Here is a 124,612-nt window from a genome sequence, read left to right as displayed (position 1 = left end):
ACAGGTCATCCCTGCACCTTGTCCACTGCCCAGGGTCAGAAGTAGTGTCGCAAGACACCACAAGGCCACTTCATTAAATCGGCGATCCCCCCTCTCCATCCCCCCATGCATAAAAGGAGAAGACAGGGAGAAATCCCTTTGGGCTGCGTCAAATTTTGCTCACACATACTACCTCATCCCCCATCCCCCCGCCCATTCCACCTCATGCATCACAACATCATCCATATACAACCATTCTCCATTCACCCCTGTCTTCTGTCCTCTCCCGTCCTTCCTCAACAGACATTCCCCTCTTCCTCAAAGCCCCCTTCACCCCATCCATCCACCTCATCCTAGGACATCCCCTCATGTTCACTCCCTCCACATCTGCCTTCCATACCTCTTTTACTAGTCTTTCTTCACTCATTCTTTCCATGTGTCCAAACCATCCTAATACTCTTTCATCAACCCTATGTCCCAACTCCCTTTCCACCCCTGTTCTCCTCCTCACCTCCTCATTTCTCACTCTAGCCTAGTACATACATACATACATATACCAAGGCTTTTTCCCCCTTACAAGGGAGGTAGCCAAAAAGGAAAGGCATAAAATCATTCCCACCCATTCCATCCCTAAATACACTCCACACCACCTCCACCCTCCCTCTTATCTTAGCACCTCCTGGATGACGGGCCATCCCTGCACCTTGTCCACTGCCCTGGGTCAGAAGCAGTGTTGCAAGACACAGCACATCCACAGCAAGGCCGCTTCATTAAATCGGCGACCCCCCCTCTCCATCCCCCCATGCATAAAAGGAGAAGACGGGGAGAAATCCCTTTGGGCTGCGTCAAATTTTGCTCACACATACTACCTCATCCCCCCGCCCATTCCACCTCATGCATCACAACATCATCCATATACAACCATTCTCCATTCACCCCTGTCTTCTGTCCTCTCCTGTCCTTCCTCAACAGACATTCCCCTCTTCCCCAAAGCCCCCTTCACCCCATCCATCCATCTCATCCTAGAATGTCCCCTCATGTTCACTCCCTCAACATCTGCCTTCCATACCTCTTTTACTAGTCTTTCTTCACTCTTTCCATGTGTCCAAACCATCCTAATACTCTTTCATCAACCCTATCTCCCAACTACCTTTCCACCCCTGTTCTCCTCCGCACCTCCTCATTTCTCACTCTATCTAGCCTAGTAACCCCCATCATACTTCTAAGACACCTCATCTCAAACACATTCAAACTCCTTCTCTCTTCCTCTCTTATGTTCCATGTTTCTGCCCCATACAGTGCTGTTGGCACAATCTCTCCTTCATATAGTCTCCTCTTACCATCCATTCCCAAATGTCTATTCCTCATTACACTCTTCAATCCACCAAGGCATTTACTTGCTTATCTCAATCTACATTGTACCTCCACCTTCACTCCACCTTTTCCTGCCACATTTGCACCCAAGTATCTAAAACTATCCACTTCCTCCAGTCGCTCTCCCTTTATGCTCACTTCCAGTCTTCTGCCACTTTCACCCCTTGTACATCTCATCACCTTACTTTTACCCACATTTATCTTTAGCTTTCTTCTATCACATGCTCTCCCAAACTGTCACCAACTTCCTCAATCCCTCCTTTGATCCTGCCACAAGCGCAGTGTCGTCCGCAAACAACAGCTGGCTCACCTCTCACTTTTCTCCATTTTCTTTAACCATCTCCAATCCCTGGCCCACTACCCTTGCATTTACCTCTCGCACTACCCCATCCATGTATAAGTTGAACAGCCAGGGCGACATAACGCATCCTTGACGAAGTCCCACCTTTACCTCAAACCACTCACTCTCTCCATTTCTAATCCTGACACAAGCTCTACTACTCTCATTAAAACTCTTGACAGCTCCTAGAAGCTTTCCTCCTATCCCGTATATCTGCATAACCTCCCACAGTGCCTTTCTGTCTACCCTATCATAAGCCTTTTCCAGATCCATGAAAGCCCAAAAAACATCCTTCCCCTTTCCTATAGCTTTCTCACATAACTGTCTTACCACAAAGATAAGATCTACACAACCTCTACCCATCCTAAATCCACACTGTTCCTCACCAATTACTCCCTCTGTTCCTCTCAATCAAGATCCTCCCATAAGCCTTCCCAACTACACTTAACAAGCTAATCCCTCTGAAACTACTACATTCACACTTGTCCCTTTTTCCCTTGTAAAGTGGAACTATACATGCACTCCTCCAGTCCTCCGGCACTCTACCCTCTCTCCAGCAAACATTAAATAACCTCACCAGCCAGTCCACCATCACTGTACTTCCTTTTTCTAGACATTCTGCATGGCATCCATCCAGACCAGGTGCCTTACCTGCTTTCATCATCTTAACAACTGCCTTCACTTCATCCTTCCTTATTTCTCCTCCATTTTCTCACTCATCACGGTCATTTTCTTAGCATTTCCCACTACAGCTATCTTTCCCTCCCTATCCTCCTTCACATTTAGCAACTCCCTAAAATATTCTGCCCATCTTCCCCTTACTGCCTTCTCTTCCATTATCATCTCTCCATCTGCACCTTTTACCTTTCTTCTCTACTTGATTTGCATCCTCTTCCTCTCTTAATTTCTTTCCAAAACATATTTTTATTACTTTCAAAATTTTCTGCTCTCCTCTTTGCCTCCTTTACTTTATTGCTTTACTTCTCTTTTCCTTTCCTTGTACCTCCCATATGACTCCCTCGTCCTATTTTGTAACCAAACTGTGAAAGGTTGCTTCTTCTCCTCTACAACCTTCTTTGTTTGTCTCATCCCACCATTCACTACCCTTCCTTCTATTTCCTACTGTCCTTCTTGTTCCACACACCATCCTTGCACACTTTGTGACTCCCTCCTTGAACCATCCCCAATTCCTCCTCCACACGTAGCTCTACTCTATCCTTCACTCCCTCCCACTCCTTCAGCTTCTTCTTGTACTCCTTCTCCTTTTCCTTTTCATTTAAAGTGTTTACTCTAAGCACCTCCCTACCTTTTGTCCCTTTCCTCTTTCTCCATCTATCCTCCACTCTCAACTTACCTTCCACCAAAAAATGATCTCATATTCCCCTACCCTCTCCCCTTAGCACATGTGCATCCTTAACTCTTCCTATCATAGTCCTATTTACCACTACATAATCCATCAACGCTCTATCTACCACCCTTCCATCCACCACCCTCTCCCATGTGTATTTATGCTTGACTTTCTTCCAAAACACTGTATTTGCTATCATCAACTCTCTAGACACATTTCCACCATCAATTCTCTACTACGATTCTTTCCTGGAACTCCACATCTCCCAACCACTCCATCAATTGGATCATTTCTTACCCTAGCATTAAGGTCTCCCAGTACTATTACATTGACATTTCTCCCTAAATTCTCTATGCACTCATTTAAATCTATCCAAAAGGCCTCCCTTTCTTCTACACTCTTCTCACTGCCAGGCCCATATGCACTTATAAAGACCCACATCTCCTTTCCTAGTTTCACCTTCATCCACATTATCCTTGAGGAAACCTCCTTCCACTCCACTACACGTTTACCTATCTCTTCACTTACTAGAATAACCACCCCTTCCCTCTCTCGCCCTCTCTTCACTCCTGATAACCTCCCACTTACACTCACCCTTCCCTTTCAACTTAGTTTCACTCAAAGCCATCTTTCTTCTCACAAACACGACCTATCTCTTCCCTTTTACTCTCATCTGTACCACATCCACGCACATTAAGACCCAAACCTTAGACCCTCTTATGCCTAGTAACCCCCAACATACTTCTCAGGCACCTCATCTCAAACACATTTAATCTCTTCTCTCTTATCTTGTATGTTTCTGACCCATACAGTGCTGTTGGCACAATCGCACTTTCATACAAAAACCTCTCAGCCTCCATTCCCAAATGTCTATTTCTAATTACACTTTTTAATCCAAGGCATTAACTTGCTTCTCTCAATCTACATTGTACCTCCACTCCTCCTTTTCCTGCCACATTCGCACCCAAGTATCTAAAACTATCCACTTCCTCCAGTCCTCTCCCTTAATGCTCACTTCCAGTCTACTGCCGCTTTCGCCCCTTGTACATCACATCACCTTACTTTTACCCACATTTATCTTTATCTTTCTTCTATCACATCCTCTCCCAAACTCTGTCACCAACTTCCTCAATCCCTCCTCTGATCCTGGCACAAGCGCAGTGTCGTCCGCAAACAACAGCTAGATCAAAATTGGAGTATGCAGCAACACTATGGCCACCCAGTACTAAAAAGAATATAAAGAAATTAGAAAGAATACAAAGAGCGACGACAAAGTTGGCACCAAATCTCCAAATTAACATACGAACAAAGATTGTCCAAATTGGAATTACCAACTCTGGAACAAAGAAGAGAGGAGATCTGCTGACTATAGAATCATGAAAGGAATGGAAATCCTAGATAGGAATGATTTATTAAAATGGGACAATGGAAAAACAAGAGGACACAAAAAGAAACTGAAAAAGGACATAGAAGAGATCTTAAAAAAATGTAATTTTCGCAGGAAAATTAATTTTTCCCTGATACAAACCTGAGGTACTCCTTACCCAAGGATACGCGGCGCGTTTCTACCGCTAACACTGTGTGTGCTTGAAAACACCTCACTCCGAGGGTCTGGGCAACCATTATCCTCAGTAAGGGGCCCTCCTGGGGCAAGGGGGCCCCCCTCCCCCCACAAGGGTAGGAGGGTAGAAGCTCCATTGTCTGAGCCAGGTATGAAATTAGTCACGAGGGTTGACAGGCCAGGGAGAAGGAACTACTAGCGGGGTGGATGAGGAGGGCCATTAGAGGTAAGGAGTACCTCAGGTTTGTATCAGGGAAAAATTAATTTTCCTGCGAAAATTACATTTGTTCCGAAGAATACAAACTCTTCGGTACTCCTTACCCAAGGAGACTTGGACTTAGGGGGGAAGGAAGTATTTGTCTAGCCTGGGAAACCCTCGTAAGGAGAAAATGTAGAGTGCTAAGATCTACGTTGACCAGACCCTTATACATTCCCCGAAACTGTGAAGGGCACCTGGATCTGTTCCCAGAGTGGAGACAGACAGGGCATACTCACTTTGTACCCCTTGTAGGGCTCGAACTGATTCCCTTGGAATGCTTGAGAGCCCTCGGTGAGGTAAGGGAATGTAGGAGTATGAGAAGGACTTGAGATAGGTATCCCCGTGGTTGCCGATCCAGAACTTGGATGAGGCTTCAGGGTTGGCTGTGTGCCATTGGTACGGGGTATGTTATCTCAGGACTTCTTGGGCGGCCACTATGGGGCCTAGAGAGAAGGTCCCTAAGGATTCCCACATGACATCTTTGAGGTAAAAGGAAGTGAACGTAGTCTGGGACTTCCATATACCTGCTTGAAGGACCTGGTTGACTGACCGATTCTTTCGGAAGACTAGGGAGGGCCCTATTGCCCTGAGGTCATGAGCTTTTGCTCCAGGGTAATCCGTCGGGCTCGAGGCGTAGGCCCTGCGGATGACTTCCTTGATCCAGTAAGAAATGGAAGTCTTAGTGACGGGCTTGGGTGTACCCCTGGTAGAGACGAACAGTCTTGGCAAGTCTGGTCTAAGATGCTTCGTCCTCTTGAGGTAGGTCCGGATAGCACGTACCGGGCATAGGACCATTTCTGCATGTTCGCCCCCTACAAAGTCGTCCAAGGAAGGAATACTAAAGGACCAGAATCTAGGGTCGGCTTTGGCCGGATCCTGGTTTTTGGCAACGAATTGGGGCAGAAAAGTGAAGGAGACCTCTTGCCATCCTTTCGAGTGGGCGACTCGATAAGAGATGGCATGCAACTCCCCGACCCTCTTGGAAGACGCCAGGGCCAAGAGAAAAATTGTCTTCAAGGTGAGGTCCTTGAAATTAGCATCTCGGAGGGGTTCGTAAGGGGGGCCCCGCAGAGCGTTGAGGACTAATGCCACATCCCATGGAGGAGAAGTGATCTCCCTGGGGGGGCATGATTTTCTGAAATGTCTGAAGAGCATGGAAATTTCTGGAGACAGGGCTAGATCCATGCCCTTCAGAGAAAACACCTGATTAAGAGCTGCCCTATAGCCCTGCACTGCCGAGAGGGAGATCTTCTTGGACTTCCGGAGGAAGTGGAAGAAGGAGGCAATCAGAGGAATGGTGGCTTGCTCTGGGGCTATTGCTCGGGAGTGGCACCATTCTGCAAAAGCATTCCACTTCCCTTGATAAAGGGCAGCTGAGGAAGAGCGAATAGGGGAGGACATGTCTTCTGCCACTTCTTTGGGGAAACCCTTCTCTAGGAGGATCCGGACCATAGTCTGAACGCGTGAAGCGCCAGGGCTGACGGGTTCTTGTGCCAGGCCCCGTTGACTGGTTGATGTAGAAGGTCGGGTCTTCCCTGAAGGGCCAGGGGCTCCTCCGCTGCTAGCTCGAGGGCGTCTGGAAACCATGGGGCTTCCGGCCACCAGGGAGCGATCAAAGTCATCCGAAGGTTGGATGCGGTTCGTACTCTCTGGAGCACCTTCTGGAGCAAGGGAAACGGTGGGAAAGCGTAGGTGTCGAGGTTGTCCCAGCTTTGCAGAAGAGCATCCTCTCCCGCTGCCAGCGGATCCGGGAGAGGGCTGAAATACACCGGGAGCTGGTGGTTCCATCTGGTGGCGAAAAGGTCCACCAGAGGGGAGCCCCATTTGTTGATGAGGAAGGTCGCCACTTCCGGATGGAGGGACCACTCCGTGCTGATTACCTGACTCCTTCTGCTGAGGTGGTCCGCCCAGACATTCTTCTTCCCTGGGATGTAGCGAGCTCTGAGTGCCACTTGGAGGTTCTCGGCTAATAGGAGGATCTCCATAGTGAGATGGCAGAGGTCCTGGGAGACTGTGCCCCCCTGCTTGTTCAGGTAGGCTACTACCGAGGAATTGTCCGACATGATGCCCACAACTTTCCCCGAGATTTGACCCGAGAAGTGACGGAGAGCCAGCAGTACCGCTTTCAATTCTAGCCAGTTGATATGGGCTGTCCGCTCGACCGTGGACCAGGAACCGCTGACGTGATCGTCGTTGAGGTGGGCCCCCCAGCCCTCCTTGGAGGCATCGGAGAAGAGGAGGACTTCGGGGGGAGATGGGCCGAGGGGCATCCCCACGAGCAGGTTGCACGGGTCCTTCCACCAGAGAAGAGAATGCTTGACCTCTCCGGTAAGGGTGATGTGTTGACGGGTGTTTCCCCTTAGCGGGGACCACTGGGACTTGAGGAGCCACTGTAGGGGTCGCATTCTCAGTCTGCTCCTGGGTATTAACCTCTCGACGGAGGCCATGTGGCCCAGGAGGACTTGGCACTGTTTGGCCGTGAGGAACCCGGTCGATAGTGCCTGCACGACGAGAGAAGAGAGATTCTGGATTCGCTTCTCTACTGGGAATGCCTGCATGAGGGAAGAGTCCAGAACCATACCCAGGTACGTGACTCTCTGTCTTGGAATGAAATCTGACTTCGTCTGGTTGACCATGGAGCCCAATTTGCGGATGAAAGCTAGGACCGTCCCCAGGTGGTCGCGGCATAGCTGGGCGGAGTGTGCCAGGATCAGCCAATCGTCCAGGTAACGGAGTAGGCGAATCCCTCTGGAGTGGGACCACGCTGAGACGAGTTTGAACACTCTGGTGAAGACTTGGGGTGCTGTGGAGAGGACGAAGCATAGGCAGGTGAATTGAAAGGTGGTGCCCTTGTGGACGAAGCGGAGGAATTTTCGGGATGAGGGATGCACAGGTATTTGGAAATAGGCGTCCTGGAGGTCCAGGGACACCATGAAGTCCCCTTCCCTGATAGACGCCCTCACGGCCTCTGGGGTGTCCATCCGGAACTTCGTCAGGGAAAGGAACTTGTTGAGAGGAGACAGATCGATGACAGGTCTCCACCCCCCTGTAGCCTTTGGTACTAGGAATAGCCTCGAGTAGAACCCCGGGTCCGGAGTTGAGACTTCCTCGAGTGCTCCTTTCTGGAGCAGAGTGGAGATTTCCTCCACTAGGGCCCGCCCGCGATCCGAGTCCGGATGGTAGTTGCTGACTTGGATGGGATAGGGGGAGAGGCTGGGGATGGTGTGAAAAGGAAGACGATAGCCTGCCTTGATAACCTGGATGGTCCAGTCCTCCGCCCCGGCAGCCTCCCATTCTCTCCAGTAGAGAGGCAACCTCCTATCCTGTGCGGGAGGGCAGGCGAGTTCCTAGAATTTCCTGCGTTGGGGTCCAGAGCCTCTATGATGTTTGCGCCCCTGTTCTCTATTGGGGAAGGGGCGGGGCTTTCCTGTCTGGGCTTTGGACTTCGAATGGGGAGGGGGCCCGTCTTCCCGCTTAGGGAGACGAAAAGGCTGCCTCTGCGTCTGAAAGGACCGAGGGGTCGATGGGGGGGTGGTCCTTGGCCTCGAGCTAGAGACGGCTGTTCTCTCGATGGCTCTGTTGTGTAGCAACTGGTTGGTGCTAGTGATTGCCGAGTCCACCACATCCGGGGGAATCAGCGTGTGGGTGAGCAGGGGGGCCCTCCTCAAAGGAGCATAAATCTCCCTGAGGAGGGGGTCACTGGGGTCCCCGAGGATGGTGTCTCTCCTGCGGGACTCGAAGTTGGCCCAGGACGTTGAGAGACAGGAAGCCTGATGCTTCAGGGCTCTGCTCGCGCTTGCCAAAAAAGCCTGGAGGTCGCATTCTTCCTGGGGTTGTAGTTCGGGTAAGAACTCCCTCGCCGAGGCAAGGAGGCGTTCTAGCCAGGAGTTCACCGCCAGGGACAGAGCCAGTGAATGAATGTGGTCGCTGACTTCCCTGCCGGAGAGGAGGACGTTTCGTCTGCGCAGCGACTCGGCGTCCGCCTTAACCAGCTCTGGTAACCTCGCCGGGATCGAGGCTGCTCTGAGGGTTGACCCCGATGGGGTGTAGAAGCGCTTCTGGTGTTCCAATGGGACCGGAAGCCAACGCGCCTTCTCGGTCGTCCTTGTTGCGAGAGCGTCGGAGGCCTGGGCCATGGCTCTCGCCGTCTGCGTACTCCATGGAAGGTGGAGGGGAGTAGGCTGGGCTTTCTGAGAGTTGGCCGTCATGAAGATGTCAGACTCGAATGTGGCTTCCTCTTCTTTCGGGGGGCCCAGTCGATTCGCCCTCCGAACCCTCGCGAGGACGTCCGAGAAGGAAGGTGGGACCACCATCGAGGATTCCGACTGGGAAACGGGAGGGGAAAGGGAGCGTGCACGGCGCAGTGGACATCGTCGTCGGCGTAGGAGGGGTCGGCACGGGCAGAGAGGAACCGCACGCTACCATCCTCGTCACTGATGGGTTCAGGGGGGGGGGGCTGAGCAAGTGGAAGCTGGTCGAGGGGGGCCCTTGGGGGCGGAGACTCCTCACGAGCTTCCGTGCGGTGCACGAACCGCGCTTGAGAAACGCGGACAAATTCCCGTTGGGCCTCCATCTGTTCCTTCAACGTAGTGACGAGTGAACAGAGAGTGGGGAGGAGGTCCGGGGAATGTCCTCTTGGAGAGTCCCGCCTGGGTGCGGATGGTCCGGGAGACGCCAAGGGGAGACTGCCTCCTCTGGACGAAGCTGAGTCACCTACGACGAACGCGCGTGTGGGTACACCTCGGGCTTCCTGCCCACCGGGCATAGAAAGGGTTCCGGTGATGACCCGGCTCGTCTGACCATAGGTGGAAGGGGGACTGGGGGTCACCCGAGAAGGAGAAGAGGCTGACGCGCTCCGAATCTCCGAACTCGGTTCCTTTGTCCGTGGGGGGGTGGAGCTGCCGGGTAGCATCGCGGGGACGGCGGACGCATCCGGGAAAAAACCTCGTACCCGGGGGGTAGTTCGCGGGGGCCAGAGGCGCGTGCCCGTCGAAGCTAACCACCCTGTGGGCAGGAACAGGAGACAATTTAGCCTGAGACTGACTCGGGGCGGCTATTGTACAACCTTTCCGTCTACTACGCTTAGGAGGGGGGAGACAACTGCCCGCGTCCTCCGCCGACGTAGCATGCCTTCTCTTTTTGTCGGGTGAGGGGGGAAGCCATCTTCCTTGCCCGCGTACTTTGACCCGTGGCTGCACCTTCCGGTGAGCATGAAAATACGCGGACCACTGCTTATCACCCCATTGAGCGCACGTAGTACACGGGGATGAAGGGGAACATTCCAGATTCCGACAATGGATACACCAAGAGTGTGGGTCCACAGTTGTCGGTGGGAGAATAGCCCGGCAGCGAAATTCACCGCGGGCGAAGGCACACATGCTATCACGAACAACAACACTAGGACCAGATTCCATACTTACAGAGAAGCGGAGATAAGAGAGGGATAAAGGGAGGGAACAGGGGTCTCAAGCGCTTCCAAGCAGGGGGAAGGCGGCGATGCAGGACGTTCCACACAAAGGACGCCGTTGGAAGGGTGTAGAAGGCCGATGCAGAGTGCGTGCCTTTCGTTCGAGACAATCGAACGATGTCGGGTTTGGCGCAGGAAATTAATTTTTCCTGATACAAGCACGGGAGCGGGGAATACGGTCCCCGAACTGAACTTCAGTGTTAGCCGGACTGTGAGAGATGTTGACTCGATCGCTACCGCTTAGACAATGGAGCTTCTACCCTCCTACCCTTGTGGGGGGCCCCCTTGCCCCAGGAGGGCCCCTTACTGAGGATAATGGTTGCCCAGACCCTCAGAGTGAGGTGTTTTCAAGCACACACAGTGTTAGCGGTAGAAACGCGCCGCGTATCCTTGGGTAAGGAGTACCGAAGAGTTTGTATTCTTCGGAACAAACTAGCTTTTCACATAGAGTACTGGATACCTGGAATAATTTAGATAAAGTGTGTGCAAACATTATTGAAGATTTTAAGAAAAAACTTGATGCTGAAAGATACAAAGACGGGTCACCATGAGCATAGCTCCCTTCCTGTATAATACAACTAGGTATCCGGAGAACAAGTGTCTGTACCTCCTCATGGAGGTAAGGGGGTTGACAGGTTTTGCAATTTGGAGAGCTTTGCTTTCCATCATTCAGTTACCTGTCACTGGTCCTAAATTAATAAATTAAAAAATGAGAAGTTCATAGTTATATACAATATATATATATATTTTTAGCAAGGTTAAAAATACTAGATAATTGTTGTTAAATCTATATAATCAAACTGCATTCAAGTAATTTGTGGATAATACTCTCAAAATTACATAATCCATTTCAACAAATTGTTACAAGTACTAATCAGAAATACTGAAAATAAATAACTATATTGCACAGTCACAAAATATATTACATGAATTTTTTACTTAAACTATTCCTTCACAAAAACATATCAATGGTATTTTCCTAATAACAATGGTCTCCATTATCACCATCCAAATTAAATTTTTCATTTAACTGGGGCATCAAAATTAATGGTTATCATATACTAGGTACTATACTTCAATTTGACAGAAGAAAGATGGATAATCAATTGTCATAACCTAAGACATCCAGGATTTACTTAAAATAATTATGTTAAGGTCCATGAACACAAATGTAAGTTATATAATTAACTAAAATACTCAACACAGTTTGTCATCCAGTTCACCATCTAAAACCTTCAGTAAAACATTTCCTTCTTAAGATGAACCTTAATGGATATTTGGTATATGACTACTTTTGTTTTGCTTCATTATTTGCTCCATTTTTTACTGTAACAGACATCAACTTTACACTTTTGCTATTGTGACCAGAATTTGTTTTATTCCTTCTTAATGCTAGTTCATGTTGTTGACATCAATATATTATATCAAGGACCCACTCCAAAGAATCACACAATTGGACAGAAATTTATTGTGGTTTATGAACCCGAGATACCTCAAAAGTGAATAGTATAATATAACTTCCATAAATAGTAGCTGAAAGTGCATGGTGGCATAGTAATTTTTACATTACAGAACCAGTATCCTGTTTGACTGGATAGTTGATATTAAACTGCAGATGCATGATGAAATAGTGGATGTTAATTTGAGGAGATTATTAACTTTGGATGAATGACGAAACATCATCTTATAAACTGAAATAGTAAACCATTACTTATCCAGACTACAGCACAAAGACAGGACTATCATAATCAAATTAATTTGAACCAATTAGGCACACACAAATGGAGCCTATGTAATGTATATGCAAGCAATCACATCACCGTGATACGAGAATGCAAAACAACCACAGGAGAAGAGAAACTTGTAGACAGTAAGTACTTTCGTATATTACATCTTCAGACTGAGTCTGAAGATGTAATATACAAAAGTGCTTACTGTCTACAAGTTTCTCTTGTGTTAATTTTGCATATATATATATATATATATATAATACATATATATATTATCTGTTTAGGAGTTTTATTACATTGGAAGCACCAACATCCACTTTCTCCAGAATTTAGTGTAATCACAATGATACAAGTCTTATGATTTGTTTAGAATCCATTCTCTGAATCCCAGTTTTTTTTTTTTTTACCAAAGGTAATTCCAATATCCTAGAAAACCTTATAAATGAGTCAATAACATTTTGCAATACAGGGTATAAAGCAGTAGGTGAGTTAACTCCATGTCTAGTGAAAGTGGTGTCAATGAAAATGGATAAATAAATGGAGAGACTGGTAAAAAGAAAAATACAAGTTTTACTAATTTCCTTCATTGGTATATAATTTTTTTCAGCTTAAAGTCTGGTTGAACAAGTTTCCTGTTTGTATTGCAATTTTTAGTAAGATACAATTTACTATGTACCGGTTATTACATTAGTTTGTTGTTTTAAGCAAGCTAGATTCATTTTATGAATATTGCATGAACAATGAGCTTTTTTTCTGAAAAAGGATTCATTACAATGGAACAATTCCAGTCATATCTATGAAAGTTTCTTTTACATGGTTATCTTCATCAGTACATCTACTTCATGAAATGAATGTACTTTTAAAACTACCTTAATTTCTAATTCATACTGGTTCTAGCTTTTGAAGTACAGTAAAGCCTGGATTTAACAAACCACGGGGGGTTCAAAAGTTCAATATATTCAAAGGTATTGCTGTCCCATGAGTTCAAACATACATATGTTGTTCTGGATGATCGAGAACATAAACACAGGGGAAGGCTCGGAACCCTAAACACTCTTAAAGTTTCATTCGCGTAGAACTTCTTCAGAGAGTGTACGGAAAACTGTTTTCCATACACTATGAAGTTCTACGTGAACGAAATGTTAGTGTGTTTAGGGTTCCGAGCCTTCCCCTGTGCTTATGTTCTCCATCATCCAAATCATTTGTCTAAAATACTAATCAATATGTTCTACACAAATACAATAATAAGAACAAAGTATAATGCACTACATTCTGTGATGAATATTTTTTTTATCATTTTGGTTATTTAGGAGTGTCAAAATTGATTTAGGGGTTTTCAGATTATTTCTTTAAGTATCCTTTGAAAATTATTCATAGAAATTCCATATTCACATTAACCCATGAATGTTGGAAGCCATGTACACATATGCACATGCATGCACACTCACACACACATACATCAGAACCTGAAATTGTAGACAGAATAGATTACAAAACACCAATAGGAAAGTGACCATGTACTAATAGAATTCAAACTAAAAAAAAAACAAATAGACCCAAGAAGAAATGAGAAACATAGAATAGGAAGACCAATGTACAACAAAACGAATTTTGAGAAACTTAAAAAATTCTTTCGTAATGCAAACTGGGAAAAATTCCTAAATGAAGAAACAAGGATGGAAGAGAAATGGAATATACTGAAATAAATCTATATTGTGGGTGTGATCAAATATGTTCCACAACAAAAACAAGAAATATACATAAAGAACTGGTACAACTAAAAATGTAGTGAAGCCAAGGATAAAAGAGACAAAGCCTGGAAAAAATGGAAAAAGACAAAAAAGAGCAAATGGCAAACATGCATCAAACTAAGAAAGGATTATGTAAAAATACACAGATAAGAAAATAGAAATTATGAAAAGGAAATAATAGAAAAATGCAAGGAACAACCGAAACTATTTTATAGATATGTGAATGGTAAACTAAAAAAACACAGGAAATAGAAAAGCTGCGCCAAGGAAGTCATGAATACACTGAAGAACAAGAAATGGCAGAAGTTATGAGCAACTACTTCAAATTGGTATTCGCAATTGAGAACAAACCTAACTGTGAGGGAACACAGACAGAAATCCCCCCCAATGAAGGAAATCAGTGACCAAATAAGGAACCTTGATGTTAGAAAATTGCAAATTGGATAGTGAAGGAATGCGTAGAGGAATTAACCGACAAAATACACACTATAATCAAATGCTTACTCAAAGAAGGAAAGGTACCACAAGACTGGAAAAATGCAAACATTGTACCAATATATAAAGGAGGAAACAAGGAAAATCCAACTAACTACAGACCGGTCTCCGTAACAAGCACAGTAGCTAAAATATGTGAAAAAGGGATCAAAAGTAGATGGGTTAAACACCTGGAAGAAAAATCTATACAAAGAATAGAGAGAGCAACAACAAAGTTGGCACCAGCTCTTTCCAAATTAACATGTGAACAAAGATTATTGAAATTGGAACTACATGTACCAACACTAGAGCAGAGAAGAGAAAGAGGAATGGAAATCCTTGACAGGAATGATTTACTAAAAAATGACAATGGAAAAACAAGAGATCATGAAAAAAAACTAAAAAAGGATAACTATAGAAGAGATCGGAAAAAGAATAGCTTCCCACACAGAGTAATGGATATATGGAATAACTTGGATAAAGAAACAGGGTGTGCAAATACTATTCAAGATTTTAAGAAAAAAAAAAACGATGCTGAAAGATACAAAGACTCACCATGAACATAGCTCCCTTCCCGTGTAATACAACTTGGTAAATACACACACAGGGCCTCCTTGGAGTCACAGACAGCATCACTGTTTGTGAACTTCCATCTTATATATTGAACTATGTCATATCAATGGGTAGTTTGGAAGGAACATAGCATTTGTTATATCCAACATTCACTATAATGGGATTCATTATATTGAGGGGTTACTATATGTACACAATTTATTATTTTTTCATACCACCATTACTGGAATGACATACACAAGAGTGAGAACATTACAATTCCACCTATTATTCTACTACAGGGAAATTACTTGATAAAATTTAATGCCATGTTTTACGAAATCAACATCTCATGAATTACATGTATGCCTCTCAAAACAAATTAACTAGAAAATGCCAATTGGTTAAAAAAAATTAGCATTTATGATTTTTAGTGGTATTATTAAATCTTATGCAGATGAATTTTCAATGTAACATACATCAACAGTAGCATAATGAGGCAAAAGTGTAGTTTCACCATCCCAACCCACCTATTGATAATGACCAGAAAAGTAATGAAAACGGGAAAGCTTATATCTGTTTATATATGACGAAGATCATTCTTATACATACTTTTTGGATGCTGCCAGATTTTATTCAACTTTGGAAAATCCTCTGGCATTTAAGTTGGTCTTCATGAATAAAAGATGGGTAACACTAAATAAAAATATATACATCTTCAAAATCCCAAACAATAATCTAGTTGAGTTCAAGGTGATTTGGACAAAATATCAATTACTGCTAATTAAAAGCTACCAAGCTGATCAGTAAATAACAATAATGAATTCTGAACATGTTGATAAAATCAAACTTTTGCTTTAATGATGCAGTTGAATTTAGAATGCTGCACTGCTGCATAGCAGTGCCTATGATAGTAAAAATACAAATAAAAGCTGGAAGCTACTCTTTGTAGACAAAACATTACAATTGGAAGCAAAATATATAGTGTTCAGTATTTGACTTGTAAACTTAGTGGTTTAGTCCTGCCCAAGAATATAAGGAGGATTTCACCTTGTGATATTGCAAATATTACTATATATTTACCGTGCAGTGCAATGCTGTCCAGTCTTCCAATTTACAGATCTGATTTTTGTCCATAATCCTTCCCAGTCTTTCAAGTTTAAATATCTGATTTTTCAAGATGTTACCATTTTATAAAATTATCATCAGGGTCTTCAATAACTGATTTATTTGCACAAAGGATAAACATGATTAAAATTATTTTCATGACATAGTGGTTTATTACTGGGGCCTTGATAATTTGTCCCAAGCTAGTATTGGATCACATCTCGAAAAAAAAAAAAAAAAGGTCTTGGGATGATGTGATAGGGTGGTCAGTATCTTTCTACCCCAATTTGACTCCTAAGCAGATGTCAGTACTCATTCACTGCTGAATTAACTAGGAGGGGATAGACCCTCAACCCTGCAATGAAAGCTTTCTCTACAACTAAGCCAAACCTTAAAGCCTGTTTGATCATCCCTTGCAGTTAAGTGCAACCTACAGTGGGTGATATATGAAAAACTTTGCAATAAAGCTATCACTGGTAGCCACAATTCTTGAGATTAACTATTCTCGTCCCTCTAACTAGATATATCATAAAAGTCTTCTTTAATGCATTATCTTCTACCTTTCCATTACAACTTCTTTTTCTTTCTTAAAACTTATATGATCCATTTTAAGAGAAGTCCCTGTTGGTGAGCATGAGTGGGGCTACCAGAGTCCAGGTGTACAGAAGCAAACAGATCCAACTGGATACAATCTTAACCCAGACAGCAGACATGTTATTGGAGAGGGTAGTCAGATCCGAATTTGGAGTCAGCCAATTGGTCAAAGTCATCATGACATACAGAGTGGCCAAGCCAAACATTACATGGAAAAAGCTCCATGAATATGCAACACCTTCTTCTTCATTGTCCCACACATGGTGTCCTTCTCCAGTTTCAGGGTCACTTGTAGTACCTGACAAGAAACAAAATTTATTTTTAAACTTTATCATTTCTTCAGATGTAAAAGATTTAGTCAAAGAGAATTAATGTATTCTGTAATATAAAATCCAAATAATTCTTATGATCAATTCATACTAAAATAATAAATGGTAGCTGGCATTTTTCATAGTTACAACACTGGGGAAGAGATCTTTTTGATATATGTACAACATTGCTTTTTTACAACTATATGAAAAAATCTGACAACAATATGTGAGGAAATCATGAAATATGGTGTAACCCCCATGTTATTCTATTTATGCGTATTGAAAGACAAGATACATTAAATGAGTTAGTTTTAGTGTTGTGAATGGCTCAAAGTAGGGTGCATGAACTGGGTGGATGCATGCACAGTAGGGACTGATGATGGGTACCTGCTTGTGGTGGTCCAACCAATATATTTTGCAGAGAGAATAATTTCTCTGCTGCCCATTTTCAAAACCTATCAACCCCTTCACCTCCATCTGGAGATAAAAGCCCCAAGGGACTGCCATTCAGTCTGGACTAGGGCTGAGACCTTCCTTTCTCAACTTCAACTACATTTCACAAAGGAGAGCTGACAACTGGCGAGTTCTCTCCTCCTACTACTTTCAGTTGGTGAGAGAGAAACAATCCCACACTAATATAACAGACAATAACCCAAATATTCTTCCTAGAAAGACCCATGAGAGGGCCCTAAGGACCACTGCCAGCCTATGTGAAGTGAAGAGATAGGTCAAGTGGAAGAAGGATTCTCCAAGATTAATGTGGATGAGGGTGAAACTGGGAAGTGAGATGTGGGTTTTTGTAAGTGCATGTGGGCCTGGTGAGAAGTGTGTAGAAGAAAGGGAGGGTTTTTGGATGGACTTAAATGAGTGTATAGAGGGATTAGGGAGAAATGTCAATGTAGTGGTATTAGGAGACCTTAATGCTAGGGTAGGAAATGAACCAAGAGATGGAGTGGTTAGGAAGTGTGGAGTTCCAGGAAAGAATCGTAGTGGAGAGTTGATGGTGGAGAAATGTCTTGAAGATGGATGGAAGTGTGGCAGTGTTAATGGATCATGTAGTGGTAAATAGGAGTATAGTTGGAAGAGTTAAGGATATACATGTTCTAAGGGGAGAGAGTGGGGGAACATCAGATCATTTTCTGGAAGGTAAGTTGAGAGTGGAGGATAGGTGGAGAAAGAGGAAAAGGACAAAAGGTAGGGAGGTGCTTAGAGTGAACTGCTTAAATGAAAAAGAATAGGAGTACAAGAAGAAACTGAGACAGGAGTGGGAGGAGGTGAAGGATAGAGTAGAACTAGGAGTGAAGGAAGAATGGGGATGGTTCAAGGAGGGAGTCTCAAGGTGTGTGGAACAAGGAAGATGTGAGGAAATAGAAGGAAGGGTAGTGAGTGGTGGGATGAGGAAACAAAGAAGGTTGTAGAAGAGAAAAAATGAGCTTTTGCAGATTGGTTACAAAATAGGATGGGAGAACCATTGGAGAGGTACAAAGAAAAGAGAAGAGAAGTGAAGCATAAGATAAAGGAAGTAAAGAGGAGAGCAGATGTGAAATGGGGTAAGAGTATGACAGAAAATTTTGAAAATAATAAAAAGATGTTTTGGAAAGAAATTAAGAGAGGAAGAGGGGACGAATCAAGTAAAGAAGAAAAGGTAAAAGGTGTAGATGGAGAGATGATAATGGAAGAGAAGGCAGTGAGAGGAAGATGAACAGTGTATTTTATGAAGTTGCTAAATGTGAAGGAGGATAGGGAGGGAAAGGTAGTTGCAGTGGGAAGTGCTAAGAAAATGAATATGATGAGTGAGGAAAATGGAGGAGAAATAAGGAAAGATGAAGGTGTAGGCAGTTGTTAAGATAATGAGAGCAGGTAAGGCACCTGGGTTGGATGGTTGTCATGCAGAATGTCTGAAAAAAAGGAGGTACAGTGATGGTAGACTGGAGGAGTGCCTGTATAGTTCCACTTTACAAGGGAAAAGGGGACAAGTGTGAGTATAGCAGTTTCAGAGGGATCAGCTTAAGTGAAGTTGGGAAGGCTTATGGGAGGATCTTGATTGAAGGGATTAGGAGGGGAACAGAGGGAGTAATTGGTGGGGAACAGTGTGGGTTTAGGACAGGTAGGGGTTGTGTAGATCAGATTTTTGTGGTAGGACGGATATGTGAGAAAGCTATAGGAAAAGGTAAGGATTTTTTTGGGCTTTTATGGATTTGGAAAAGGTTTATGACAGGGTAGACAGGAAGGCACTGTGGGAGGTATTGCAGATATATGGGATAAGAGGAAAGCTTTTGGGAGCTGTCAAGAGTTTTTACGAGAGTAGTAGTGCGTGTGTTAGGATTAGAAATGGAGAAAGTGAGTCGTTTGAGGAAAAGGTGGGACTTCGTCAGGGATGTGTTATGTTGCCCTGGCTGTTTAATTTATACATGGATGGGGTGGTGCAAGAGGTAAATCCAAGGATGGTGGGCCAGGGATTGGATAGGAGAAAAATGAGAGATAAGCCAGCTGTTTGCTGATGACACTGCGTTTGTACCAGGATCAGAGGAGGGATTGAGGAAGTTAGTGACAGAGTTTGGGAAAGTGTGTGAAAGAAGTTGAAGATAAATGTGGATAAAAATAAGGTGATGAGATGTACAAAGGGAGATAGTGGCAGCAGACTGGAAGTGAATATTAAGGGAAAGAGACTGGAGGAAGTGGATAGTTTTAGGTACTTGGGTGCAAATGTGGCAGGAAAGGGAGGAGTGGAGGTAGAATGTAGATTGAAAAAGCAAGTAAATACCTTGGGGGATTAAAACGTGTAATGAGAAATAGACATTTGGGAATGGATGCTTAGAGGAGATAGTATAAAGGAGTGATTGTGCCAACAGGATTGTACGGGGGTAGAAACATGGAACATAAGAGAGGAAGAGGTGTTTGAACGTGTTTGAGATGAGGTGTCTGAGAATTATGATAGGGGTTACTAGGCTGGAGAGTGAGAAATGAGGAGGTGAGGAGAACAGGAGTGGAAAGGGAGTTGGGAGATGGGGTTGATGAAAGAGTATTGGGATGGTTTGGACACATGGAAAGAATGAGTGAAGAAAGACTAGTAAAAGAGGTGTGGAAGGCAGAGATGGAAGGAGTGAACATGATGGGGTGACCTAGGATGAGATGGATGGATGAGGTAAAAGGGGCATTGGGAAAGAGGGGAATGTCTGTTGAGGAAGGACAGGAGAGGACAGAAGATAGGGGTGAATGGAGAATGGTTGTATATGGATGATGCTGTGACACATGAGGTGGAATAGGTGGGGGATGGGGGTTGACAAAGCATGTGCGAGAAATAATTTGATGCTGCCTAAAGGGATTTTTCCCCATCTACTTTTCTGCACGAGGAAACAGAGAGGGGGTTGTTGTTGTTGTTGTTGATTTAATGAAGTGGCCTTGCTGTGGATGTGCTGTGTCTTGTGACACTGCTTCTGACCCAGGGCAGTGGACAAGATCCAGGGATGACCAGTCATCCAGGAGGTGCCATGATAAGAGGGAGGGAAGAGGGTGGAGGGGTGTGGGATGTGATAGGGGTAGAATGGGTGGGAGTGGTTTCTATGCCTTTGTTTTTTGGCTACCTCCATTATAATGGAAAAAAAAAGCCTTTGGTATATGAATGTACTATGAAATACATATAGCTACAAACATTATTCAGAAACACCAATTTACTCTTTAATAAATTCTGGAATTCACATTTTATTTCCCCTTATTTTTTTCAGCTGAAGCAAAATTACTCTATTTGCTTTAGGGACACTAGGACTGGTGAGGGTATGACTACATTATCTATATCAACTCAGCACACCATACTTTCACAATTAAAGTTTTTTCAACACCTCACAAGGCTGCTTCATAAATTCAGCGACCCCCCCCCATCTCCGTCCCCTCATGCAAAAAAGAAGAAGGGATTTCTCCCCGTCTTCTCCTTTTTTGCATGAGGGGACGGAGAGGGGGGGGGTCGCCGAACTTATGAAGCGGCCTTGCTGTGGATGTGCTGTGTCTTGCGACACTGCTTCTGACCCAGGGCAGTGGACAGGATGCAGGGATGACCCGTCATCCAGGAGGTGCCAATTTAAGAAGGAGGGTGGAGGGGAGTGGAATATATAGGAAATGGAATGTGAGTGGGAGTGGTTTCTATGCCTTTTTCTTTTTGGCTACCCCCCATGTAGGGGGAAAAAGCCTTTGGTATATGTATGTATGTACAAAGTGACTATGGAGTAATGTCTGGACTGATGATTTTTAACCTCTTAAATACAAGTCAAATATGTACACATCAGGTTGACCAATGGATGATGGTGCATTACAATATATAAAGTTATTCTCTTTCATCCTGAATAAATATAACATCACTGAAAATGTAATCAAGCCTGTTTATAGAATATGGGAGTCATTCAGTTATAACTACAAAATAAATACTATCAGGAAGACGACACTGGCATCCTTGTATACCCCCTCGCGGCTCATGATGCACATGTAGGCATTATTGTATTCAAGAGGTTATAAGGTTCAAGAACAAGAAAGCACGTGATGTAAATGAAAACATTTTTTTTCCCAATTACAAGCTATGACCTAAAAAGTAAGGTGGCCAGGCATGGATAAGCCTCACACACATTCCTGCTTTACCCATGTAAGAATTGTACCTTGTTGCTTCTTCAGCAATACTACTAATTTACTTCTGATACACCCCTCTAATGGAGCTGGTCATCATCTTAGTCTATATGGGCATCCATGCACAATTTTGGTTTCCTGACAAGCTCTTAAGGTTTCAATTATCCCAAGCAGATGCCTTTTTCTTGGTCTATAACCTGCTTTCATTCTCAGTGCCACTGACTCAAGAATCCTTCGAGGATATCTTTTTTAATTTTCATTTTCATACCTCAGTTAGCCTATTCTATATTCTCCCAACCCTGTCTGTACTCAGATCCATTCATAAGTCCTTCAAGTACTTTGTCATATTCTAATATTACAATGATTATAAAGATAATGCTGACAGAAAATCTTTTGGTCCATAATAAGGTCCTCAAGAAATGATGGATCCTGTCAGAGGCATAAATGTCATGGTGCTTGGAAAACAAAAAGAAGACAAAGAAGATGAAGAAAAAGAACACAATGAAAAAGAGGACAAAGAGGAAGAAGTTTTTCTCTCTTGCTGATTTCTATAGTTATGTTGTTCCACTGCGAGCCAGCAAAGAGCCTTTGAATCTTACCCTGCCCACATCATTGCTACCTGTACAAACAACCATAACCACTGTTTCACCGATTGTATTCCCTGATGCCTTGAACAGTTTTAGTGATACCATGACCCAGCTGATACATGTCATTTAGTCTTTCACCAAAGGATTTTGTCATAACCTTGCAACAGAATTCCTAACCACCAAGAACTCATGATGGTCAGCTGCATCACTCTCCAGTGAAGCAAAACACTTGGTGCAAGATAGATGGAACTCCATGGGATGTCTGTTCACTGAGCTTTGGCTCAAAGGTTATTTCATGGTGCACCATCCACTTTCAGGAACATTGGAAGGAGAAAAGGTAGGTCACACATGGGATTGTGAAAAGGTTTCAGCCTTCTCAGAGATCACATTTAAGAAGTTGAATCTCTTCCTCATATTGCCTGAGCCAGCCTTTAAATGACATTTCTTTCATGCCATTTTGCTCTTCTTCTAGATAGAAAAAAAAAAAATAATAATAATAATAATGATAAACTTAAATCACTAAAATACAATCTTACTCTGCTTATCTTACATTATAACTTTATTATCTCTACAGCTTAATTTCAGAGACTGAGGTTATTAGAACACTACTGCACACTGTGTGATACAATAATTCTTACTAAAATAATAGCGTACTGTTCTTACTAAAGCAAGACTAGTCTTGGCAGAGTAAGCTGTCTTTTTATCAAGTAGCAATTTTACAAGTTCATGCACAGTCCTTGAGCATCTCAATTCTATTGCCTCCACATGACTATTCTGACTTACATTCATCACTCATATACTTAAATTGACCACTCTTGCTTCATTCATTCTTTCATTGCTTCAAGGGACCAATGACAGGTACCTACATACATAGGTGGTCATGCAAGATGGATAGTGAAGCTGTCCATTTTCAAAACCTGTCAACCCCTTCATCTCTAAGGACTGGGTTAAAGATCTCTCTGTCAAATTCAACTATATTTTTTATACTTTTTTCACACAGGGAGAGCCAATAACCAGTGACTAGTCCCCTCTCCCTCCCACTTTCAGCCAGTCCCTCACTAATAAAGCAGAATATAGTCCAAAGTTTCTTTCAAGAAAGATCTATGGGGAGTTCCAAGAACAATTGCATTTCTGTGGGGTTCTGGGTTTTCCACTTGGTGAAACAGTCTACAATTTTCACTGATTCCACTGATATCATCCTTTATTTTTCCACACCACTGTCAGGCCACCTACAACCTTCTCCTGCTTGTGATTTCCACACTTGGATACCACAATTTCCTGTCTTGTCAATACATGAAAACATGCATAGTAACCTGTTTCTTAATATTCACTATCACTCCCTCACCAAACTCAAGCAAATAAAAGTCATACAATATGAAAGTGTTATTTGTGTCCACAACCTGCACATCCGACATCATTAAAAAAAAATAAAAAACAACATGCATTCCTAATCAAAATCAGAGATGTAAACAATGAATCTACTATGGAAATGGCATTAACCCCTTCCATACGGTGCCGCACACGTAGGCGTCATGGGGAGCGAGTGTATTCGCGAGGCTGCCATATCGGCGTCTTGATTATATTTATTGTAGTCGCCCCTCCATAATGACATTCTTTCTAATTCTTTTGTAATCGCATTTTCTATGGTTATCAAAATTCACGGGTGAAGAGAGAACGATCGATATAAGCGGTGACTATATTTTATGATGCGAGTATTATTACGACACGTCGTACGGCTGGCATTGGCTGCTGCCACCGAGATCTAAGTCCATGACGCCTACGTGTGCGGCACCGTATGGAAGGGGTTAATACAAAAAATAATCAAAGCACATAAACTACTGCTGCAAACAGAATTCATAGAGATACAGTATAACCAAAATTGACAACTATAAATAAATCCCAATGTCATTATCAAGGGAGGCAGCCAAAGTCAAAGGCATAAATCCACTCCCACCCATTTCATCCCCACATACTTCACTCCCATCCACCACCCCTCCCTCCCTCTTTACCCATTATCCAAGAAAAGAGGGAGGGAGGGGTGGTGAATGGGAGTGGAGGTAATGGGGATGAATTGGGTGGGAGTGGATTTATGCTTTTGACTTTAGCTACCTCCCTTGTAAGGGGAAAAATGCTGTTGGTATACATATGTCAATATCATGCAGATTTATCAAAAGCAAAACAAAAATAAAATGATAAATACAAGTCATGTACCTTGAACAACTTCATTGGTTACTAGTGGCAAGTCTCCAGTACCTTTGTGAGCTGCACAGGAAAGGAGAAAGCCATAATGATACACATTATCCTACCAACATTACAAAGTCATGGACAATGTGTACTATATAGCAGATAGAAAATGTAAAAATACTAGAAAAATATAAATAGTTGGAGATATTGATTTATGAAAGAAATCACAGAAAAATGATAAAGGACAAAAACTGGAGTTACAAATTGGCCACCTTACCAGATACTTAACAATACATTTGGCCTCTTTTTCATGAAATGACTAGATCCACAAATTTTCTAACCACTTGAAGACATTACAACACTTAGATCCAATGAAGGCAAAATAAATGCTCACTATTTCTATGACCTCAATCTAAATATGATGCAAGTCTGAGAGTTATTTGAATGGCATTCTATGGATGCATTAAGAACAAAACTACATCCTCAAATACACTTTCTGAAATTGTAAAAAATGGTAATGCCCTATTCTCAAAACACAAATATCAGGACAAAATTTACTTTTCAACATCATGCTCTGCATATTCCTTATATTGATAGAATTTCATGTCATTACATTCTGTACATTAGCTTTGCATATATGAACTTAATTTTTGTGCTCTTACCAAAATTGTACATTACGTTAACAATTTATCATATATGAACTTAATTTTTGTGCTCTTGCCAAAATTGTACTCTTGCCAAAATTGTACATTACGTTAACAATTTTGTAACATAAACTACCAAAAGATTAAATGGAAGGAAAAAGTTCCAGAGAATAAACATTAATGAATTAACAAATAGATGGTGAAAGAAGAACTTATATGATGCTGAGATTTTAGGTCATTTAAAAATGTGAGTGTGGGGGTGGGGTGGGAGAAGTGCTGCAACTGTTGTGTTTGAATCTGTATTTTTACAGTGTCATGGTAGGTGTTTCAGGTAATGGGGAAAAAGCCCTTAGTGTGTATATGTATATTTACCTAGTTTACCTAGTTGTAATATATGGGAGGGGAGCTATGCTCATGATGACCCATCTTTTTATCTCTCCACATCAAGTTTTATCTTAAAATCTTGTATAGTGTTTGCACATACTGTTTTGTTGTCTAATTTGTTCCATGTATTTATCGCTCTGTGTGGGAAACTGTTCCTTTTCAGGTTTTTTCTATAATTTTACCGTTGTCCCACACTAACAAGTCGTTCCTGTCTAAAACTTCCATTCCTTCCATTATTCTGTAGATAGTCAGCAGATCTCTTTCTCTTTGTTCCAGAGTTGGTAGATTTAATTTGGACAGTCTTTGCTCATATGTTAGTTCAGCGAGAGTCAGTGCTAGTTTGGTTGTTGCTCATTGTATTCTTTCTAGTTTCTTAACATTCTTTTTGGTCCTGGGTGTCCAAAGTGATGCTGTGTACTCAAGTTTTGGTCTTATTAGTGTAGCTAGTCTTTTCTTTATCAATTCTTCATCCATATAAGCAAATGCCACTTTGATTGACCTCAATAAGTTCTAGGTTTCTCCGAATATTTTATTTATATGCTTATCTGGTTTCATGTCCTTTCCAATCATCACTCCAAGATCTTTTTCGAAGTTTGCTTTTTTTTTATTTTATCTTCCCCAATTCTGTAATCTTTTGATATTCTGCTTTTGCTCTTTCCAAATTCCATTATACTGTACTGCATTTCTTTATACACTCCTCCCTCGATTTACGAACTAGTTACGTTCTTGAAAAAACATTCGTATATCGAATATACTTAAATCGAGCACTTTTTTCCCATATAAACCCATTATATTATGTCAGATAGGTTCTTACAAACAAATTTCATGTCCCTATAAAGTCAACAACATTAAATATGTATAATCTTGAACACTGTTCTCAGCTAATTACATACAGACACATAAAATATCAATATCCAAAGTAGATAATAACGCTTAGGAGGCACAATGTCACTTGAAATAATGCTAATAATCCACGATTAACCGAGACCGAGTGAGTAGACAGAGCAGTACACGGCGTTGTTTTGAAACAATAACAAATTGGGCAGTTGGTTCTTTCTCAGTACCTGCGTATCTATTTTCACTTTTATTTTTTTCTTACCTGGACATATGGCAGTTATTGTTTTGTTTTTTTAATATTCATGATGTAAAAATAATTTTCTTTTTTAATATTTATGATTTAAAAATACAGCAATTTTTTTCAATGGGATTTCATTCGTTATGGCGAATTTTTAGTTCGTATTTTGATTTTTGGGACAAAAATTTTTTGTTTGTTATATCGAAAATATGGAGCGTTCTTAAATCGAGGGAGGAGGGTATTAAATTTTACTTCCCACTTTTGAGTCCAATTACATATCGTGTCCAGATCTTGTTGCAATGAGTTGCAGTCCTCTTCCGTTTTTACCTTCTTTAGTAATTTTGCATCATCTGAAAAGAAATTCATATAGCACTCCATGCCTTCATTCATGTCATTAATGTATACGGCGAACATGATCGGGGCCAGTACTGATCCTTGCGGGACACCGCTTTTTACTTCTTCCCAGTTGGAGAATTTTTCTCTAATTACAACTCTCATTTTCCTCCCAATCAGGAAGTCTTTCATCCATTCCAATAATTTTCCTCTGATGCCACCCTTTGACTCTATCTTATCTATTAGTTTCCTATGAGGTACCTTATTGAATGACTTTTGCAGGTCCAGAGAAGCACAGTCCGCCCATCCATCTCTTTCTTGTATTATGTCTACTAATCTTGAGTAAAAGCAGATCAGATTTATTGTACATTATCTCCCTTGTCTGAATCCAAATTGATTTGGGTTCTCTATAGATTTTTCTTCCAGGTATTTAACCCATCTGTTTTTGACAACTCTTTCACAAATTTTTGCTATTGTGCTTGTTAGTGAGACCGGTCTGTAGTTAGATGGATCTTCTTTATCACCTCCCTTATAAATTGGTACAATGTTTGCCTTTTTCCAGTCCAATGGTACTTTTCCTTCTTTAAGTGAGGATTTAATTATATTATATATTTTGTCAGTTAATTCCTCCATACATTCCTTCAGTATCCAGTTTGCAATTCCGTCTGGGCCATGTGATTTTCTGACATCAAGGGTTTTAATTTGCTCATTTGTTAGTGCTCCTTATTTTAAATTTAGGCACGTTATGGTGCGGGCATGAAAATGCACACCTTAAAGACCCTGTGACATTGTATGGGGTATAGACTTGGAATTTAAGGGAAACAGGAGAAATTTAAGTATATCTGAGATAAAGTTATTAAAAAGTATGGTGAGGGTTACAAGGATGAATTGAGTGAAAAATGAGGTGAGGAGAGTATGAGTCCAAAGAGAGTTGGCAGAGCTGATGAAAGAATACTCTACTAGAATGGTATGGACAAATGATATAAATTAATGAGTTAAGGATAGAAATAAGAATATGAATGGTAGAGGTGGATGGAGCGAACTTAACCACTTCCATACGGTGACGCCTACTTAGGCGGCATGAGGAGCAAGTGAGTACGCGATGATGCCGACGTCGGTATCTTGATTATATTTATTGTAGTCGTACCTACGTAACCCCCATTCTCTCTAAACTGGCTTCATCATATTTTCTATGGTTATCAAAATTCACGGGTGAAAGAGAACGAACGATTGAGCACTGACTTTATTTTTTATAATGTGATTATTATGACGCAACATCACACGTCGGGCAGCTAATGCTGCCAGACGTGCGATGTGCCCCGGAGTGAAGAGGTTAAGGGGAAGACCAAGTATGAGATGGATGAATGGGGTGAAGGGGGCCTTGGGTAAAGGGAGAATGTGTTAACCCCTTCCATACGGTGCCGCACACGTAGGCGTCATGGGGAGCGAGTGTATTTGCGAGGCTGCCATATCGGCGTCTTGATTATATTTATTGTAGTCGCCCCTCCATAATGACATTCTTTCTAATTCTTTTGTAATCGCATTTTCTATGGTTATCAAAATTCACGGGTGAAGAGAGAACGATCGATATAAGCGGTGACTATATTTTATGATGCGAGTATTATTACGACACGTCGTACGGCTGGCATTGGCTGCTGCCACCGAGATCTAAGTCCATGACGCCTACGTGTGCGGCACCGTATGGAAGGGGTTAAACAGGGAAGGGAGAAGGCAAGAGATAGGTCTGAGTGGAGAATGGGTGTGAATGAACAATAAGTTGATGTGGACAGAAGGGATTTCTTCTTGTCTATTTATGCATAAATGGATAAGCTTTGGTTGTTGGGCCCTACTGTGAGTGTGCTGTATTGCTTCTGACATGGGTAATGTGCAGAAAGCAGGAGGTAGGGATGGCCTTTCATTCACATGGAGCTAAGATAAAAGGAAAACAAATGGGTGATGGATAGGTATGGGTTGGAGGTGGGTGCATGCCTTGGCTGGCTACCTCCCTTATATGGGAGACACATTTTGGTATATAGATAGAATAATTTACAAGTACCATTGACAACTGAAACCCAGATTATATGTGAATTTCTATAACCTGTTATATATAATATACACACTAAAAGATGTCATAAATATAATGATGCAACTAGAATTTTACTTCAGTAAAAATTAAGTTGCATCAATATATTTGTGACATTCAAGTAAGGTAGAAGAGAGGGGAAAAATGCATTTGCAAAGGTTCAAATTTACACCCTCAGCCTCACCTCATTTCTCTCTCTATCCATCCTTGTAATCACTACTATATCTTTTAAACATTTCACCACAAATGCAACTAAATTACTTTCTCCCTCCCATTAATAACAAGTCTCTGTCCAATGCACCTCATACATTTATCAATGACTACAGTATGTGCTGTTTAATTACCAATGAGCATTGGTAATTAGCAGTTTAGTTAAAATTAAGCTCTTAGTTTTGATGCAATTTCCTCTTGTGATAGTTTTCTATTTTGTGCATTTGTGGCATAAAATGGGGAAGAAACATCAACTATCTCAAGACACTATGTCTTAGTACAAGATTGGGAAAAGAAATTGTAAAGATAATAGGCTTGCACACCTATACCCAAATCTCACTCTGGTAGGCTACACAGAACATTCAGAACCAAACATTATCAAGAGGGAAGTTGACAATGATCTAAAGTTTCTAGCATGGGATATCAGGTATAGGAACCTTAGACTGGAATGTTATTGTATGCAATGCACAGACAATAGTGAAAGATATTTGTAACTAACAGCAAGTCAGGAGAATTTATTTTGCCAATAAATATGGTGTATAGGATCTGCTATAATGTATACTGGTGTTTTAGAGTGATAAAGCAGTGTTTACAATGCCTGGCAACTGTGGTGGGAGAGTGTATCAATACCCTGGTAGTGACCAGTTTCACCCTAAGTTCATTGAGAGGACAGTAAACCACCAAGACACATTTTAAGTTTGGATTTGTTTCCTATGTCATGGTTTTAGGGACCTTTGTAGTGTTACCCAAAAATAAAATTATGAACCAAAGGAAATATTTCAAACTGCTATAATCATCTACCAGTTTTAAAAGTGCAGTGCTTCAATTTCCATGAAGGATGGTGCTTCCTATGACACTAATGAAACTATTAAGCAGTGGCTAAAAGATTGCTGTGTGTACTTCACTGAAGACTAGCCTGGCATCTATAGTCATATAAAACCCATATAGGACTTGTAGGTTCTCATTAATGGGGTTTTCACAAGTGAAGACACTTTTCCTCATACCCTAGCCTGAAGCTTGCATCCAGGAGATTTGCACTTATATACTAAAAATCCTCCTCCCCCTTACAAGGGAGGTAACCAACCAAGGTATGCATCCATCCCACACCTATCCAATATCCACTTGTTTTCATTTTATTTTAGTTCATGGCAACCCACCCTCATCTCATGGGTAATAAAGAAAATGAAGAGAAATTCCTTTGGGCTGCATCATTTTATCATTCATTCACATCCATTCTCCACTCATACCTACCTCCTGTCTGCCTTCCATGCTCAAAAGACATTCCTCATTTACTCAAGACCACCTTCACCTCATACACCCATCCATCTCATTCTCAGTCTTTCCCTCAAGTTCACTCCACCCACCTCTGCCTTCCACATTCCATTTTACTATTTCTTTCAATCTTTCTTTCCATATACCGTATTTTTTGGACCATAAGGCACACCCGTAATTTGCTATTCCCCGTCCTTACATAAGGCGCGCCTGACCATAAGGCGCACCTGGTCTCGTCATGGGATAATCATGTATATGTGCATTCAAAACTGAAAATTTTCGTTGTTGAATGAGAAAAATTGGTTGGGATTTAGCAAAATTACAAAAATGATATATTTTTTCTTTTGGTCAGCGAAATCAGACCACCTCCATGGACAGTCTGCCCTGCCAATACCCCTAAAAAGCAACATAAATACGTTATGGGAATTGTGGGGAATAAAACCAACATCAGCAGATTTATTCCCGGAATTCTCTATTCACAAAACACAAGATTTATTACAAATGGTGGTAAATTTTTAGTTTCGACCATGGGCGCAATATAGCAATAGAAAATTAATTAATTTTGTAAATTATAATGTATCAACGTAATATGCAATTTTGTGAGCGGAAATAAAATACAAAAAAGGTGCTAAACAGATTTCGTAAGTAACGAAGTCGTGTCGGACAAATGGTACGCCACGTTTGTTATGATAGATGCCGATGTCGAAGAAATGAAAGGATGATAAATTCGTCTAACCTAACCTGTGTTTAATAAATCATTACCTGCATATTAAATGTCATCCGGCTCGTCCTCGTTGTCGTCATCGTGACAGACGTTGGCGGGCTTTTCAACCACTCTCTCAGCTTACGGGGTATACAAAGTTCTTGCAGCTTGAAGGAATGCATGTATCTCCACTCCATAACATTCCTTCAAGAAAATGTACCAGGCGAGGTACTGTTGGAAGCACCGAGGCCGTCAATTGACAGACGACAAGATGGCGTCCCGATCCTATGCTACCGATTTCGTTCATTAGTATATTTGCTTGTAGCAAGGTATTTTTTATTTTCATTTCCACCCACAAAATTGCATGTTACGTAGATACATTTTAATTCAAAAAATCAATAATTAATTTTCTATTGCTATATTGCGCCCATGGTCGAAACTAAAAAATACCCAAATGACTACAGTCGGAGTGGAGCGAGACTAGACCAATACAAAATGGCTGTCTGTGTTGTGGACGCTATCATGCCATAGCCATGATAGTGTGAATGAATGCGGTGGCATGGACCCGGAAACTGTCGAAGTTTTCGCAATTTTCTTGTCAAAATACATGCATCTTGGTTATAACTTCGTTGTAACTTTTGCTAGGCCTATGCACTGTCGCCGTCGGCAGGGTAGCTACGAAACGTGTCAAAATAGTACGTCACTGTCCGAGGCATTTTTTTTTTTTTTTTTTTTGCACTGAAGCCACACATAAGGCGCACCATCTGATTTTGGCCAATTTTAAGGATTTTGCCCGCGCCTTATGGTCCGAAAAATACGGTACTCAAACCATCCCAGTATTCTTTGATCAGCCCTATCTACTAACTCTCTTTCCAACCCTGCTCTAAGTCTCACCTCATTTCTCACTCTATCCATCCTTGTTATCACCACTTTATACATTTCATCTCAAATGCAACTAAATTACTTTCTGCCTCCCATTAATAACAAGTCTTTGCCCAATGCACCTCATACAGTGTTGCAGGCACAATCACCCCTTCCTACAGTTTTCTCTTTGCATACATCCCTAGATACACATTTCATTCTCCCAAAGACATTTACTTGCTTACATAAGAACATTTGAATGAAGGAGACTGCAAGAGACCATAAGGCCTACACTAGGTACCACCTATCATCCCCATCCATAAAGTAGTCTAACCATTTCTTAAAACAACTGATAGTTTCACCGCTCACTACATGGTTGCTAAGTCTATTCCATTCATTAACCACTCTATTTATAAACCAATTCTTGCCTTTTTCCTTCTTAAATCTAAATTTGTTCAATTTAAATACATCATTGCAAATCCTGCCCTGTTGTCTTAATATGATGACCTTGTTTACATTACCTTTGTTAAAGCCTTTGATCCACTTAACACCACTATTGGATTACTCCACACTTGGTTGTATATGGATAATGTTGTGATTGCATGAGGAGGAATGGGCGGGGGGTGGGCCCTAGTATGTGTGAGTAAAGTGACGCAGCCCGAAGGGATTTCTCCCCGTCCTCTCCTTATATGCAAGGGGGGACGGAGAGTGGGGGTCGCCGATTAAATGAAGCGGCCTTGCTGTGGATGTGCTGTGTCTTGCGACACTGCTTCTGACCCAGGGCGGTGGGCAGGGTGCAGGGATGACCCGTCATCCAGGAGGTGCTCAGATGAGAGGGAGGGTGGGAGGGGTGTGGAGTGTATTTAGGGATGAAATGGGTGGGAGTGTTTTTATGCCTTTCCCTTTTTGGCTACCTCCCTTGGAAGGGGGAAAAAGCCTTGGTATATGTATGTATAAGTTAAGGTGCCTAAGTCTCTTCATGAGGTAAATTTCTGAGCTGATGTATCATTTTGGTAATTCTCCTCTGTACTGATCCTAGTGAATTGATGTTCATTCTATGGGACGGATACCAAAACTGTACTGCGTAGTCAAGGATGGGTCTAACACTAGATATTTTGACAATTACCTCTGCACTTCTATTTGTAATCATCCTAGCAATGAAACCTAATACTGTTATCTTTATTCCTGGTGCTAATGCACTGTTTCCTTGATTTAAGGTCAGGACTCACTAGAACTCCCAAGTCTCTCTCGCACTCAATTTTCTCTAAAAAGTGTTATCTATGCTATATCTGTTTTCAGGGTTGTGTAGCCCATGTTTAACATGCTGCACTCTGAGGTATTGAAGTCCATTTGCCACTTCACCGACCATGTGAACAATGTTAAGATCATCCTATAGAATCTCAACATCACTATACAGCTTACCTCCACCCCTACTCCTCCATTCCCTGCTACATTTAACCCTAAATATTTAAAACTTTCCACTTCTTCTAGCCTCTCTCCTTAAGACTTACCTCCAACTCTGTTACTGTAACCCCTTGTGGATCTCAACATTATTTTAAACCACATTTACTTTCAACTTTCTCCTCTCACATACTCTTCCAAACTTTATCAATAGCTGCCTTGGAGCCTCCTCTGAACCAGCCATAAATGCAGTGTCATCAACAAACAACAACTGGCTCACCTTCCACTTCCCTCTATTCTCACCAACCATATCCAACCTATCACCCTTGTACTTCCCTCCTCTACCATCTTATTGAAGTACATATTGAATAACTATGGTGACATTACAGAGCCCTGGCACAGCCCCACTTTTACCTATAACCACTCACTCTCACAATTTTTAACCCTAACACATACTCGACTACTTGTTGACCATCTTCAGAATTATGAAAGGGATGGAAGTTCTTGATAGAGAAAGCAAATGATAGAAATGAGAAAAGAACAGAGACGGAAAAAAAAAAAAAAATTGAGAGTTCTGGACTTGAGACTGAAAAAATGGTACAACATATAAATGGAAACTTACACCAAAAAAGAGAGGAGAAAATATGAAACTAAAAGTGGCATACACAAATATTGGTGGTATGGTCTCTAGAATTAATTAAATAATTGACTAGAAATAGAGAAACCTGACATTATGGGAATTGTGGAGACAAAACTGAAAGGACCTCTATCAACATAGTGGGACAAGGTCTATACAACCACTGGGCAAAAAATAGAACAGACAAGTAAGGAGGTGGTGTCATAATATTGACCAAAAAGGGTTTAAATGTGACAAAGATAAATAAAGGCAAAGATAATGTGGAATTAATTATGATTAAAATTATAAACAAAAATAGGAAAAGCAGAAAAGTTGTAGCAGTGTATGTGCCACCAAAAACACAGGTTTGGTCTGATGATGATTATTCTAAATTACTGGAAGACAATGAATGTGCTAAATGAGTTACTGAAAGATGGTAACATAGTAATTATGGGTGATTTTAATGCAAAGGATATAACCTGGGAAGAAATGATAGTAAAAGGGGGAGAAGAACTTTGGAGCAACATTCTACTGGATATGACCATCAAATACACCTTAACACAATGGGTTAAGGAAAACATTAGATATAGAAATAATGAGGAACTATCGAAACTAGACATAATATTAACTTCTGAACCAGATATCGTGAACAAATTGGAGTATAAAACACCAACTGGAAAGAGTGACTATATACTAAAAGAGTGAATTAGAAGAACAAAACAATGTAGGAAGGAATGATAAACATAGAGAAGGAAGATTACAACAAAACGGGTTTTGTAAAACTAAGAAAAAAATTCAAAAATACAAACTGGGATAAATTCTCCAAAGAGGAAACAAAGATGGAAGACAAACAGAACATATTCAAAGAAAAATACAAGGAAGGAATCAATAAATATGTACCAAAGAAGAAGCAAAAAGAGATTTATATAAAGTGTTGGTATAACAAAGGTGCAGTGAGGCTAAAGACAGAAGAGATAAAGCCTGGGAAAGATGGAAGAGACAAAAAACATCCAAATGGCAAACATATATAAAACTTAGGAATGAATATGTGAATATACGCAAGAAAGAAAAAAGAAATTACGAAGGATCAGAGGAGGGATTGAGGAAGTTGGTGACAGAGTTTGGGAGAGTGTGTGATAGAAGAAAGCTGAAGATAAATGTGGGTAAAAGTAAGGTGATGAGATGTACAAGGGGTGAAAGTGGCAGTAGACTGGAAGTGAGCATTAAGGGAGAGCGACTGGAGGAAGTGGATAGTTTTAGATACTTGGGTGCAAATGTGGCAGGAAAAGGTGGAGTGAAGGTGGAGGTAGAATGTAGATTGAGAGAAGCAAGTAAATGCCTTGGTGGATTAAAAAGTGTAATGAGGAATAGACATTTGGGAATGGATGCTAAGAGGAGACTGTATGAAGGAGTGATTGTGTCAACTGCACTGTATGGGGCAGAAACATGGAACATAAGAGAGGAAGAGATAAGGAGTTTGAATGTGTTTGAGATGAGGTGTCTGAGAAGTATGATGGGGGGTTACTAGGCTAGATAGAGTGAGAAATGAGGAGGTGAGGAGGAGAACAGGGGTGGAAAGGGACTTGGGAGATAGGGTTGATGAAAGAGTATTAGGATGGTTTGGACACATGGAAGGAATGAGTGAAGAAAGACTAGTAAAAGAGGTATGGAATGCAGATGTGGAGGGAGTGAACATAAGGGGACGTCCTAGGATGAGGTGGATGGATGGGGTGAAGGGGGCTATGGAGAAGAGGGCAATGTCCATTGAGGAAGGACGGGAGAGGACAGTAAACAGGGGTGAATGGAGAATGGTTGTATATGGATGATGATGTGATGCATGAGGTGGAATGGGTGGGGGGATGGGGGGTGAGGTAATATGTGTGAGCAAAATTTTGACACAGCCCAAAAGGGATTTCTCCCCGTCTTCTCCTTTTATGCATGGGGGGACGGAGAGGGGGGGGTCGCCGATTTAATGAAGCGGCCTTGCTGTGGATGTGATGTGTCTTGCGACACTGCTTCTGATCCAGGGCAGTGGACAAGGTGCAGGGATGACCCATCATCCGGGAGGTGCTAAGATAAGAGGGGGGGTGGAGGGGTGTGGAGTGTATTCAAGGATGGAATGGGTGGGAATGATTTTATGCCTTTTCCTTTTTGGCTACCTCCCTTGTAAGGGGGAAAAAGCCTTGGTATATTGAAGAAAAAAGAAAAAATGCTTTTACTCAAGATTAATTGAGACAATACAAAAAAGAGATGGCTGGGCAGATTGTGCCTTCTTGGACTTGCAGAAGGATTTTGAAAAAGTACCACATAAAAAGTTAATAAGAAAAATTTAAATAATAGGAGGAATGCAAATCTAATCTGCTTTTACTCGAGACTAATTGAGATAATACAAGAAAGAGATGGATGGGCAGACTGCACCTTCCTGGATTTGCAGAAAGCTTTTGACAAGGTACCACACAAAAAATTAATAAGTAAAATTGAAAAAATAGGAGGAATTCAAGGTAAATTATTGGAATGGATGAAGGATTTATTAAGTGGGAGAAAAATGAGAGAGGTACTAAGAGACAAAAATTTGAACTGGGAAGATGTGAAGAGTGGCATTCCGCAAGGCTCTGTATTGGCTCCTTTAATGTTTGCCATATATATAAATGATATGGATGAGGGAGTGAATTGTTACATGAACTTCTTTGCTGACAATGCCAAATTATTCAAGAGAGTAAGCACAGAAGAAGATTGCAGATCGCTACAAGAAGACCTGGACAAAATATGGGAATGGAGTCAGAGATTAGAAATGAACTTTAATATTAAGAAATGTAGTACAATGGAATTTGGAAAAAGCAAAAATAGAACATTGGGTCAATATAAAATTGGAAACAAGGAAGTCAAAAAAGTCAATTCAGAAAGGTACCTGGGAGTGATTATCTCAAGTGAATTGACACCTGATAAACATGTTCAATAAATTATTTGGAGAGATCTTTAAGTTATTAAGATCAATGAAAGTGGCCTTCGACTACATGAATGAAGAAATGGTAAAGAAAATAGTGGTTACACTAATAAGAGAATGGTTGTATATTGATGATTTTGTGATGCATGAGGTGGAATGGGTGGGAGGATGGGGGTTGAGGTAGTATGTGTGAGAAAAATTTGATGCAGCCTGAAGGGATTTCTCCCCATCTTCTCCTTTTCTGCATGAGGGGACAGAGAGGGGGGGGGGTCGCCGATTTAATGAAGTGGCCTTGCTGTGGATGTGCTGTGTCTTGTGACACTGCCTCTGATCTAGGGCAGTGGACACGATGCAGGGATGACCAGTCATCCAGGAGGTGTCAAGATAAGAGGGAGGGTAGAGGGTGGAGAGGAGTGGAGTGTATTAGGGATGGAATGGGTGGGAATGGTTTTTATGCCTTTTTCTTTTTGGCTACCTCCCTTGTAAAGGGGAAAAAGCCTTTGGATATGTATGTAATAAAACTAAACTAGAGTATGCTGCAACACTATGGGCACCTAGCACAAAAAAACAACAACATAAAATTAGAAAGAATTCAAAGAGCAGCGACAAAAATGGAACCTACACTATCAAATTTTACATACGAACAAAGATTGGAGAAATTACATCTATCAACACTGGAATAGAGAAGAGAAAGTGGTGATTTATTGACCATTTACAGAATTATGAAAGGGATGGAAATTCTTAATAGAGATGACTTATTAAAATGGGACAGAAGAGAAACAAGAGGACATGAAAAGAAGCTAAATGAAGGACAGTTACAGAAGAGATATGAAAAAGAATAGCTTCCCACATAGAGTGATTAATATCTGGAACAAACTAAATGGAGAAACAATGAGTGCCAAAACTATACAAGATTTTATGAATAAACTGAATGCGGAGATATACAAAAACGGGTCACTACGAGCATAGCTCTCGTCCCATAAAATACAATTAGGTAAATACATTCAAACTCCTTCTCTCTTCCTCTCTTATGTTCTGCATTTCTGCCCCATACAGTGCTGTTGGCACAATCACTCCTTCATGTAATCTCTTCTTAGCATCCATTCCTAGATGTCTATTTCTCATTACACTTTTTAATCCACCGAGGCATTTACTCGCTTCTCTCAATCTACATTCTACCTCCATTTCCTGCCACGTTCACACCCAAGTATCTAAAACTATTCACTTCCTCCAGTCTCTCTCCCTTAATACTCACTTCCAGTCTGCTGCCACTTTCACCCCCTGTACATATCATCACCTTACTTTTGGCCACATTTATCTTCAAGTTCCTTCTTTCACACACTTTCCCAAACTCTGTCACTAACTTCCTCAATCCCTCCTCTGATCCCGCCGTGTCATCCACAAACAACAGCTGGCTTATCTCCCACTTTTCTCCATTTTCTTTAACCATTTTCAATCCCTGACCCCTTACCCTTGGATTTACCTCTCTCACCACCCCATCCATGTATAAATTAAGCAGCCAGGGTGACATAACACATCCCTGACGAAGTCCCACCTTTACCTCAAACACTTTCTCCATTTCCAATCCTGACACATGCATTACTACTCTCGTAAAAACTCTTGACAGCTCCCAGCTTTCCTCCTATCCTGTATATCTGCAAAACCTTCCACAGTGTCTTCCTGTCTACCCTATCATAAGCCTTTTCCAGATCTATAACAGCCCAAAAAACATCTCTACCTTTTCCTATAGCTTTCTCACATATCTGTCTTACCACAAAAATCTGGTCCATGCAACCTCCACCTGTCCTAAACCCACACTATTTCTCACCAATTACTCCCTCTGTTCCTCTCCTAATCCTCTCAATCAAGATCATCCCATAAGCCTTCCCAACTACACTTAACAAGCTAATCCCTCTGAAACTACTACACTCACACTTGTCCCCTTTTCCCTTGTAGAGTGGAACTATACAGGCACTCCTCTAGTCCTCCAGCACTCTACCTTCTCTTAAACAAACATTAAATAACCTCACCAGACAGTCCACCGTCACTGTACCTCCTTTTTTCAGACATTCTGCATGACATCCATCCAGACCAGGTGCCTTACCTGCTCTCATCATCATAACAACTACCTTCACTTCATCCTTCCTTATTTCTCCTCCATTTTCCTCACTCATCACAGTCATTTTCTTAGCACTTCCCACTGCAACTACCTTTCCCTCCCTATCCTCCTTCACATTTAGCAACTCCCTAAAATATTCTGCCCATCTTCTTCTTACTGCCTTCTCTTCCATTATCATCTCTCCATCTGCACCTTTTACCTTTTCTTCTCTACTTGATTCACCTCCTCTTCCTCTCTTCTTACCAAAACATCTTTTTATTACTTTCCAAATTTTCTGTCACACTCTTACCCCATTTCACATCTGCTCTCCTCTTTGCTTCCTTTATCTTATGCTTTACTTCTCTTCTCTTTTCTTTGTACCTCTCATACGATTATCACATCCTATTTTGTAACCAATCTGTGAAAGCTCGCTTCTTCTCTTCCTAATCCCACCACTCACTACCCTTCCTTCTACTTCCTCCTGTTCTCCTTGTTCCACAAACCATCTTTGCACACCTTGTGATGCCCTCCTTGAACCATCCTAATTCCTCATCCACTCCTAGTTCTACCCTATCCTTCACTCCCTCCCACTCCTCTCTCAGCTTCTTGTACTCCTCCTTTTCTTTCTCATTTAAGCAGTTCACTCTAAGCACCTCCCTACCTTTTGTCCTTTTCCTCTTTCTCCATGTATCCTCCACTCTCAACTTACCTTCCACCAAAATATTTTCTGGTGGAATTTTATCTTTACATACACAAGGTAAGGATGTTTTTTGGGCTTTTATGGATCTGGAAAAGGCTTACGACAGGGTAGACAGGAAGGCACTGTGGGAGGTACTGCAGATATATGGGATAGGAGGAAAGCTGTTAAGAGCAGTAAAGAGTTTTTATGAGAGTAGTAGAGCTTGTGTTAGGATTAGAAATGGAGAGAGTGAATGGTTTGAGGTGCGAGAGGTGAATGCAAGGATAGTGGATCAGGGGTTGGAGATGGTTAAAGAAAATAGAGAAACGTGGGAAATAAGCAAGTTGTTGTTTGGTGACGACACTGCGCTTGTAACAGGATCAGAGGAGGCATTGAGGAAGTTAGTGACAGAGTTTGAGAAGGTGTGTGAAAGAAGGAAGTTAAAGATAAATGTGGGCAAAAGTAAAGTGACGAGATGTACAAGGGGAGAGAGTGACAGCAGGATGGAAGTGAGCATTAACCACTTCCATACGGTGACGCCTACGTAGGCGGCATGAGGAGCAAGTGGGTACTCGATGATGCCGACGTCGGCATCTTGATTATATTTATTGTAGTTGTACCTATGTAATCTCCATTCTCTCTAAACTAGCTTTATCAATTTTCTATGGTTATCAAAATACACGGGTGAAAGAGAACGAACGATTGAGCACTGACTTTATTTTTTATAATGCGATTATTATGACGCAACATCGCATGTCAGGCAGCTAATGCTGCCAGACGTGCGATGTGCTCCGGAGTGAAGAGGTTAAGGGTGAGAGACTGGAGGAAGTGGATAGTTTTAGATACTTGGGTGCAAATGTGGCAGGAAAGGGAGTAGGGGGGAGGTAGAATGTAGATTGAGAGAAGCAAGTAAATACCTTGGTGCATTAAAAAGTGTAATGAGAAATAGACATCTAGGAATGGATGCTAAGAGGAGGTTATATAAAGGAGTAATTGTGCCAACAGCACTGTATGTAGCAGAAACATGGAACATAAGAGAGGAAGAGAGAAGGAGTTTGAATGTGTTTGAGATGAAATGTCCGAGAAGTATGATAGGGGTTACTAGGCTAGATAGAGTGAGAAATGAGGGGGTGAGGAGGAGAACAGGGGTTTAAAGGGAGTTGGGAGATAGGGTTGATGAAAGAGTATTAGGATGGATTGGACATATGGAAAGAATGAGTGAAGAAAGATTAGTAAAAGAAGTGTGGAAGGCAGAGGTGGAAGGAGTGAATATGAGGGGGCATCTTATGATGAGATGGATGGATGGTGGTGAAAGGGGCATTACTGAAGAGAGGAATGTCTGTTGAGGAAGGACAGGAGAGGACAGAAAATAGGGGTGAATGGAGAATGGTTGTATATGGATGATGTTGTGATGCATGAGGGGGGAGTGGGTGGGAGATGGGGGGTGAGGAAGTATGTGGGAGAAAAAATTTGACACAGCCCGAAGGGATTTCTCCCCATATATTCCTTTTCTGCATGAGGGGACAGAGAGCTGGTGTCGCCAAATTTATGAAGCGGCCTTGCTGTGGATGTGCTGTGTCTTGCGACACTGCTTCTGACCCAGGGCAGTGGACAGGATGCAGGGATGACCCATCATCCAGGAGGTGCCGAGATAAGAGGGAGGGAGGAGGGTGGAAGGGAGTGGAATATGTAGGGAATGGAATGGGTGGGAGTGGCTTCTATGCCATTTCCTTTTAGGTTACCCCCGTGTAAGGGGGAGGGAGCCTTTGGTATATGTATGTATACAATAATACATTACCTTTCCCTTGAGTAACTTACTGGCCAATTCAGTGACTTTTGCTTGTTATAGGTGCTGTGGGTCTCTTACAAAAAAGACTTGGGGGCAATGGATTGACTGATTGTCCACATTCACTTTTCTGGCAAATAACTGACCACTTAACAATAGCCTCATAAGCAATTGCCATTACCCAATTCAAACCAACACTAACCTTAAGGGGATCATTTATCAGAAAATCACGAAAAAAAAAAAATAATAATAATAATGAATTCTGAAAATATTTCCTCTAAAAGTGTTGCTCATTAGCTATCTCATGGCTGAGTATGGATGTTGTATCTTGATTTTTACTATCTAAAAAAAATATAATATCTCTTGTGGCTGGGTCGTGTGCGCTGTGTACTGCATATCATGTTTTCTGTTGTTACATATATTTTGTAAAAGAAGCTGCGTATTTTGCACAATATTTATGCTTTTGTATGATAAATAATAGCATACAATATGGCAACAGGGACCTGACTGCTTAGCGTACTGTCGTACAGTATGTGAACGTGACTTATTCATAACTTGTCTTTCAAGTAAGTGAGACGTACTATTTTCTAGAGTTCAATTCTGTGCTCAAGTTGCAGTTCTGAACCACATCTTTGGTTATGAACTTGAATATATGCCATCAGCAAGAGGGACAACAACCAGTGCTGCCATAAAACAGCTTAGGATGGCAGATAAAGATAGTCTGTCGCCAAAGATGCATCGTACCAAGAAAAGGAAAAGTACAAGCTTGGAACCTGAGCAATATAACCCTGGTGGATACTAACTGGATTCATCATATAAACCTGTAATTAATCAAAAGCTGGCAATAAAGAGTAGGGTGGTGCCTATGATACCCTTTCAACACCATAACATCCTAAATAATGAATGGGGACCAGTAGCCATGAACAAAAAACTATGACGCTCATTCCTGAAAAACTTGATTTTTGCACATTTAACTTGATTCATATCCAAAATGCCTTCACTGATTTTCAACTGCAAATCCTTTTCGGATTCAGCATAATTGGGAGAACATTTGGAGGCAGATTTATGTCCTTCTGTCAAGGACTAGTAGGATTTTTTCATATATACTTTTTGTTTATTTTTGCTCTTTTCATCAACTTACTTTGGATTTTTTTCTCATAACAGAGGGATCAGAACATCATAATTTTGCCTTCGTTTCTTCATCTATCTTAGCCCATTATAAAGACAAAAAATAATCAATATCCAGTCAAAGGTCTATCCTCTGAATCAATTTCAAAATGTTAAAAAATTACCCCTCGGAAAAAAACAAAAAAAATCACAATAAAAAAGTATAAGCATAAATGACTTGAAAACTCGGTGGTATCTTCTCTGAGACAAGACAGTTACTAGGAAAAAATCTCAGCCACTTTCACCCCAAACAAAAAAAGTTCGATTTTCTAATGGACGATCCCCTTAAACATCTTACTCTTCTTATTCACTATTCTTACACAATTTTGTATTCATATACTAAAATGCATTTTCCTTCTTACAAGGGGAAGGTTGAGTTAAAAGTGTACATCCACCCATACCATACCATATACCAAGGCTTTTTTCCCCCTTACCAGGGGGGTAGCCAAAAAGGACAAGGCACAAAAAACATTCCCACCCATTTCATCCCCGAAAACACTCCACACCCCTCCACCCTCCCTCCCATCTTAGCACCTCCTAGATGACGGGTCATCCCTGCACCCTGTCCACTGCCCTGGGTCATCCACCCAACACATACAAAAATCCATTCACTGCCCAACCCCAGCCACCCATCCCCACCCCAACCTGAGCTTTTTGTTGGTGAAGTGTCATCCTCCTCCTATACCATACTGCTCAGGTCAGGGGCAATGTAATAAGATACAGCACCTCCACAGCAGGGCCAAACAGCCAAAGCTGGTTTACCTCCACTGCTTCATTACATGAAATCCCTATCCACTTGAGAAATACATAGAGCAGACAAGAAGACATCTATCTTTTGAACTTTTTTGTGCCCATGATAAAAGCTTTCAATTATCTCTCAATCTCCCCACACCCCCTAACTTCACAGTGTCACAGTCTCCCATATTCCCTATCTATTCTAACATATCATTAAAGTACAAGGGCATTTTAATCATGTATTTGATACTTGCCTTGATCATCCCTGAGGAGAACTCGGTCACTCATGGTGAGCTTGGAGGTCTGTGTGTTAGAGGCTGTCCTCATGCTCGAGTACAATACACACAAGAACCAAATGACCAGGGACACAATAGATTCTCCATCAAACTGTGGTTTCTGCAGATAGACAAAAACAGATGTAAAGCTTTCACAGCTTTAAGACAGCAGTCAATAAACCACTTAGGACAAAATATTAGTTAATATAAACTGACTCAAAAATACAGCTGTCTTGCTGGAGTGAACATAGTTCATGTACAGCAAAATGCACTCACTTGGTCGTTATTAGGGGATTCATTCACTCCACTGATGACTGTACTCCAGTTAGGTTTGCAGGCTTGATCAGGTTGGTTTGTCATTGCTGACCATGTCAAGTACAGGGTATACAAAGTGATCACCGATGCCTGCATCACAAAATAAAACTTATAAATACCACTTGTTCTGAATGTTATTACCTCTCCCAAATATGGGGTCAAGACTCATTAAATCTCTCCTTCACCACCTCTGTGATTCCATCTTTTTTGGCACGACACTGTCCCCAAGGACAGAAACACTAGTTATCAGTAATGATATACAAATATCATATGTATTCAATAAAATATGCTATTATTCCATTTCCAGTTATAAACAATAAACACCATTTACCTGCAAGAGTCCTGATCTAGGTTGTGACTCCTGTACTTTTGGTAGGATGCTTAGGATGCTGACCAATGCACACAAAATCAAATTGAATGAAATGAAGAACTTGTGCAAAGTGCAACCATCAGTCTGCAAATTCAAATTGGATGGAGAAATTAATTCACTACACTGGAAACTATGCGTGGAAACATTAATCATTTCAAGTGCTGCAACTATTATGATTTTGAGGATATATTCCAGAGTTAAGTATCTTTTCCACTATAAGATGTCTTGCACACATGTGGATGTGCACATACATACACACCAAAAGCCCTTTCATCCTTGTCTAAGGAATAGCAGAGTCCATTCACCCACTTCACACACACTAAAACCCATTTGGTACCCTTCCTATCTCAGCACCACATGGATGAATGGTTATCACTGTCCTTCATTACATTGCTCAAACATAGGCAATGCAGGCACAATGATTCCACAACAGGACAAGACAGGTACAGCTGATTTACCCTTACTGCTTAATCATGTGGGTGCTATCCTTATACAGACGCTCCTCTACTTATGTTCATTCGTTTTACGTTTTTTCGATTTTACGTTTGAACTGACTGTAAAAAAAAAATTGTAAAAAAAAAAATTTTGAGTGAATTTTTTAGTTTGGCGCGCTCTCCTTAGTTCAAACGATACTTGCGCATGACGCTGCGTCCATTGTTTACATTGCACAAACGACAAACTGAACATGCCTTGCCTCATCCTCCTCCACCATCTCAATTTATGTTGCTTGAATTTAATATATTTGAAATTAATGTTATCATTTTACAATGTTATGTGTATAATTAATGATTTAGGGGTGTTTTATAAGATACGGTAATAGAATTTACGGATGTATAGTACAGTAACAACTTACGTTCATTTTCAACTTACGTTCGGCCGTTCGGAACGTAACTAAAACGTAAGTTGAGGAGCGTCTGTATATTCAAAATGATTTACAGAGTAGACAAGAAAAACACCCCTTCATATTGCATCATCCTTTCACCCATTCACAATTTCCCTCTCTTCCCTGTTCCATAGATTTCATGTGAATTCATGGCTCCCTTTACTCCACCCATTCACCTCATTCTTGATCTTTCTCTCACGTTCACTACACCAACCTCTCTTTACCAAACTATTTTTGCAAGTCTACCCACATTCATTCTTTCCATATGCCTAAACCACCCCAGCTTCTTCCTATCTGCCCTATCTAACAGTTCCTTTCCCACCCGTTACTTGCTTCACATCCACATTTCTAATCCTATCCATTAATGCAATATTGGTCATATTTCTCAAACATTTCTTAACCACATCAGTGCAATGACGCCTACATAGGCATCATGAGGCACGAGTGGGTATAGGATGCCAGCGTTGGTGTCTTGATTATATACATTTTTTGTAGTTGTATACGAGTTAACCCCGGATTCTGTGAACTGGTTTGATCATGTTTTCTGTGATGATTGTGCCAACAGCACTGTATGGGGCAGAGATATGGAACATAAGAGACGAAGAGAGGAAGAATTTAAATGTGTTTGACATGAGATGTCTGAGATGTATGGTTGGGGTAACATGGTTGGATAGTGTGAGAAATGAGGAGTTAAGGAGAGTGAGGGTGGAAAAAGAGATGTGTGATAGGGTTGATGAAAGCATGTTGGGATCGTTTGGACACATGAAAATAATGAGTGAAGAAAGATTAGTAGAAGAAGTGTGGAAGGCAGAGGTGGATAGAGTGAACATGAGGGGACGACCAAGGATGAGATGGATGGATGGGGTAAAAAGGGCGGTGAGCAAGAGGGGGTTGTCTGTTGAGAGAGGAAGGGAGAAAACAGAAGATAGGGGTGACTGGAGAATGGCTGTGTATGGATGATACTGTGATGCATGGGAGTGGGTGGGGGATGGGGGAGGTTAGGGAGTAGTTATGTGTGAATGATCATTTGACACAGCCTGCCTGAATGTATTTCTCCCTGTTTTAAATGTTTCTGCATGAGGGGACAGAGAGGGCAGGTTGCCGATTAAATGAAGCAGCTTTGCTGTGGATGTGCTGTGTCTTGCTGCATTGCTTCTGGGTGACATGCAGAGATGACCTGCCATCCAGGAGGTGCCAAGATGAGAGGGTGGTGAGGGAGGGGTAGAATGGGGCGGAATGGGTGGGAGTGGAATTATGCCTTTTGACTTTGGCTACCTCCCTTGAAAAGGAGGTATATGTATGTATACACTTTACCCTGTTTTACAAGCATTCTTCATACATCCAAGGGTCTCTTTACCCCCATCCATCCACCTTCTGTGGTCTTTCTCTCAATTTTACACTTCATGCTTGGTCATAATCAACAGTGCCATTGGCCCAAGCTGCACAACAGTACTACTAAATACCAAAACTTTGTGATTTTAAAAAAATATTTTCTTTTCAGCTCATTTAAAACAAGATCCTATTTAGAGTAGAGGTTTTGTTTTACAGTGATCTCCAAATATCAGTGATACAAAATTCTCCATATGTGGTACTCTGTGATATAAATTTGACATGGTAGGGTACCAATAAATGCTATATCATTATTACTCTTTAGTTTTGAACCACAGGCCCAATTAGTCCTCCACAGGAGGTAGCTTAAAATACCACATGTAGTGTGGCTTTTAAGCTAGTTTACTATAAAATTCATCTCTACATCCACTCCATTGTCACAAACAACTCCAAATACTTACCGTAATTTTAATAATCACATTCAGCCAGCCAGTATCTTCATTCCTTATATCTCACTTCACTTTTGCCCACATTCAATCATAACTTTATAACTTTCTAGTCTCACACACACAAAAACATGGTTAAAATTATGGAAAAAACATATAGTTGTCAGTAATCACAAAATACTCATTTCATAACCTTACCACTGTATAATAGACAAAGAAGAGAACCACAGCAGTGATTGAAAGTGCATAATTGAGGAAAGTAGCTGACAGCAGAGCACAGTACCTGGTAAAAAGAAGAGAAATATTAATGAAAATGGCCTTAATCCCTGAAACAGCTTGGAGTCACAACAAAGAAAAATTACATTTGATTTGGTAGGTTTTAACCATAGTCTTAAAAAGAATTTTCAACTTGGCAACATGGCAAATAAAATTTGTTTATTACATCTATAACACTGAAAATACTATTAATTTTCTACTTCTCATACCAAACACACTAACACACACACACACACACTTCAACGAACGGACGGCATAGAGGACGTTCCGAAGAAAATTGAAGTTTCGTGGATCCCAAAGCAAAGAGAAGTGCCTATTGTATTTGCAGGGTGGGGGGAAAATTGCTCGTGGGGTAGTGGGAAAGTAGGGAAAGAGGAGAAGGGGAGGGATTGCTGGGGGAAATGGAAGGAAATGAGGAAGGAGTAGACTTGGCCCAGGCAGACAGGCGAAAGGTAAACAAACGGCCCCCCGACCAGCTGAGCGACGATGAAATGTCTAATAAAAATGTAAAGATTAGAAGTATAGATAAGAGCAATACAGTAGAAAGTGATGAGAATATTTTCCAGGGATTTAAAGAGGGTGGGGGGGACACAAACCCCCCCCCGACTGACAAGACTAGAAGAGAAGGTCGATAAGATGATCGAGGACTTGGAGCGTAGGTTCGGTCATGTTAACAACATTGTACAAAGGGTTGAAAAATTGGAAGAACTAGAGAAGGGGAACAAAAACTTAACTGATGAAATAGAAAACCTGAAAAGACAGTTAAAAGAAGTAAAGATGGAGAATGAGGAATTGAAGAGGAATAGTAAAGAAAACAGAGAGGGATGGAAGTCGATTAAAGAAAACAGTAAAGTTGCATTTACTGACATAATTAAACAGCAAATGAGAGAACAAACTGAAGACTCGGTTATTAAAGTGATGAGACAGAAGGAGAATATAGTAAGAGACTTAGCTGACAAAAAGAAATGTATAATTATATTAGGAATGGAAGAGAAACATAACCCAGATAGAACCTCAAGAACCAATGAGGAAAATGAAAAAGTAAGCAGTTTACTAAAATTAGTTCAGGAAGATGAACCAGAAATTATGAAGGAAATTGAGGAAAAATTCAGGCTCGGAAAGTATAGTACATATAAGACCAGACCAATTAAGATTAAATTCAGGTCACAAACAACGGCAGAGAATATCTTATCCAAAACAGGGAAACTAGCAACAAGTGAACAATATAAAAAGGTATGGATAAAAAGGGAAATGAATAAAGAGGAAAGAGAGGAAGAAAAGCAGAAAAGACTTGAAGCTAAGAAAAAAAACGAGAGCAGAACGGAGTCAGAGAAAGAGAGATTCTATTGGAGAGTAGTGAATATGAAACTAAGGCAGTTCGACATACAAGAGAAAAACAAAAGGGAAACAGAGAACACAATGGAAGTGACAGAAAACTAAGAGTGTCTTACACAAATATAGATGGATTAATAACAGGATTGAATGAGCTGAATGATTATTTGAAAGAAAAAGAACCGGACATAATGGGAATTGTAGAAACAAAATTAAAAGGCCCACTACCACCCAACAGTGTAGGACATGATGCATATAATTATTGGATTAAAAACAGAGAGAAAAAGCAAGGGGGTGGAGTTATGTTCCTGACTAAGAAGGATATAAACGTGAAGGGTGTCATATATGGAAAGAATACAGTAGAGATGATTATGATAGAAGTGGAAGACATAAGAAGAGCAGAAAATTTGTGATAAATTATGTGCCTCCGAAAACAGCCTCATGGGAGGAGAGTGAACATAAAAGTATGTTAGAGGACACAAAGATAACATTAAATAAAATAATGGAAGATGGAGGAAGAATAGTTATGATGGGCGACTTTAATTGCAAAGAAATCTGCTGGGAAGAAATGACAGTAAAGGGTGGAGACGGCTCATGGGGAAACGCTCTACTTGAGATGATTACTGACCATACAATGACACAATGGATACAGGAGAACACTAGGTATAGAAATGAAGAACCATCGACACTAGACTTAATAATTACATCTGAACCTAGAATAGTGGACAAGATTGAATATAAAACACCAATAAGTAAAAGTGACCACATATTGATTGAACTGGAACTTAATGAAGAAAAATATATGAAAAGAAATGAACAATATAGAAAAGGAAGAATGATGTATGAAAAAACAAACTTTGATAAAATAAGAGAATTCTTTCAACAAGAAAACTGGGAAGAAATATACAAAGAAGAAACAACAGTGGAAGAGAAATGGAATATTTTGACAAAAATTTACAAAAAAGGAGTGGAAAAGTATGTCCCAAGACAAAAACAAGAAAAAGAATATGTAAAATGCTGGTACAACAAAAGTTGTAGGGAGTTAAATGACAAAAGAGACAAAGCCTGGACCAGATGGAAAAAAGACAGAAGACCTGAAAAATGGAAAATATATACCGGTTATAGAAATGAATATGTACAAATGTGCAGAGAGGAAAAGAGAAAATATGAAAAAGATGTCATAGAAAAGTGTAAAGATCAACCAAAACTATTCTACAGATTTGTAAACAATAAACTGAAAAACAAACAAGACTTGGAAAAATTAAGACAAGGGGGAGTTGAATACACTGAGGAAATGGAAATGGCGGAAATTATGAACAAACATTTTAAATCAGTGTTTACAAGGGAGAACATACAACCTGAAGAGATTGAATGGAAAGAGAAAGCCCCCCTATGGAAGAAATAGAAGTAACAAAGAATGAAATATTGACACACTTGAGTAATCTTGATGTCAGAAAATCGCATGGACCAGATGAAATAGCAAACTGGATTCTGAAAGAATGCAGGAATGAACTGGCAGACAAAATACATAGCATACTAAACAGTTCCTTGAAAGAAGGAAAAGTTCCAGAAGATTGGAAAAAAACAAATATAGTACCTATATATAAAGGAGGAAATAAAGAACCTACAAACTATAGACCAGTCTCTCTAACAAGTACAATAGCAAAAATTAGTGAAAGAATTATCAAAAGTAGATGGGTAAAATATTTAGAAAAAAAAAAACAAAGTGTTAAATCCAAGGCAATTTGGATTCAGACAAGGACGATCATGCGTCACCAATTTAATATGTTTCTATTCAAGGCTAATAGATATAATACAAGAAAGAGATGGATGGGCGGACTGTGCATTTCTAGACCTAAAGAAAGCGTTTGAGAGAGTACCACATAAGAAGTTGCTTAAGAAATTAGAAACTAAAGGAGGAATACAGGACACACTACTAAATTGGATGGAAGACTTTTTGCAAGAAAGAAAAATGAGAGTAGTGATAAGAAACCAGCACTCAAAATGGGATAAAGTAATAAGCGGTGTTCCGCAGGGAACAGTACTGGCCCCAATAATGTTTGCTATATATATTAATGATATGGATGAAGGAATTGAAAGCTATATGAGCTTCTTTGCAGATGATGCAAAACTACTAAAAAGAGTGAAAACAGAAGAAGATTGTGAATCACTACAGAGATCTCTATATAAAGTACAGGAATGGAGTAGGAAGTGGGAGATGGAGTTCAATACAAAAAAGTGTAGTATAATGGAATTTGGAAAAGGCAAAAACAGAATAACAGGATCATATAATTTGGGAGAAGGAATAAAAAAAGTAGAAAATGAGAAAGACCTGGGAGTCATTGTTATGAATAATATGTCACCTGAGAAACATATAAATAAGATTTTTGGAGAAACTTATAACTTAATAAGAACAATCAAAGTTGCATTTACATACCTGGATGAAGAAATGGTGAAGAAAGTCCTAATCACCCTGATAAGACCAAGATTGGAATATGCAGCAACGATATGGTCACCAAGTACAAAAAAAATGTATAAAAAAACTTGAAAGAATACAAAGAGCAATTACAAAATTGGCACCAACACTCTCAAAACTATCATATGAAGAGAGACTAGAAAAACTTGAACTACAGACACTAGAGCAAAGAAGAGAGGAGATTTGATAGCTATTTACAGAATCATGAAAGGCATGGAAATTACTGATAGAGAAAATCTGATAAAATGGGATGACAGAAACACAAGAGGACACGGAAAGAAAATAAAAAAAGACAGCTATAGAAGAGATTTGAAAAAGAACAGCTTTCCTCACAGAGTAATAGACAGTTGGAACAAGTTAGATGAGAAAGTGGTGTGTGCAAAAACAATACATGAATTTAAAAATAGTTTAGATAAAATGAGATATGAAGACGGGACCCCACGAGCATAGCTCCCCTTCCCGTAAAATACAACTAGGTAAAATACACGGAGAAAAATGAGGGTAATAATTAGACAAATATGTGACCTGGGAAGAAATGATAAGTGGTGTCCCACAAGGTCCGGTATTGGCTCCGATTATGTTTGCCATATATATAAATGACACGAATGAAGGTGTGGAATGTTATATGAATTTCTTCGTGGATGATGCAAAAATACTAAAGAAAGTACAGAGGAAGATTGTGAATCATTACTGAAAGACCTAGACAGAATCTGGAAATGGAGTCAAAAGTGGGAAGTGATCTTTAACATCAAGAAATATAGTATAATAGAATTTGGAAAAATAAAAATTGAATATCGAGGAATTATAAAATTGGTGAAGAAGTCAAAAAAGTGAGCTCGGAAAGGGACCTAGGAGTAATTATCAGCAAAGACATGTCACCTGACAAACATATCAATAAAATCGTCAGTGTAACCTTCTACTTACTAAGGTTGATGAAAGTGGCTTTTGATTATTTGGATGAGTAAATGGTAAAGAAAATATTAGTTACATTGATAAGACCAAAATTGGAGTATGCTGCAATACTATGGACACCCAGTACATAAGAACATACATAAGAATGAAGGAGACTGCAAGAGACCATATGGCCTACACATGGCAGCTCCATATCCATCACCAACTGTTATCCCCATCCATAAAGTTGTCTAACCGTTTCTTAAAACAACTGATAGTTTCAGCGCTCACTACATGGTTACTAAGTCTATTCCATTTGTTGACCACCCTATTAGTAAACCAATTTTTGCCTATTTCCTTCTTAAATCTAAATTTGTCCAGTTTAAATCCATTACTGCAAGTCCTGCCCTGTTGTTTTAATATGATGACCTTGTTTGCATCACCCTTGTTAAAGCCTTTGATCCACTTGAACACCTCTATTAGATCACCCCACACTCTGCATCTTTCCAGAGAGTGTAAGTTAAGGTGCCTAAGCCTCTCTTTGTAAGGCAAATTTCTGAGTCCATGTATCATTTTGGTCATTCTTCTCTGTACTGATTCTAGTGAATTGATGTCCATTCTGTAGGACGGAGACCAAAACTGTACCACATAGTCAAGGATGGGTCTAACTATTGCTAGATAGAGTTTAATAATTACCTCTGCACTTCTATTTGTTACCATCCTAGCAATGAAACCTAATGCTCTGTTAGCTTTATTCCTGGCACTAATGCACTGTTTCCTGGTTTTAAGGTCCGGACTCACTAGAACTCCCAAGTCTCTCTCACACTCAGTTTTCTCTAAAAGCATGTTATCTAAGCTGTATCTATTTTTGGGGTTCTGTAGCCCTACGTTTAACATGCTACACTTAAGAGATATTGAAGTTCATTTACCATTTAACTGACCATGTGAACAATTTGTTAAGATCATCTTACAGAATCTCTGCGTCGTCTCCTGACCTAATTAGGCGTCCTATTTTAGTGTCGTCCGCAAACTTACTAACATCACTATTTATCCCGTCATCTAAGTCGTTTATGTACATAATGAACAACAAGGGACCCAAAACAGAGCCCTACCTAGATTTTACTCCATTTATGGTGACCCACTGTTTTCTGTTACTAACCCATTCTAACACTTTTCCTCCTATGCCATGGGCTTTGATTCTATTTAGTAGTCTCTGGTGTGGCACCTTGTCGAATGCTTTGCTAAAGTCAAGGTAAATAACATCGCAATTATCATTGTTATCTGACGCCTTATATACTTTAGTGTAAATGGATAGAAGATTAGTCACACATGACTTACCCTTGGAGAAACCATGCTGTGAATCATGAATTAAATTATGTCTTTCGATGTATTCTCTGAGTCTATTTACTATTACTGATTCAAGCATTTTTCCTATAACCGATGTCAAACTAATTGGCCTGTAGTTGCATATAGATATTGGCCTGTAGTTGCATATATATAGTTGCATGTCCTTCAGTCCACATCAAGGACTTAACAGTGAAAAATAAATAGGGACCAATACCAACCATTCTATTCAAACATCTACAACACCCTAATGCATGCACCTCACAACATATTCATACAAACTAATTTAGATCACAAAACAAACACACATGTGTGGAAATAAATTAAGACATGTTAAAAGCATGAAGAAATACAGTTTTCCATTGCATGTATAAATATGTGGAATAGCTTATAGGGTGATATAGCCCAAGCTCAAACAATACACAAATTCAAATCTAAATATGATAATTGTAAATCAAAAGATATAGATTAAATTGGAACCGTACATGAATTTGAGCCTAGGTATATTAGAAAATTTGAGAATAAGACAGGACCCAACAAGCATTGCTCATTTCCTGTATACTACAATTAGGTAAATACACACTCACGACGAGCATAGCTCCCTTCCCATATAATACAACTAGGTAAAACCAGGTAAATACATAATTAAAGTTCAATAAAGTTTACATTTGCACTTACCATCCTCTGCTTTCAGTTTCTTCATATTTATCTACCCAAGCTTCAGCCCAAGAATGAGCAAAATCGATGATGAGAACTAACTGGATAAGGATGAAGAGAAACCCTCCAAACAGTCCAAAGTAGCGCCATACAATACCAAACTCTCCATGGGGAATGAAGAAGGCACCAATGATAGCTCCAATGAGGATCAGGAACTTCAAACCCCAGAAGCTGGAAGTAAAAGATAAGGGCATATGGTAAGTCTTATAACAACTTCAAAACTATGAAAATCTTAAATTTCCAAACAAGGGCATTGTTTGCCTTATCTCTCTTGTCCAATATGTACCTATGTACCTCATAACATGAACACTATCTATCCACCAAAGGCTTCTTCCCCCTTTAAAAGGAAGTAGCCAGCAAAAGCATACCTACCTTGACTCATTTCATCCCACTCCTATCTGTCACCTATTTGTTTCTCTTTTATCTTAGTTATTTGTGAATGAAGGGTCATCCCTGTCTCCTGCCCAATGCCTGGGTGAGATGAAATGCAGCAAGACACAACACGACCACAGCAGGACCCTACCAATTCACCTACATGGCCACCATCCCTCATCCTCACAGGCAGGCACGTGCACACGCAAACACACACACACACTTTCCCTCCTCCATTTGCCAGCTGTCCGGTTCCCCACTTTCGCCACTGGGCCCCAAAGTATATAAACAAAGAAAAAGTAAACCTGGTTTGTATTGTATGGGAGAAGAGAAATCGTGGGTGTCCAAAATGATATCTCTGCAGTGCTAGTTAAATGTATTAAGATGTAATTAGCAAAAAAAAAATGAAGGAAAATAACGAAAAGTCTGACTCGAATGACAACTTTGAATCAGAGCTATCTAGTGACGCCATGCTGAACCCCGATGTAAATTTTTTTTTACGATACTCCAGCGACCACGAGCGAATATCACAACGATGCTTTTTCTGGATTAAGTACAAAAGAATCGAATCTTAGAGATTCAGAGGGAAATGAGCAAAAATATGATTTGGTGGGAGAATGAAATTATGGACTTAATGGACTAATGGATTGCTTAGTACAAGCAAACATTGAAATTTCAGACCTGAGGAAAACTAACTTGGATCTAAGATTAAGGAAATGAAAAATTATATAAGAGCTGAAGAGTGATAATGAAAAGATAAGAATTAATGATACTACCAACAGCAAAAACTTTAAAAAAGAGGTAAACAACAAAAAACAATGACTGAAAAAATCGAACAACTTAGGTGAGGAAAGTATCCAAAAGATTAAGAAATGGAAGAAAAACATTGAAAATAAAGAAATTGTTTTCAAAGAAATTGTCCAACAACAAATGCAGGAAAATGCAAAAGACACAATTATCCAAGTAATTAACCCCTTCCATACGGTGCCGCACACGTAGGCGTCATGGGGAGCGAGTGTATTCGCGAGGCTGCCATATCGGCGTCTTGATTATATTTATTGTAGTCGCCCCTGTGTTTTTACATTCTCTCAAATGTGCCCTGAATCCCATTCTCTGTGGTATTCAAAATTCGCGGGTGAAAGAGAGAACGATCGATATAAGCGGTGACTATATTTTATGATGCGAGTATTATTACGACACGTTGTACGGCTGGCATTGGCTGCTGCCACTGAGATCTAAGTCCATGACGCCTACGTGTGCGGCACCGTATGGAAGGGGTTAATGAAAAAGCAAATTGGGTCAGAGACCATATGTATTGTGGTATATGGACTAAAAGAAAAACATGGTCTGGCGAGGTACATGAGAGAAAAAGAAGAAAGAGAGATAACAATAGCAATCCTAAAAGAAATTAAGGATGGAGACCAAGATCCTGCGGAAGAAGTCGACGATGCATATAGGATTGGTCACTATTCTAAGGATAGAAATCGACCCCTAAAGATAAAACTAAGATCACAAATGGTAGTAGAAGACATGTTGGAAAACGTAGGTAACTTGGCAAGGAGTGAAAAGTTCTATAAAATATGGATTGTCACGTCACACTGGGTTCATACTCGTGATGTGACATATTTATTCCTTGAGCATAATTACACTGTGTTATGCTACCCCTTTGTGTGAGAATGAACAATGACTCCTTGTCCGCTAAGGCCGTTGACCTGGAACGCGCGCGAAAGCTCTCGTAGGCAAGCGGCGGAGTGATACGAAGCCAACGCCGCCCGCTAGCTGAGGTCAAGGGGCGCGTGAATCGAGATGGGACGAGATGATGGAAGCCTGGATTCAGACATTGATAACCTAAATCTGTTCTATGATTTGGACAGATCAAACACTAGTGAGGCGGAGGAGAAGTCCTTATCCTCACTAGAGGGAGAAATGCGGGAAGAGGTCAGAGCGCTGCTACGCGAGAATGCCAATGTGTTTTCCCCATACCCCACCGTTACACAGGCGATACACCACGACGTCGTCCTAGAAGATGGAGCGAAACCCGTGAGGCAAGCCCCGTATAGACTGTCGCCCCAAAAGAAGCGAATCATGGAGGAGGAAGTCAGGCAGCTCATGGAACAAGGGTTGGTGGAACCAAGCACGAGCCCCTGGGCTTCGCCTGCTGTGTTGGTTCCGAAACCCGGAGGTGAGTGGAGGTTGTGTGTTGACTACCGCCGTCTGAATGCTGTGACCAAGGCAGACCCCTACCCCCTTCCACGAATTGATGACCTCATTGAGGAGGTTGCAGCAGCTAGGTTCCTGTCCAAACTGGATCTAATGAAGGGATATCACCAAATCCCCCTTACAAGTAGAGCATCGGAGGTCTCCGCATTTGTTACTCCACAAGGGCACTTTCAATATAAAGTTACCCCCTTTGGAATGAGGAATAGCGGAGCATCCTTCCAGCGCCTGGTCAATTGGATAGTTGAGGGGTTACCCGGTGTCAAGGCTTACTCAGATGACATCGTAGTTTTCTCTGACGATTGGGAGGATCACCTTCACAGGCTAAAGGAGTTGCTTGGCAGGTTGGCCCAAGCCCATCTCACCGTAAATTTGAAAAAGAGCTCCTTTGGCAGGAGTACCATCGAGTACTTGGGCCACCAAGTTGGCCAGAATTGCATCTCACCAGTGGAAGCTAAGGTGAAGGACATTGCAGAGTTCCAGGTCCCAAAGACGAAGAAGGGGATCCGAAGATTCTTGGGTATGGTGAACTACTATAGAAGGTATTGTCCAAACCTCGCTGATGTGACCGCTCCCTTGACCCGCATGCTCTCTTGTAACCCTTTCAGGTGGAATGAAGGCGCAAATGCAGCTATTGATGAGTGCAAGAGGCTTCTCTCAAGTCGTCCCGTCTTGGTGGCTCCTGACTATAGCAGGACCTTTTTCATCTTATGCGATGCAAGCCAAGCGGCTGTAGGTGCCATGTTGGCTCAGGAAAGGGATGGTTCCATGCGACCTATTTCTTTTATGTCTCAAGTCCTCAAGGATTATCAGACTAGGTATTCCACAATTGAGAAGGAGGCCCTCAGCCTCGTGTTAGCGCTAAAGAAATTCCAGGTGTTTTTAGATGGTAAGGTAATAGTCCTTAGTGATCATAATCCTCTTAAGTACATTATAGAAGGGAAGACTAAGAGTGATAGGTTGGCTCGGTGGGCGCTAGCACTCCAGGGTCACGATTTAAATCTTAAACATATTTCAGGGAAGAGTAACATGATCGCTGATGCCCTATCACGCCCAGACACAAAATGTTCAACCCTCGCTTCGCAGGTTTGAACATTTTTTTTTGGTGAAGGGGGATGTATGTCACGTCACACTGGGTTCATACTCGTGATGTGACATATTTATTCCTTGAGCATAATTACACTGTGTTATGCTACCCCTTTGTGTGAGAATGAACAATGACTCCTTGTCCGCTAAGGCCGTTGACCTGGAACGCGCGCGAAAGCTCTCGTAGGCAAGCGGCGGAGTGATACGAAGCCAACGCCGCCCGCTAGCTGAGGTCAAGGGGCGCGTGAATCGAGAAGGCGAAGTAGTGCCTCCCCTCCTTTCTACCTCATTGTCTTGTAGGTTAAGGTATAAGCTAGGGAATTATTGTGAACCCTCTCCATGCATAAATAAAGGAAGTAATGGATGTGTGGAGTTGGGTGGATAGGGATAGGAAATGTATTTTAAGATAAGTTGGCATTGGGCAATAGCACTTGTGTTGTGCGGTTGGGGTATAAATCAGGGGGTGAGGTCACCCACGCTGCTTCCTCCGCACTCGACTTCTGTTGATTGTCGGTAATTGTAAGTAAGAGATATTCTCATTAGTTGTGTTAATAAATATTTCGGTGATTTTGTATATCTTCTTTCTTTATCCTGGCGTGATGGACGTATCTATAAAGGGGCGATTATTCTCTGAGACTCTGGATTGTATGAATTACTCAAACTCTGTTTTAGAGTTTGATGTAACACACAAAAACTGAGCTTAGGGCATGACATGGATAAAAAGAGAAATGGGTATTGAGGAATTGGAAAGAGAAGACACTTAGAGATGATACAAAGGGAAAAAAAATGCAAAGAGAATGGAGACCGAAAGCAAGGAATTCTATTGGAGAGTAATCGACATGAAACTGAGGAAATGGTACATCAGAATGGGTGAACCAAAGACAGAAAAAAAAAAAAAAAAAAAAAAAAAAAAAAAAAATTGAAAGGGGCCTATACCAAAAGCAGTGCAGTCTCATTGAGCCGCACTTTAATGCTGAAGTTAAAATAGAGTATAGCCATTTGCACTTAATTTAGAAATTATGTAGGTCCATCTAAATTAACTTAACTGTTTACATATGTTCTTTTACCTCCAAAAGGAGATGAGGTTGCTTCCAAAACTATGTAGCATCAGCAAAAATAAAATTCTTCCATGTAACACCTCTATATGGGTTAATTAACTTAGTCCTTACCTTTTTAAAGTATGGAGGCTTTCTCCCATAATAAATTCTGTAAGTCATTAACCACTTCCATACGGTGACGCCTACGTAGGCGTCATGAGGAGCAAGTGGGTACGCGATGATGCCGACGTCGACATCTTGATTATATTTATTGTAGTCGTACCTACGTAACCTACATTCTCTCTAAACTGGCTTCATCATATTTTCTATGGTTATCAAAATTCACGGGTGAAAGAGAACGAACGATTGAGCACTGACTTTATTTTTATAATGCGATTATTATGACGCAACATCGCACGTCGGGCAGCTAATGCTTCCAGACGTGCGATGTGCCCCAGAGTGAAGAGGTTAACCATATAATTCTGAGGTACAAAGACACACTTTAGAGAGGTTATAACAAAGAAATCTTTATATTCCATTACTCTACTTGATAAATTGTCCCAATCTATTATTACCAAATAAACTTATACATGTCCTTAAAAAGTAAATAAATATATAAATATAAATAAATACATACATATCAAGGGCTTTTTCCCCTTTACATGGGAGGTAACTAAAGTCAAGAGGTATAATTCCACTCCCATCCATTTCATCCCCATCCACTCCACTCCTATTCACCACCCCTCCCTCCCTCTTTTCTTGGCTCCTCCTGGATGACGGGTCATCCTTGCATCTCACCCATTGCCCTGGGCAATAAATAAAATCAATATACAGTCGTACCTTGGTACTCGACCGCCTCTATACTCGACCAAATCGGTGCTCGACCAAAAAATTCGTGTAGAAAATGCATCGGACCTCGAACAGATTTTCGGTACTCGACTAGCTCGAACAGCAGGTAAGCGTCAGTTCGACTCAGACCGCCAGCGGAGTAAGACGTACGCAGTTTGTTCGAGTATTTCTTCCCAGATTTAAACTTTTTCGTGTTGCTCTAGCCCTTAATAATGGGTCCAAAGAAAGACAGTGATAAGGGGAAGGCAAAGAGGAAAACATTATTTCTTATGGGAAAATTTGTTTCGGTGTTCGAACAAATCGGTGCTCGACCACCACCTCAGAACGGATTATGGTCGAGTACCGAGGTACGACTGTATACATACACACATGTACCAATTATCCTCCCCCCCCCTTAAAAGGTTGGTAGCCAAAAAATCATTATATAAAAAACATTAAATCAGTAATGCCCATCTACCTTCTTTACTATATACCTGCACACTGAACTAATACCTGCCATCCCTTTAAATCACCTACTCCAAATGGACTTGCCTTCATTCATTTCAATAAACAGACCCACTTACCCATTCTGAATGTTTGCCCGAGGGTCTTTGCTAGACTTCACACCAATCATTAGGAGTGCCATGGTAAAGAAGAAGAGTGTCATGGCAAAGCAAAGTCTGTATACTGCTAAATATCCAACAACCTGTAGGGTAGGACAGTCAAGTATATTAGCCAGTTGTTTCTTTACCATAGCACACAAACACAAAACTTATACAATATATCAAAATCGCAATACAAGCTGACTGGTGATCTTAGGGACAGTCCACTTCATAAAAAATTATGAAAAAAGTTGAACACTCGCTGAAAGATATTTTCAAGGGTTGGCTACAATGTCCTGAGGTTTTAAACTGATAAGACAATTTTTACATATATATACCAATGACTTTTTCCTCATTACAAGGGAGGCAGCCAAAGTCAAAGGCATAAATCCACTCCTAGCCATTTCATCCCCACATACTCCAGTCCCATTCACCATTCCTCCCTCCCTCTTTTCTTGGTTTATCCTATATGATGGGACATCACTGCATCTTGCCCACTGCCCTGTGTCAGAAGCAATGTTGCAAGACAGCACATGGTGGCTTTACTGCTTGGTCTTCAGGGAGGCTTTATCAGATTCCAATGCTTCCTCTGCCTCTGGGACAGCAGAGCCACCTCTGACCATTACAACAGGAAGAAATGGGAGCAGCAAACAGAATTTGTAGTTGGAACCCAGAATGTCATTTGGGAGCCACTGCTTGATCCCAGGATTGTGCTCATGCTGCCACTGCACATTAAGTTGGGGTTAATGAAGTCGTTTGTGAATGCTCTCCACCAGGAATCAGCCTCTTTTAAGTTCCCTCTTGAGTTCTTCTCTAATCTGAGGCCAAAATCAAAGGTGGGATTTTTTGTTGGACCTCACATAAAGAGGGTGCTTGAGTCTACAGAGTTCTCCCGTAAGCTCAGTAGGATTAAGAGAACAGCATGGAACCATTTTATAGCAGCTGTCAAGGGCTTCCTGGACAACCACAGAGTTAAAAACAACCAGCAGCTGGTGCAGGATCTGGTAAAGGCTTTTGGCACCATGGGATGCAGGATGTCCCTTAAACTTCAAGGACAATATGGGTGCCTACTCAAAAGAATGAGGCAAGCAATTCCACCAAGAAATGGAGGAGATAGAGTGGAGGTACCAGGGCCACTACAATGAGAAAATGATGGGGACTATACTTGGGGGCTGGTGCAGGAGTGCAACCTGGACTACAACCACAAATCCAGTAACTTCTGACATGTTTATGTTGCTTTATAACGGCCATTTTTTTTTTTTTTTTTTTTTTTTTTTTTTTACAAGCTTGCATTACAGAATAAATATATGCTCTGTTGACTTAATTATATGAACTGATAAAAAATAAAAAAAATCTTGAAAAATGTGAAAATTTTGAAATATCAAGACCTGATCACAAACCCAAACTTCTGATTAAAGGATAATGTTTTTTTTTTATAATAATGAGATGTAACAAACCAGAAAATAAAAAATGTGTTACACGGTGTTATCTTTGCACAATAAAATGAGGTCTTTATCTTGTTAGTACAGTATTTATTGACAGAATTCAGCAAAACTTGGTCAGAAGGACTACAATGATGAGCATGACTTTCAGGAAGGAAAAAAAATCCTAGCTCAATTACAAAAAGTATCTGAAGCGGATCAATGTCCTTAAGGTCTATACTGAGGTCAGATGCTGAATAATAGTTATGTACATGAGTATAAATTAAACTAATTAATCTACAGAAATTATAGCATATTGCTCTCCAGTTTATCCAAACAAGTCTTAAAACTTTCAACAATACTACACTGAACCTCTTTAGATGTGTTACAGATGCCATTTATAGGTATAATCAGAATGAACTACAAACACCATGCACTGGGCCTTGACTTGAAAATTGAGAATGGCACAATTGGAACATATAGGAGGACTTAAAAGGGAATTTGCAGGAGTGGATGAAAGGCTTTCTGAAGAACAAATTGATGAAGAGAATAGAGATGAAGGAAAGTTACAGATGGAGTCTCAGAAGATCAGTAATGTTCTTAATAGAACAACATAAGAACATAAGAAATAAAGGAGACTGCAATAGACCATAAGGCCTACACTAGGCAGCTCCGTATCCATCACCACCTGTCATCCCCATCCATAAAATTGTCTAATCGTTTTTTAAAACAATTGATGGTTTCAGCGCTTACTACATGGTTACTAAGTTTATTCCATTCATCGACCACCCTATTAGTAAACCAATTCTTGCCTATTTCCTTCTTAAATCTAAATTTGTCCAGTTTATACCTATTACTGCGAGTCCTGCCATGTTGTTTTATTATGATGACCTTGTTTGCATCACCCTTGTTATAGCCTTTGATCCACTTGAACACTTCTATTAGATCACCCCGCACTCTGCATCTTTCCAGAGAGTATAAGTTTAGGTGCCTAAGCCTCTCTTCGTAAGGCAAATTTCCGAGTCCTTGTATCATTTTGGTAATTCTTCTCTGTACTGATTCTAGTGAATTTATGTCCATTCTGTAGGACAGAGACCAAAACTGTACCGCATAGTCAAGGATGAGTCTAGCTATCGCTAGATAGAGTTTAATAATTACCTCTGCACTTCTATTCGTTACTGTCCTAGCAATGAAGCCTAATGCCCTATTAGCCTTATTTCTAGTGCTAATGCACTGCTTCCTAGTTTTAAGGTCCGGACTCACCAGAACTCCTAAGTCCCTCTCGCACTCAGATTTTTCTAAAAATGTGTTATCTAAGCTGTATCTATTTTCGGGGTTGTGTAGCCCTACGTTTAACATGCTACACTTAGAGATATTGAAGTTCATTTGCCATTTCACCGACCATGTTAACAGTTTATTTAGATCATCCTGCAGAATCTGGCCGTCGTCTCCTGACCTAATTAGGCATCCTATTTTAGTGTCGTCCGCAAGCTTACTAACATCACTATTTAACCCATCGTCTAAGTCATTTATATACATAATGAACAACAAGGGACCCAAAACCGAGCCCTGGGGGACCCCGCTAGTAACATTGCCCCACCTAGATTTTATTCCATTTATGGTGACCCGCTGTTTTCTGTTACTAATCCAAGCTCTAATCCATTCTAACACTTTTCCTCCTATGCCATGGGCTTTGATTTTATTTAGTAGTCTCTGGTGTGGCACTTTGTCGAACGCATGAGGGTTTATGAAATCAATTATGCTAACTTGATGATGCGAAGATTATGTGGCAATTAAGAAACATGGAGGAATAAGTTGTTAGAAGATCTAGATAGGGTGTACTAGTGGAGCTGGGAGTGTGAAAAGTCAAGAAAACTAAGATATTGGAGATGGTTGGAAGAATAGGGCATCACTACTCTACAGAATGAGTATTAATCTAACTACAAAAGCAGCCCAAAAGTGAGTAAGTGAGTGAGTGAGTGAGCAAGTGAGAGTGAGAGAGACAGAGAGGGAGGGAGAGAGAAAGAGGGAGTGAGGGAGAGGGTGAGGGAGGGAGAGGGTGAGAGAGAGAGGGAGGGAGAGGGTGAGAGAGAGAGGGAGGGAGAGGGTGAGAGAGAGAGGGAGGGAGTGGGTGAGAGAGAGGGAGAGGGTGAGAGAGAGGAGAGGGTGAGAGAGAGAAAGAGAGAGGGAGAGGGTGAGAGAGGTAGAGAGAGGGAGAGGGTGAGAGAGAGAGAGAGAGAGAGAGAGAGAGAGAGAGAGAGAGAGAGAGAGAGAGAGAGAGAGAGAGAGAGAGAGAGAGAGGGGGGGTGAGGGAGGGGGAGAGAGGGGGGGTGAGGGAGGGGGAGAGAGGGGGGGTGAGGGAGGGGGAGAGAGGGGGGTGAGGGAGGGGGAGAGAGGGTTAAAGAAGGAAGGAGGGAGAGGGTGAGAGAGGGAGGGAGAGGGTGAGAGGAAGAGAGGGAATGAGAGGGGGGAGGGATGAGAGAAGGGAGGGGATGAGAGAAGGGAAGGGATGAGAGGGAAGGAGAGAGGGTGAGAGGAGGTAAAAGGTGAGAGAGAGTGGATGAGAGGGGGAAGAGAGAAAAAGAGAAAAAAAGAGAAAAAAGAGCGAGAGAGAGAGAATCATTAATAACCTTTGGCATTATTCTTAATTTTATTACTTATGCTACTGAAAGGTATATTTACAATAAGCAGAAACAAATTCAAACATCCATGCCATTTACTCACCTCTGAGCAGTCTAACTGTTTAGTTAAGACTAACGGGCTTCCACTGGCTTCTCCACCTCCTGCTGTATCACAAAATGGTACCTAACCAAGGGGAATAAAAAACATTCAGAAACCATATTTCAATCCCTTCAAAAGAAGGTCCCACCCTCAACTGAATAAAAATCATCTAGCAAAAGAAACTAAATAAACTGTATTATTGTAACAGTTTAATACAATTTGTATACATATAAATTTGTGTTGCCCCCATACTGCTGTCCTGACTGTTTATCTAATATATACAAACTTCAGTGGTAGCTCTATGAACCTGAGCCATGTGGCATTCTTTATATTTAGAGTACTTAGTATTCACATGGTAATAACCAGCATTTCTATCCTTGAGGGCAATGCAACACTGAAGAGGAGATAACAGATATTTAAGAAGTGCAGCACAATAGAGGGGTAGTGGAAATTAAGTGATAAGGATTATTTTTTAATTAAGTCTCCAATCATACAATAATACTGCTTGGTTCTGATCCAAAAGGATATCACTAAAATCCTTACCATACTGAACTGTTATAGTCAATACCCCAAACAGGGTTTTATGTTTTGAATCTGTACTCACTGAGGAATGCCAAACCATTTTTTGTAATTCTTATCATCTTTAATTTCTGTTTTCTTTAAATATCTCCTTTTCCATTTCTTGAAAACCCCACATTTTCTTTTCCTGTGCTTCTGTGGTTAGGAGACAAGAATATTCCCATTGTGTTCTCATGTTCTCTATCAATTTTGTACATCCCCCACATAGTGACTGCTCCCCTACCTCCTGCAATTGCAAGCTAGTGACACAGAAACAGTTCTGCACTATTAACATACAACAATTCAGTGTTTCTTCCCACACAAGTATATGGGTGAGCTAGAGAACCAGCGCCAGCCACTGAGGGGCTCTGGGTTTCAGCCAGTAAAAAAAAAAAAAAAAAAAAAAAAAAAAAAAAGGCATAAAATCCACTCCCATCCACACTCCCTCCCTCTTATCTTGGCTCCTCCTGGATGATGGGTCATCCCTGCATCTTGTCCACTGCCCTGGGTCAGAAGCAGTGTTGCAAGACAAAGTACATCCACAGGAAGGTCACTTCATTAAATCAGCAACACCCCCTTTCTATCCACTCATACAGAAAAAGAGAAGATGGGGAGAAATCCTTTTGGGCTGTGTCAAAATATTTTTTCACACATACTCCCTCACCCTCCATCCCCCCACCCACTCCCTTTTATGCATCACAGCATCATCCATACACAACCATTCTCCATTCACCCCATCTTCTGTCTTTTCCCGTCTTTCCTCAACAGACATTCCCCTCTTTCCTAAAGCCCCTTTTACCCCATCCATCCATCTTATCCTTGGTTGACCTCTATGTTCACTCCTACCTCTGCCTTCTACACCTTTACTAATCTTTCTTCACTCATTCTTTCCATGTGTCTAAACCATCCCAATACTCTTTCATCAACCCTATCTCCCAACTCCCTTTCCTCCCTCATTCCCCTCCTCACCTCCTTGTTTCTCACTCTATCTAGCCTAGTAACCCTTGCCTAGTAACCCTTATCATACTTCTCAGGCACCTCATCTCAAATACATTCATACTCCTCTCTAACATTCCATGTTTCTGCCCCATACAGTGCTGTCAGCACAATCACTCCTAACAGTGAAGTTAGAGAGAGAGAATTATCCCCAGCAATGAAAGAAATAAACGTAACACAAAAAGAAATCAGTGATCAAATTAAAACCCTGGATGTCAGAAAATCACATGGCCCAGACGGAATAGCAAACTGGATACTGAAAGAATGCATGGAAGAATTAACTGACAAAAAATATGATATAATTAAATCATCAATTAAAGAAGGAAAAGTACCATTGGACTGGAAAAAAACAAACATTGTACCAATTTAAAAGGGAGGTGATAAGGAAGATCCATCTAACTACAGACCGGTCTCACTAACAAGCACAATAGCAAAAATTTGTGAAAGAGTGATCAAAAACAGATGGGTTAAGTACCTGGAAGAAAAATCTATACTGAACCCAAATAAATTTGGATTTAGACAAGGGAGATCCTGTACAACAAATCTGATTTGCTTTTACTCAAGATTAGTAGACATAATAGAAGAAAGAGATGGATGGGCAGACTGTGCTTTTCTGGACCTGCAAAAGGCATTCGATAAGGTACCTCATAGGAAACTAATAAATAAGATAGAGTCAAAGGGTGGCATCAGAGGAAAATTATTGGAATGAATGAAAGACTTTCTGATTGGGAGGAAAATGAGAATTGTAATTAGAGAAAAATTCTCCAACTGGGAAGAAGTAAAAAGCGGGGTCCCGCAAGGATCAGTACTGGCCCCGATTATGTTCGCTGTATACATTAATGACATGAATGAAGGCGTGGAGTGCTATATAATTTTTTTTGCAGATGATGCAAAATTACTTAAGAAGGTAAAAACGGAAGAGGACTGCAACTCATTGCAACAAGATCTGGACACAATATGGAATTGGACTCAAAAGTGGGAAGTAAAATTCAATACAGTCGTACCTCGGTACTCGACCGCCTCTATACTCCACCAAATCGGTGCTCGACCAAAAAATTCGAGTAGAAAATGCATCGGACCTCGAACAGATTTTCGGTACTCGACTAGCTCGAACAGCGGGTAAGCGTCAGTTCGACTCAGACCGCCAGCGGAGTAAGACGTACGCAGTTTGTTCGAGTATTTCTTCCCAGATTTAAACTTTTTCGTGTTGCTCTAGCCCTTAATGGTAAGAACGGATTAAAATACTTTCCATTATTTCTTATGGGAAAATTGGTTTCGGTGTTCGAACAAATCGGTGCTCAACCACCACCTCAGAACGGATTATGGTCGAGTACTGAGGTACGACTGTATTAAGAAATGCAGCATAATGGAATTTGGAAAGAGTAAAAATAGAATATCAAAAGATTACAGAGTTGGGGAAGAAAAAATAAATAAAACAAACTATGAAAAAGATCTTGGAGTGATGATTGGAATGGACATGAAACCAGATAAGCATATAAACAAGATGTTCAGAGAAACCTACAACTTATTGAGAGCAATCAAAGTGGCATTTACCTATATGGACGAAGAAATGATAAGGAAAATACTTACTACACTAATAAGACCAAAACTCGAGTACGCAGCATCACTTTGGACACCCAGTACCAAAAAGAATATTAAGAAACTAGAAAGATTACAAAGAGCGACAACAAAACTAGCACCGACACTCGCCGAACTTACATATGAGCAAAGACTATCCAAATTGAACCTACCAACTCTGGAACAAAGATGAGAAAGAGGAGATTTGCTAACTATCTACAGAATAATGAAAGGAATGGAAGTTTTAGACAGGAACGACCTATTAATGTGGGACAACGGTAAAACAAGACACGGAAAAAACTTGAAAAAGGATAGTTATAGAAAAAACTTGAAAAGGAACAGTTTCCCACACAGAGCAATAAATATATGGAACAAATTAGACAACAAAACAGTATGTGCTAACACTATACAAGATTTTAAGATAAAACTTGATGCGGAGAGATACAAAGATGGGTCACCACGAGCATAGCTCCCCTCCCGTATATTACAACTAGGTAAATACAATCTCCTTTTAACATCCATTCCCAAATGTATAAGAATCTGAACAATAAATATATACCCTATTTTTTCTGATTTACAGTACTACCCTGTCCTAAATTTCTTAAATATAAACCTTCCCAATCTTAAAAGCTAAGTCTACATAAGTGCTTAAGATTGTTCTTATATATACTTTCTCTTTTACTAGAGAGAAAATAAAAAAAGGCCTTTGTGATCATGTCTTCATTAATTTTCATGCCATGCATATCAGGCTAAGAGCAAACAAATATGCATGGCAATTGAAATACAAAACCTTAAAAAATATTACTAAGATTGCCTACTCAGCAGCCATCTGCACAAGTGAATCTTGCAGCAAGATGTGACACTAACACGTAAACACACCTAAATGGCCTTTCTTCATGAGATCAAGTTTAAGGTATATAAAAACTGAAAACAAAAGAGTGTGGGACCTACTTGAAGTAAAACTTCCTGTATTTGTTTACCTACAGAAAAACCTTTTCCATTCCTATATTTTAAATCCCAGCTAACATTACAACTTCTAAATGATGACTTTTTTTCTTACCTTCTGCAAAGTGTCCTCTAAGCCTGGAGAGAGCATGATGCAAGCCACAACTGTCCCCAAAAGGAGCATAATGGCGTACATGATCCGGGATGATGTAGAGTTCTTGCATGATGGACAAGCTGAACAGCAGAGGCTGCAAGCAGCTGAGCCACAGCAACACGCCAGCTACAAAAAAGATCAAGGAGGCTCAATGAACTACATGAGGCATGATAACCTGGGCTGTGCAATCGGAACAAAAAACCTCCGACTGACTCCTCTATTTTGGGCACCACCGACTCTGACTCCTCTTCATGTAATTAACTGATTATGGCCTACATATTCTATAAAGCCTATACAACACACATACACTCCAATCCTGAGTAGACTTATATCATTATAACTGGTTTATATCAAAGAATAAAGATATATGTTATAGTGTGGCTTTCCTATGTTTGACCTCTTCATTAATACTTTATAACTGAAATAAAGACAAATTTTTTGAAAGGATATTGAAGAAAAGTCGTACAAAAAAATTCTATAATGTAAGACATTTGGCAGTCAGTACAAAAAAATTCTATAATGTAAGACATTTGGCATAATATATATCTGCAAATAAGTGATAAGTACATTTCAAAAACAAAAATACTGTACTTTATAACAAAAGTTGAAATATAACCTTTGTAAAGGATATACAAACCTAATAAAAAAAAATATAATGCAAGATTTTTTTTTACATATATTTTTTGCAAATACAAAATAAAAATAAATAAAATGAAAATACTTACAAAAGAAGTTTAGGCAAATTTCTTGAAAGGAAACAGTAAATATAGAGAAAATAATAATTAAAAAATCTATAATGAAAGACTTTTTACATATATAGCTTTTTCTATAAAAAAAAAAGACACCCTATGAAAGATTTTTTTCATTACAGCCATAATCGAAAGTTACAACTAAAAAGATTTTTATGTTTTATTAAAGAATTGTGGATGCCCTAAGAAATGAAAATAAAGTTCAATTGGAGTTAAGGTTCTTCTTACATGAACTAATACATTGTTCTTAACCCCTTCCATACGGTGCCGCACACGTAGGCGTCATGGGGAGCGAGTGTATTCGCGAGGCTGCCATATCGGCGTCTTGATTATATTTATTGTAGTCGCCCCTCCATAATGACATTCTTTCTAATTCTTTTGTAATCGCATTTTCTATGGTTATCAAAATTCACGGGTGAAGAGAGAACGATCGATATAAGCGGTGACTATATTTTATGATGCGAGTATTATTATGACACGTCGTACGGCTGGCATTGGCTGCTGCCACCGAGATCTAAGTCCATGACGCCTACGTGTGCGGCACCGTATGGAAGGGGTTAAAGATAGAATGGCTTCTGCTATATCCTCTTTCATAGCTCTTACATCAGACTAAATTGTTTTTAGAACAGAAAATAGTCTTTCAACACTGACTTGGGTGGGTGGCATTGCTGTTACAGTTCTTGCTACATCCCAAATTATCTCTGGGTAGAGAGAGATGGCTTCCTTTACAGAGTTTTGATGCCCGGTCATACTGTTCCACCTCTTTTAACGCATTGAGAACATCTTGTTAATGTTGCTTGTATATAATCGCTGACACCACTTTTGAGTGCTCCATTTTGTCCAAAACAGCTTCAAAGTCTAATTCTTTATTTGATTCTGAAGAGGTTCTTTCAAATTTACTATTACTGAGGGCACCTTCTTCAGTTTCAGCTTCAGGTAGTCTCTGTGGTCCTTTCATGTGATTTGCTATTTTATACAGTGCCTGTTTTCCTTTGTCAGTTTGGTCATTATTGAGCAAAATTCAGTTCATTGGATCAATGTAAATAGCAGCTAACAGGATTTTATTGTCCAACAAAAGACTCTCGTTTTTCATTGAAAGCACAATACCATCAGCAATTAATCCTCCTTTTTTTGTTCAGGCAAGATATAAACTTTTTCCATTCAAAGAAGAATCTACCAGGGGTTAAATCATTAGCCTGGAAATTATTGGTGACAACATAAGGCCAATAGAGCAGACTTTCTAGTTCTGTCACTTGTGACCATTGGTTTTCAGTTAGTGAAACATTTTGGTTATCTAGATCCTCCAGAAAGCTTTTCAGTTCAAGCAAACATTTGATCATTACATAAGTGCTACCCCAGCGTGTTACTTGATCTAAAATGGCTCCTTTTCCAACACGTCTCTTCAGAATAGCATCTGTTTTTGGGGTTCTGGCTATAACTGCTACTTGCCTCAGCTTTCCAATGAGAGTAGCTGCGTGTCGATCATTCAATCCATCTCGTATAGCTAGTTGTAGTGAATGGACAGCACAATGCATATGTTGAATTGTAAATGATTTAGACACTTCTTCAACAATATCATCTAAAACATTACAATTCTCCTCTGGTTCTTCTGTTAGTTCTGTAACTTCTGTTCCTGTTCCAAGAATGTCCTCTTCTTCATCCCATTTTTTTGTACTTTCTTCAGTAGCTTTATTCATTTTGTTAACTGTACTCAACATATTTGAAGCATTATCAGTTACAAAACATAGAACCTGCTCTTTTTTAATTTCAAAATCTTCTAACACTTCTTCCACAAACTTCTGAATATATTCACTAGTGTGATGTGCTTGAGTGTCTTTTACTGCCAATGTCCGTGTCATCACCTTATTATTTTCATCAACAAACCAGGCATTGATGGCAAAGTAGTTGACTCTGTGGCATGTGCATATATCTATTTTAATAAAGACAAAGCATCCCTTTAGACTTTTTCTAAGCTCTTCTTTCTTACATTTAGCCTCTTCAATTACAAGTCTTCTTATACTTTCTCTTTCCAGTGAAACTCCAACTTTTCTAGCCATTTCTCCATTTAAGCCTAGAAAGGTTGGTTGTGAAAAAAATGTTATATACACCATTTTTCACCACCATTTCAATGATGTAACTCTTAAACTTTTGTGATGTCATTGTTACAGTAACTTTATCAGAAGTAAAGAAAGTTGTTGTTGTTGTTGTTGTCGTTCCCTAACTGTCTGTCCGAGCAGTCCCGTCTCCCCAAGAAATGCCACAGCCGAAACTGGGTTTCCCCACAAATCCTTTATAGAGTGTATGTTGTGTTGTTTGCATGCATGATTGTGTATAATGCAGTCTTCCATTATGTGTTGTATGGTATGGGGTGAAGTGTTACATCCTGGGCAGCTGTTCACAATGCGGTCATCCAGCCTCTTCTGGTAGCTTAGAAGTGCTGGGTGGTGACCGCACCGCAGTCTGGCCAAGTGGACTCTGTCCTTTCGTGGGAGAGAGGATTCAGAAGGGCATGCAGCAGTGTGTTGTCTTTCAGTGTGTTAATGGAGCGGTGAGTGATATGATTATATGTTTCCGGAGGCTGGTATTTGGTGGTTGTGGAGGAAGAGAAGAGAGTATTTGTGCGTAATAAAGGTCTTTGGGTGTTGTTTTAATGTTTCTTGGTGTGTGTGGGTGTTCTGCTATGTAGTGTAGTGGGTGTGATGTGTTTGTGGTGGCTGCGGCAAGTGTTTGTGTGCCTCTCATGTCGAGGTGGTCCTTGACTTTGAGGACTTTTGTTTCATGGTGTAAATGGTCTGTTGGTGTTGTATTTGTGCAGCCTGTAATTGTTTTTAGGGCTTTGTTTTGTATGATTTGAAGGGTGTTGTGGTGTGTCTCACTGAGATTAGGAGCCTATGCAGGACTCGCATAATTCAACACTGAGCGTATGCATTGTTTGTATATTGTTATATTAGTTTCTTTGTTTTGTCCAAATGTCGTTCCAGTGATTGACTTAAGTGCATTAAGTCTAGGTGTGCATTTGTTTTTTATGTTTGTGATGTGTTGTTTGAAAGACATGGATGTATCGTATGTTACACCAAGAATTTTCGGTGTGTTTGTGTGTGGTATTAGAGTGTTGTTGATGTAGAGATGAGGTATGTATTTGTGTTCTATTGTCCAGTTGGTGAGAAGTGTTGCTGTAGATTTGGTTGGAGCTATTTTGAGTCTGTTTGTGATGAACCATGTGTTGAGTGTATCAAGGTATGGCTGGATTATTTCTGCAGCTTTGTCTGTGTTACGATGTGTGCATGTGATTGTTATATCGTCTGCGTAGGAAGAGATTTGTATTTCTGAGTTGTCTGGTGTGGGTAAGTCATGCATGTATAGATTAAATAGTGTGGGGGATAGAACTGAGCCCTGTGGTACTCCATTCTTAATGTTTCTGATGTGCAATGATTGGCCATTATATGACACATAAGCATTCCTACCTGCCAGATAATTGGCCAGCCATCTTTTGGTGTTATTGTGCATGTCTGTGTTATATATTTTATTTGTTAGGTTGTGGCAGGGGATAGCATCAAAAGCTTTACTAATGTCTAATGTTATGAGAAGTGTTCTGTGGTGGGGCCTATCTGAATTGATGCCATCTAAAATTCTTTGTGTGAGGTTTATCAGAAGAGTGTTTGTGGAGTGTAGTGGCCTAAAACTGTGTTGTGAGTCAGCAAGGGGAATATGTGGTGTGACAAGTTGAAGTATTAGGCGTTCAATGACTTTAGAGGGAGTGCAGAGAAGTGTGATTGGGCGGTGCGATGTTGGGATTGTTGGGTCTTTGTTCGGTTTTGGAATGGTGATTATTTTACCATGCTTCCAGATGTCAGGTATAGTGTTGTGTGAATAGCTGTAGTTTGCAATGTTTGTGAGTGCGTGTATACCTTGTGGTCCAATGTGTTTTAGGTGGATGTTGCTTATGTTATCAGGGCCACAGGCAGATGAGTGCTTGAGATTATGTATTGAGTTTTGTCTGACTGTCTATGAAGGGTGTATAGTCTGAGTCTGTGGGGAAGTCTTTCTTACGTCGAATGGTGCTTCGGTCGTCAGGGTGAGAATTGCGATGGCTTGTCTGTGCAAAATGACGTATGAGTGCGTTTGCTTGTTGTCTGTTTGAGGGTAGATTATCTGTTGTTGTGATTATTGCTGCATGAGAGCGTGTAGTGTTACTGTTGGATAGTGTAATGCTGTTGAGTGTTTTGTACAATTTGCTGGTGTTTGTTTTGTGATCAAGTGCATTGATAAAGTTTTGCCAATTTTGTTTTTTTTGTTTGTGTGCTTTATTAGCAATCACAGTGTTTAGTGTTTGTATTTGGTCTGCTATGTTTTGAGGGATAGGTGCGGGGGTATCATGTTTAAGTGTGACATGTTGTCTGATGAGGAACCCTTGGTTCTGACCACTTTCCAATCATCATCACCACCAAAACAAGATGCACCCCAGTTGGCCACAGACACACATACACCAATTACAAGAGAGCTAACTGGGAAGCTTTTACTAAAGAGACAGAGCAACATTTTGAAACACTTAACAGTACACCAATCACAAACATAAACAATGCTGTGCACCCTTTTAATACAATCATACAAAACGCAGACAAGAGATACATCCCTAGAGGCAACAGAAAATCACACAACCCCAACTTCACACCAGAAATCCATAGCTAAAGTAGATGGAGCGCTTACATTAGTAACATTACTATCTTCTTTATTTACCACTTCAAACTTCTTGGGATGATAGCACTGCAAGTGTCTTTTCAAATTTGATGCTCTTGTCAGCTGAACATGTTTGAAATGTGAAACTTTTCTTTTTCAACTTTAAATATCCTTATTTCAATAATTCAATGTTAGAAAGTATAGAGGGGAAAAAAAAGAAGGGGAAAGAAGAGAAGAGATAGTATTATTGTGTTAGTCTACAATTGAAATCATAATTATCCTACCGTTTGGCAACACAGCAGTGGGAGAAACCACTAAACTGATGGAGTGATGGAAACGATGCATATGGAACTTGACAGGAATATTACAGCTCCCATGACTGTGTGTCAACAGAAGGTGTAAAATGGAGGTGTTTATTTAATTTATTCAAGTAATACTTTGGATGTTTATCAGTCTATGTACAAATTTGAAAGCCAGCGTTGCACAAGGACATTTTAGGGTTTTTGTGGAATGACCACGAAGATAAGACGATGATTCATTTCATTTTATAATTTTTTTCTTTTTTTATATAATCTACTTATAAGGAGTGTGCACTACATAACTCTACAGACTAAACAAAGACCTTATAAAGTGTAAATTTAACTGGAGTCGGAGTCGGTATATTTTCACCGACTCTGACTCCAGTGACACCGTAATTGCTTCTGACTCCGACTCCACAGCCCTGATGATAACACCTCATTCTATAGAATAAAGGCAATCCATCTCTCCATTACATACATACATACATTTATACATATATATATATATATATATATATATATATATATATATATAATATATACATATATATATACACACACACACATATACATATATATATATATAGAAAAAAGAGAATACACTTAAAAATGAGAAGAAGAAAAATTAATAACATATACTAACATAGATGGCATGATTTCAGGACTAAACGAATTAAACGTCTGTCAATAGAGAAACCAGACATAATGGAAATTGTGGAGACAAAATTAAAAGGTCCACTACCATTAAATACTGTGGGACAAGGTCTATACAACCATTGGGCAAAAAATAGAACTGAGAAACAGGGAACAGGGTGGAGTCATATTTTTGACTAAGAAAGGTTTAAATGTGACAAAGATAACAGAAGGAAAAATAATGTGGAATTGATTAAGATTAAAGTTGAAAACAGAAACATGAAAAGTAGAAAATTTGTAGTGATATATGTGTCCTTCAAAACAGTCTTGGACAGATAGTGATCATGCCAAAATACTGGATGACACAATGCATTAATTGAATTACTGAAAGGAGGAAACATAGTAATTATGGGCGACTTTAACTCAAAAGAAATATATTGGGAAAAAATGACAGTGAAAGGTGGTGAAGAACTTTGTGGAAATATACTACTGGATATGACCACTGAATACACACTGACTCAATGGTGGGAAAATACCAGATATAGATACAATGAAGAACCATTGAGACTAAATTTAATATTTACATCAGAGCCTAAAATCATGGATAAAATGGAATACAGGACACCAATTGGGAAGAGTTACCACATACTAATAGAGTTTGAACTAAAAGAACAAATTGATTTGAGAAGAAATGAAAAACAAAAAAAGGAAGACTAATGTATAACAAAACGAATTTTCATACGTACATACACCAAAGACTTTTTCCCCCTTACGAGGGAGGTAGCCAAAAAACTACAAAGGCATAAAAACCTCTTATGCTTTTACTTTTTTTAGGAATGTCCCCTGTGGAGCTACAGGGAGAAGGATGCCTAGTCCCAATCCCTGTCCTGTTTTTCTCGCCTCTTACGATCCAAGTGGGAATACTTGGTGGCAACATTCTTTTCCCCCACCACAAGGTAGGCGAAACAAGGAAATGAAATTCAGAGAAATGGTACAGGACAGCAACAAGGGATTGGGGGACAGCATAACAGAGGGACAGTAACAATGTAATAAAAGTTTCATAATTTCTCTGTGAGCAGAGTCCTCCTCTATCATACACAAAATGATGTGTGGAGAAACTCAGAAAATTCTTTAAAATGTGAAATGTTTGTTTTATCTCTTGCTCATAATTCTCCTCAAGCTGGTCACCCAGGTCATGACAAAACTGGCTATGGCTCACGAGAAATATTATTGGCCTAGAATGTGTTTAGACACTGCCACTCATGTAGCTCTGTGTAAGTCTTGTGCTCAGAACAAAGGTTCTACTCACACTGCTCCTATTCTAGAGTATCCTACTCCTTCTCACCCCTTCCACAGTCACCACTGATCTCTTGCAATTGCCCTGTAGCATTCAAGGCCCAGTGTACGTTCTTGTATGTGTTGATCCCTTTAGCCATTTTGTGATACTGGCTCCTTTGCATAATAAATCTCCTCCAGTTGTTGCTCATGCTCTAGTTTCCCATGTTTTCTGTCCTTCAGTGTTGCTTAGCAACAATGGGACCTAGTTTAAGAATGAGGTCATAGCCAACATTTGCAAACAATACAACATCACCCAGACTTTTGTAACTACTTATCATCCCTCCTCTAACGGTCTGGTGGAGCGGACAAATAGGAAAATAATCAACATCCTTAGGCACGTTGCTAGTTATCTGTAGGAAACTTGGGATGACTGGCTACCCCACGTCAGTGCCTGTATTAATAGCACTATCAATGTAGCAACGGGAAAGACACATTACCATATGTCATTTATGGTTCTGACAAATGGCTTCCATATGATTTTTTGGATAGTTCTATTCGTCCTCTCTACATGAGGATTACAGTCACCTTCAGTGTCATACACTGCATACCATTTATGATTCTGTCAAAGCAACCTTCAGGAGTCTTGATCAAACATGATTCAGAAACAACATAGGCTACAACAGTTTCCCATTTATACTGTGTGTTGTTGACTACTTTTATATATATATATATATATATATATATATATATATATATATATATATATATATATATATATATATATATATATATATATATATATATATATATATATATATATATACATAAGTAACCCCTAGGGAAAGTAAACTAATGAAGTTTTGTATAATTACATCTTCAGTGCAGATACAAAGAGGGAATTATAAAATGAAGAAAGAAGGTACAGAATATAAGACTGAGTGAGACATGGTGAAGAGGGAATTTGGAGAGATAGTGGAAGAAGTACACGTGACATTTCATACAGTCTTGGTAACCAACAAGTATGGGACAATTGCTCATAACTGGTATATTACAATTTGAATAATTTTGAAATTTCATGGCAAATATAACTATCTAATTTGTACAAGCCTTGATGGAGATTAACATTTATTCCCTTACTAGATTTGATCAAACTGCATTCAATTAATTTTTTTTCTGTGATGTTATTGTTGTATGTGATGACTTTTGCGTTATCCCAGTCAACTGGGTGGTTAAAATGGTTCATGTGGTTGAATATGCCGCTAGATTGATTTGTGTTGATTGATTTGTGTTCTGAGTGTTTTAGCAGTCTGACCAACATAAAACTGCTTCGTTAGTTTACTTTTCCTAGTGGTTACTTATGCATTTGTGAACACACATACCTAGTGTTTTTATTGCATATTATATATATATATATATATATATATATATATATATATATATATACATTATATGTATATTCATATATATATATTCATATGTATATTCATATATATATATTCATATGTATATATATATATATATATACATATATATATATATATATTCATATGTATATATATATATATAAATACTGTATATATATATACAGTATATATATGTATGTATTCTGTATCATGTTCAGGATGGCAATATTTGTGTCACAATGTTTACTGGCATCAGTATGGAGTGGTACCCATATCCCATTATGTTTGTTTCTCTGCTCCCTGCCACTGGTATTGCTTCCTCAGTGAGGCAACCAAGAGGTAGTGGCCAAGCTATGTAACGAGAGCCTGTAGTGTCATATAATTATTTATGTATATTTATTTGCTAATGTTGGTATGTATATATATAAAGCCACCTGGCAGATTCTGTTAGTATGTTCATGTTCCCTGCCAAATGGATTAATGTTTTCTCCACACATTCTGGGTGTGAGACACTATATAACCAGCCTCTTGTCAGCCGTGAACGAGAGAACACACGATTTTTCTTTGTGTGTAAATTATAGTGATTTATACCTATCATTTGCAATTTCTAGTGACTTTCATTTAAACCACCATTATATGACGCCAATATAAACCCTTTCAATTTAGAGGAGAGGTGAGAGAGAGAGAGAGAGAATATTCTGGGCCTCACTTTTGATATTCAAATTACCTTCACCCAACCAATTAAAGATCTGACAGTGAAAACTAACAAGAAAATAAACATGCAAAGATAAATCACGTGCACAGGCAGCAGGAGGAAACTTTAATAAGAGTCTAAAAATGGCTCCTAAGAATCACTTACCATCCTTCCATAACATGGTTCCAATCATGAAAACAGACATCATATGAATGATACTACATAAAACACTAAGAACAATAGTACAATGCACTAAAAACACCCAAAGAGAATACCTGTACACAGAAACTAAAATCCTCCCCACAGAACATCACATGGAAATTATAGGCACCCATCTCATTAAATCATGCAAACATAACTGAATGCAACAAAAAACTACACCAGCAGCATACTACTTAAACATCTATAACAATGTACCACCTGTGCCACAAAATACATCTTCACATATACACTTTCACACTCAAGATCACAAAACAAGCTTTTCAAGACAGACGACCAAACTCCCTAAACCATCAAGATATCAGTCCCACAGAAATATTCCTCAAGCACTGATATTGTGCCAACATAGAATAGATTTAACAACAGAAACAAAAATTCCCCTGATGCAACCATCAGACATGACACCAAATACCTCATCTTACACTGCCTGACATTTGCTATTCCCAGACAACACAATATTTCATCACTGAGTGAATTATGGATCAGTCTAGTCTAGTGAATATCATGAGGCCCAGAATTGTTGAGCTCTTTTTCCAGCAAAAGAGTTTGGCCATTTAATTTCACTATCTGATTTTTTTTTTCATGGTTTGGCTACCTCCCTTATAAGGGGGAAGAAACCCTTGGTATATTGATTATTATTTACAGTTGTCTGGAGAAAACAAAAGTACATATGTATATTAAAATCAAACAAAGCACCACAAAGAAGAAGAGGTGGAAGATGAGAGTAAGAGGTAGAAGAAGAAAAAGTGAAGAAGAAGAAAGAGAAAAGCAAAATGGACTGAGTGAACTTAAGAGCAAGAAGTACAAATGCCTAATTCAAAAACAAAAGTTTACAGTTTATAGCCAGTGAACCTGTGTGACCAACCTACAAATGTGATATGTAGGTTAGAAAACTTAACGACGACTGAACAAGGGATGGGCTGAATTAAATTCTTACATTACAATTGTAATAATGACATTATTCATAGCTATCCTAAATAATGGAAGCATAAAAATGAACACAACTAAGAAAACATCACATAAGAAAGCAGTTAAAAAAGTGCTGTTCTCATTCTCATGACCAACTGGTGGTTACCTAACGTTCCCAGAGACTTACTAAGGCTTCAAAAGAAACCTTTCCAATCCTCTTTCTAAGCATTACAGTAAGACATTTAATTTTGGCAGTGTGTATTATAGTATTTTTACCTTATTTTCCAAAACTAAACTCTTCAATTCTACTAGGCTCCAAAATAAGAAAACATACGGTTTCAACAAAACGAAGTTTCCAGTACTGCTTGAAGACCATATATATATATTTTTCAATTCATAGAACCACTGGTCTCTCCAGGACTACAATATGTGTCAGCAGTATGATCTCCAAGCAGAGTGAAATATATAAGCAAGATTTAAATAATACAATAAGCAGAAACCAAACTGGTTCCAAACCTGGCATATAAACATAAAGGACAGACTATAAACCCTGGGTCTGCCATGATTGAAGAGAAAGAGGTGATATGATTACAGTATTGAGGTCACCAAAGGGGATAGACTACACTGAAGAGATCTTTTCTTTAGGCATGGAAGGACTTTAAGAGGTCATGAGAACAAATCAAGACTACATGCCTAAAGGATGTATTTACCTGGTTGTATCTCATGGGAAGAGGAGCTACGCTCATGGTGTCCTGCCTTTGTATCTCGCAGTGTCTAGTTTGCTCTTAAATCTGTGTATGGTTTTTGCACACACTATTGTTTCCTCCAGCCTGTTCCATGTGTCCACCACTCTGTGTGGAATACTGTTTTTCTTCAGATCTCTTCTATAACTATCCTTTTTGAGTTTCTTTCCATGTCCTCCTGTGTTTCTCTTGTCTCAATTTAGTAAGTCCTATCAAATATTTCTGTGCCATTCATGATTCTATAGATGGTCAGTGGGTCGCCTCTCTTCTTTGTTCCAAAGTCGGTAACTTCAATTTAGCCAGTGTCTCTTCATATGACAAGTTTGAAAATGCTGGGGGCATTTTCGTTGTTGTTCTCTGGATTTGTTCAATTTTCTTTGTATGGTTTTTGGTACTGGGTGACCACAAAGTCACAGCATACTCTAGTCGATTCAATGAAGCGGCCTTGCTGTGGATATGCTGTGTCTTGTGACACTGCTTCTGACCCAGGGCAGTGGACAAGGTGCAGGGATGACCCGTCATCCGGGAGGTGCTAAGATACGAGGGAGGGTGGAGGGGTGTGGAGTGTATTCAGGGATGGAATGGGTGGGAATGATTTTATGCCTTTTCCTTTTTGGCTACCTCCCTTGTAAGGGGGAAAAAGCCTTGGTATATGTATATATATAACATTTTTTTAATAATTTCTTCTTTCAAATAGGTAAAAGCCACTTTTATTGATCTTACCAAGTTATAGGATTATCTAACAATTTTGTTTGTTTATCAAAGGACAAGTCATTTGAGACAATTACTCCCAGGTCTTTTTCAAAAAAGGATTACAAAGGCAGAGCATGCCGACAGGAGACCTTTTGATCCATATCTAGGTCGGATGGAAAAAAAAAAAAAAAAAAATCATAATAATAAATAAAACTATAATAATGTAAATAACAAATAAAATACATAAATAAATGCATAGGTATAGTTAAAATAATAAACAAACAGGTAAATAGTAAATAATAAATTAACATATAACTAATGATAAATGAAAATCAGACAGACAAATGATAACAAAACAAAAATAAATAATATAAGATACAAAAACAAATAATATAAGATAAAAACAAATAATATAAGATAAATTATAATCATTACAGCATCTTAAGTATTTATCTAAATGATTCTTAAAGCTTCGAACTGAACTACATTGCACTACCTGTGCAGGAAGTTTATTCCATTCATTAACTACACGGTTGGCAAAGTTGTTTCTACCTACTTCCAAATTGAATCTATTTCCGGACAGTTTGAGACCATTGTTTCTTGTCTGATTCTCATTCAATGTGAAAATTTTGTCACTTTTGATGTTGTCAATTCCCTTTAAAATCTTAAAGACCTGTATCAAGTCACCTCTGAGTCTACGCTTTTTTAGGGAAAACAGATTCATGTGCTTTAGTCGATTTTCGTATGATTTATTTTTGATATTTGGAATCAGTTTTGTGGCTCGCCGTTGTAGTTTTTCCAGTCTGTCAATGTCTTTAATGAGATTCGGTGACCATACGGAAACAGCATATTCCAAATGTGGACGAACTAACGATTTATATAGCTTGTTAATGAGTGATGGACTTTTGAAATCAAAAGATCGTGCAATCAGTCCCAGAATCTTATTTGCTTTCTCAGAGGCTGAAATACATTGCTTGGATCATTTGAGGTCATTACTGATAATTACGCTGAGATCTTTTTCACTATCCACTTTTGTTAACGAATTTCCAAATAACTTGTAATCGTACTTACTGTTATTTTTACCTATGTGAATTACCTTGCATTTACTTGTGTCAAATTTCATTAGCCACTTTTCAGACCATTGCTGTAATTGATCTAAATCTTCTTGAATATCTAATTGGTTTGAGTGATCATTTGCCACTCCGCACAGTTTTGTATCATCAGCAAATTTGGAAACAGTAGATTTTAGTCCATGGTCTATATCATTTATATATACTATGAATAGAAGTGGCCCAAGAACGGAACCCTGAGGAACTCCACTTGCAACACTTTTCCATCCAGAAGTTTTTCCATTTAAAACAACTCTCTGTTTTCGACCATTCAACCAATTACTAGTCCAACCTAATAGGCTACCACTTATTCCATGCAAAGCTAATTTAGTAAGTAGTCTTTCGTGTGGGACAGTATCAAAAGCTTTTGCAAAGTCTAGATATATTTAATCTATATTGTTTCTTTTGTCATAATTTGAGATAACCGTGTTGTAGAATTCGAGTAAGTTAGTCACGCAAGAACGTTTCCGTCTGAAACCATGCTGGCTATCATTTATCAAACGGTTACTTTCTAAATGATGTTCGATAGCATCTCTGATGATAGTTTCCATTATTTTTCCTACGATTGAAGTCAAACTTATAGGCCTATAGTTATTTGGTTTCTTTTTGTCACCTTTTTTGAATATGGGAGTAACGTTAGCTAGCTTCCATTCTCTTGGGACATCTCCGGATATGATGGATTTCTTGAAAATAATTTCTAATGGAACAACAGTCTCATTTTTCATTTCCTTTAAGATTCTTGGATGCCAACCGTCAGGCCCTCGTGTTTTATTAACTTTGAGTTTGTCTATACACCTTTTAATTTTTTCTTTTGTTATATTTACCGTAGTGAGTAAGTTTACCCCAGACTTTTCACAGGTTTCAGTTTGGAGTTCACTTTGAGGTGTTTCGTTTACGAATACAGAGCTAAAAAAATTGTTTAAGATATTACACATTCCTTCATTTGAATATTCAAGTTGACCGTCAGCAGATAATAGTGGACCAATGTGATTCCTAACAACCTTTTTATCTCTAATGTAACTATAGAATTCTTTGGGATTCTCTTTGGATTTATCAGCGATGTTCATTTCATATTGTCGTTTTCTTTTTCTTATTGTCTTTTTTAAATCTCTCTGTATTGATACATAACTTTCATAGTCATTAGTTGCACCCGAGCACTTATATTTCTTATAAGCCTGTCTCTTTTTAGCAATACTTTTTTCAGTTTCTTTGTCGAGCCACTTTGGGCGAGCCTGATTTGGGGGACGTCTGTCCTTAAAAGGAATGTAAGTTTGAATCATCTTAGTGAGCGTATTTTGAAATATTTCCCACATCTGATCTACAGGCCTTTCGTTTAATTTTGCCTCCCAATCTGTAAGCTGAAGCTCCTGACGTAGTCCTATGAACTGAGCTTTACTGAAATCGGGTATTTTAGAAGCACAAGTATCTATTCTAAAATTGTTTAGGAGTTTGAATCTGACTAAGTTGTGATCGCTATTTGCAACAGATTCACCGACTTCTACATCACTTACCATGCTTTCGCGGCTAGTGATCAATAGATCGAGTAAGTTTCCATATCTTGTGGGCTCTTTTACATGCTGAATTAAGTAATTGTCACCAAGAAAATCAATCAAGCGATTACCTATATGGCCATGTTCAAGGGTCATCCAATCAATGTCAGTAAAATTGAAATCACCCATTATCAATAAATCCCGGTTGCAGAAACTAGACAGTTCTTGAAATAACAGTTTGTCGTCTGCTAATGATAATGTCTTTGGCCTATATATTACACCTATATTCATTTTTTGTCCATTTGTTTGGGTTAACTCAACCCACAAACTATCATATGCATCCTGTTTCACTTTCTCTAAAACACAAGCATGAACATTGTTTTTAACGTACAATAGAACACTGTAAGAGGCCGGTAGTGTACGAATGGAAATGAGCTAGGGCAGTAGAATAACTCAGACTCGACGCCTCCGAAGAGGGCAATGTTATGTCTAGGTGAGGGCGACGTTTTGTCTATGTAAACACACCGACGGTGGTGACTGTTTTTATAATCGCTTATGTAATCACAACATTGTAAGCGCGGGTTACCTTCGTTTGACTAATGCTGAGGTAAACAATTTTTGCTAGTGGCATTGAAATGGCTTTCCGGATTGGTGCAAGGTGCAGAAGGAGGAAAAAACTATTGGTGCATGAATTCAAAGTCACGCCCATAAGGAGTGACATTTATTTGAGAAGTCACCGGGGATTGGTTTAGAAAAATTAGTGACGTCAGACGAAGGTAGCTTAGCGTAAGATACGGGATCTCGTCAGACGTTCTACAGAGAAGAGATAGAGAAGATATAGGGAGAAGATATAGAGAGGGTGTAAGGAGAGAGGATCAGGAGACGATGTAGAGACGAGAGAAAAGAGATCCCGAGTGTAAGCTAAGGTGAAATTACAGTGAAAGAAGAAAGAAAATTCACCATCCTTTTATTAACCCAAAGGACGAGAGGAATAGGCATGGGGCCTAGAAAATAGTGAGACTACAGGAAAAAGAAGGCATTGGGCCTACTACTTAAGAGGAACTTGAATATTAGTGAACCTCACGTAACGAGAGGCAAGGGGCCTCGAGACGAGTGATATTACAAGTCAAATTTAAGTGACAGTGGTGACTAGGGGAGGTGAAAGTGGTGCTCAGCGGTGGAACGAACTGGGTGTTAAACACCTCCGAAGAGAAGTGGCGCCAGAAGTCTACGGGAACAAGACAACCAAAATCAAGAGTGTATTACGACTACGAGAGAAATCTACAACTTCAAGTAACTGCTACGTTGGGAACAAGCATTCTTCAAGATTCTTCAAGGAGATCATCATCTACAAGGCGGTCTTCAAGGCAGAGTGTGTGATGGAGGAGGAACAACGTCGTTGAGGAATGACAAGACCGTAGAAGGACGTCAAACCAGACATTGACATCACGAAGCGACATCGCAAGCAGCCAGGCTAAAGCAAGGTATTAGTAAAGTATGAGTACCCCTCAGAATTCTAACGTGTTGAGACACGAAATTCACACATCAAATACAAATATTCCAAAATTCACAGGAGAGTCTAACACATATGGTGTAAACAAGTTCTTGAACCTTATTGACACACTTATAGTTAGTAAAAACATTACAAATGAGAATCGTAAGATTGAGATTCTCAAGGAGAATATAGATCCAGAGCATGGAAGGGCGAGGTTTGTCATTAACTTTCAGCAAATGGAATTAATTAATCAATATGATAATTACAAGAAAGCCTTTCTTAAACATTTCATGTCCAAATGTGATCAGGATCCTATTAGATCATTGGTAAAAATGATTAAGGAAGTTAGGACAAGTGAAACTGACACAGAGTACTTAGCTAGATTAGATAGATGGTCAAAAGACATGAATTCTATCTTGAAAGATTCAGACTGGATAGAAAGATCTAGTGAGAAGATGGAAATCTCACAGGTAATCAAATTGATTACATTTAGCTTATTGGCAAAGAATTCTGATGACTTAACAGCAGAAAGGCTGTACAAAGATTTAAAATCAAATATCTGTTTAGGAGAAGTAGATTATCTTCTTCAAGGATACAGTGAGACCAGAACAATAAACCCATATGTAATGCCTATAAATCAACAAAGCCAATATAGGAACTCTAGAGAGTTTAAGAAAACAGAAGTAGGACATAGGCGGCATGCTAGAAGTCCATCTAGGGATAGGGATACCAGAATCCTATGTTTTAATTGTAATGCTTGGGGACACAAGGCACAAGAATGTTTTTATGGGATTATTTGCAGAAATTGCAAATACGAAGGTCACAATGAGTATCAATGTAGGAACCCTCCATTCTGTATTTACCATAATAAAATCGGACACAGAACTCATGAGTGCCGAAATTTTCGGGTACCCCCAGGGCTAAGAGGAAAACCCCCAGACACAGAATAAACCATTTCAGACCTCCCCATATATATACCGATAGGCGGTATTGTGTTAAATATGGGAATGCAAGGGAGATGAAAGAAACTGACAAACTGATAATTACTGTTGGTAAAACTTCTGTAGGACCTCTCATTGCGGGTAAAGTGTTCAATAAGCCTATTCAAATTTTTATTGATACAGGGTCTGTAGTTAATGTAATTACTAGTAAAGTTTTAAACCAGTTGAACCCAGGAGTGAAAATGTTGGAACCAATCCGTTACACATTGCAAGGTGTAACTGGAAATCAGTTAAAAACATTAGGCAAGATTGAGCTAGAAGTTGCCTTATATACAAATGAACAATTGTACATCCCAGTGATAGTGGTAGAAGAGTCTGTTTTTCCAGGAGATTTATTGATAGGATTTGCAACTATGAGAAAAGAAAACATGGTAATTTGTCCTGCTGACTTAGGAATTTTAGTGAAGTCACAGTTAATCCCATTCTTAAATCAACCAGACTTAAGACCAGTGACAGGAATCAATGAATCCTTAGATAACATTTCTATCCTAGATAGCGAGGCCGAGCGGTCCAACCCTACAGAAAGTAAAACAATTTGTGAACCCAACTCAGAAGTTCAAGAAATCCCAGAGATTACTAAATTATTAACCACAGATGCCTTGAGAATTGCAGATTGCGGATTAACAAGGTCGACATTGTTACATCCCATGTCAATTAATAAGGTTGAAGTGTGTTTGAAAGGAATCAATGTAGACTCTGAAGTAATTACAGTCCCAGAATCAGTTAAACTTAAAGGATTGAAGTGGGACTCAGGGATTTATAAGACAAATAAGAACAGAGTAGAAGTATTAGTAATTAATACTATGAATAAAGAGATAGTTTTAAAGAAAGGTACACAAATAGGATGTATTCAGGTGTGTACTAAACCTATTAAGATTTTAAATGAGAATAGTGAGGAGATAGAATTACCAACTTCATCAATTTGCTCAGTACAAGAAGGCATAGACTTAAGAAATAGATATAAAGAATTATTACAATCAACTAATTGCCCTGAGTTGGATGAAGCTTTATTTGCTTTGCTTATGAAACATAAAAAAGCAATTGCTTTGCCGGGGGACGCCTTAGGCAAAACAACTGTTTTAAAACATCACATTAAGTTAAAACCAGGAACACAACCTATCTACATACCAGCCTACAGAGTTCCTCACTCTAGATTAGCTGTAGTAGATAAACTCATCACTGAAATGTTATCACAGGATATTATTGAACATAGTAAGAGTGAGTGGAATTTTCCGTTGATCTTAGTACCAAAGTCTGATGGGACTATGCGACCAGTTATTGATTACAGGGAACTGAATAAGCACACCATTCGTGACAGGTTACCATTACCCATTATCGGTGACATTTTGAGAAGTTTGGGAACTGAGAATAGATATTTTAGTACTATAGATATCAAATCAGCTTTTTGGCAAATAGAATTGCATGAAGATTCAAGAGAGTTCACAGCATTTTCTACTACAACAGGACATTATGAGTTCAAGAGAATGCCATTTGGGTTATGTAATAGTCCATTAACTTACATGAGATTAATGAATACTATTCTAGATGGATTGTTAGGAAACACTGCCAGTGTATTTCTAGATGACATTTTAATAGTTTCTCAGACTGCAGTGGAGCACTTTAAGAAATTAGATTTGATATTCTCAAGACTAGGAGAAGCTGGGTTAAAAGTAAAACTTGAAAAATGTAAGTTCTTGCAAGACAGTGTCATTTACTTAGGACATAAGATAGACAGACACGGACTGAGTACAGTAAATTCAAAGGTGGACGCTGTCAAGAATTTTCCAGTTCCGATCAATGTAGACAAGGTTAGGAGCTTTTTGGGATTAACAGGATATTATAGAAAATTCATTCAAAGTTATGCTGACATTGCTAATCCACTAAGTTCTTTGTTGAGAAAGGACTCAAAGTTCATATGGGGACCTGCGCAACAGCAAGCTTTTGACAAGTTGAAAGATAAACTCACAAGTTCACCTATTTTAATTTTCCCCGACTATGAAAAAGAATTTATTCTTTGTACTGATGCGTCTGACATAGGGTTAGGAGGCATACTAATGCAAGAGAGAAATGGAACTTTAAAACCCATAGCTTACACATCCAGACTTTGTAATAGTGCAGAGAGGAACTATTCTATAACTGAAAGAGAAACTTTAGCAGTAATTTATTCTTTAGAAAGTTTTAGGGATATGATACTAGGGTATCCCATCAGAGTTTGGACTGATCACACAGCTATTCAGAACTTATTTAAGCATAAGAATCTTAGAGGCAGACTTGCTAGATGGTTTGCGATACTTCAGTGCTATGATGTTCAATTTAATTATATTCCGGGTAGAAGGAATGTAGCAGATCCACTTTCTAGAAACATTAGTCAACCAATGACTGGGACAGGGTTGATTAATTTTGTTTGTAGTATAGAAGAATTAGTAACTTTAGATGAAGAAATGCTAATAAGAGAACAGGGAGATGATGAGACATGTGATTCAATAATCAAGCATTTGATGAACCCAAGAGGAGATCCTCCAAAGCTACCAAAGGGGTATAAGATAGAGGAATTTCATTTGATTAATGGAATTTTGTATAGGAAAACATTTGTAAATGGGAAAGATATTTCTAGAGGTCAAGTAAATCAGTTGGTTATACCACAAACTCTGGTAAATGAGATATTGAAGTTACTTCATGATAGTGATTGTAGTTCACATCCTGGAAAGGATAAAACTTATAGACAGGCACAACTTAAGTACTTTTGGTTAGGTATGAAGAAAACTATATATGATTATATAGAAAAATGTGTAAAATGTGTAAAGGTGAAGGGAAATACACCAAAACCTGCTCCTATACTCACCTATCCCATTCCACAGAAACCTTGGGAAAGAGTTCACATGGATACTTTGGAATTACCACTAACCGAGAACGGCTTTAAATACCTATTTGTTGCTATTGATTATTTTTCAAGATTTTGTATATTACAACCCATAATCAATAAGAAAGCTGAAACTATTGCTTCCGTAATCTATGATCAGATAATCTGTAATTTTACTACACCTAACATCCTAGTTTCAGATAATGGGACTGAATTTAATAACAAAATCTTGGAAAATCTATGTAATGTGTTCCACATCAAGAAAGTCAATATACTCGTTAACCATCCCCAAAGTAATGGAGTAGTAGAAAGGTTAAACAAAAAGATAATTATATGTCTTAGAACCCTAATAAGTCCTCATAGTGTAACTTGGGATACTTGGATTCCTTGTGTTAAGTGTACCCTGAACAATCAAATTAATGTAGCAACTGGGGATACACCTCATTTTATAATTTTTGGGGAGGACAAAACTCTGCCATATGAAATGTTGACAGCAGAGCAAAAACCCATATATAATATGGATGATTATATATCCAATAGGATAAATACTCTTCAAAGTATTCACCAAAGAGTTAGGAAACATATGCAGGTGTATTCACAAGAGATGAGGGAACAACAACACAAAATAGCTCGTAAACTAAAATTGAAAATTGGGGAATTAGTAATGGTCAAAGCAACCTCACCCAATAATAAACTTTCACTAAGGTACACTGGTCCATATAGGGTAATTGATTCTGCAGGTGGAAACAAGTTTAAACTTAAACATTTAGAATCAAGAGAAGAATTGGTAGGACATTTAGATGACATAAGTTAATTTAGCTTGCAGATCTATGAAGATGATTATAGTAATACTTTGTGCATAAATATTGATAACCCTGGAGAATATGGAGAATATTATAATGATATTTTTCAAGAGTTGAATATTAATCTTGATGTATTTTACAGATAGTATTGACCATTTATATGTATTTGGGATGGGAGACCTAAACAACTGGAACTTGGTGTCAAGCAGATACATGGAAACCTAAAACTTAGGATCTGCTGTGGTCAGACTTGGAACCTTAAGGACTTAAGGACCTCTCATCTGAGTACACACATGAGTATTGTGACCATTTTAAAATAATGAGACTGTCTTTGAAAATGAAGTGTGTTGGAAATAATATTGAACAAGAAGAGACACTCGAACCCTAGATTAGTGTGTTTTGCAAATTAATTGCTATTGAAAAGATGATAAACCATTCAGAATTTAAAGTTAGTGCTCATAGTGAATTTTATAATCAATTACATCCCTACTGTAGACAATCTAAGAGAAAGCATGATCTCTTTTGTGTTCCGAGAGGCTTCGCATGAACTCTCTGGTTAGGAATATGTCTGTTATGAACAATTGTCATTACCAACGAATTTTGGTAGACCAGATCCCTCATTGTAACATACAAGGATCTCATTACCTGTTTTTCCCTAACAAGACAAAGGTATCAATAAATTGTCCCGGGTTGAGTCCTAAATTGGATTTGGTTGAAGGTCTTGTCTCTATTCAAGATAACTGCGAATTGCATGCAGACACTATTTCCACCATTTCTAATACCCTTAATACAATGCATTTAACCGAGGACACCTACATTTCAACCTTCAACTTCACATTGCCTGAAAACTCTCCTCCCTTGAAAATTAAGAGAAGACCATTGTCAAGATCTCCCTCAAATGATTTACATATGTTACCAATCCTAATCATACCCTTACTTTCAGTGTTAGTGGCAGCACTGATTGCCTTTGTTGTATTCCGGAGATTGGCTCTGTCAAAGCAAATCAACCATGTAACCGCTTAATTCAATACCTTATATATATATTGAGATGCATGTTATTCACATTTATAGGTATTATGTTTATGTATTATTCCCAATTTATAGCATGAATGATGTATTTTGGAAGATAGATTAACAATAACGCAAGGGTAGATTAGCTTATTCTAGAAATATATTAGCAAGCCCTGTAAGAGGGAAATAAGAAATTGGTCGGGACGACCAAGGGTAGCTGCCGAGCCCTGTAAGAGGCCGGTAGTGTACGAATGGAAATGAGCTAGGGCAGTAGAATAACTCAGACTCGACGCCTCCGAAGAGGGCAATGTTATGTCTAGGTGAGGGCGACGTTTTGTCTATGTAAACACACCGACGGTGGTGACTGTTTTTATAATCGCTTATGTAATCACAACATTGTAAGCGCGGGTTACCTTCGTTTGACTAATGCTGAGGTAAACAATTTTTGCTAGTGGCATTGAAATGGCTTTCTGGATTGGTGCAAGGTGCAGAAGGAGGAAAAAACTATTGGTGCATGAATTCAAAGTCACGCCCATAAGGAGTGACATTTATTTGAGAAGTCACCGGGGATTGGTTTAGAAAAATTAGTGACGTCAGACGAAGGTAGCTTAGCGTAAGATACGGGATCTCGTCAGACGTTCTACAGAGAAGAGATAGAGAAGATATAGGGAGAAGATATAGAGAGGGTGTAAGGAGAGAGGATCAGGAGACGATGTAGAGACGAGAGAAAAGAGATCCCGAGTGTAAGCTAAGGTGAAATTACAGTGAAAGAAGAAAGAAAATTCACCATCCTTTTATTAACCCAAAGGACGAGAGGAATAGGCATGGGGCCTAGAAAATAGTGAGACTACAGGAAAAAGAAGGCATTGGGCCTACTACTTAAGAGGAACTTGAATATTAGTGAACCTCACGTAACGAGAGGCAAGGGGCCTCGAGACGAGTGATATTACAAGTCAAATTTAAGTGACAGTGGTGACTAGGGGAGGTGAAAAACACCCCCACCTTTCTTGTGGTTTCTATCCTGATGAAAGTGTTTAAATCCCGCAATATTAAATTCAGCTTCGAACTCTGTACCATTTAACCATGTCTCAGTAATTCCTATCATATCGAGATTTTCGCTTTTGACATACGCCTGTATTTCTTGAAATTTGTTCCTAATACTATGAGCATTAAAGTACATGGTTTTAAGAAACTCATGATTATTTCTTTTTGACACATTTTGAGTTTCAATATTATGTCTTATATTATCATTTTGTTTTTTTTATTTATACCTTGCTCTATATTATTATCATTCGGTCCTTCATTGACATTCAATGCCTCATTAACATTTCTCCTATCAAAATTAACATTTCCCCCATCACGGACATCTGGTCGATCACGGTCATCCGATCTCTTTTGTACATTTTGTCCCCCTACGTCACCGTGATTTACACCGGCCTCCCATCGTTCAGTGACATTATGTCCAGCATCCCTTTCTATAATTATATTTTGTCTAGTGACATTATATCCTACCGTAATATTTTTTCCTCCCCTATAATTACATCCCATCGTGATCTTTTGTCTTCCAATGATCTTTTGTCTTCCACTGTCATTACATCCTATCATGATATTTTGGCCTTCATTGACATTCTGTCTGGTATCCCTTCCTAAAATTATATTTTGGCCTTCACTGACATTATATCCTACCGTGATATTTTCTCCTCTATTATCATTACATCCTATCGTGATATTTTGTTCTCCACTATCATTATTTCCCATCGTGATATTTTGTCCTCCACTGTCATTACATCCCATTGTGACATTTTGTCCTATGACATTACATCCTACTGTGACATTTCGTCCTCTAGCGACATAACATCCTATCATGATATTTTGGCCTTCATTGACATTCTGTCTGGTATCCCTTCCTAAAATTATTTGGCCTTCACTGACATTATATCCTACCGTGATATTTTCTCCTCCATTATCATTACATCCTATCGTGATATTTTGTTCTCCACTATCATTACTTTCCATCATGATCTTTTGTCCTCCACTGTCATTACATCCCATTGTGACATTTTGTCCTATGACATTATATCCTAATGTGACATTTTGTCCTATGACATTATATCCTAATGTGACATTTCGTCCTCTAGCGACATTATATCCTAAAATTATATTTTGTCCTATAGTGGCACATTGTTCTACATTAATGCTATACTCTACACTGTTTTCCCAAATACATTCTATTTCCCCTTCCCTTTGGGCTTCTACCCTAAAAAAGGAGCTAGTTCATTACAAACTCCCACAATGAGGTTTGTAAGAACATCTTTGCCTCTGCGGGTAAGGTGGATCCCATCAGAAGCGTAAAGGTCATGGCGCCTAGAAAAGAGATACCAAGGATCAAGAAAGTGGTATCCCAATTGTGTGCACAACTGCAATATCCTATCATTGATCCCTATGGCTCTACTGTTCCAACACGAGCCTGCGTAGATCCTCGGGAGGATCCCACAGACTACGTGACGGCTCCCACGTTCCTTCATCTCCTGAAGGAGGACCTTGTAATTCCGAACAAGCTCCTCTGATCTCACCCTACCTACATCGTTACTTCCCGTATGAACAATCGTAACCATGTTCTTCCGTCCTTGCTCCCTGATGGACCGGGTACAATCGACGATCCCACGGCCCGGTTGACATACAATCTTGCAACGTCGCTTAGTCTTCCGCTGCAGGATGTCGTCATAGCCTCGAACCATGGAGTCCCCCACCACCAAGAACTCCTGGTTTTCAGCCACTTCATCCTTCAGTAGAGCAAAATGATTGGCTAGAGCCAGCGGTTGCTCCACAGAGCACACGTCTACCGAACGCGGGCTCGACAAACGGGACCCCACGGAGCGCCACTCGCTCATGGCAGTGACAGTAGGTGAAGAAGTGGAACGCTCTTTGGGTTGTGGGGAGGGTTCACTCTTCTCACGGAGCGCACTCCTGAGAAGACGAATTTCCTCCTCACACATCCTGAGACGGACCTCTAGGTTCACGCAACCTTCACAAGCCATTTCGCTCCCCCTTCAGCAATAAAAACGGTAAAGAGAAAATACTAGTCAACAACAACAAAAAATCAAAGCGGTCTCTAATAAACTAAATACGCGAAGCTTACTCTGCTTACCTTATACTATTTCTCCTACCTTTGGAGTACGGTAACAGAAAACTGTTTTGAATTTAAACAGAACACTGCACTTTATCTTATATCTGTAACTGTATAGCGCTATACGTATACAATCACAAAAAACACAACACAATCACTTAACACTATTCGGAGATATAAATTTCACAGGTATTCGCTAGCTGGTGTCTGTGCAGAAAAACGAGGTCTCTAGCTGAGGTCACGAGCGGACTGAGAGAGGTCAGTTCCAATTGTATATTGTCCTGATATTCTTTTTTTACTTTTACCAAACTCCATTATGCTACATTTCTTAATGTTGAAGACCACTTCCAACTCCATTTCCAAACCTTGTTCAGGTCTCTCTGGAGTGATTTGCAGTCTGTTTCAATTTTTACTTTCCTCAACAATTTAGCATCATCTGCAAAGAAGCTCATGTAACATTCCACATCTTCATCCATGTCATTCACATAAATAGCAAACATTATTGGAGCCAATACAGATCCTTGCAGGACTCCACTAATCATCTCCTTCCAACCTGAATACTACTCTTATTTTTCTACCATGCAGGAAGTCCTCCATCCATTTTAACCCCTTCCATACGGTGCCGCACACGTAGGCGTCATGAGGAGCAAGTGGATTTGCGACGCTGCCATATCGGCGTCTTGATTATATTTATTGTAGTCGCCCCTGTGTTTTTACATTCTCCCAAATGCGCCCTGAATCCCATTCTCTGTGGTTTTCAAAATTCGCGGGTGAAAGAGAGAACGATCGATATAAGTGGCGACTATATTTTATGATGTGAATATTATTTCGTTACGTCATACGGCTGGCATTGGCTGCTGCCCGCGAGATTTAAGTCCCGTACTGAAGTGGTTAATAGGTTCCCTTGTATCCCACCTATGTTTTTTTTTTTAAATAATTTTGTGTATGGTACTTTGTCGAAGGCTTTCTGTAGGTCTAGGGAAAGTACAATTAGCCCATCCATCCCTTTCTTGTATTATATCTATTAGTCTCAAGTAAAAACTGATTAAATTTGTGGTACATGATCTTCCTTGTTTGAATCCAAATTGTCTCAGGTTTATTATACTGTTTTCTTCCAGGTGTTTTACCCATCTATTCTTGATCATTTTCTTACAAATTATGGCTACAGTGCTTGTTAGGGAGAACAGTCTGTAATTAGTTGGTTCTTCCTTGTTTCCTCATTTATATATTGGTACAATGTTGGCACTTTTCCAGTCCTTTGGTATTTTTCTTTGAGTGAGCAACTTATTATATTATATATTTTGTCCATTAATTCTTCTTTACATTCTGTTAGTATCCAGTTTGTAAATCTGTCTGGGCTGCGAGATTTCCTAACATCAATGTTTGTTAATTGCTCCATTATTTCTTGTGTTATTATTATTTCCCTCATGGGGGGAAATCACAGTTCGCTTCCTTCGTCCCAATGTGTATTTACCTAGTTGCATTTTACGGGACAAGAGCTATGCTCATAGTGACCAGTCTTCGTATCTCTCCACATTCAGTTTGTTCTTAAAATCGTGTATTGTTCTGGCATTCACTGTTTCTCTGTTCAGTTTGTTCCAATGACTATGTGGGAAGCTATTATTTTTCAGGTCTCTTCTGTACTGTCTTTAGTGTCTTTTCGTGTCCTCTTGTTTCTCTTCTGACCCACTTTAATAAGTCGTCTCTATCGAGAACTTCCATCCCTTTCATAATTCTGAAAATGGTCAACAAATCAACCTCTTTCCCTTCTCTATTCTAGTGTTGACAACTGTAATTTCTCCAATCTTTGATCATATGTCAGGTTTGACAGTGTAGGCGCCATTTTTGTCGCTGCTCTTTGGATTCTTTCTAATTTTCTTTTGTTCTATTTTGTGCTACGTGCCCACATTGATACAGCATATTCTAATTTCAGTCTTAACAGTGTAACAACTATTTTTTTTAACCATGTCCTCATCTATGTAGTCGAAGGCCACTTTCATTGATCTTAATAAGTTGTAAGTCTCTCCAAATAATTTATTTACATGTTTGTCAGGTGTCAAGTCACTTGAGATGATTACTCCTTGGTCCCTCTCTGAATTTACTTTTTTGACTTCTTTGTTTCCAATTTTATATTGGCCCGAAACTCTATTTGTACTTTTTCCAAATTCCATTATGTTTCATTTTTTAATGTTGAGGTTCATCTCATATCTCCGACTCCATTCCCATATTTTACCCAAATCATCTTGCAGCGATCTGCAATCTTCTTCTGTTCTTACTCTCGAGTAATTTGGCATTGTCAGCAAAAAAAATTCAAATAACAAAATACTCCCTCATTCATATCATTTATATATATGGCAAACATTAAAGGAGCCAAAACAGAGCCTTGTGGGACGCCACTTTTCACATCTTCCTATTTCGAATTTTTGTCTCTAAGTACCACTCTCATTTTTCTCTCGGTTAAGAAATCCTTCACCCATTCCAACAGTTTGCCTTGAATTCCTCCTATTCTTTCAATTTTACTTCTTAATTTTTTGAGTGGTACTTTGTCAACTGCTTTCTGCAAATCCAAGAAGGCACAATCTGCCCATCCATCTCTTTCTTGTATTATCTCAATCTCAAGTAAAAGCAAATTAGTTTGTGGTGCACGATCTTCCACTTCTAAAGCCAAATTGTTTGGGGTTTATTATTTTGTTTTCTTCCAAGTGTTTGGTCCATTTGTTCCCGATGACCTTTTTGCATATTTTTGCTGTGCTTGGAGGGATACTGGTCTGAAGTTTGTAGGATCCTCCCTATTTCCTCCTTTATATATTGGTACTATGTTTGCATCTTTCCAATCTTGCGGCACCTTTCCCTCTTTGAGTGAGAAGTCAATTATCTTTTATAGTTTGTCTGTCAGTTCATCTATACACTCTTTCAATATCCAATTTGCAATTCCATCTGGTCCATGCGATTTTCTTACTTCTAGGCTTTATATTTGGTCTCTTATTTCTTTTTGTATTATCTTTATTTCTTTCATCATGGGTGATCTTTCTTGTTGTCCATCTTCCCAAGATTGTGAACTCTCAACTGTAAAAACAGATCTACTTTTTCTCTAGCGAAAACCAACTTTAAGTGAAAGTGATCGTTCATGACTTCAGCCATTTCTAGATAATCTGTGTAGTCTGTATTTCCTTGGTGTAGATTCACCATTTCCTGTTTATTTTTAAATTTACCATTCACATATCTACAGAATAGTTTGAGTTGATCTTTACATTTTCTGTCTTTTTCATAGTTTCTTTTTTCCTCTCTGTGCACTTTTACATATACATTTCTATAGTTTATATTTACCATTTTCCATTTTTTTTTTAATCTTTTCCCCATCTTTTCCAAGTTTTGTCTCTTTCGCCTCACTGCATCTTCTGTTGACCAAGCATTTAATGTACACCCTCTCTTGTTTCTGTCTTGGTACATACCTATTTACTCCATCATCATAGATTTCTATCAAGATCACCCATTTCTCTTCCACTTTTGTCTCTTCAATGTAGAATTTTTCCCAATTTGCATTTTGATTTTTTTTTAAGTTTTCCAAAGTCCATTTTGTTGTATATCAATCTCCTTTTTCTTTGCTTTTCATTTCTCTAACTTCCTCAATCCCTCCTCTGATCCTGCTACAAGCGCAGTGTTGTCCGCAAACAACATCTGGCTCACCTACTTTTCTCCATTTTCTTTAAACATCTCCAATCCCTGACCCATTACCCTTGCATTTACTTCTTGCACCACCCCATCCATGTATAAGTTTAACAGCCAGGGCGACATAACACATCCCTGATGAAGCCCCACCTTTACCTCAAACAACTCACACTCTCCATTTCTAATCATGACATATGCTCTACTACTCTCGTAAAAACTCTTGACAGCTCCCAGAAGCTTTTCTCCTATCCCATATATCTGCAAAACTTCCCAGTGTCTTCCTGTCTACCCTGTCATAAGCCTTTTCCAAATCCATAAAAGCCCAAAAAACATCCTTACCTTTTCCTATAGCTTTCTCACATATCTGTCTTACCACAAAGATCTGATCTACACAACTTCTACCTGTCCTAAATCCACACTGTTCCTCACCAATTACTCCCTCTATTCCTCTCCTAATCCTCTCAATCAAGATCCTCCCATAAGCCTTCCCACTTACACTTAACAAGCTAATCCCTCTGAAACTACTACATTCACACTTGTCCCCTTTTCCCTTGTAAAGTGGAACTATACAGGCACTCCTCCAGTCCTCTACCCTCTCTCCAGCAAACATTAAATAACCTCACCAGCTAAACCACCATCACTATACCTCCTTTTTTTTTTTTAGACATTTTGCATGGCATCCATCCAGATCAGGTGCCTTACCTGCTCTCACCATCTTAACAACTGCCTTCACTTCATCCTTCCTCATTTGTCCTCCATTTTCCTCACTCATCACATTCATTTTCTTAGCACTTCCCACTGCAGCTATCTTTCCCTTTCTATCCTCCTTCACATTTAGCAACTCCCTAAAATAATCTGCCCATCTTCCCCTTACTGCCTTCTCTTCCATTATCATCTCTCCATCTGCACCTTTTACCTTTTCTTCTCTACTTGATTCATCTCCTCTTCCTCTCTTAATTTCTTTTCAAAACATCTTTTTATTACTTTCAAAATTTTCTATCATACTCTTACCCCATTTCACATCTGCTCTCCTCTTTGCCTCCTTTACCTTATGCTTTACTTCTCTTCTCTTTTCTTTGTACCTCTCATATGACTCCCTCATCCTATTTTGTAACCAATCTGTGAAATCTCGCTTCTTCTCTTCTACAACCTTCTTTGTTTCCTCATCCCACCATTCAATACACTTCCTTCTATTTCCTCCCATCCTTCTTGTTCCACACACCATCCTTGCACACTTTGTGACTCCCTCCTTGAACCATCCACATTCCTCCTCCACTCCGAGCTCTACTCTATCCTTCACTCCCTCCCACTCCTCCCTCAGCTTCTTCTTGTACTCCTTCTCCTTTTCATTTAAAGAGTTCACTCTAAGCACCTCCCTACCTTTTGTCCTTTTCCTTATCTATCCTCCACTCTCACCTTCCACCAGAACATGATCTGATATTCCCCCACTCTCTCCCCTTAGCACATGTACATCATGTACTCTTCCTATTATACTCCTATCTACCACTACATAGTCCATTAATGCTCTATCTACCACCCTTCCATCCACCACCCTCTCTAATGTATACTTATGCTCGACTTTCTTCCTAAACACTGTATTTGCTATCCTCAACTCCCTAGACACATCACCATCAACTCTCCACTATGATTATTTACTGGAACTCCACATTTCCCAACCACTCTGTCAATTGGTTCATTTCCTACCCTAGCATTAAGGTCTCCCAATACTACTACATTGACATTCCTCCCTAATCCCTCTATGCACTCGTTTAAATCTATCTAAAAAGCCTGCCTTTCTTCTATGCTCTTCTAACTACCAGGCCCATATACACTTACAAAAACCCACATCTCCTTTCCCATTTCACATTCATCCACATTATCCTTGAAGAAACTTCCTTCACTACACATTTACCTATCTCTTCACTTACTAGTATAGCCACCCCTTCTCTCCCTCCCCCTCTCTTCACTCCTGAGAACCTCCCAACTACACTCCCAAACTCACACTTGCCCTTCCCTCTCAACTCAGTTTCACTCAAAGCCAACACATCCATCTTTCTTCTCACAAACATATTGCAAAATACAAATATAAAGATGGGACACCATGAGCATAGCTCCTCTTCCTGTAAGATACAACTAGGTAAATATACACATTCGCTGGCACAGTGGTAGCATTTGCAACTGCTGCTACAGTGGTCCAAGTTTGAATAGTGCACAGGGCTGAAATAATTTCAGTATCACTGCACTGAATTGTTACTCCAACTCTCATGGGCGGGAAGTTGGGTGTTTGTGCACATGTAAGGTCACAGCACCCCTATATTGGTCATACATAGCTCTGAGCTCTCTTTTGAGAGGGTAATAGCTGTATATCACCATGATCCAAAAGCATGGTGAATCACAAACACACACATGATTCAGTACTAGTACCTATAATGTTTCTTTTCTATGTTAATGAAATGATGAAATGTGCAACAAGCTATGTCAATATGTCAGCAGATTATGCAAAAATCATGTGAAGAGTGAAAAATGGGGAGGAATGGAGGTTATTACTAAAAGATCTAGACACCATATTCACATGGAACCAAGAATGGAAGCATAATTTAAATTTTAAAAATTCAAAATACTGGAAAAGGAAAATAGCTCTAAAAGATCTTAGAACTATTCCTCTGGAAGTGAATCCATTATAAAAGCAAAAGAGAAGAAAGATTTGGGAGAATTGATGAAAGACAATCTGTCATTTGACAGATGTTAACAGGATTGTGGGAGACATGTAAGGACTGCTGCAAAAGCTTAAAGTAGCTTTTCACTGTATGGATGACGTGATAAAAAAATTAGAAACCATAATCTGTCCAAAATGAGAATCTATCTGATACAATCCCCACACAGAGTGAAGGATATAAGCAAGATCAAGAGAACACAAAGGACAGCAACCAAATTGGTTCCCAGCCTGGCAGATAAACCATACGAGGAGAGACTAAAATCACTGGATCAGCCAACTTTGAAAGATACAAGAGAAAGTGGTGATATGATCACAGAATTCATGTTGCTAATAGGATAGTCTACTGTGACAGAAGAAATCTTTTGATTAGGGGTAGGAAGGCTTCAAGAAGTCATAAAATTGAGGAAGATTATGTCTAATGATGTGAAGATATAGTTTTCCATACAGATACATAAATACCTGGAATAGCTTAGAAGCTGGGATAAACCAAGCTGGAACAATATATGAATTCAAACTAAAAAATAAGGATACTGACCAAGTTGGAACCATACATGAATTTGAAATTAGGTATAATAAATTAGAGAGTAAGAGACAAGACCCAATGATCTTTTTTTGTATGCTACAATTATGAAAACAAACACATAAGGCAGTAGCTATGATGATCCCTGGTCTAAAAAAGATAAGGGAAGATTGAAGAAACTGGGATTTTCCACTCTGGAGGAGCAAATTCCTAAACTGGAAACAGGTTTAGAGAAATTACTGGTATGAGGTCAAAGATCAATATGAGGATATAGTAATACCCTGAAAAAATAAACACATTTAAAAGATGTTAGGTAGCTTTCCAAACAGAAGCACTGATTTGTGGAATAAGTTGGATCAATATATAAACCAGACCCACACAATAAAATTATTCAAGGCAAGGCTTGACAAATGAAGGAAAAGAGATATGATCCCCATGAATACTGCTCAATCCTGTACACTACTACTACTAGGTGAATACAACTAGATATCAAACACATGATATAAACAGAAAGATCCTACAGGACTAGATTTCGTTTCCGTGATTGAAACACTGAACTAATCTTGCTGAATATGAAGGAGTGATCATGTGGTCCTTGAACTTATGCTGAGGAGTGGAAGACAGAAATAAGAAGTGAAATACACTAACTACAAAGACAACTTTACAAAAACTAATTCTGCCAACCTTAAAAATACCCTAAAGAATTATATTGCACGAGCTTCAATCAAACTAAAGAAATTGAGAAGAAATGGAGTATCTTCATGACAATTTACAATGGGGTGGAAAAATATGAGCCAAAGATAAATAGAAGATATGTACAAAGAAAAGAATAGTTCAACAAAAGGTGTACACTGGAAACAAGACATGGCAAGGAGAGATGGAGAGAGAGGGAGAGAAATATATATATATATATATATATATATATAAAACACAAAAGTATACAAAAGAACCAGAGGTGAATATACAAGAACAAGATGAGAGTGGAAATTTTTTTTAGGAAGGAAGTAGTTATCAAATTTATGAATAGACCTAAGCAAATCTACTGATGAACAAAGCCACTAGGATACAGTATGGATGCTATGCAGTCACCTGTCCAGTTCTGTCACTGTCAGTTAGACAATGGCTTTCACATTGTGGACAGGGTGTTCTCCTCCACATGATGATAATAAGCACTGTTACAAAGACAATTAGCTTCCTTGGACTTTATGAGAAAACATGGGGTTCTGCTGTAATCTGTTAATTGCCTGAGGTATAATAATAATCAGGCCATCAGCATCCGTGACAATGACCTGGATGATCCTTAGAATTTGAGGTACCGAATTACTAAATATAGGTTAGGTTAGAATAAATTTATCCTTTCATTTCGACAACATTGGCATCTATCAATACAAACATGGCGCATCATTCAACTGACATGACTTCACTCGTTAGTGCAGTCGAACCTCGAAAGCCCGGGCTAATTGGGGGGAAGGGTGGTCCGGTCAGGCCAAAAGTCCGGTCATCGAAAATATCTCCCTAACACCCGTAGATTTTCGTAGCAGTATACCTATAGGTAATGTATGATATGGTATAGAAACACATATGAATAATACTCTAACACTGTAATAATAACAATACTGTAATAATAATACTATAATACTAATAATTCTGTAATAATAACTGTAATACAGGCATGTAAATGTACTGTATATACAGTGTACTGTACTGTATTTTTTATTATGTACACTGTAAATATCGGAAGGTATGCACGCTGATAAGTAGAAAAAAATTCATGTCCTTGTGCAGTTGCCACATGCCGCTATTTTACTACGTTTTGGTACAAAATTCTACGAAATGGCAGCCCTGGTGGCGGCTTGACTGGGCCAGGTTTGAGTACACGTGTACGGCTGTCGCTGCCACCTACCGGACAAATAGGGAACTTTGCTTGAAAAGTCCGCCCTTTGTTAATTTCGACTGGTCATACGAGGGTCCGGGTATTCGGGGTCCAGGCTTTCGAGGTTCGACTGTATATAGATCTTAGCAACTTTTTTGTTATTGATTTCTGCAAATAAAATTGCATATTACATTGATGTTTTATAATTTACAAAATTAATAATTTTCTATTGCTGAATCGTGTAGGTGTGCACAACTAAAATAATGCCATTTCATCTCCACAGTTCCCATTGCATCTGGTTTTTCTTCCACCAGATTATTATTCAATTCATCTAATCCTGAAATTGGTCCATCTGGGTTGGTATATGTTCTTTTTAATTTTTTTCCTTTTCCTCCTTGTTTTCTTTTTCCTGTGTTTCCTTTCTTTTGATATACCACTTTCTCAGCCTCAAGTCCAGCACTCTCCAAAATAACTCACTCTTTTCGGTTTCCATTCCTATCTTTTACATTAGCTTTATTTTTTAGTGAAAAAATTGAAGTGTCAATGATGATTATAATAGCCAATATATGTGAAACAACCTTAAAAGAGAGATGGATAAAATACATGAAAAACAAATGAATCTTGGCTGACAATTATTATAAGGATATGAAAAGAAAATACTTGAAACCCATCATCCTGAATATTTCATTGTTATGATTGTATATCCATTAATTACAGGGCCATGTGAAGTTGTCATGATGCTGTGGGGTTTGGTAATTCCTTTCAGTTACACTGGCTCGCCAACCTCGAGTAAGGCACTTAACCTTGTGACTTGTCCAGGAGGAAATAGAAAGAAAGGAAAAAAAAAACAAGTCCTTTATCACCATAACACCAACTATCTTGTGATTTTTTCTATTCTAGAGAAGCCCTTTACATACTCAAGATGTCATATCCAAGGATAAAATAACATTTAAAAGTAAGACATTATGTACAGATTATGAATAAATGAAGTGCAGCATCATGATCAGCTGACTCAGACCTCAGTTCCCCTAAGCCTGCGCAACCTCTGACAACAAATTACGCATTAAAGCATATATCTACGAAACTGCTCCATCTACAAACTATTTCGTGTTATTTGTTACCTGTGCTGCACTACAAAGACCGAGTACTGCTCCCATGATTCTCGGATTTCTCGAACGTCTTTATAATGTTAGATACTTCGTCGCTTCGTTGTTTACTCGCAATTGACTTTAGCTTGTAGCTACTTGGTGCTCGGGTCTTGTCTCAAGGTTTGTTGTTTCTTTGTTGTTGAGTATAGGGATTATGTTATTATGTAAGGAATATATTTTGCGTGCAAAAATAAAGTATATTATTTCTTCTTTATGAGTTATTCCTTAGTGTCAGAAAATAATTTAATATATAAAAGTGGAACAAGGAAGTGAATACCTCAAAGACTACGCGGTGGATTCGAACAAATACGGCTTGCAGGGACTACTACTGAAAAGGGAATGTTGCAAGCTTACCCATTTCAATTTAATGGGAGGTCAAGTGACTATAGTATGTGGCTCCTATCTCTCTAACACATCTTGGGTGTGAAAGTTAATATTCAAATTAATAACATAAAATTACATGATAATGTTCACCAATGGCCATGTTTTTTAAGCATATGTATATAATTTCTCAACATATTTTCGACCTAACTGTTTTACGTGTTCTCTGCTTAGTTGCCCAGAGGCACTGATCGAGTCTTGCTATTGGCAAATGGTTGGGACAGTGACAATATTCTCGGGAAGGGCATTCCATAAGTGGATTTGCTCGAACTAGAGTTTTGTTGTCTTCGTTTCCTTAGCTTGCATGAGATCCTGCTCTGCTGATGAACCAGCTGTAGTGACGCGTCGCTGGTCAAAACCAGACTGGCCGTCACACAGTGTGTGTGTGTGTGTAATTAGGGAATTAAGTTCCCACGGGCTTTTGTAGATAGCCCGTTTGGAGGGTGATTTAAATTATGAGTGTGTGTGGGTTTAACCACACCCACTGATACATTCACAAGATGTGCATACGGATGTGATACACGTATGCACATCTCGGTGAATGCACCCTTCCTAACATGATCTGTGTGTTCAAGTAATACATGTGTAGCAATTTATATATAAGAAATTGTAAAAGGGGAAGGGGGTGATTCAATGTATGAGTGTGTGTGGCGTGGACACAGCATGGGATTTGACCACGCCCACTCATGCATTCACTAGGTGTGCATACCTAGTATGCACATCCCGGTGAATGCACCCTTCCTAACATAACGAATAAGTACATTAAACATATAAAATTTAAAGGGGGGGCTGACACTACACCAGCCGACGCAGTTCGTACTGACTTAGTGGCTGCATAGGCGGCGCACAAGACCCTCAGATGTTGTCGGAGGCACTCTCCTCAGAAAAGCAGTTGCGGGGCAATGCTTGAGGTAGTGGTCAAGGGTGGCTTCTGGGTGGCGGCAATGTTGACATCTTCTCTCTTCGGTCGTGGGGTTGTTCTTTATTTGCCAGAAACAACGGTCCTCCAGCCGCAGACGGAAGAGCAGAGTTTCCACTTTTCCTGGTGTGGAGCGAGGAAGTACAAGGGGCTCGTACTCTGTGACTGCCCTGTACCACCTTGCCCTTTCTGATACCTCTGCCTCCAGTCTGTGCCGAAGGAACCGTTGTACCTGATTAAGAGCCCTGGTGAGTATGCGCAACTGATTTCTGCTGAGAGGGACGACAACATTGACTTTGGGTCTTTGGCGCGCCGCTTCTGGTGCGGCGTCGGCTAGCTCATTACCTGGGACGCCTACATGGGTCGGCACCCAGTTGAGCGTAACACTCCTGCTTTGCTGATGTAGCTTTAGCAGGAGTGCTAGGATGGAGGTCAGAAGGCGTACATTGTCGCTGGGCTGTGAGGATTCTAAGCTGCCTAGCAAAGACTGTGAATCCGTGTGGATCACCACAGGACCAGCTTGAGATATTAGAGCATGCTCTAACGCTCCTTGGACCGCTATGGCCTCAGGTTGGAGAGTGGACGCATGATCAGATACTCTCCTGCCGAAGGTCAAACCATCCGTCACAAAAGCAGCCCCCGCACTACGGGGCCTGTTGGGGTCTACGGAGCCATCCGTATAATAGACAGCCATTCCAGGTCCCGACAGTGCGCGGATGCCTTGTAGGGCCTGCGCTCGTACTCTTTCCTGATCACATAACTTCTTCTTACTGGGAAGCTTTATGACAACGAAGGTTGCAGGTATCGACAGCCATGGTGGTGGGGACTTGAACTCTGGGTGTGGGGAGTCCCTACCCTTCTCAAGGAGAGCGCTGGTGCGCCTGAAGGAGTCCAGGAGCCCAGCCGCCTGAGATAGCCAGGTGCCGGAATGGATAAGATTATCCACCCGTCCCAGAGCTATCACAAGGCTCTGACTTAGCTCAGTTATCCTGGGGCTCTGGACTATCTTGGCAAGAAAGTCGACCTCCAGCCCTCTGACCCGTGATGCTAATGAAGGCAATGAAGCCTCCATTTGGAAGTTAACAATCTTGGTCCAAGGTTGAGCTCCCAGGATAATCCTTGCTGCGGCATTTTGGCAAGGCTCCAGTTTTTCAAGCTTGGCAGTCGCCACATTTATGAGAGCTGGGGCAGCGTAGTCCACCAAACTGCGGACTGCTTGCGCATAGAATGTGCGAAGGACCTGATGCGTGGCACCAAGTGCCTTCCCCGTCATTGCTCTCATAACTGTGGTTCTTGCCTTCAGTCTCTCCTTGAGATAGGCTAGTTCCTTCTGAAAGGTGAGCCTCCCATCAATCCAGACCCCCAGGTACTGAAACTGGTGAACCCAGTCCAGCCTAAGGTCCTGGATGGTGAGGTGCTCCCCCTCTTTCCAGAGTCCTAATGCCATGGCCTTCGATTTTGTAGGGGAGATCTTTAACCCTAACCTGCAACACTCCGTCGCCACAGTGCTTAAGCAGCGCTGGGCCCTGCTGAAGCACCGCCGTTTCCCAGTAATTATGAGCGCAATGTCATCTGCATAAGAGATAACCTTGCACCCATTGGGTAGAGGTAGTTCCAGAATGTTGGAGACGAGCACATTGAACAGAGTGGGGCTGAGGACCCTCCCCCCCCTTGTGGAGTGCCATTCTCCAGCATTCTGGCCTCTGATATGTGACCCTGAAATCTTACTTTCGCAGACCGGTGACTGAGATAGTCAGCAATCCAAGAAAGCAGCTTGCCTTTTACACCCTTGCGAGCAAGGGTGTCCAATATCACAAGTGGACTGGCCAGCTCAAACGCCTTTTCCAAATCCAAAAAGACCACGATGGACGGTGTGCCACTGACAGCATTGAGGAGTGTTGCTATACTGTTTGCTGTGCCAGTGCCCTTGCAGTAAGCATGTATATGCTCATGCATTGGGCCCAGTTTCCACAGCAGCCTGTTTAGCAGCATCCTCTCCGCTGTCTTCCCCATGCAGCTTGTCAGACTGATGGGGCGATAAGCACCAGGTTCTTTTGGCTTTGATATTGGCGTTATGATTGCTGTCTTCCAGGCTGTTGGTAGCTTGCCAGTCCTCCAAGACTCGTTTATCACCCTTAGAAGTGCCTCGTCACCCGCTGGCCCAAGATGGATCAGCATGGAATAGGTGACGAGGTCCTCTCCAGGTGGCGTGTCTGAGCTGGTCTTGTGTGTGACCCGTAGCTCCTGAAGCGTAAAGCTAGCGTCAGTATCATCCGACCGACTCATCATGTCCTCAACACTATGGCGCCTCACTCCTTGGAGGTCCTGCAGTGTGTCTTGAACACACTGCGGGAGTGAGTTGCTGCTGGAGCGAGAGACAAGCTCCTGCACCAGCCGCTGCGCCTCAGCATCAGGGGCATGATGAGTGCGTCGCGGTTGAGTCCTGCCAGTAGCCTTACGGAGCTAGGGAGGTGTGAATGTTAAAGCCCTCACACCATTCAAGAAATTTAGCTCTTCTGGCATCTGCAGCTATGACATGAGCATCATGAACTGCAGCGCGCAAGTTGGCCAAATTGGTCTGAGTTCGGCGCCGTCGGAAAACACGCCTAAGCATGTTCACTCGATGGTTGACCTCTCTCACCTCGGGGGTATAGTACCAACTGTTCTTATGTTCCCTGGGGGACTAGCGAGTCTTCGGGATGGCTCTGTTGGCAGCCACCTGAAGGGCTGCAGAAAAGTCAGCTTCTAACGTTTCCACGTCCTGTGGTGGAACGTAGGAAGCTGCCCATTCTTCAACAGACCTCTCAAAGACCGGCCAGTTTGCCAAAGCAGTCTTCCACCCGGGAACAGGTAATACAGCTGGTATGGGTGGTGCATCCCGTATGTGCACAGAGACACCGAAGTGATCACTAGTGACAATAGGATGCACCTTCCAGGTGACCCTAGGGAGGAGAGTGGCCGTGGCCAAGGTCAGATCAAGGCGTCCACCTTGCACGTGCGTCGGATTACCATCATTCAACAACGCAATGTCAGGGTATTCATCTAATATGTAACTTAAGTGGCGCCCAGCGACATTGGGCCCTTGGGGCGACATCAAGATGTTATGATTGGCGTTGAAGTCCCCTCCTATGATGAGGAGCCTGTCCGCAGCAAGAGTACATACTTCTCCAAGGTCCAGTTTTCTATGGCCCCTGTATATGTTATAGACGGTGTACGTTTCGTGGGCTCGATGGAGTCGAACCACAAGAACCTCTACACCATCCCCACATGATACAGGGTCCACGATCTCACTGCAGGGGATGGATTATTTGACTAAGATCATGCACCCCCTAGTAGTGGGTAAGCGAGGGAGGGAGAAGATGCGATATCCCGGAAATCGCACCTCATCGCTCATCAATGTCTCTTGGAGAAGTATGATATCGTAATCATACTCTTGCGCAAGCGCAAGGAGATACGAGCTTTTACTGCGGAACCTGTTTATGTTCCACTGTAGTAACCTTAATTGACTATTGAACAGGGCGACTTTCTTCCCTGTCTAGTTCCATTACTGTCTCATCTTGTCCTCCCCGGTCAGAAAACAAGATGGGTTGCGTCTTTGTAACAGTGGGAACATTTTCCTCCTCATCAGAAGAGGAGTCTTCAAGCCTAAGAGCATAATGGCGTTGAGGCTTAGCAGAAGGCACTTTCCTCGTCTTTGATGATGTGGGTGTGGCTTTCCCAATGGTAAAAGTGGGTTTGACTGGCTTGGGGGAAGTGGAAGGGGAGGAGGAGGAGGCGTGGGAGGAGGCAGAGGCAGGGGAGGAGGAGGAAGAGGAGGTGGGGGATGAAGATGTGGAGGGGGAGAGAGTCCTCTCCTTTCGCCTTGGATTCTTTGAAGGGTTCCTCTTCTCTTTCAGGAGCTTGAGCACGTTTTCGACGGCCCTATCCACCATGACTAGCATCTTCTCTGAATCGCTTTCCCCTATGGTAGTTGCGCCTGCAGCGACGACACCAGTCACGATTAGGTCGATATCATCTTCCCTAAGGGGGATGATATCAGACGGATACTGAGGTGGAGGGGGCTGCCGTTCCTGTGCTCGTGGGTTTGGTACTGGGGGAGTGGGCCTGGGTTTTGGGTTGGGTTTGGGCGTGGGATTGGAGGAAGGCGTGGGTTTGGAGGGAGGCGTGGGTTTAGGTGCTGGTTGAGTTCTTGTGGTTGTCTGTGAGGGAGCTGTTTTGAGTGTGGGAAAGTGCTCGTGATTGTTCATATCAGGAGCACTGGGTGTAGGTGTCTGTGTAACGGTGGTGGGAGAGTGCTTCCTGCTGCTCCATACAAATGTTCCTGGGGGGGCAGGTATGAAGTCCTGTCACTTCTCAGTCCTATCCTTACAGGCAACGGCCTGGACTTTACGTACAGAGCAAGAGGTGTTCCAGGCGTGGTGCTTCTTGCCACAATTGGGGCACTTGGCAACGGTCTCAGTGCCAGCCTTCAACTTGTTAAGGCAAGTCTCGGTGGCATGAGACATGCTGCAAATACCGCATTTGGGTTGCTTTGCTGTGCACCGCGCCTGGCGATGACCACAGCGTTGACATTTAAAGCAACGGAGAGGATCTGGGATGTACGCTCGTACATCATATCTGCCATACATCCCCAGGTCGATTTTGTTAAAAGGTTCGCCTTTAATCGTTATGAGAACCTGAAGCGTGGGGGTCTTGTCCCAACGGCGCATCCTCGTGACCCCGATTACCTGAGCGTGGTCTTCAATGGCCTCGGTCATATAAGAGGTCGGGTAATCATGGACCACGAGTCTGTGTTTCCTGTCTTCAGGATTGAGACGCTCCAGGTTCAGAGGCTTACCATCTATCGACGTGATCGCCTCTAGCTCCTCGACGAGTTGGTAACTGCTTGGTAACAGAAGCAAGTTACCATCGCCAAGGGGTCGGAGGGATATCAGCTTGCCATGGAGGGGGCCTTTCTCGCACCACTTCGAACGCAGTGTTGTACCCTGCTGAGGGTACGACCTTGAAAGTGGGGAGCTTGCCACCCTTACTACGAGGAGGGGCCATCACCACAGCAGCTTCATCGCCAGATGAAGGCTCAGAACCTGGAGGACAGCGCCTTCGTTTTGACACGCCAGCCAAATTATCAGTAGCCGCCATGGCGGTACTGACAACGTTGAACTGTGGTCGCTATACGATGTTAACGCGTGAGAAAAAAAAAAAAAAAAAAAAAAAAAACGTAAATCTAAGGGGGAGGGGGCGGGCGCTTACGAGTGCGTTGGCACTATCTCGCTTAACGCACGAAACCTGTCTATCTCGCAACAATTATCGAACACGAGGCCCGAGTGCACCTAGACGTGCGAGACCGGGCTTATCTTACAACTCGAGCTAGGCCTATATACTCACTGTAGTTGGCGAGCATGGTCAGCAAGTCGCCTCGGGAACAGTTCTACCCCCAGCAAGACGCCTCGGACGCAGTCCTCTCCAGCAAGTAACGTCGCCAAGCTTCAAGCGGCCCTTCGCACCAGCCCACGACACTTGATGAGGCCCTCACTCCGGACCTTCCCTCTACGACCCCTCGCCCGTGACCTCCGAGCTTAGTAACCATTAGATCTTAGTGTTAGTGTTATTGTGAGTCTCATTCCCCTGGCTTGTCCGAACCAAACCACAACACAGTGGTGACCTCGAGTGAGGACAACCAAGAAGATGGCAGGTTCACAGGTTAAACTTCTCAGTTTCTCCCACAACTTGGAGAGCTGGTTAGTGCACGCCGAGGCATACTTAGCCACCCAGAACGACGTGCCGGACCAGCAAGCCTTCGGAGCATACATCGCCGCACTACCGACAGACGTCATTGCTCTCGTCCGTGACGTCGTCAGTTCACCACCGGAGGAAAACAAGTGTTCAACCCTCAAGACTGCCTTGAGGAAACATTACGCCAGGCCCGATAACGACCTGTATAAGGAAATCCAGCACAGCGAACTCGGAGACGACCGACCATTACAACTCTTAACGCACGGGCAAAGGTACAGTTGCCCAAGGAACTCCTCCGATCATTACACCTCGCCAAGATGCCGGAGGCCCTCCAGTTAAATTTGGAAGCCCTAGAGACCGACAAGGACGACGGCGCCTACTGCTCCATCGCCGACATGATGTACCAGCGTCATAGGTCCTTACAAGCTTCGACACACGCTATGCTCTCTGGGAGGAGCATAGTGTACAGTGATGATGTTCAGTTCAGCTTAGTTCAAGAGTTTATTCAACAAAAGAAAACAAAATTTATACATACATATATACAAAATAACTTGTTGAAAAGCGAGGGCGTGAAGCAAAGCTCATGGGGAAATGCTCTCCCTTTAGGAAAATAATTATTTTAATTTTATTTATTTATTTATTTATTTATTTTTTACAATTTAGTATAATATATATTTTGTTTTCAATGAGATGAAATAACATTCGGAGACATGTGACACAACGCCTGCTAACTCCGACCTCACGTGGGAATCGGGGTCACGTGTGAGCATCGCATCTTGTGGGGGTCAGGCAGAGTTCTGGTTTCGCGGTGGGGAGAGAGGTCAGGTCGATCCTTAACGGGACGATAATTGCTCACTGCACGGGGTCCGGGTCACATGTAACCGTCACCTGCAAGAACAAGAAAAAAGAGCGGCAGACTTGGGCGGTACATGACAGTTTCTCCATAAATACAATCATGAAATGGACCTAAAATGTTCAATATACTAATACTTACAAATTAATGACTTTTTGAAATATTGTTTGAATGTTGATAAACATTTTTATGATTTTGTCTTAGGTAATTTCTTTTCAAGTTTATTCCATGTGTTAACACCTATATAATAGATAAGCATTGGCCTTTTTTGGTTGTTCTGTATTGAGTTTTAGAAGTCATTTGTATGCCTGCATGGTCGCATAGCGAGTTTCGTAAGTTGAGTAAAATTTCAATATGTTTCGAGTCATTTGCTTATTGAAGATTTGGTGCAAAACAATGGCAGTTTTGTACTTTACTAAGTCCATGAATTTCAGTAGATTTAGTTTTTTAAATAAATAACTTGTATGTTCTACAATCTATAAACAGGAGGCTGGCGACTCAGAGAGGTCCCGAGAGAGCTTTCCCGAGATTGGCTGCTGGCTGGGGCTGGTCGAGACGTCTTGCTAACTTTGGCGAATATATAGGCTTAGCTCGAATTGTGTGACGGCCAGTCTGGTTTTGACCAGCGCCGCATCACCACACTTCTATTGTATATTTATTATTTACAGATTTATAGAAACTACTCATAATGATATCTACATCTTGGCTATTAGGCCATTTCAGCAAAATGCAATGGTTCAGTACTTGAAATACTGCCAAGACCCTACTAAAAACATAATAAGTGCATAACAATCATAGAAAAGTGACTGATGTGCTTATTGAAAAGTGTGATGGAAGATTGACAAAAAGACTCATTGTTGCGTGTGAACTGCTGGACACTAATGAATAATCTCACAATACTTAGAACCATTGAAAGCAATGAGTCTGAGCAACATTTATTTGATCATCCTTAAGCAGTGATTTGAGTGACATATCTTCAAATCGAGATCTGTAGTGAATACTTGGTTGAAGAAAAACCTTCAACTCCAATTGAACTGGTTCTAGCACTTCTAGACCAAAAAACAGTCAAAAAAGTGAGTAATAAGATAATCATTTAAGTTTGTTTGATCTATATGGTATATAAATTTCTTTATATAAGCATGATTTTAAATCCCTTCACATTCTTAATCACTAGATATTATTTATTTCAATGTCATTTTTTCTTTAGTAAATTTTTGCACAATGTATGCATTTAATTATTTAGCATTTCTAAAAATAAATGGATAACTCATAAGGAATAATTATTTTCTCTCTCTCTCATATATATATATATATATATATATATATATATATATATATATATATATATATATATATATATATATATATATGTATATATATATGCCTAGTGTAGGCCTTATGGTCTTGCAGTCTCCTTCATTCTTATGTTCATCCTTATGTATGTATGTATATATATATATATATATATATATATATATATATATATATATATATATATATAGAGAGAGAGAGAGAGAGAGAGAGAGAGGAATTAGATATTCCTTATGAGTTATCCATTACTTTTTTAAAATGCTAAACAATTAAATCATATGTTGTAATGGCAGCTATGACATTATTTTTTTTTATCATTTTTTACTCTGTATATTAATGTAAATGTATATTTTTTATATCTTTTTTGAAGGGTTGTCAGTGAGCCAGACGAAGCACAAAGCTTGTGGTAAGCTGTCAGATAAAAAAAAAAAAAAAAAAAAAAAAAAAAAAATTGAAGGAGAGCCTAGAGGTGTTCACATTAATAGCGAGGTGGAAAGTGAGGCTTCAAAACCTGAAACACAATCTGAGAAACATCTATGAAACAGTCATTCCTGGATAGCAAATGAATGTCGTAATCACAAACTGCAAATATTGATTCTCTCCCCATGCACAATTAAAGAAACTAAGTTTTTTCTTTTTCAAACTACAATATATATGGTGAGAAAAAGCCGATTACTAAAATAAAAATTTGGAATCCTTCCAATGATTCCAATCATGAGGAAAGGAAAAGTGGTATCAGAAGAGCACAAAGATTTAGTTAGAAGATTCTATGAGTCAGATGAGGTTAGTTGTATGTGTCCTGGCCAAAAGGATTGTATGAAAATCACCAGTGTTGAAGGTGCAATGAAGGTGGAAAAGCAGATGGTTCTTGCAGTACAGAAAAAGAAGCTTGAACGATGCAAATTTGCAAAGACTGTCCAAGAGGTGTTCTGAACTTTCTCAAATTGCTTGACAGCGTTAAATCAGCTCCACATGAAATATCTTACAAGCAATGGGTGACCGTTGACCGTTATGCAATGGTAGACTAAGTGGAGCCACTTCATGAATACTTATCATCACTAAGTAAGAAAATATCCTGCATGGTTCATCATTTTGTTGCACAACAAAGAAACACCTCAGAATGAGGCAGTTATAGTAGGTGATTTCCCAGAAAATTATTCTTTCATTGTCCAAGATGCTGCTCAGGGATTTCACTGGGACAACTCACAATGTACAGTTCACCCTTTTATCATCTATTATAGATTATCTGAAGACCAAGAACTTAACCATTTCAGTGTCTGTTTCTTATTTCCATCACTAAAACACAACACTCATTTATAAAACAGCTTATGGAATATTTTGGTTTGTCTTATGAATGGCATTTTTTATACATCTCATGGCAAAAAAGCACATGATGAGATTGACGGGATAGTGAAGAGAGCTACTGCTCGTGACAGCTTGTAGAGGACTACAGAGAAGCAAATTCTTACACCAGAAAACATGTTTTAATTCTGTGAAGAACTGTAACCACATCAATTCCATGACAGCGTGGCTATTCAGGGAACTCAGAAATATAATAGATTTGTTCCAATAAACATCCAAGAAAGAATTGATGGTGTATCCCATTTCAAGTGGCATTGGAGAAAAGAAACTAATAAAGTTCATATTACTAATAAACCTGTAATGGTTTTGTGGTGTGAATGTAGTGAGTGTGCCACGGACGGGGACGCACGGTTGGCACCCCCGGGGGTTGGGGGTGAAAGGGCGCGCGGGGTTGGTGACCCCAGAAGGGGGGAATGCCCGCGCGTCGGTATGGGTGATAGTATATAGCAAGGGCCACGCGCGCGCGTGTGTGTGTGTGAATGAAGCTGGGAGACCCACAAAGGGATTCGTGTTAGAAGTTAGACGGTAGGAAAATTAGCATAGGTACCGTGCCATGTGTATCGAAGGAGGGTTAAGGACTAGCCCAGAACCACAAAAACGGGATTTCTACGGAGAACAAGTGAATTACCTTTCCCAACGACAAGCTATCTAGGCGCTATGACCGTGATAACAAGCTCCAAGGAACCATTCAAGATGAACAATATCACCCTAAGGCCGTTTGAAGGCAATGGAGACGTCGTCGGGTAGCTTAAAAAGGCGGAGTTGGTCGCGAAGCTAACGGGAGTGACGGACGTGGCGAGTTATATTGCCCTTAATTTGGAGAATGATGCGTAAGCCATTTATCTGGAAATGACAACCGATGATCAAGCTGATGTGGGGAAGGTGAAGAAAAGGTTAAAGGAGGCTTTCGGTGAGAGTTCGTTTGATGAGTTTTGTAAGCTGCAAAGAATGCGGTGGGCAGGTGAACAGGATGTCTTCGCCAACGAAATCGGAAGATTAGTAGGCCTGTCGACGTTCGAGGAGAGCGAAGGCCTGGATAAACTAGTGAGGATGGTATTTGTGAATGGTTTTCCAGAACGCATATCTACTGGACTGCAGGAAACAAGTAATGCGGCGACGGCGAGTATGGATGAATTGATAACCCGCGCCAGGCTCCTGACGAGAAGAAAAGGACGGAGGGCCGTTGGGGGCCGCGGCGAGAGAAGGGCCCCCGGCGGCCGTGGTGAGACAAGGGAAAACGGGGGAGCCCATGGGGGACTACAGCGGATGGCGGGGGCCGTCTCGGGTCCGTTGTTACGAGTGTCGGCGACTGTCACCTCTTGAGGGATTGTTACGCATACAATCAGCCAGGACATATGGCTCGACACTGCAACCAGGGAAACGGAAAACGGGCGGCCACTATGCAAGGGGCCGCCGAGGAAATGTAAGGACGCCGGTCAGCCTTATGCCGATCGTGGATGTCTGGCTGAGAGGAAAACGCGCGAAGGGGCTGACAGATTCCGGCTGTTCAACCACGATCGTAACAACCGACGTGGTTCAAGAGTTCAGAGAGATGTGGCCCTAATGGCAGTCGACGGAAGGGAGATAAAGTGTGAAGGTGACCAGGAGATTGAAATGATGGTTGAGGGCAATCCAATACGACTAAGAGCGCTCTTAATTAGAACGGTTATAGAGGGAATTGACGTGATGCTGAGAATGGATGCAATTGCCCAGCTTGGAGAAGTCGCGTTTATCGCCGAAGTGAGGATATAAGCGATATGCGACTCGAGTACTGAAGGAAGAGGACTTGGCTCAGGCCGGAAGTGGACGTAGGAATGGCAATGAGGGCCGTGGAGGGCAGTGCCACTACGAAGTTCGACCCTGTCGAGAGGGCGGCGCCTTGCACGATTGAGGACGAAGACTTCCTGGCGGAATTTGATAGCCAGAAGTGGGAAGTAGAGTGGTACACGAAAGAAGGCTCACCTCTTTTGAAGAACAAAGTCGATTGCTATACACAGACTCTCGGAGAGGGGGTGAGATAGGATTGAAGAGTGTTTAGTAGGGGAAGGTAGGAACCCCGTTGTTTGCTTAAGTGTCGGAGGCAATGGTATAGGTAAGTTGGGAAGTGGGGAATTGTTTGCGCGGTTCCGGGATGATCTAGACAAGATTAGTAATAAGGGAGGTGTTCCTGTTTATGTAGAATGCTTCCGAGGCGTAGAGATGGAGGCATGTGGCATTCTAGGGCTATTGCAACGAACTGCAGGCTGGCAAAACATTGTAAGGCCAATGGATGGGCATTTGTCGACAACTGGGATCGCTTTTACGGTAAGAATCATCTATATACAAGGGATGGGGTCCACTTGTCGCCCAGAGGATTTTGGCTCCTTGCTGAATCCCTTGAGCGAGAAGTAGGCATCCTACAGGTTTTTTTTGGGTAGATTACATGGGAGTAGGGGAGGGGGAAGTATCGGAATATAGTTAAGGCAATAGAAACAGCTCAGACAGGGACTGTGATAAGAATCACCAAACCAGGTGGAGGGAGGATAAAGTTAAAGTTTACTATACAAATAGCAGAAGCGTAATAAACAAAATTTATTTAATGCGAGGTAAAGCATGCGTAGAGAATTTTTATATTATAGCTATTACTGAATCCTGGATCAACATGGCTGATAAACATTTCCTTCCGGAAATCGAAACAGGATATAATTTTTTTTTTTTTCACAAGGACAGTGTTGGCAGGAGTGGGGGAGGAGTAGCACTTTTCGTTAAAAATACAATAAACTGTATTATCAACAGTTCGATTAAGGAAGAGGACAGTACGGAATCTATTTGGGTGATTATAGGCAAGAAAAAGAAAGTTATTATTGGCATCCTGTACAGACCTCCTAACCTCAGCATTGAGCACACTGATCCCCTAATTCATGAAATTCGCAGAGCGTCCCAGTTCAAAAACGTTGTGATCATGGGGAATTTTAGTAGGAGACCAGGATGCGAAAAAAAAATCTTAGATATGGTGCAGGATAATTTCATAAAACAAATTATTACCGATCCTACGAGGGGAGAAAATACTCTAGACTTACTTTTAACTAATAATGAACACCTAATGAGTAACGTAAAAGTGGGAGATAGTTTAGGCTCTAGCGATCATCAAAAATAAGATTTAATATTATTTGGGAAGAATTAAAAAGTACGAATAACGTCCAATTACCAGACTTCAGGAGAGCAAATGTTGATAAGATAAAAACCTATTTGAAATTGAACATGAAATGTCATACGGATGATTCGTCCATCATCTTCGCGGTCAAGAGTAGGGACATGACCAGGGGTCAGGTCATGACCATGGGTCAGGACATGACCAGGGGTCGGGTCACGGAGGGTAATATGCATACCTTGGGTGAGGTCACTTGGGGGCGGGTCAGCGATTTAGATGAAATGTATAGCAATCTAATTGATTTAATCATTAATGCACAAAATACATTTATCCCCCTGAAGTGAAAACGGAAGAATAGTAATACTCCCAAATTGATGACGGACAGACTGAAACATATGATCGGAATGAAAAGAGGACTTTAAATAAATATAAAAACGGGGAAACACACCTTAGATCAATATATAACGAAACGGCAAAGCTGCTTAAAAAGAATACACGTAAAGCGAAACGTAACTATGAAATTGAGGTTGCACTCAAGCAAGATCCAACCCTAAGGGTTTCTTTCATATATATATAACAAAAAAATAAAGAAAGAATAGGCCCAATTAAAAACGATGAAAATGTCATGATAGAATCGGAGGAAAAAATGAGTGAGGAGTTACAAATATTTTCTCTTGGTGTTTACTAATGAGAGATTAGATGAGGTACATGACTGCGATCCGATTTTCAGTGGGGATGAAAAAAGTTGACTGTATCAGCATTAGTAAAGTAGAAGTAGTCAAGCAGATAGAAAGACTTAAAGCTACAAAATCCCCGAGTTCAGACGAAATTTTTCTGAGAGTGCTGGAATGTAAATTTGAAATCTGACCTATTAACCAAAATATTTAATAAATCGATAGACAATGGTTTTGTGCCTACTGGTTGGGGGCTGGCAAATATTGTGCCTGTTTTTAAGAAGGGAGATAAATCGTCTATATGCAACTACAGGCCAATCAGTTTGACATCGGTTATAGGCAAAATGCTTGAATCAATAGTAGTAAATAGACTCAGAGAACACATCGAGAGACATAATTTAATTCGTGATACACAGCCTGGTTTCTCCAAGGGAAAGTCGTGTGTGACTATTCTTCTATCCTTTTACACAGGTATATAAGGCGTCGGATAACAATGATAATTACGATGTGATTTACCTTGACTTTAGCAAAGCGTTCGACAAGGTGCCACACCAGAGACTACTAAATAAAATCGAAGACCATGGCATAGGAGGAAAAGTGTTAGAATGGATTAGAGCTTGGATCAGTAACAGAAAACAGCGGGTCACCATAAATGGAGCAAAATCTAGGTGGGGCAATGTTACTGGTGGGGTTACCCAGGGCTCGGTTTTTGGGTCCCTTGTTGTCCATTATGTACATATACGACTTAGACGATGGGATAAATAGTGATGTTAGTAAGTTCGCGGATTACACTAAAATAGGACGCCTAATTAGGTCAGGAGACGACGCACAGATTCTGCAGGCTGATCTTAACAAATTGTTCACATGGTCGATGAAATGGCAAATGCATTTCAATATCTTTAAGTGTAGCGTGTTCAACGTAGGGCTACACAACCCCGAAAATAGAAACAGCTTTGATAACATGTTTTTAGATAAAACTAAGTGCGAGAGAGACTTGGGAGTTCTAGCGATTCCGGACCTTAAAACCAGGAAACAGTGCATTAGTGCCAGGAATAAAGCTAACAGAACATTAGGTTTCATTGCTAACAAATAGTAGTGTAAAGGTAATTATCAAACTCTATCTAGCGATAGTTAGACCCATCCTTGACTATGCGGTACAGTTTTGGTCTCCGTCCTATAGAATGAACATAAATTCACTAGAATCAGTTCAAAGAATGACCAAAATAGTATATGGACTCAGAAATTTGCCTTACGAGGAAAGGCTTAGGCACCTTAATTTGCACTCTCTGGAAAGACGCAGAGTGCGGGGTGATCTAATAGAGGTGTTCAAGTGGATCAAAGGCTTTAACAAGGGTGATTCAAACAAGGTCATCATATTAAAACAACATGGCAGGACTCGCAGTAATGTAAACTGGAAAATTTAGATTTAAGAAGGAAATAGGCAAGAATTGGTTTACAAATAGGGTGGACAACGAATGGAATAGACTTAGTAACCATGTAATGAGCGCTGAGACTATCAGTTGTTTTAAGAAACGGTTAGACATCTTTATGGATGGGGATGATAGGTGGTGATAGATATGGAGCAGCCTTGTGTAAGCCTTATGGTCTCCTGCAGTCTCCTTCATGCTTATGTTTTCATGAGGGACAACTTTGACCTTGAAGTGGAGCGGTGGATTAATGAGGGAATTTTGAGTCCTTGGGAGGAACCGGTGGAGGGTGGAATCTTGCCCTTGATGGCAGTGGTACAGTCAACCAAGAACAAAGTACGACCGGTGTTGGATCTCCGAGAACTGAACCAGTTGTGAGGTGTCATACTGGCGACGATTTTGTAGACGTATGTAGCGAGACCCTATGCAGATGGCGCCGAATGAGGGGGGGCGTCCACGATTGTAGACTTGTGGGCGGGTTACCTACAAATTCACGTGGCGAAGAAGCTATGGAAATATCAACTAGTGAAATACAAAGGTAGAACTTATTGCTTAACCAAACTGGGGTTTGGGCTCTGCTCGGCCCCGAGAATCATGACGAGAATCATGACGAGAATCATGAGGACAGTACTGGAGAAGACTGAAACGATGAAGAAGGACACTGACTGGTACCTCGATGCTATACTGGTGGATGATAGCGTGGTATCAGCGTCGGACGTAGTGGAACATTTGGCTCGGTACGGATTAATAGCGAAGGAGCCGGAACCGGTGGAAGGAGGAGCAGTGTTGGGACTGCGACTGGAAAGAGACGGGGCCGGAAACCTGGTGTTCAGGAGAGGCAACGAGATCCCGAAGGTTACAGACGAAATGAACAAACGAGAGCTCTTCTCCCTGTGTGGCAAATTGGTGGGTCACTACCCGATCGCCGGTTGGCTCCGTGTAGCGTGCAGCTACATTAAGAGGCGGTCGGGGTCGAAAGATTGGGGAGAGAAGATTGATGAGGGCACGCTAACGATGATACGTGACGTCGTACAACGGATGAGACATGATGATCCAGTGAGGGAACATTGGAATGCATCACAGCAGGGCCGAGGCGTAGTGTGGTGCGATGCGAGGAGCATAGCAACCGGCGACGTCCTAGAGATAGGGACGTGGTAGTCGAAGATGGGGCGTGGCAGCGAAAAAAAAAAGGATGACTACCATCACATCAACGTATCGGAGTTGGACGCGACTGTAAAGGGAGTCAATTTGGCGCTGAAATGGGGGCTATGTGAGATCGAAATCAGGACTGACTCAGCCACAATAGCAGGGTGTATGAACTCGGTGCAGACAGCTGAGAAGAGAGTATGCATGAAGGGGGCTGCAGAAGTTCTTGTGAAGCGCCGTCTTGGGATCCTAAGAGAGTTAATAGACGAGTTCGGCATGAAGATAAGGGTGAGCGAGGTGCCGTCGGGAATGGACAAAGCAGATGTACTAAGTTGAGTGAATAAAAGCTGGCTGAAAGTGAAGAAGAACATGACGAGAAGCTTGAAGTGTACGCTGCAGGGTCCCTCCATGCAAAAGAGTTGCACGAAACTCATCACCTAGGTGTTGATAAGTCATTGTTCCTGGCAAGGAAGGTTGACCCGAATATATCGAGGGAAGAAGTCAGGCGGGCGGTGAGAGCGTGCTTCTGATGTCAGTCAATAGACCCCGTCCCCAGGCCGAACTCGGCGGGGGAACTTAGTGTGGGAGAAACCGGGAGGAGGCTGGTGGTTGATGTAACCCACCATCGGCGAGACAGGTACTTTTCAATTGTCGATTGTGGCCCGGGACGCTTCGCCGTCTGGCGGGAGCTGAAGGCGGAGACTGGAGAGGAGATTGCGCGGGTGATGAATAAGATATTTCTGGAACGGGGCCCAGTAGATGAAGTCCTGATGGATAATAGCAAAGCGTTTCGGTCGGAGGCGCTGAAAGACATGTTGGACAAGTGGAACACGAGATGCTTCTTTCGGGCTGCTTACCGACCAAGCGGAAATAGAATAGTAGAACGACACCGTCGCACGATTAAGTCCATCGCCGAGAGGGCGCTAATATCACCCACGGACGCAGTTTTCTGGTATAACATGTCCCCCAGGTCAGGCCAAGACGAAGGCTCGGTTCCGCAAAGAGCCGTGTTTAAATACGATTGGCGACATCCCCAGATGGGGCCGGGGCTACCAGCCAATACTGAAGAAGGCCCCGCCTCAGTGCAGGTGGGGAAGGAGGTATGGGTGAGGCCAAAGGATGGGAAGTGCACGTCACAGTGGACAAGAGGGATCGTAACGGAGGTGAATTCACGGAACAACGTCTCTGTCGAGGGAGTGCCGCGGCATATCTTGGATCTTGGACGTGTGGTGAATGAAGGAGAAAACGAGGAAGAGAGTCACGGAGTGGCGGTGAATGAAGGGGCGGTGTCGCGGAAACGCCGCGACACGTGTCCTCCAAGATGGCTACAGGACTATAAGGTAGAAGATGAAGAAGACGACGAATAGGTTGATCTCGAGATAGGGGGGGGGGCGAATGTAGCGAATGTGGCATGGACGGGGACGCGCGGTTGACACCCGGGGTGGGGGAGTCAAAGGGCGTGCGGCGTTGGTGACCCCAGAAGTGGGAAATGCCCACGCGTCGGTATGGGTGGTAGTATATAACAAGGGCCACGGGTGTATTTACCTAGTTGTATTTTACGGGAAGGGGAGCTATGCTCGTGGTGTCCCGTCTTCATATCTCGTTTAATCTAGACTGTTTTTAAATTCGTGTATCGTTTTTGCACACACCACACTTTCATCGAACTTGTTCCAAACGTCTATTACCCTGTGGGGAAAGCTGTTCATTTTCAGGTATCTTCTATAACTGTCTTTCTTGATTTTCTTTCCGTGTCCTCTTGTATCTCTACTATCCCATTTTATTAAATCCTCCCTATATAGTTTCTATGCCTTTCATGATTCTATAGTTATCAAGTCTCCTCTCTTTCTTCTTTGCTCTAATGTCTGTAGCTCAAATTTTGCTACTCTCTCTTTATATGATAGTTCTGAGAGTGTTGGTGCCAATTTCGTAATTACTCTTTGTATTCTTTCAAGTTTTGTTATTTTTTTTTTTTTTTTTTTTTTTTTTTACTTGGTGACCACGTTGTCGCTGCATACCCCAATTTCGGTCTTATCAAAGTGATTAGTATTTTATTCATCATTTCTTCGTCCAGGTATGTATAAATGCCACTTTGATTGTTCTTATTAAATTATAGGTTTCTCCAAAAATTTTGTTTATATATTTCTCAGGGGACATTTTAATCATGATAATGACTCCCAGGTCCTTCTCATTTTCTACTTTTTTAATTTCTTCCTCTCCCAATTTATATGATCCTACTATTCTTTTTTTGCTTCATCCAAATTACATTATACTACACTTCTTAATATTGAATTCAATCTCCCACTTCTTACTCCATTCCCATACTTTATTGAGATCACTCTGCAGCGACTCACAATCTTCTACAGTGTTCACTTTTTTCAACAATTTTGCATCGTCCGCAAAGCTCATATAACTTTCAATTCCTTTATCCATATCAATATATATATAGCAAACATTATTGGGGCCAGAACTGCTCCTTGTGAACTCCACTAATCACTTCATCCCAATTTGAGTGTTTGTCTCTTATCACCACTCTCATTTTTTTTTCATGCAAAGTCTTCCATCCACTTCAACAGTTTGCCCTATATTCCTCCTCCAGTTTCTAATTTCTTTAACAATTCCTTATGTGGCACCTTATCGAAAGCTTTTTTCAGGTCTAGAAATGTACAATCTCTTTTTTGTATTACATCTATTAATCTTGAATAGAAACACATTTAAGTTTGTGATGCATGATCGTCCTTATCTGAATCCAAATTGCCTTGGATTTAGTACTTTTTTCCCACATGCTTTACCCATCTAATTTTCATCATTCTTTCACAAATTTAACTATTGTACTTGTTAGAGAGACCGGTCTATAATTAGTAGGGTCTTCCTTGTTTCCTTTATATATTGGTACTATATTTGCTCTTTTCCAATCTTCTGGAACTTTTCCTTCTTTCAACGAACTGCTTATGTATTTTGTCTGCTAGTTCATTCCTGCATTCTCTCAAAATCCAGTTTGCCATTTCATCTGGTCCATACGATTTTCTGACATCGAGATTACTCAAGTGATTCATTATTTCATTTCTTGTTACTTCTCTTTCATGGGGTGGGGGGACTTTCTCCTCCCACTCGATATCTCTAAGTAGTATGTTCTCCCTCGTAAACACCAATTTAAAATGCTTGTTTGTAATTTCTGCCATTTCTATTTCCTCTGTGTATTCAACTCCTTGTCGTAGTTTCTCTAATTCTTGTTTGTTTTTCAGTTTATTGTTTACAAATCTGTAAAATAGATTTGGTTGATCTTTATATTTTTCTATGACCTCTTTTTTGTATTTTCTCTTTTGTTCTCTGCACACTTGTACATATTCATTTCTATTAGTATACATTTTCCATTTTTCAGGTATTTTGTCTTTCCTCCATTTTATCCAAGCTTTGTCTCTTTTGTCTTTTAACTCCCTACATCTTTTGTTGTACCAACACTTTACATATCCTTTTTCTTGTTTTTGTCTTGGAACATACTTTTCCACTCGTTTATAAATTTTGTCAAAATATTCCATTTCTCTTCTACTGTTGTTTCCTCCTTGTGTATACTTTCCCAGTCTGCTTTTTTGAAAGAATTCTCTTATTTGCTCAAAACTTGTTTTTCCATACATCAATCTTCCCTTTCTATATTGTTCGTTTTTTCCATGTATTTTTCCTCATTTCGTTCCAGTTCAACCAATATGTGGTCACTTTTACTTATTGGTGTCTTATATTCAATCTTGTCCACTATTTCAGGTTCCGATGTGATTATTAGGTCCAGTCTCGATGGTTCTTCATTTCTATACCTAGTATTCTCTTGTATCCATTGCATCATTGTATGTTCTACAATCACATCAAGTAGTACATTTCTCATAGGTCGTCTCCACCCTTCACTGTCATCTCTTCCCAGCAGATTTCTTTACAATTAAAGTCACCCATTATAACTATTCTTCCTCCATCTTCCATTATCTTATTTAGCGTTATCCTGGCGTCTTCTAACACATTTTTGTGCTCTCTCTTCCCATGAAGCCGTTTTAGGAGGCACATAATCTACTACAAACTTCCTGCTCTTCCCATCCTTGTCCTCTACTTCCATCATAATCATCTCTACTCTATTCTTTCCATATGTGACATTCCTCACATTTATATCCTTTTTAGTCAGGAACAT

General features: G+C 40.4%; 1 protein-coding gene across 2 annotated transcripts; it reads right to left on the bottom strand.

The window, feature by feature from the left end:
• Positions 1-11,103: 11,103 nt before the first annotated feature.
• LOC143023315 (serine incorporator 1-like) lies at positions 11,104-103,633 on the bottom strand. 2 transcript variants are annotated; one of them, XM_076181848.1, is made up of 11 exons: positions 103,482-103,633; positions 68,351-68,515; positions 64,162-64,242; positions 59,999-60,120; positions 53,836-54,045; positions 47,037-47,121; positions 44,142-44,264; positions 43,772-43,900; positions 43,475-43,616; positions 24,257-24,307; positions 11,104-16,834 (listed from the first exon to the last, which is right to left on the bottom strand). In XM_076181848.1, exons 1-11 carry the CDS (start codon positions 103,515-103,517, stop codon positions 16,551-16,553), a joined length of 1,428 nt encoding a protein of 475 aa, XP_076037963.1. In that variant the 5' UTR covers positions 103,518-103,633; the 3' UTR covers positions 11,104-16,550. The 2 variants fall into 2 exon arrangements, with proteins under 2 accessions (XP_076037963.1, XP_076037964.1); XM_076181849.1 differs by lacking the exon at positions 24,257-24,307.
• Between the last annotated feature and the right edge of the window lie 20,979 nt (positions 103,634-124,612).

The sequence above is a fragment of the Oratosquilla oratoria genome, unplaced genomic scaffold (genome assembly GCF_046742065.1).
Source record: "Oratosquilla oratoria isolate Oo_2021 unplaced genomic scaffold, ASM4674206v1 SCAFFOLD45, whole genome shotgun sequence".
Classification (NCBI taxonomy): Eukaryota; Metazoa; Arthropoda; class Malacostraca; order Stomatopoda; family Squillidae; genus Oratosquilla; species Oratosquilla oratoria.
This window is presented reverse-complemented; position numbering and strand designations above follow the sequence as displayed.

Excerpts from the sequence above, each read along its gene's own strand:
- LOC143023315 (XM_076181848.1), bottom strand. The coding sequence starts at position 103,517 with ATGGGAGCAGTACTCGGTCTTTGTAGTGCAGCACAG. Across the intron at positions 68,516-103,481 it reads GTCTTTGTAGTGCAGCACAG|CTGGCGTGTTGCTGTGGCTC; the intron begins GTAACAAATAAC and ends TCTTTTTTGTAG. Across the intron at positions 47,122-53,835 it reads GAAACTGAAAGCAGAGGATG|GTACTGTGCTCTGCTGTCAG; the intron begins GTAAGTGCAAAT and ends TCTTTTTACCAG.